The sequence below is a fragment of the Vespa velutina genome, chromosome 2 (genome assembly GCF_912470025.1).
Source record: "Vespa velutina chromosome 2, iVesVel2.1, whole genome shotgun sequence".
Taxonomy (NCBI): domain Eukaryota; kingdom Metazoa; phylum Arthropoda; class Insecta; order Hymenoptera; family Vespidae; genus Vespa; species Vespa velutina.
The window spans coordinates 10,761,118-10,905,296 of record NC_062189.1 but is presented as its reverse complement, the minus strand read 5'-3'; the positions used below and the strand labels follow the sequence as shown (position 1 = coordinate 10,905,296).

The window sequence follows — 144,179 nt, the reverse complement described above, 5'->3', positions numbered from 1 at the left end:
ATTAGTAATACTCAAATATTTATTACTTACAGTTCAATATTTTTCCGAATTTGAAGTAATGAAACATTGCCGATTCCTATTTATGACACGAGAAAACATCATGACATTTAATTTCGAATTCAGAAGGAATTATATTTTGTTAAAAACGATAAGATTTGATTTATCTATAAACATTTGAGCTATTATTCTTTGAAACTCATTTTAGTTAATTCATTATGAAGAAACATCAGTCGGTTTTCATTCGTAAAAATCAAATTCTAATTGTTTTTCGTTTATCTTGTCTATCCTTCGTTAATAAATATCCAAAGAGTTTTTTAAAATTATGCATCGTTACTTTCACTTTGAACTTATCAGATTAAATCGTTCGAAGGTCCTTGACAATTTACGAAAAATATTCTATAAAAGAATTTTAATAAACCAAACGATTTTTTCATTTCAAGAAGAATTAAAATAGACCAAACGGCTTATTCGTTTGTTTTAGAAGAGCATTCAAAGTTTCGTAGTCGTCTTAGAAAAAACGATTATTATTTTATAGATAATCGATGATTTTTTAAGTGCTAGCTTATCGAAATCATTTAGAGTATCATGTCGCGTTTAAGAATCGATTTCGACCGATCTGAAAAACTTAGGGATTTTGTCAGAATATGAATTTTTTCCGAGCGAAAGATCCAAAAGTGGGCTTATGAAGAATCGTCAATAACTTTGTTCGTATTGGGACGAATCGAATGAAATTCGAACTGTAGGACGACGAAATGATAACGAGTACGATGCAAAAGGAATGGTCCAGCTATCTCATTTGGTTTCAGAGATAGAGATCGGTGCTATTTCGTCTGCGCAGATTCGTTCGAAATCGCGTACCACGTTTGCGCAGCATCCCTGCCCCTCTTCTTGAGTATTCTACGTAGTGGAACTTTCTACGGCATGAAAGAGAAAGAGAGAAAGGCAAAGAAAATGACTTTGCTTTTTTCATATTACTTAAACATATCGATACATTGAAGATGCACAACTTTTTACCTTTTCTTTTATTTTTGCCATTTTCTTCTGTTGTATTTAAATCTTCATATAAAATTAACGTCTACAATTTAACATAAATACAAACCGTGATTTGTGTTAAGAAGCATTAGACCGACGATTTCCTTCATTGAAAATTTCATTGACGAATTCTGATGATAAAACTAAACTTTCTTCAATAATTCTTTAGCTTTGAATGACATTTTTGATAAACCGTATATCATTTATGTCAAATTATACGATTATACAAACTAAATAGTAAATAAATACGTGTACATAAAATCTTTCTTAACGTTATTTCATTCGTATAAAAATAGAATTTTGTCTTAACATTAAATCTAACGTATTTTAATTAACATTGATTCTCTAATGTGGTATTATTCAACGAGACTCAAGAATAAATTTCTTGAATCTTTTAAATAATCTCTTATTAAATATTAATAATAGATAACGAGAGTTCATGCTTATCCTGTTGCAAATGGAACTAATGAAAAGATCGAAAGTTACATAGGATAAAAATGGTAGCTGGCTCTTCCTCTAGTGGAAAAATGAAGCGATCGTATGAAAGGACTGACCTTACGAAGCCAACATAGTCGGTCCCAAAGAAAGAGGGAAAATTCTGTCGACGAACGAGAAAAAGCAATGAAAAGAGAGAGAGAAAAAGATAGAAAGAGAAAGAGAGACAGAGGTGGGTTGCACTCGAAAGGAGGAGGAGGAGGAGGAGGAGGTAGAGCGGGATCTCACACACCCACCCCTTGGACAATAATTCCTGTCACCATAGCAACACCCTCGAGACGCTCCCGTATCAATTCACCGGCCCGTAGAACCACACGCAACACACACGTTGCTGTCTCTCTCTCTCTCTCTCTCTCTCTCTCTCTCTCTCTCTCTCTCTCTCTCTCTCTCTTTCTCTCTGTGTTGTTGGGTAACCTTTCTATCTATCGATCTTCGTCTCTCTTTCTCTTTCTTTGTCTTGTTCACATCATTCCCCTTTTCCTTCCTCATTCGCTTTCCTTCAATTCCACCACCACTACAGCCACCACCCGCTGGCACTTTCCCCTCCCGACGAAGCCCCCATTGCCAGTTCATCAGAAGTCCGTATCGATCCGTCAACGAGTTCGAGGTCCTACGTACTCCAGCGGGAATGCTACTGACGATGGAATTGGCTAGTGCCCTCTCTCTTTCTTTTTCTCTCTTCTTTTTTCTCTCTTTCTATCTTTCTCCTCTTACCTTGTTTCTTTCATTTTGTCTCTTTTCCATACTCCTCTGATCCTTCTGTTATCCTTCTTAGATTTGTGAAAGTCAAATTCATTATGGAAAAAAAAATCGACAATTTTTTTCTTTATTTTATTTTGTCTCCTTTTGATGTTTCTATGACCTTGAAAGTCACGTGTTTTATAGACACGTTACATACGTAGAACGTAGATCCTTTTCTTTGATCTTCTCATATCTACAAGTGGATGTCTATTCGACATTCAGGTATATGTCTTGTCTATTTCAAAAGATACATCGAGTTTGAGTCAATAAATGTTTATTGATCGTTCAAATAAGAATTTCGTTGAATATCACGAAATATTACTAAAGGATAGTCGATAATTAATTGGTAATTATGGATAATTAATGATTATAAATTTGAGACAATTATTACATATATAGAATATGTCGACTGTGTATAAAAAAGCAACCAAACCAGTTCAAACCGAATTTGAATTTTTTCTTTTAATTCACTTTTATGTTAACGTCACATTAGCTTTATACTTTCCACGTTTTTCATGATAAATCTATGAGCAAGATACTCCATTTTTTAGAAATTGATCATTTTTCTCAAAATGAAAGATCGTACGATCAATACATTGTAATCTACAATGATCTTTGATTAATCATTAATCCAATGAAATAAACAGAAGAAAATTAGTTTAAATTAACATAACTTGGAGAATGAAATCCATCACGTTCGTCAGCCGGTCGTCTGGTTGGTCGAATCGTTCGAAAAGCCATTGTTACGCTTCCGTGATTGGCACCCTAGTCTTTATCTTTCTCTCTCTTTCTTTTTCGGCATCTACGATACGTTCCTTGTTATATCGAAGAGAAAACCGAAGAGTAAGAGAAAAAAGAGAAATAGAAATAGAAAGAAAATATCCATTTCTACGTTTAAGAAAGTATTTTAATTTCTAGTTATCCTCAAATTCAATGATTCCTATTTCCCTTTTTCTTTTGTTATATCGTAATAAAAATGTTGGTTATATCGGTATCCTTGAAAACGCCACAATTGTTTCTTGCCATAATTGTTGTAATAAGTATGATTCGATCAGCATGATCGAAGAAAATGACGTGAATATAATTAAATCGACCTTTTTATGAAGGAATCGTAACAAAAAATTAATTTCTTTGTTCTTCATTTCTATATATTAATTTATTTAGTATTTCTTAAAGTATTTATTTTGAAATATATCTAAATCCGTTTGTGGTAGAAGAAAATATATGTTTTATGTAGAGCAAGGCTTAATGAAATGATGAGAGACGAGTGATGCCAGTGAACAAACAGTGTTCAGAACTAGTGAGTAATCAAAGCGAAAAGAGAAAGAGAAAAAAGAAAATGAGAGAGTACGCTCGATCCGAGGACCGGGACCGGAAGTGACCCATCACCACTCCACATTCTCGACTTCCGTTTTCGTCCATCTCTTTTCCGCTCTTCTATCTCTTTTCCTGCTTCTTCTTTTTCTTTCTCTTCTTTTCTCTTCTTTTTCTTTTTCTTTGACAAACTTCGCATGTTTCTTATCTGCATTCCCATTGATAACCGATTGGAACTATTAATCATAAAAAGTTTCCATGAAATTCGAAATCTTAAATCAATATTATTTCTTTTTTTCTCTTTTTCTCTTTTCTTTTTGTTATAAATATTATTTTATTTATTTTGGTATTAGATATATAGTAAATCATGTATCAATCTTATCTCTCTCTCTCCCTTTCTTTCTTTTATTTTTTAATTTTTTTTATTATACAATATTAATATTTTGTAAATATAAGTAGTTACGAGAATTATATAAAAATTTTCGTTAATTATCATTTTTTTATTATTTTGTGGTTCTACGTCGAGTTTGATTTGACATCATATTTCGTTAGTATCACATTTTCGCGAGTTCTATGTTGAGTTGTTTACTCGAATCGTTAATACTAAATACAAATATATCAAAATATATTTATAAATATGTTGTTGTTAGATAGGAAAGATTACCGAAATTATAATCAAAATTGGGCCATTTTTGTTTTTCTTAATTATAAGTATTTTAAGCAATATAGTCGGTCTTATTGATAAAGAACTGTTAATAACGTTAATGTGTTTTAGTAGATTTTGTTATAAAATTCCCTGTTTATTTACGTTTTTATTGTCTTGTTGTAATTATTGTTATTTATAGATTGTTTTTTTAGATCCAACTTAGGAAACTGAAAGTCCAAAAAGTCCTGTTTGTCTATTTGGATTATTTACATAATCTATAATTTTACATTTTATACGTAGTATAAGTAATATATTTAAAAATATAATATTATCTTATGAAAGTACATCGAATGTAAGGTATGTTACAAAAACTTTTCAGTTCCATTAAATACTTAATAAAGATATGGGTGAAATATAGAAAAAATGGACTGATATAGATAATCTTCCCTTATTAGTTAAAATATTGAAATAACGGCTACCTACTCAATACTGACTGAATATGACTAATTTAGCGAAGATCGGCTGGAACGAAACAGCGAGAAAAACTCAGATCGCAAATGATTAATTATAAGAATCAAATTTGGTAAAATAAAATTGATTTCTTTTTTATGAATAATATTATGAATAATATTATTATTATTACTATGATTATTAATATATTTTTATCAAATCAAACGATCTATCTCTCGATCTTCGCGATAAATTGCTCTTTTCCTTATTTCGTACGATCGTCAATGTCTCAATGTTTTTTCTACGATGTATATCGGATCGAGACGGGGACAATAAAGGTGTCGATTCTAATTCGTTATCAGCTCGCGTTTGGCAAACGTATTAACTCCAAGAATACCAGAACTTTCTCCGTTCTCTTTCTTAGGCTAGACTAAGGCACTGATACTGTTCACCATAAAACAGTATGTCGATTCATCCTAAAGAGAGAAAAAAAGAAAAAGAGAAGAAAACAAATTCTCTCATTGGAATAACATCGTCTTGAAAACGAATTTTTTATTATCGATTTAATTTATCTACTTACCAATTTAATCTCACTCGAATTATTAGATTTTTATCAACGATTCTATGATACGAATTTCAAAATGACAACGCTTGTAAGTCGAACTGAAACAATATTAACGAAAAGGTTAAAGAGAACCAAGTCAATGTATTGTCCTCGGTTAAACAGAAAACAGACAAAATTAGAAAAAATTGAAAAGCAGAAACGGGTAACCTTTTTCAATTTCACGAGAATCCAAGCAAAACGAAACATTATTAGACTGATTGGAACGACTGTTTTTTGTATATATTATATATTAAAGAGAAACGAAATCATTCCAGCGATAAATAATACAGGAATATCGTAAAATTTTCTTTATAAAAAATTCATCATGTAAAATATGAGTATGAACAACGAGTATGTATATATATACTTAGGTATATATGTATCGGCGTACCATATTACGTGAAAATATGATTCTCTTAATGAACGAGAATATCGATCCATTGGAAAACGTTTCCTGATATCGTATAGGTATGTATATCTACATATATATGCGTATACATATATATATACTTACCTATACGTATAGAGTCTATGGAAAAGTAAAAGGGTCAAATTTCATGAATTTGTATCAACTACTTTTTCGATAACTAAACGTTAACTTTGACACTCGTTTGACGTGTTCTCTGTCTATTAATCACGAATGCAATTAACACCGTATTCACTTCGAGCATCTGTAATGGCCAATTGATCGTCACATACAAGATACTACTCGATATTTTATTATCGATTTATTTAAAAAAAGTATGTCGATGTAATTACTTTCGACATGTAGATATGAGAACCCTTGAAATGCTGACTCTGACATATTACAGTCATATTTGATAGAGGTATTATACTCAATCTACTATTATTTTCGTTAACATTTTGATCTTATCTTATTTTTGATCTTAATTAAGTATATCGTGATCGGAAGGAAATGATATGAATAAAAGTCGAATTTCATCGCGATATCGATCATGATCTCTCGACGATGCTTCCCGTGAAGATGGCGTTCAGACTTTGACGAGGGAAGGGAAATCATCGTGTCCGATCCCGTAGGCAAAATTCTTAAACGACGAGAAAGAAGGAGAGAGGATGGGAGTGGAGAAAGAGAGACGATGAGACGCAAGAAAGAAAAAGAAGTGAGGGCAAAAATCGCTTAGGGAAAGAGCCAACACATGAGCAGGTGTATCTGCTAGTAAACGATCGATACTCCGCCACCGATTATAGAGGAGCGGCCGACACTGAATTCTGCATGAACTTTTTGTCCCGCTCTCCTTCGCCCGGCCGATCGGATTTTCTATTTCTGCGTGTTCGCCTTTCAAAACACACTCGGCTTCGCTGTCGACGAGCTTCGACGAACTCGCATTTCTATCGCGTGGTAGTGTTTGTACTCGTATTTGTATTCGCTCGTGCCCCTTGTGTTATCCATAATGTCGATTCCTGGTTAACCATCTTTACGGAATTTCTGTTTACTTTTCATCCTTTTTCTAATTTTACTAGGATATTTAGGTAATATCTGTTATTAGGATAATGATATTATATCTAGGATAATGAGATCTAGTGTAGTAACTTTTTCTAAAATTACCTTATTATTGAACTTTCAATATTTATTCATAAAACTTTATATATGTAGGTACAATTATAATATTGGGGATTAATTTTTTTTATTTTTTCTTTTTATTATCTTTTTATTATCTTTTTGTTTTACTCTGTTCATAATTTGAAAATATCCATCTAGTAACTTTCTTCTTGGTAAAGTGTTACAACGGCGTCCATTTTTAATCGCCACGTCGCGTGCGACATGCACTCGGTGAGATCCATTTCCCCTAAATGCTTATTATGTCCGCTAATATTGCGAAAATCATTATACTGAATACTCACGTAATCTCTCAAGGCCGATTCTCACATTATCTCAGATCACGCTTCGCGGTCATACGCAGGTCAAGCTCCGATCAATTTTCTTCTAAAAAACAAACCTTACTTTATCTCTTTACTTATGGTTTTCTGATCGCTATCTTTCTCTATTAAGAAACCGAAGTCCGCATATATTTTATTAAGATCTAATAAAACCCAATTTAAATATCGTTAATTCAATTTTCTGTCTATTTTTGATCGAAATTACTTTATTTCAGACTATTTCAAAATATCAGAAAAGAAAAGAAAGAATCGTCCATTAATTTCTAATGCAACAAGAACGTGAATTTTTATATCACCATAGGTATTCTATTTCTTTTCTATTTTAGTTTAAATTTGTAAAAATGGAATTCCTATAAAATAGATGAACGACTTAATAAAAAGAACCTTCTAAAAATTTAAAGATCGTAATCTAATGGCTACAAAATAAATGATTTTGTCATAGTTCAAACATTAAGTTTTGGCGGGAAAATCGTAAAAATATTGTTTTTGAACGATGATGATCATTGTCGACTCGGCGACGGTCGTCTCGATAGATAGTCGATGGACTTTGGCGAGCAAACACTTTCGAAAGCTAGCTGCGATTGGTGACGTAATCGGATAGTGTCGTGAATATTCATGAGCATGACAGCGCACATGCGCGTTGTTTCGTTTCGTTTCGTTTCGTTTTGCTTTGCTTTGCTTTTGCTTTGCTTTTGCCTTGCCCTGCCTCGTTTTGCGCGGTGGGCCTTTGCGCGGATATTAGCATAACTCGTCCGCGTTTTGCCCATTAGCCATTAGCCCGAGACTAAGTAGCCGAGCATTACCGCGCATTTAGCCGCGAATATTGCACGCTAATTCGATTAATTTCCCTTCCTCTCTGTGTTACGATCGAGTGATCCAGTAAAAAAGGCAGAGAGAAGAGAGAGACAGAGAGAGAGGCAGAAAGAAGAGAGAGAAAGAAAGAGAGAGAAAGAGAGAGAGAGAGAGAGAGAGAGAGAGAAAGAAAGAGAGAGAGAGGGAGAAATATGTTTATCACAACTGGGTCAGTACAGTGTGAGTCTAAAACTGTAGACATATGAACAAGATAGAATGATTAAATCCAATGAATGAAATATAGGATAATAACTTTAATAGCTCTTGTCACTTCAATCATCAGTAATGCTACCAACCATTTTTCTTCTTTTCGATGTTTGTATTTATGAATATGTTATGAATAGGTTAGTTATTATCACAGCATCTTTAAATTCAGAAAGTTTTTTTAAAATTAGCTAATAAATATGCTATAATATTTTTCGATTAATAAAGACCAACCCCTTTTATATTATTATAAGGCGTATTAATAAGAGAAATAGAATGATAATATTTAATGAATGAAATATAAGAGAGAGGGAGAGAGAGAAAGAGAGAGAGAGAGAGCGAGAGAGAGAGAAAGAGAGAGAAAGGGAGAGAAAGAGAGAAACAGAGAGAAAGAAAGAAAAGAAAATTACAATTTAATTAATCGCTATCATTCAAACCAACTATAATGCTGCCAACCGCATTTTTTTTTTGGAGTTGTGTTTATAGTATTTATAAATAGTAGCTATCTTATAAAAATAATGTAGCGTCTTTTCTTAGCACTTTCTAATTTATAACATATCTTTGGAATTGAATATGTTGTAGTATTTTTGAAGTGATAACGAATGAAATATTAAAGCATATTACAGTTTTATAATATTAACCTGTATTATTTCATACTCGTAATGGTGCCGACCATATTTTATTTTATTTTCAGTATTTCTGTTTACGCAACATACATATATAAAAATATGTTTACTAATAAGAAATGATGTAACGTCTTTCCTTGGCACGATCAAATTGACAACATTTTCTTACAGTTGGTGTGTAAATATACCTACTATAATATTTTAAAAATGATAAGTATTATATCTTTACATTATAATTATTTTTCTTACTTCTTGGCTAACTCTGATTCGATTTTTTCTGCCTTTGATATCTCATGTATAGCTACTTATATCTACGTAAGCTGTATATTTTCGAAGTAATTTTTCAATGAAACTATTTCCTACTGATTTGTTTTATTAACTAACTGAGATGTTACGTCAGAGGAGATTGAAGAACTCTAAGAATAAATATTGTTGTTATGCCAGCGATGATCTCACAATGCAAAAAATTAATATTATTTTATCTTTTACGTCTTAGATCATTTCTTCTTTCTTTAAATTTACGAACTTAATATTTTCTTGGTAATTCAGTTATTATTATACGTAGTTACAACGAACATAATAGTTAACAATAGAACTATAGAGATATGTATAAGTTGAGATATAATTTTTACGAAACCATTAAAAATAATTAATTTGATATTTGCTTGAAAAAGATTATATTATGTCCAACTTAAGACAACTAATAGATAATAAGCAAAGCAAATTTGTAATAACATATTTTCTAGAAAATAAGAGTATAATAGAGTACCTATTATAAAAGTTAATTTATATTAGTATGATTTAGATGGATAATAATATATTGTATTTGAGGTAGATAATAAAATAATATAATAATTTTAATATTTACAGTTTACATTTTATAACTGATTAGTAAATCTACTGTTCAAAGATAATAATATAATAAAAACTAGATCGATAACAAAACTATTTTTTACTATTATATTACATCATTTTCTTTATTATTATGTCATTATGGTGTTAAAAGATTTCGAAAGATTGCGAATCGAGATCTTTAAAGATCTACTATAGTGACAATAAAGGAAAAAAAATAAATAACTCGAAGTCACATATGGAAGAAGTTTATAATTTACATCGTTCGTTGAATTGACACACGCACGTGTAAAGTGACCTTTCTCTTCCTCTCTCTTCTCTTCCTTTCTCTCTTTATCTCTTTCTCTTATGGAATTCTGAGAGAAATACGGGGAGAACACGAGTGTATCGTAATGCCGTGTTACGATTCAACAGGTGACAGCTCATCAAATAGAATTTCATCTCTCTCACTCGCTTTCTATGTCTATCCGTCTATCTGTTTATTTCTCCCTTTCCTCTCTCTTTCTCTCTTCCTCTCTTGATAAGAAGACGACATTTCTATTACACGCATTTGAAAAGATAAAAAAAGAAGAATCGTCTCATGTATAGAAAAGATAGTAAAGATAATAATCGTTTGATTTTATTCACCAGTATAGTTGATCACGTGACTCTAAACTCAAAAGGATTAGGACGTGAATGATGACAATTTGACGTAGGTCAAATACATTTATTAAGGTCAATCCGGGTCCCTTTTGTACTTCTTCCATTTTGACCTGTTGAAAAATATCACCGGAATTTTTCCAGGTAGCATACTGAAATATTTCAAAAGAAAGTCTGTGTCCTTCTTGATTATACTCATCTTAAATTTTGAACAGTTCTTCAAGGATGTTTAAGGATACCTAAAAGAAGATATACTTATATATAAATTCTTTTTTTTTTAAATCACAATTATTAAGATAATTAAGTTTGATACTAATAATTATTAAGATAATATAAGTACTTATCTTTATTTTTGACGAAGGAAGCAAATACAATCGAAGATTCAGGAAAGGAAAGGAAAGAAAAGGTATTCAAAGGATGTTGGAAGTTAGTATCAATCGTTTATCTTTGTATATCTGAACACGACTTCTGATAAATCCCAACGTGCTTGATCTCTTAAAGCAGTGGGATTAGTGACGGTATTGGTAATCGCTGCGGTGGCAGTTGATCGACCGGAGTAAGAGAGAAAGAGAGAGAGAGAGAATGGGTAAGAGGGAGATAGCACTGAACGAGAGAGAGAGAGAGAGAGAGAGAGAGAGAGAGAGAGAGGGCCTGCAGTTATGGGAGTCGCTATAGAGTGGAGTAAGCATTGTAAATCAATACCCTGACGGCTGCCGGCACTTCGAAGCTCGCCTCGTGTTTCAACATACCGATATCCCTGGAACGTAGCGTCCATCGCTGCTGGATGCCGAAATATAATGCTGTGGTCTGTACCTGCTGCAAGTGATGTTAGTAAGATATTGAGGAGGGGAGTAGAGGGGAGGGACCGTTTTCTGATACCAGAATCCTACATATCGTTCGTGTACATCCGTATTCTTTCCAACCCAGTTATTGGCCAACTATTGTTCCGATAAAATAAAAAAACTATTTGACCGTTTCCTAAAATCAAATTAATGTGCGAATGACGATTTGACATGATGTATATAAAAAATTTCAAGAAAAAAATCATTGTCAACCTAATTGTATCAAAGATATTTTACAAATGCAAAATAAATTTTTTTGCAAAAAAGAAAGGGAACTTTTCGAATAGTTTTGCTAGATCTTCCGCGTAGGCGATGAACAGGTGCGGCTATAGTTGAATAAAAAACACCTTTGCGATAGGCTCTCGTCAGGTGAAAAAGAGAAGGGAAGAGCGTACACGCGTTGGCCAAAGCAAGACGAAATTTAAAGGACTTAATCACCGTTTTTTTCTCTTTCGGAACCATGCATGCAGATCTAGCTTGGTAGTAATAGAATGACTGAGAGAGAGAGGAATAGAGTGAGAGAGGAATAGAGTGAGAGAGAGAGAGAGAGAGAGAGAGAAAGAGAGAGAGAAAGAAAGAGTAAGAACAGGTGGAGCTGTTTAGAGAAAGACCGTTTCATCTTGGCTTGCCTCCGTTTCTTGTTTATCTCACTCGCTCTTCTTCCTTGTACGTCACTACTCCCTCTCTCTCTGTCTATCTGCCTGTCTCTGTTTCTGACTCTTTTTTCTTTTTCACTCACCCACCGCTCTTCTACAGGCGATTATTCTTCTCTCTTTCTTTCCTTTTTCGTTCTCAAGAATCGTACGTACATATATACCTACATAGACAGCAAGTCTAAGAGGCTGGCAACGTTGCTGCGTGAGCGGGCTAAGTGTAAGAACCATCTGGTCCTGCAGATCTTCGCGGCAGCTGCGATAATCCTGTCGACGTTTTTCTTCTCTCTCTCTCTCTCTCTCTCTCTCTCTCTCTCTTCCCCGTTTTTCATTTTCATTTCTTTTTGCTTTTTTTTTTTTTGAAAATAACGAGGATTCCAGTATGGGGATCCGGAGAATAAGAACGCTCAATAGATTCGTCAAGAGTTTGTGTTCAATGAGCAAAGAGTGAGTTAGATAGATCAGATAAATTATTATTGTGATGATTATTATTATTACAATATGCTTATGTTATTTAGGACAATTAATTGTTGAGTTTGATTTGACTTCGTAAAATATTACAAAAGCTTCATAGTTTTAATGTTTAGAAACATTGAGCGTAGATGTCTAATCTCTTTTCTATCTGCGTTAATTACGTAAAAATACGAGTAGAGAAGGTTGTGACCACTTTGATGGCATCTTTCGGTTGTCTTCAAAGAAAACTCCGAGCACGGAGTAGGATCGGAAGAGCATTTAGTCGAGTAACTTGACTAGTTTTTGTTTAGATACCATTAGAAAGAGAGAGAGAGAGAGAGAGAGAGAGAGAGAGAGAGAGAGGGAGAGAGAGACTTGCAACTCGGAGAAATTTAACGTGCTTCACGAAAGTGTTCTAATCGATGTTAACTTTTCCTTTTCCTTTGAAGCAATAGGAATTTTTAAGGATTTTCAATAATCCTTAAATATTACTATGCTAAATATATAACTAGTGTTATATTTAGCATAGTAATATCTAATCCGTGGAAACAAGTGACTTATCTGTCCTTTATTACCTGAATTACATTCGCCATATTTTTTAAGTTCTTTTACTCACGAGCATTAAAACAAATGTTCTCTTTCTTGTACTGCCGTCTTCTTTTTCCTTTCTTTCTTTTCTATTTTTCTCCTTTCTTACTTGTTATTCCATTCATAGATGCACACTTGTTTACTGATAAAAGTTACGAAACAAAAAGTCGTTTGAGAATTGCTGTATATTTCTTATTTCTTATTTCTTTAATTGAAAAAGTATGCACCGATAACAATTAATATTGAGTCGAAGAAAGAGAATAAATCTTTGTGATAAAAGTTAAGAAATCTACTTTGCTTAAATTTTAATAAAAATAATAAAAATAACGGTATGCAAACGGCTGTAATTGTCATGAGCATCTAGTAAGATGTTGCATAATGATTTAGATTTGATGACCGTTTGCTGATACCTGTGTAACATAAATTCGACTAATCGAATACAAAACTCACCCAGTATTTCAGACCATGTTCTCATGATTTTTTGTATTAACTCCGTTTTATTGATAAAAGAATAATTTCCTAATTAACCTCCAACGTAATATTCAATTCAATTAATATATCTTAATTAATTCAATTATCTTAATTAATTAAAAATATTTTGGGTCATTATTTTGTTAAAGTAACCATTCTATTTTTAATTAAATTTTCTCGTTAGCAAATGGTAACTATAATTTCGTAATATATTGTGATACATAAAGTTTCTTTTATTTATATTAATGAAGTAGAACCGTTACGCGATAAATAATCTTATATCATCAAATTACCACTACCAGATTGTATTGTCGATTCCAAATACTTGACATTAAATCGCTATACTTATTGTCATCATTTTACAGAATTTTTAACAACTCAATAACAATTTAATTGACGTGCTCCTTACTGTATTTCAATTGGACTTTTCAATTCTTTTTAGAAACAAATGGTTTTTTATATGCTTTTAAGCGGAAAAAAGATTATTTTCATTTAAACGGCAACTAACTGTCTTGCTATTAATATTTTCAATTGATTATTAATTTTCGAAGCAGTGCAAAATGGATTTCATTTAAAGATCTAATCTTGTTCGAATTCTTGCAATTCGACGATATAACTTTTGACTAGTTTTTTGCGATTTGTCAGTTTATGATGGCGTTTTAACATACTATATTCTTAATATCGTTTTATAATCTTCGTGATAACAACGATTTGCACTCATCACTTCCATAATCTCAGCTTTTCTCTGGTCTTTTTTAAACATTTTAACTATACTTCGTTCTTCAGTTTCAGTTAAATATTCCCTTCTTGTCCCATATATAATGCAGCTTATAATATAAACCACATTCGATGATGTCAGAGAGGAAACTTTCTCCAATCATGTTTGTTTACATTGCATCCTTTACTTACCGAGAAGCCTCCATGTTTTTTAACTTTTGTTATATAGCTTTTGTCTTCTTTCATCAACTTAATATTATTACACAAGTATATTCAAAGAAAAAATTATTGTATGTTGATGTATGAAATGTTATCTCTTTACGCTAATTTTAATTCCAACTTATCTACCTCAGAAAATAAACGATTAGTAATTACCAAACGCTTATTTTATTTACATACATAAACACTTCGAAGAATGAGGAAAAGTCGAAAGAATAAGGTCAACGGGTGAATCAGCTTGTTTTTCTATCGTTTCAATGTGTATCGTTTGGACAAAACACTTGATACTTTATGATTCAAAAGAAATGTTTAATCTTCTATAAGTACATTCTAAACAATTAAATCAATAAAATTATATAGTTGATATAATAAACCGTCTTTTTCTCTAAATGATAATAACAACACATGGAGAAAGTGTTTTAATTTTTTTAATTATATATTTTTGATTATACGAAATCTAGGCAAATTTAAAAATGAGTATCTATTTTATTTTTCTTTTTCTCTTCCTCTCTTTTTATTTTTTCCTCGTTGTAATTTCATAAGGACATTAATCGCCGTTGTCGCGTTTCGCCATTGAAATATAGTAGGTAAGTGGCTTAACAAGGACACAGATGCAAGCGTGTCGGTTGTTCCGATGGTCGAGCGCAAGATCGCAGAGTGTGCATATCGAGGGATATCTCGATGCATTCCGCTCGTACGTCACGTTTCCTGACAACAACGACCACGATGTTGTTTTGAATGATATTCTATCTATCTCTATTCATTGGTGAAATGAAATATTCTAATGATTCGATCCTTTATATTAAAATGTTCGTCTATTAACGATTTGATACTGTAGTGAAATAGAAATTTTAGATGTATCGATGTATTTTACTTGTATGTTACGTTTCCTGTTGACAATATGAAGAACGTTGTTTTGAAAAATATTCTATTTTTATCTTTCTCATTCATTAGCGAAATAAAATATTCTAATGATTTGAAATTTGATTTGTTTTATCATAATTTTTGTCTATCAACCGATTCGATATTGTATTGAAATAGAAATTTTAGATAGGTATTTCAATGTATTCTGTTCGTTTGTTATATTTCCTAACGACAGCGATGATGATGTTTTTCTAAGCTATATATATTCTATTTCTTTTTCATTAATTCATTAGCCAAATAAAATATTCTAATGATTTAAAATTCGATTTTTTTCATCATAATTTTCGTCGATCAATGATTCAGTATTGTATTGAAATAAAAATCTAAAATATCAATTTTTATATTGATAAGAATAGATAATTATTAAATGATAAGAAGACACTAATTTAGAATTTGTTATAAGTTGTCAAGTTATAAATAAAAAGATCCGAAAAAAAGAGAACGATATTTTGGATTTGAATAAAAATCAAGAACTAAAAAAAGGATTCATTACCGAATTATAAAAAAAAGATTTGAAAGAGTGAAATAACGATATATTCAAATCGAATGAAAATCCAAGATACAAAATAAAGTTTAATTATAGATTACCAAGATAAAAATAAATAGAATAAAGAAAAAAGAGGAAGAACGAAAGATATTTTTGATTCGAGTGAAAATCAAGAATTATTATATACAAATTAATTATAACTGAAGCTATTATTCATTAAAGATTTGGAAGTGACAAAGAGAAAGAGATAGAGAGAGATAAAAGGGATTATATTTTCGATTCCACTAAAGATCTAGACTGAAAACTGTTTTTAACCCGACAATTCCTATTAAAGAGCTACTTACTCTCTTTGAGTATCTATTTAGTTGAGTTTAAGAAAACAGGAAATAAGCTAGACAGGACTGAACTTTTAATATTTATAATTCTCTTTAAACGATCTTTCTGTCTCTCTTTTTCTCTCTCTTTCTCTCTTTCTCTCTCTCTCTCTCTCTTTCTCTTTTTTTTTTTTTAAATTAAACTGGGATCATAGAAAAGATATGGATATCCTCAATTCATATTGAAAGAAAAGTAAGTATAATAAAAATTGACAGTAGTTAATTAATGCCTTAACAAGATAATCTAACTTCAAAAATCTTAACTTAAAATTCAACGATCTTTTAAAAGACCGATAAAATGTAGAGAATATAAATTGGAAAGAGAAAAGAAAATGAAGCCAAAAATAAAGAATAAGAAGAAGAATGGAGAAGAAGAATGGAGAAGTCGGTAAGCAGGTACGCATAAGCAAAAATGCTTACTTACATTTAACAAAGTTCCTTCCTAAATGCAAGAAGGTTTGCTTTCTTCCAACACGGAAAGGTTGTTAAATTCTCAGATGTGCAACATTGGCCGCTTGCAGGAAAATGAAAGAAAAAAAGAGTGAAAGAGAGAGAAAAAGAGAGAGAGAAAGATTAAGAAACGAAGGTTGGAGGAGGACAAAAGAGAGACAGAGATAGCTGCGCAACGCGAACTTTACTTCTTGGACCTTGTTGTCTTTGTCTTTTGTCTCGTTATTCCGGTCAGGGACCATCTCCTGGAGTGGCGGCTCTTTGTCGAACAATAAGTCCAAGATCGCTACTGCCAATACTACTCTTCTCGTTTTTCTTTGAAGAAGAAATATACTGAAACTATTTGTTTTTTTTTTTTATTTTATCTATTGATTTAACTCGTTCAGGTAAATTTAGGTGTCCGATCAATCAATTGATAAGTATTGATAGTAATAATTAATCCAAGCTTATTATTGAATTAACTCAGAAATACATATAAACATATACATACATATATATATATATATATATATATATATATATATATATATATATATATATATATATATACAAAAATTCATCGGCCATTCGATATAATCCAGGACAGATTTGACGACAAATCGTTGGCTCGATGCTCTTGGGAATGAAGAACGCTGTAAGAAAGTCTAGCACGCTTTAATTACCATTCAAGCCGGAGGGAGGGTTGCCTCATGAAAGTATAATTTTCTGTCTGTCTCTCTCTCTTTTCCTCTCTCTTTCTTTCTCTCTCTCTCTCTCTCTCTCTCTCTCTTTCTCTCTCTCTCTCTCTCTACCTCTACCTCTTTTATTCCCTTCACCTCGCGAGCTTCAGAGACTCGCATGATCGAAGGGACAAGCACGTTCGAGAAAAGACTTAACTTCTTACCGTTACGATATTTAAACGAATTTTCTTTTAACTTTTCACTATTTTATGAAAAATCGTGTGTGTGGTCAGATATTACTAGAACATAGTATGTGTAAGTACACTAACTCAGCACGCGGCAGTGATATAGAGGTGGAAAAGATAGAGTGGAAGGGATGAGGAGTCGAGTAGTTACGGGTTTGGTGAAGGAGAAGGGTGAAAAGGGGTAGGAGGAGTAGAAGGAGGGAGGGAGATATCGTCGTGCTCGAACGCTTGGAATGCGCCAACTCTCCGACATCTCTCCGGACATATGTCCTTCGTGTCTAACCGTGCACATTGCTGCACGTTGCTCTCACTCCCTCTATTTTTCTCTTTCTCTTCCTTTCTCTCTTTCTCTCTTTCTCTCTTTCTTTCTCTCTTTCTCTCTCTCTCTCTCTCTCTCTCTCTCTCTCTCTCTTTCTCTCTCTCTTTCTCTCTCTCTTTCTCTCTCTCTTTCTGATGCGCGCGTTGCTGCCACGAAGCGTTCGCCGAACGAACCGTTCGAATTTACGAACGTTGCAAGCGCGCTCGCGCGCACGCATGCCCGCTGATAAATTGTGGCTCGTCTTTCCATCGTCTACCAGCATTTATGAACGCTTAATCAGGATATCAGATTCTCTGGTAAATCGAATCAAGTCCGTAGGATTGGTTTTTGCTAAAACTGATGGTATTAGCTTGTTTTTGTTCTTTTTTATTTTTTTTATTCATTGGTACAGTTTTAGAATCGTCGATTTTTATATTGTATATTAGATTTTATCTAATGCTGAGATTTTCAACTTTATTTGGTAATTAGCAGACTGCAAGGTTACTTATTTGTGTATGTAATATATCAATTTGTATATGTATCTAAATAGATACATGTATATACATACATATATATACATACATAATGTACATACATATATATATATATATATATTTGTATGTATTTTATATAGTCACGGATCGAATTTGGCGGTAGGCCAAAGAGAACTCAAGAGCTTGGATTTTTCTCCCTCTTGTTTCAGCCATCTTGCTATCTCGCTGTTGTTCATTGTCTATTCTTTGGTAAAACGTCGATATTTCGAGAACACAGGATAACTGGTCATGTTCGAGAAGTGAACCACGTAAAGGAGAATCGTTAATAATGAATATAAAAAACATATATACATATACATATACGATATATGGGTAAATAAATGTACAGATATCTAAGTGGATACATATATATCTATATTAGTGATATATAGTATATGTACCTAATGTAAGTATGTATCTAAATGTATTTATATGTAAATATGTATTAGTGAAATATCTAATAACCAACAAAAATCAATTAGTGAAATAGTAATTCGAAAAGATCGATTGAGATCTATTATTTCGTTGAGAATGGGATCAAGAAGGATGAAGAAAATCCGTGTCGTGTGAGAGGTTCGGTTATGTCGCGTGTAAGGGACGCAAGAGCTTTTTCCACGAAGGCTTTTTGATTATTCTCACTCATGGGACAATGAACAGTCGTCGGAGATGATAATAATTGTCCATCGAGCGATGGCCGTAAGCGATCGTTCCTAGTTTCTAGATACAGAGCCCACCTTATAGATGTATGCATGGCAACACGATTTCGCTCTCGTTCCTAATTGCCTCCTAAGAAGAAGCAATTACACTCTTGGACATGCTCGTAAAAATAATGATATACATGCTATTAAAGAAAATATAAAAAAAATGAAGGAAACAATAAACAAATGAATTTGTATTCTCGCAGTTCTCTTCCGTTAAAATAATTAACTAGACTAGTTTTTGTTGTATAATTACATCATATAGAATATTCATTTAGAATTATCAGTGTTTAATAATTATAATAATTAGATACGTTTTCACAGTTCTAGTTCATTAATTTCTACCCTAATTTTTTATTGTGGCTAGAAAAAAATTATATAATATGAAAGTTATATTATTATTTATATTTATTAGTATACTACACTAAGAGAGTATAATTTATATGCATATAAAAAACATGAAAAACTTTGAATATGAAATAACAGTTAATTTTGTTTTAAATTACACTAAAATGAAATAGAACCTAAAAAATAGAGATAGGTATATAAACGTCTGGCTTCAAACGCTTTTAGTTGCATGGCATATGATTGTTATATGATAGAGTTAGATTATATATTTTTTTCAAAACATATTTGACTATAAACTTTCTCTTCGTTTTATAAACTTATTAACATTACTGATGTCCAATAATCATAATAAATAGTTGCGTTCTCATACTATTTTATTATTAAAATAATTAGCTACTATAAAATAGAATTCAATCGAACATTTTCTTTCAAATTTGTATAATACTATTTTTTTGATTTCTCTTCTTTGAGATATATAATCTCATTTAATATATATCATTAGCCACTTTTAGTTCTCATAAAATGTATCGCTAAATATACATCTATTTAAATATTATATAACAAACGTTGTAAATAAAGTAATTATTATAAAAAAAGACATAATGAAGAATATTCGTCATGTGGAATAAAGTTTTCAAAAGAGGATTGTTTAATACGAGCACTTTTTATCGGTCATTCACTGTTGCCATTGTGTGTAAATATCGCGAGCGTAATGCTTTCACCCCCTTCCTTTCTCTCTACCCTACCTTCCTTTCCTTCCTTCTTCTTCTTTCAAAGACGTCGCTAACTTGTAACGCGTATGTAATCCACGTAATGTCAGTCCGTAGCGTGTTAATAAATCTTGGAAGGAAGGAAGGAGCAAAAGAAAGAGAGAGAAGAAGAGTAAAGAGAATAGTAAGAAGAGACCAGTAGAGAATAAGAGAGAGAGAGAGAGAGAGAGAGAGAGAGAGAGAGAGAGAGAAAGAGAGATGAAGAGATGTTGTTCGACGCAACACATGCCACCACACACGAAGGGCGCAAAGAGGCGGCATCGTTTGCATTCACTCGATCGGTTCATTAACGTCCAACGTAATTTCAAGTAAGCATGGAACTTTGACAACGTAATCTTGCCGAGAGAGAGAAGAGAATCTCTTTTTTGTTCTTTTTATTCTTCTTTTTTTTCTTTCTCTTCTTCGATAAGATCGTTCCATCTCGGAAAATTTTGTTGTTGAATAAATGTAAGGATATACGAGAATAATCTTGTTTTGTTTTCGTTTTCCTAATATTTTCGAAATTTAATAATGATATATTTAGTATCGTATAAAATTATTATTTAGTAAGTTTTTGAATAAAAAGAATTTGTTTCTCCTAATATTTCTTGAATTTAAAAATGATACGTAATATTGTTAAAATATATCTAGTAAGTTCTTAAAGTAATTTCAAGTGAGACAGCCTTGCAAGTGGTCTTATATATTGTAGATATGATCCGATTTTTAGCTATTTTTAGTGGTAGAACTAACAGTTATAAAGTCTATTGAGAAATTAAATAAATTATTTGTAATAGGGTAATTTCGGAAGTGCAGGGCCACTTTTTTTTAAAGCTTTATTACATTGTCAATTTAATCGATATCTAAAGAAAAAAATATATCTGTAGTGATAGATGTATGACAAATTATGATATAAATAATTTGTAATTTTCATGATAAAAATAAGATTTAGATTTTTGTGAAAATAAAAAATAAATTATTTCCCATGCAAAAGGACATTTAATCCATACTGTCCGGGTGAGAAGAATAATAATTCAGGACGTCATGGCCCGAGTAATGAAAAAGGTTTTGAACATAACAGGAAGAAAAATTACTTCTTCTGCTTACAGAAAATTTCTTTGTTAAGATCACATAAATCTAAAAATGTTAAATATCCTTCGTGAAACCATTTATCACATCTGACAGCTGTGCATAGAATTCAGTCATCTTGTTTTAATGTACACCTGTACTACTACCTAATTCATTCAGTATTATCTTTTTCCTCAAAACTTTCTTTAGATTCTTGGACTTTAAAATTTTAACAATTTTCATCCATAAATAAATCTTCGTTTAATTCAGGTAAACGTCTAAAGAGACGTTTACCTGAATTTTTGGGTTTGCTAAATCTTTAGCACATTTTGTTACTTTTATCACTTGAAACGCCTTCTACGTTTTCTAATTCGTTGAATTACATCTGACGATTGGATTAATTTTATTTTGCATTGTCTTCTTATTAATAGCTTGAACAATCAGATGAGTCGGATTCTGTTTCTTCATTTTTCTTTGTATCTTCTTCAGTTATATAAAGTACACGTGGATCTGGTTGTTGTTCATCATTTAAGAAAACGCATAATTGATCTTCGTTATTATGCGCAAATGATTAAAACAAAGAATAAATATCTACTATTTCCGTAAGCAGCCAGGTTTATGTTGTAAAAACATAACAACGTAAAATTTCACAATGGGTCAACCATGCCCGAAAAAATCGTGCTATTTATTCTGAATGTCAAGGAATGATGACTCGTTTTTCAATAATGTTACAACAACATTTCATCGCACGGTTATAAACTTAACTATTTAAATATTATATTAATGAACTATATTTAGAAAAAGTTATTATTTTTTTGGTAAATTGTTAGTAAATTATGATTTAAAAAATAAGCAGAAAATTTTTAAAATATTTTATTTCTATATTACAAATAATTTACCTAATTTTTTAATTGAAAATAAACAAAGAATATTGTTTAATAGTTTTGTTAGTATTGTAATTATCAGTTCTACCACTAAAAATATTGGAAAATCGGACCATATCTACAAAATGAGACCGAGTACTTTCATCCGCAACGTCAGCTCAACCGAGATTACCCTATAGAAATTAAATACTCTACAGAATTTTCTGCTTGTTTTTTAAATCATAGTTAATTAACAATTTATTAAAAATAATGATATTCTCTTCGAAAATTTTTCAAATATTGTAACTTAAGAAATTTTGAAGGAAGTTCTGCGGAAAAATTATGCTAAAAATGTATCGGGTGTGGATAACATCGAGCTAACATAGTATAGTTGTATATCGAAACAAGCCGACTGAATTTGATGTATGATATGTAATAAGTGATTTCACGAAAACTAAATTTTTGTGATCTTTCAGGAGACGTTTTGTATCAGCACAATATAAATAATATTTCTTTCTGTTATGTCTAAAACTTTTTTTTATCTAGGTCATGATCCACGGACAGTCTGGATAAAATTGCCATGTGCATAGGAAACAATTTCTTTTTTTTTACTAAAATTTTTAATAAAACTAAAATTTCTTTTTAGTTTTATCTTGATATTATAATTTCTCGTATTTCCATTCTTGTAAATACATTTTTAAATATATGAATATATTTTGTAACATGCATTAAATTTACAATGTATTGAAGTTTTAAAAAAAAGTGGACCATGACTCCTCGATTTACCTTGTATGAAAATAAACCAGATTTAATAATGATATGTAATATTGTAAAGGATTATTATCTGATAAGTTTTTGTATATGAAAATTACAGATAATATTATAAGGCAATTATTTTGAGTAAAAAGTTAAAGCTAATACAAATTTATTGGTAATCATTATTTATTAGCTTTGTATAAAATTTGAATATTTTATTCTACAATTTAACTCTACAATTTAAGTTCAGTTCATTTGTGAATTATGTATAGTAATTTGTTGCTAATATTTATAAGATATTTGAAATAAGATATTGAAATGAATAACGTATTTGATAATTGCTTACAATCAAATATTAACTTAATGACAACAAGTACTTCAATAGTTAATCATTAATCCATCTAGTAATTAAAATCTTAAATTAATTGTACCATGTGATTAATATTGGCGTAATTACAAATTTAATCGTTAATTTATCGATCGATTAATTAATTAAATATTTAAATTAACCCAAATTCAATCTGATCGGACTATTGCAGTTCATAACAGTGCTCATTTTGATAATATTTAAACACTTAACAATTGATATGATCTATAAAATAAATACATTATTAGATCACACGAGAATTAAAACAAAATTTTTATTTATGAAAAAACGAAAAAAGCAAAAGAATGGTCGTTTGAGTTACATGGTTTACACGACTAATATCGTTACTTATTTATGACAAAAAGGAAGAAAACAAGAGTGAAGAAAGAGAGAGAAAGAGGAGGATTCCCCCAGTCTTAAAAGAGGGAATACATTATCTTTTGGCGAAATGCCAAGAAAATCGGTCCACGGTTAGCACACTCGTACTATGGCTATGTAACAATGCGACTATGCTAGCAATATCACCAGGATGAAACACGAGTCCTTTCCCTACTCACTACCACTATCAACACTTTTTACCTTCTACCTATGGATTTGCCCTAGTTTCACAATGACGATTTAGAAAATGACGATTTAGAAAAGTGAGATCTTTCACTGGATTCGATGAACCATCTTCTTTTTTTCTCTTATCTTACTACAATCTGTTCATGTAGCAGTTTTTTTTTCACGTTCAACAGATTCGTAAAAGTTCGATAATGTTAAATTAAGAGACTTAGAATGATAAATGGAATTAGTTTTCTGAAAGTGAACTTCGTTATTATTTCTACATTGCAGATAATATATACATGCATACATATTATATATATATATATATATATATATATATATATATATATATATAGACACACATACGTACACAATAAAACATACAGGTATCTATATGATAACTCTTTGGAGTATTCATGTTAGTGATACTATCGGTATGCATTAGATAACTTTTTTTAAGCGTATCAATAATCGTTCGATAACACGTCAATGTAGATATATAGTATATCTTTGTATAAGCGTCTGCTGTACGTAGAACTCTTTTTGTATCTAACTATTCGATTATCACATTCTTGACAAATATGCCGAAGTTGATTCTTTTTAAATCTCATAATCTATACCTGTATTTATTATTGTTTTAATTTGTTAATATGTTTGTATTTGTGTGCGCGTATGCACATATAGAGCTAATAGCTATTAATTGTGACCTGGACAGATCTTCGTTTCTTAGATAAATGATTAATTTTTAAATGAATTTCATATCTGACCTTGAAGATCTTTTTCTTTTATCTTTCTTATTTTCTCTCCGTAAATCATCTTCTTCTAAAGTTTTATTTCATTTTAGCTATTGTTACTTTTTTGTTAGAAAATACTTTTTGAAATTTCTAAGCTTACTATAGTTCATTTAAAACTAATCAACAAGAGAGAGTGTTGATGGAAACATTCAAACGTCTTATCGTACGATTCGATCAAATAAACGAGGTAAGGAAAGATCGATAGTTGGTCAGCTAATCAATTTTTTCCCCTCACATATAGCGTTTCAAGGCTATTTCTACAATACTCTAGAATACTAACAGTCGTCTCTCGTACGAAATGGTTTCCAATCTCTTCCCTACGATTGATATAGTCGAGTTGGTCAGGTCCACACGTATCATTCGGCGCATTTGAGCGTTTCGAATGGAAGGGCCACCCCTCATCCTCCAATCAGCGATGCGTATGAGGCCACCACGGCAGGAGGCTTTAGCATACCACTTACTTCTTCTGTTTCTCTGATCCTTTGCCGAAACATCTATTGTCCTTAATGATACTTGCCTTCTCTTCCTTCTACTTCGTCCTTTCATCTACAACATTTTTCTTTCATATTTTCTTTCTCTTTCTTTTCATCTAAATTTTTCCTTCATATATGAAATTATAAATATCGTTAAGTAACATTTCTTATTTTTTTATTTTTTTTGTGACCCTTTTGTTAACAATCAACTTTGTATAGATAAATATACTTTCTCTAACAAGATTTACACAAGATTTATACAATTGATAAGAAACAATTATGTAGTAAGAATGTTTTTTTCTTCTATTCCATTTGCAACGGTTGGTCGATTCATCGGCTTACGTTGCATGAATGTTTTGTTAGATAAACCCCATGAAGGTGGTTATATCCACCAGCATTTTCTCTTCTGCTTTATACCATTGGGTTTTAGATGGGTTTTATGGTTGTGAAAGTCTAACGAAGAAGGAGATGATGGAAGAGAAAAATAGGGAGAAAAAGAAAGAAAGGAAGGAGAAAGAACAACTGTATCTATCTATTTACTGTCATTGCTTCAATAGCAACTAATATTCTATAGCGACTAATATATATATACATATATATTAGTCGCTATAAAAAAAATATTATATATTATATATATATATATATATATATATATATATATATATATTATATATATAATATTTTACTATATATTATTATTTTTTGTATTTATATACAAAATATATATTATTAGATATATATATTATAAAATATATAATATATATATATATATAAAATATATATATTAGATATATTCATATATAAAATATATATTATATATTAGTATTTTATTTTTTAATATATGGTACATCTACTTATAGATATAAGTATCATTTATTCTTTATCTCATTTAAGAAAAAAAAGAAATACATCGTTAAAGAAATATAGGTGTGTTTGAAGAAAAAAGTTGTAGCAGACTGTTAAATAAGCACAATTCGTCTATATCGAAACTTTAAAGTAAAATCTGTGATACTTTATATTTTATTCATTTAAATAGATTGACAAGTAGTCATATAACACGAAAATGCCGTATCTTCTCTTTACGTGTTCTTTATTCGTGTTTTCTCAGTCTCTCTCTTTCTCTCTCTCTCTTTTTCTCTCTCTTTCTCTTCCTCTCTCTCTCTCTCTTTCCCTTCGCCTCCTTCTCTCTCTCTCTCTTTCCCTTCCACTCTCTCTCTCTCTCTCTCTCTCTCTCTCTCTCTCTCTCTCTCTCTCTCTAAAAACGAAGGAAATTTTGATGTCGACCATCTTTACGCTCCATTGATTATGATAATCGCTCTTGCATGTAGGCGCTCGTTAGCAGCTTGTTAACTTCATTCAGAGTCTAGGGACATTTAATTACCGCCATTCGCAACCGTCAGAAACGAGAAATGAAGATACGAATTAATGATGAGAATAGTGTTCCTTAGATTGATCTTTTAAATTAATTTATATATATATATATATATATATATATATTAATATATACATATATAGACATACATACATACATACATATATATATATATATATATATATATATATATATATATATAGGTAGTGTAAAATATTAAAAATATTAAAATTTAAAATAAAAAAAGTTTTTTTACAGATAATTTTTTAAATCAATTTTTCAATTTATTTACTATTGAGTTCTAAAAATGAATGTTGTAAAGTAAAAATTGTTTATTTTTTTTATAATTTCTATTTTTTCTTATCAAAGTTAAAGAATATCCAAAGTATCTATCATAGTACAAAATTTCGAACGGAAAATATTATTTTTCTTTGGAAAGAGAATTCTCGAATACTAAAAGGCCAACTTCTAATCTAAATGATGTAATGCTATTCCGTTGTAAATAGATCAATTTTTTAATTTCTTTCCTGTTAATCTCTCTAATATAGATGATGAAATGTAAAAATTTTTATCTCTCTCCTCGTAATTTATATTCTTTTTATCGAAGTTAAAGAATTCTTAGAATGTCTCTTACAATGTAAACTTTTAAAAGAAAAGCATGATATCTACCCTGAGAATATTCTCAAAGACTAAGGATTCAACCACGAATCGGCGATTTAATGAAGATCCGTGGGAAGAGAGAATAGAGTCCGGTAGCGCCATTTGCTATTTGCCCTTTTGATGTTATAGCAGCAAAAGCGGTCTGATTGAGATTTCCACGAGGTGGTCCTCCGTAATAAATCGTATTGTCAGCAGTTCCCTTGGACAGCCACCTGCCAATCGATATCTCAAGAGTCGGCCCAAGGTGAATCGTATGCAAATTCAACGGGATCGAAAAGAAGGGACTCTAGTTTTTCCCTATCTTCTTTTACTTTTTATTTTCCCTCTTTTTCCTTTCTCTCTCTCTCTCTCTCTCTCTCTCTTTCTCTTTCTCTCCTCTCTCTTTCTTTTTGTCTATTTGTCTGTTGCTTATTTCTTTTTTTCTATTCGATTCTCTCTTTCCTAAAACGGTTTGAACTAGAGCTTGTCGATTTCAACAAATCAATTTATAACTTTTGAATGAAATGGAAATTTAAAATTTTTCAAAAAAAAAGTTACTTCAATATTAATGAATAATATCGAGTCAAACAACTCATTAAATCGATCGAGCTAATCACCGTACTTTTTTATATTTTCTTGTCTTTCTGTCCGATTTTCTATCTACTTCCTTTTCTTACAATTTTTTCAATTTCTTCTATTGATTTTGAACCAATATGAATTTCTAACTTTTCAATGAGATAAAAATTTAGGACTTTTCAAAAATAACATCAATTCTATTATCATGGATGAGATAACGAGTCGAACAAAATCATTGATTTAAACAAGCTAATCGTCATACTTTTCTTAAAATATTCTCCTATTACAAAAAAAAGACAATAAAAAGAAAAAAGAAATAAAAAAGAGAGGAGGTCCGAGTTCAGGCGTTAACTGTATAATTCGAGAGGCGAATGAGATGATTCATTTGGCGAAGAGAAGAGTGCTCTTCTCGATGTATAAAGGCGACAGCGAAAAAGAATGGTAAGGGAGAGAAAGAGAAACCCTGTGTGTACGTAGGTAAGTCTATATACAAGTAAATCTACATACAAGTGTGTGAGCGTGTGCGCGTTTGTGTGTGTGTATACCTACTATTTCTCTCTCTTTTTCTCTCATAGTGGCAGCCGGTTCGGCAAGTTTTTGACCGTCTGCCGTTAACTGCCTGGCCCTTGGTGTCCCACCTTCTTTGCAGGTACCGCTCCACGGTACCATCCCACACGTCCTCGTCCCACTCTTCGAGATACTGCTCCTGCTGGATCCTGTCCACAAACTCACGCCACCATCGCGCCTCCTGTACTTTTGTCGTTCGCATTTTTTTGCATGTTGGCATGCCACTGAAAATATGCAACAGTTAAGATTTGAAAAAAAATTTATACAAGAAAAAAAGTATTAATACATTACAATAAGAAATTACCTATATCTATACGTTATGAAAATAGCAGCAGACTGCTCCTGAAACGTGCTTTCGATGATATTCTATGCTTCATAAATTTCGTTCATTATTTTATCAGACTTTTAGCAATATAGTGGATGAGGAATTGTTTTAGTGTCTCAAAAATAGAATTATAAAAAAAGAGACTGGCTACAATAAAGAATGACCTGTATCTACATGTATGTTTGAAAATAATTGTAAATTGATATAAAATTTGTCTTGGATGATATTTTATTTCTTTTAATTTTGTTCATTATTTTATCAGGGTTTTAGAAATATAAAAGGAATGTAAAAAATCATAACAATGTCTAGGACCTGATTGAAATAAAAATTTGCCTTCTGTTTCTATTATTAAATAGACTACACATTGACATGCTGGTGAATATATTTAACAAGTAAGCTATAGACTTTGAGATTAATAAATGTATATCATAAAAAATTGAATATGTAAAATAAGCATTAATTGTACAAGAATCTTTGCAAGTAATAATAGTTAGTGTTTGAAACGTGTCTTGGATATGATACTTCATGCTTCTTAAATGTCGTTCATTTATCCGAAAGCGCAATGTCATTTCTAACTTTTAGAAATGTTGCCAATAAGAAATTTTTTCGGTTTATTCTCTATTTCTGATTTTGTAATTTATTAAATAGACCGCACATTGACATTTTGGTGAAGACATTCAAAGAAACAAGATAAGAGTTCTGTGATTAATAAATATGTATCGCAAAGTAAAACGCGTATAATAAAAACTTATCTGTATTTATATATTTAAAAATAATAGTTAGTTGATTTTAAATATGACGATGATGTCATGCAATGTCATATCTTAAACAATATTTATGCTTTAATTTTGTTCATTTATCCAATATCATTTATTTTCCTATTTTTAGGAATCCTGTTATTGAGTTGCTCCATTATATAAAACACACAACCGAAATCAAAATTTGTCTTCCATTTGTGGCATTTTAACATATTTAACAATCTTATTTCTTTTGAGGTAGATTACTTTTTAGCTGATGAAGTAGTTAACATATTATATATAAACTTATTAGTGTTGATGAAGGTATTTAATATGTTATACCTTCATCATTCGACTATGAGACTAATAAATATGTATATCATAAAAAAACAAAGTAGATACAATAACAAATTACTTATACCTATACATTCGATACAATTGCAGATTGACCCAAATTCTTTACATTTAATTCATTTATCAAAACATCAGTTCTTCAAAAATATTGCAAATGAAATATTATTATAGTGTTCGAAACGTAAGTAAAGTTAAAATCTGTTCTTCTTTATCAAAGAAGAATTTATCAAAGACAATATTTATGTCAATATTTATCAAAGACAAAATATTTACGATATTATTGTACCTTTTGTATTTTTTTAGAATATTATGAAAACTCTTAAGAATTCAAATTCATGCAAAAAATATGAAAAACAAGCTATACAAAATACATTGATGTAATTAAACGAATAGAAAACTTCAAAATAAATGTAATTTCATATATAAATACTAATGAAACATTTAACAGGCGAATGGAAGACTCTGATCTATATATATCGCGAAAAGCAGAACAGGTAGATACAATAGGAAATCCACATACAAATTTTAATACAAAAATAGTATAAATATAAATAATATAAAATTAATTTTAAATTTCTTCTTTACCAACGAAATCTCTTTTTTTCCAACTAAAAAAGAAAAATGCATCCGTAAATGGTGTTCTATAGTACTCGAGGACGAGAGCTCGTTGGAAATCGGTCGAACGTGTCGGAAATAGAGTCGGGTGCGTGACGGGCGACGAACTTGATCAGGAAGGATCGAGAAGAAGACAGTCGAAGGAGGTAAACTATCGAGGAGGTAAATCGAACCGAAGGAAACGGAGAAGTAGAAGGAAGGAGGTAAAGAATGAAGGAAACAAGCAATGTGAATTGTTGAGTTTGAAGTCGAACTAAAGTAATCGTTCGACTTGGTTATAAAGCCAATAAATTATATAAGCATATTAATAGTGATAAAAATATTAATATTAATATTAATATTAATATTAATAGAGTAGCAAGTTGCAGTAATAGTAGTAAGTGTTGGAGAGATAGATTCTTTGTATTGATAAAAGAAGAAGAAAAAGAAGGACATAAGGAAGTAGTAAAATAAGACGAAAAATAAGAAGAGGATGAGGATGAGTTGACCCTGCGGGCCAATATCGGCGAACGTCAGGAGGCCGAGTAACTTTTTTTCCTACCGAACGCAGACAAATCGATATCTACTCGCGCGCAGCGCCGGTTCTCTACGTTCTTCTACAACATAGTGGAATCGTTCGTTGAGCGCATACGAGCATAGGGGTCATTACCACTCCATCGGTGTTGTCTCTATCTCAACATTGACGGAGATACTTCTAATTTAATCAAATTAACAGTTTTCTTTCTTTTTCTATATTTTCTCTTGATTAATATCTTTTTCTTTTTAATTTGTCGAAAGAATCAAAGCAAATTCCTTTTTTTGATTCGCAAATTGATTAAATTATATATTAACTGTTATTTATAAATGTAGTTATTGAAATTTGATATTCAATTTTAAATGAGAACGACGAATTGTCATTTTACAGATTCTTTTTTCTATAACATTTATATTATATTTTTTTTAAATATCTCTGTGAGTTGTCCGAATGATTCGAAAGATATCGATAAATAAATAGGAAATTAAAGTAATCCTAAAATGTATCTAATTATTCGCCTACATTGTAAACGTCTATATCGCAAATACTAGTTAAATTCTCGACTTAAACTATTCGAAAGAAAACTAAGTTATAGGTTAGAACATGAAGCGGAAAGTTTCAAAGTTTCGAAAGAAAAAAGATAGGGAATACATTTTTATGATCTTATTCGTATCATTACGACTAGAGAGATAAAAAACGTACTTTTAGTTATCACGTTTTCGATGTTCAATACTATACGCGTTTATGTTTCGTGGTTGTAAAGCATTAGAAGTTGTACGTAGGAAGTGTTATAAAGCTATGATACGTGAGAAAAAGAGAGAGAAAGATATATATGTGTGCGTATATATATATATAGAAAGAGAGAGAGAGAGAGAGAGAATGAGAGATAGAAAGAGAGAGAGAGAGAAAGAGAAAGAGACAGAGAAGGGGAGATACAATGCAAACTTCCTGCAACTTCTGAAACCTTGCTATAACTTAGTTCCTCTCCTCGTTTCTTCCATGCAGAACCGAGAGAACGTGATTCGACTTTTCTAACATGTGGCAGCACCGATTTAACCGCCCAAAGAGACTTCCTATTTTTTTTGTAGTCATTTTCTATTTTTTTCTTTCTCTCTCTATCTCTTTCTCATTTTATTATTATATATATATATTCTTATAATAATTCATATTATACATATATATATATATATATATATATATATATATATATACATTATATGTGGATATATATATATTATTAGACAAAATTTATATCTTATATATTATACTGTATACTTTCCTATAACGGTATACTATATTATAATAATATGCTATATAGCATATAAGGAAAAAAGAAAGAGATACTTTAGTATTTATGTGATATTATATAGGTACTTATACACATGCACATATATATTTATATATATATATAAAATATATGTAATATTAAATATATAAAAAGTATGTATATATATATATATCACAAATTTTATGGCTTTGGAAGAGAATCGTTAGCTAACATTTGCTTTTTCTTTTTTCACTACCCTTCTATTTATCTTTTTTTTCTCTTTTGTATTTTCTCTACGATTTAAGAAAAGCTTCATGATCTCCCGATACCATGGACAAGTGAACGCAAACGTGCAAGATGGCATGCTTAACTGCTGCCACGCAGACGCCATCGATGCTCTGTGTCGATACGGAAACAGGAACGCATGTTTTTGATGCGTTCAATATCATTCATGCTGGCTGGTTCCTCGACAAAGAGAAAGAGGTGACTGTATTCGATGCAAATTCTCTGCGTTATGTTATTGAAAAAAAGACAGAGACAGAGACAGAGAGAGAGAGAGAGAGAGAGAGAGAGAGAGAGAGAGAGAGAAAGAGAGAGATGAATCTAGCGGTACCAGTGATAGAACCTTCTCGACGTTTGCTTTGTTAATGGTGTGTCATCAATGTCGATGATGATTCTATCGAGTCTACGAATAATCTAATTTATTTGAGAGTAAGAATGGATAAAACAATAATTTTCTAATAATGATTGTTAATTAATAAAAATTAATGAAGACTCGAATATAATTCCTATGTTAAAATATTCATACTTTGAAATTAATCAACGATCCAAACATTCCAATTTCAATCTCTTTTCTTCTATTTTTCATCGAAGCTAAAAAGAGAGGTCGAACTAACTACGAAATAGCCGAAAATGGCGGCCATGTTCACCGAATTCTAGAAAGTACCGACACGACACTCTTCTGATTGGTCATTGCTCCCCTTCGGTTGAATTGTCGAAATGTTTTCTTCTTCGTTGAAGCGCCGCCATCCTGTAGCGAGCTTGCAAAGCTTTCCGTTGTTTAGCAGAACGAGTATGGCGGTGGTACTACAAACAAAATCATCAAGTTGTGTGCCACCACTTCGGTACTATGACCATAGTCATCCTTGTGTTCTCGCTCATTCACTCTCTCTTCCTCTCTCTGTTTCTTTTTCTCAACGATTTTCCTATCCTCGTCAAGAGTTGATAATCTCATTTTCGAGAATGCGATTTTATCGGCAGCGTGGAAAGTTCCCATATTTTCGGAAGATCTTGTAAACGGTGACGAGGGCACTGCTTGTTTGAGATCCTTCTTAAAAATTTGAATCTTCTTGATATTGTAAGATAAACAAAAAATCTGTAATCGATATGTCTTCAACAAAATTGCTTATAAGATTGTTTATATTTGCATGGAAAGAAAGCATAATATTTGAACCCATTCAAAGATTTTGATTTTTCGATTTTTTTGTTTTGTTTTCTAATCATTTCATCATGTTTACTATGAATTAGTTTAGAAACACGTTGAAAAAATAAGCTTGATAAATCGATAAATATGTACATATATTGTCCAACTAGCTAGCTAAGCTAGTTGTTCTTTTTTAAACTCTTTCAAAACTACGTCAAGGCAAAGACGAAATCGATAACTAGTTATTATTGATGAATTATTAAGTTAACTTATAGAGAAAATGCACTATATCTTTCTGACAAACTCGAGCGAGTACGAGTTACAACAACGAACGAGAGTAAAACGAGGAAGGAAAAGTAAAATATTCAAGCGATATGATAAAACATAATATCCTGGCTACGATAATCGGAATTACATTAGTTCGAGGTCTCATTATCAAATATAAATTAGCAATAATTTGTAAATTCATGGTATATCCTGAGTCTCACACGTTGCATTACGAACTGAAATGATATTCCATTCAAAAGATTTCCCTCTCTTTTCCTTTCATTCTTTCTCTTTTTTTTTTTATTTGAGCGAGTTCGACATCTGAAAGTTTGTCAAAATAATCTGTTGACCTCAACATTTAGGAAGAATGACGAAAACATAGAGGTTGCTTTTTAAAGGAGAAGAAGAAAAGATTCTTGACATTTACTCGAGAAAATACATGTGCTTTTCTCTCTAATCGATTTCTCCCTCTCAACTCCTCGCCTACATCCTTCCAACTTCTCCACTGACTCTCGGTTGTCTTGTTCCATGACGTAACGAGGAGCAAGCCAATCGATCGTCCGACGACATTCTATCGAGGGAACTCTAAAAGGTGCTTGCTAATTGATAAGACATACTTTAGATCGTTCGATCTTCATCTTGGTTAGATCTTCCAATGTGAAAAGTTGAATGATCGATCAATATCAAATAAAAATGTATATATCTGATCTAATTGAAATGTTGTAAAGATTGTGAAAATGTTCAAGGTTAAGTCGAAGATGTTCCTGAACCTACATCAACAAAGATGATATCGCCATAAGGCGATAAAAGTAAAGAGCGCGTGCCTCGTTCCTGGTGACATATGCGCGCACGCGTCTCTCCTCTCTCTCTCTCTCTCTCTCTCTTTCTCTCCTTCTCTCTCTTTTTCTCTCTTCGTGACGCGTTTGGCCTCGTATGACGTAATCCAGAGGTGTAAGCGCAACGAAAAGACTAGTACGCCGTCGAGGATAGCGCGAACGTGGATGATTACTACGGGATGTCCTAGTTTCAGATTTCCAAGTGATTCTCCTTCTTTGCATCTAGTTGCTTCGGATTATCTTTAGAAACTCCGTGAACGTTTATCGATCTACTTTTGTCTGTTAAAAGCTTCAAACAATCGTTAGAATCCTTCTGTTAAGTGACATCGTGATCGTCTCGTGATTGTCACGTGACGTGATAAAAGTGACGGAAAAAAAGGCGTTCAAAGTTCGCCTTTGATCCGCTTGTGATTGATGAATATATAACAGTTTTGATCTCTTCGGTAATGATCTTACAACTATGTATGGATGATTGTATGCAGTTTGCTGATGAAATTAATATTGAACAAGGATAACGACGTAGGTTCAACGCAAAAACCGATTTATTAGTAGACTTTGACCGTTTTAAAGTCTCTCTTCTCATTCTCACTCGTAAGGAGAACCGTTGCTTTCAAGTATCTACGAGAATTTGAGGTAAGAATTTTTCTTTTATTATAAAAAGAAACTGATTATTTTATTTTCATAAGCGAGAGTATATCAGGGTCGAGATTGTTGAAAGGGCGGATCTAGAGGGAGTTGAAGTAGCCTTCAATATAATTTCTTATTAAAATCTATATCAATCGATCGATAAGATCAATCGATTCGATAAGATCTAGGATCGAATACTATGTCCATTGTTTGTAAGAATGATTAAATCAACTTCTTTTATGGACATTTAAAAGGGATGTTATTCTTGAAAAATTATTAATCTTCCATAATGTAATTTTGAAGTTGCATACTCATATTTACTAAATCTTAATTTCTTTTCGTCACTAATGTATCACAGTTTGTTTATATAATGAGTTATAATGTTTACTAAGATAGGTTACATTTAGTATTATATAAGTATATTATCTATACTATAATATATATCTATAATTTCATTATACTATACTACATATATATATTAATATATAATAATTATAATATAATATATTATAAAATATGTGTAAATAGGATAATTATTTATGAGGTATATGTTATATTATAAGTTTTACAATGTATAATGTTTTTGTTAAAAAGAAAATTGCATAAATTAATGAATACAATTTATAAAAATAACTAAGTAGTACGATCTCTTATTTCATTTTTTATTCTTAAAATTTGGAATATCTAGAAGATTTGAACTTAGACTCACTCAAATTGAATATGATTTTTAATTGGATATTTTAATTACTCAACTAATTTATCATTAATGCCTAGGTTATGACCGGTGAAGGCTCAGTGGACGACAATGTCTTTGACATGGAAGTAAATGGATCTTCGAGAAGACTCACTCCTGTCGTCACAGAGCAACGTTCGGCTACAACTCCTTCCCCTACCGGTTATCGTGACTACAAACCACCAGCCGAGGTCTTGAGTAACAGCTATGGCACGACGTTTCACGCGAGTGGTGACTTCGATAGAGCGAGAGCCAACTTCAAGCGGGACCAAGAGAAGGAGGAAGATTTTGCGCACAAGGTCGGTGTTTGCATGTATGTACTTACATACTACATGAATTAATTTTTTAAATACTTGTTTTCATTATTTTATTTTTTGTTATTAATATTTCTACGATCGATCATCCATTTATTTTTCAAAGTGAATTAATCAATGACGTCGAATTGATTCGTTGATATTCGCTATATGAATTTTATTTCACAGAGGTTAAGTATACAGAAATCCTTACGTTTGAAAGATTCTAAAAATAACAATTTATTAATATATGAAAGAATCAGAAACTTAGTTTATACTTGTTAAGCATTTAGCAGGTTAATCAACAGTGGATAATTAAAAATAAGTGGATAAGTGGTTGGTAATCATTGTTCGATCGAGTAAGAAGATGAATAGCGATGTTTATTCTAGTTATGTTGACATGCTGCTAAACGTCCGACCGCTCCCGATCTATGTATTTACTTCCCACTCTCTCGACTTTATTCTTTACCTTTGCTTAAAATATCGATAGTACTAATCAAACTAAAGGAAGTTAGATAAATTATCATTTTTGTTTTTTTTTTTTTTTTTTTTTTTTTTGTTGAAAAAATAATTCGCTTTATTGAAACTTAATACTCGACCGATAAGATAGATAGCTTCGTCGATAATGCAGGAGACTTTAATTTTGAATCGGAAAATATGTAATCCATGAGGTACGACGATTATTACCATCTGCTTGTCTTAAAATGATGATCGATTATTATTTAATAATAAAATTTATTTATACATATATATGTATTAAAGCGTTTGTTATTTGACGATTAGAAAAGGTTGTTAACTCGAAATGATCGTTCGAACTAGTCAAAAGTTATCGCAATGGACGTAGATATCTTTCATACGGCAGAACGTACACATATACTCACATATAAATACTCTCGAAAGTAGTCCTCGCTTTCACCAACGATATATAAAGCTGGTACTACGAGCAAAGGCGCCGTATTCGGTTGGCTATATATAACGCGAACCAAGTAGAAAACACGTTTGCCCATTAATAGTAATTACTTAGCCTTCTTAATTGACGGGGAAAACGTTCAGCGTAATTTACGTCCATTTCCGTACGTGTACTAAGGAACGCAAACTTTTTCCCTGATGGTATAGATCTTTGGATTGAAAATTTAATAAATAAATCGAATAATCGTTAAGAAAATTATTTTTATTTCAATTTTTATTAATATTTTAATTTTATAAACATGTTAATCGCTATTATGTTTTATAAAAAAAAAATAATTTGTATAACATTGTCATATCTTTTGTAACTTTTTTGTAAAAAATAAAAAGAAAGAAAAATTCTAATGCTATAGTTTTTTTAAATACATTTTAATACACCTTCTTTACTAATCTTTTTGGTAACCCATGTTTATTATATTTTTGAATGGATTTTACATAAGTTTGAAATTTGATGATTCCTTATGGCAATTAGTGTGTTCACCATCTATAACTTTCTACAACCCTTGATTGTATATAAAAAAAATTACGTAATACAAAATTTATAACAAAATTTATATTAATATAATCATACTATAGTGAGAATATAACTTATAAATAGAAAATATTAACTTGGGATATAAGCTAATTGTGATGAAGAAACAAGATAAGATTAAAAAAATATTAGTATATATAAATATGTGATTTCAAAGTTGCATGACGTTATAAAGGGTTAAGAAAATTCGCGTTTATTACTAGAATCTCTTTCCGACACCATGACATAAGTAATGAAGTTCGAGAGTGGCGTATATCGAGAGCGAGAGTGAGAGTGAAAAGACAAAAGGAGGGCAGTGAACTATGTTTCTCCGCCTCTAAACTAACATCAACTTATTTGTATGATGTTTGGTTACAATCACCTTAGAGAATAACAAAATTTTTTTCGAAAAGATTTTTCACGAATCAATATTGATGCACATCAGGCTAATTTTTGATCAAAGATAAGTGCAATAACTGGTATCGCTTTGAAATAGATTTGGCAACATGACCGAGCTTAAAAAGAAAGAGAAAAAAAAATCTTGGTTCTATTACCGATTTTATCAATTTCGATAAGGAGCGTTCATGCGTGAAAACCAATACAGCATGAAGCCAAAAAAGAACTCGAACGAGAGCTGGTAGGTACGATCGAAATTTTCGAGCTTGCATTTTGTTGTATCTGAACAAAATTCAATTTTTATATTATCATGTTAAATAAGAACATTCAGATGTTTCCTATTAAATTGTCCAGACGCTGTAATTATTATATAATAATTAATCTCTATCAATATCTGATCATTTTCTCTTGTCTTTGTTGCTTCAAATATTTTAAAATTACATTTAAATATATATATATATATATATATATATATATTTAATATGTATATACGTATACATATTTTTTATTATATCATCGTTTCTAAAAGATTTTATTTTTATATCATATTGAATTAAATGTTCAGATATTCTTTTCAAAATCGTTGACACTCTATATGATGAAATAATTCGATTTTGTCAATGTTGCTTTATTTTCCTTTGTCTTTACAACTTCCAATATTATATAATTACGTTTGAATATATATCTATATATGTATAAAAAAATATACAGGGTATAACAGAATTGCGTGATAAGACTTCAGGAATGCATTCCTCATATGTAAACAAGAAAATGAAGGATTTCTGGTTCCATATTAATAGAACCTATTTTTCTTTCTTATATATGAAAAATTCATTTTTGAAGCTTTGTCAAAAAGTTATGTTACACTCTGTGTATGTATATGTTTATGTGTGTGTGTTATGCATACATATAGGTATATATATAGGTATATATATGTACATATAGGTATATATATATGTATCTATATGTAAATTTTTTATCATATCGACATTTTTAAAAAGGTCAAATTTTTATATTATTATAAAACGTTTAGTTGTTCCCTTCAAAATTCTTTACATTCTTTATAATATAATAAATAAATTACTTCCTATACTAATATTCCATCATTTTCTTTTATCACTTGTGTTTGAATATGTATAAAATAAAATATCTGCTTTTTGTATCAAATAATTAATTATATTAGGTATAATTATTTTTCAATTATTTGATAAATTTTAATTATTATACTGATTATTTATTGTATTTTTAATTCGTTACAGACAATTCTTCTTGGTGACAGCGGAGTAGGTAAAACATCATTACTAGTTCAGTTTGACACTGGAAATTTTCAACCAGGAAACTTCGCAGCTACCGTTGGTATTGGCTTCACGGTATGTAACGTAGAGTTTAACTGGACACACTTGAGTATCGTGTAGTTTGTTTACTGCGAGCAAAATCTTCTTAAGATCGCTTTCTCATCTAAATGCACTGTACGTACATATATTTATATAAATATGTAACAAATCTTCGATGAGGATCGTTCGATCGATGTTTAGTATTACGAGCCATACAATGAGTTGATATAATGACACCATGCATATCTCTATACAAAATATGAAGATTTAAATAAAACTTTTCTAAATTCTAGTTTGTCACATTTTTACAAGATATTTTAGAAATATCTTGTCTGTTTTGAATTCGCAAAAATTATTATTTCAACTGGAAATTATTATTGTGTGTGTGTGTGTGTGGATTGATTTATAAATAAAATATTTATTATTATAAAATTGCAATTATTTACGAATTAAGGTAATATTTCCAATTGCTTTCTACAATATTTGAAGATTTTTTTAAGAATATTAAAGAAAAAGACATATATTCATATACACACACACTATTGCTCAGATCTATGGATATACGAATTTTTAATATCCAAGTGATGTATCTAGATATTTGTTTAATTCTCGTTCAACGAATGTTGAAGCATTTTGACACGACTGCTGCATTGACCGCTTCACTATAATAGATACATATATTGCTTTAATATAAATAATGACACATTGAGTTAGTCTTAGCAAGGATTGAGCACGCTATGAAAGGTTCTCTACGACAGTATAAATCGTAATGATTAAGAAATGGATTAAAATGACCCGGCATATCCAAGTATCTGGCTACTTGATAATACCCGATGCTTGATTTAAATTCGGATATTCAAATTTTTTTATGATTTGCAAACTAGTATCTATAAGGACGGGTATTGATAAAATTGGTGTCGGTATCGATGACGAATCGATGATACTCATATTATACATACAATATTATGATCAGGATGCACACGAGATTGGCAGAAAGACATTATTAAGAGGAACATCGATATGTCGGCGTGATATTGGCGGACCCCTTGATAAATACATTGATATCGGTGCGCAGAAAAGGTGCGCACTCGTTTTCTACTTCATTTATTAAAAGAATAGGTTCTTATTCTTTCATTCTTCTGTGTAATGGATTTGATATTGGTAGTTTATTGTGTAGAATCTCAGTATAGCAATTATTGGATAAAATGTTAATCAATTTCAAGTATGTTTACGTATTGATATTATTTGTATTAGTAGAAAACAGAGTATGTTTGTGGGACAAAACAAGTGAGAAATTCAAAAAACGAAAGATGAAAAATAAACTTTGATTCGAAGTCTACTCTTTTCGGACAATTTCTCACAACTGGGCAGTAAGTCCAATTCAGACAGCGATCTTATCGGTATATATATAGTAATTCTGCTGATATTGTTACAGTATCGTCGCCGATACCGGTACGTATACGCCCACCCTAAGGGCCAAGGGTACATGTATATGGGTGATGCAAAAGACAAATGATCACTATTGAAACAGAGATCTGCATATGGTTATTTATATGTGCCTTGTATGGGAGTGATAAAAAAGACAAAATCATAATAAATATGTTTATCATTTTTTGTTTCTCACACTTTTTTATTTAGTCGATAAATAATTCCCAAATCACATAATCACATTTGCCAAAACAATTAACTATACAAAATAAAAAGTAGAGAAAATTTATAAAATTATATATATTGTACATTATTCAACGGCTATAAAAATTTTTGTCATTTAGTAATGTCAAGCTTAATTATTAAGGAAATTTATTTTAAATATAAAATATGAAGCATCAATCAAGTGCTTTGGCAATAAAATTAAAAAAAATTTCTAAAAGTGGAGTTAATCGCTTTGGCCTGTGAATGTTAGAGATTAAGCATATTTTTAATGACTCATTAATACATCTGGGAAATTAAATGATATTCCTTGACAGATCTATTAGCATCATCTTTCCGTCATCAATATTTATAAAACCTATTAAAATGAATTTATCGTAGTTCTTAACGAAATTGCTCATTTATGGCCAATAATCCTGGATTTTTTCTAATATGTTATGATATATAATACGTAATATCTAATACGTAATGATATATTGTCATTAAACATTTGGTCACCAAGAGTCTCCTAGGTTACTGTTACCAATCCGTTACAGGGACGCGTTAAATGAAGACTTACATGAGTCCATTACATGAATTTATATATGTGCTCGTTATATGAGTCCATTACATTAGCCTGTTACATGAACTCTTACATAGGTTCGTTTCAAAAATCCGTTACATTAGCCCGTTACAAAAGTTTGTTACATGAGCCCATACATGAGTCCATTATATAACCCTGTAGATGAGCTTATTACATGAGCCCGTACATGAGTTTCTACATTAGTCCGTTACACAAGTTCATATATGAGCCCATATATTAATCCATTACATAAGATCGTACATGAATCCGCTAAATGTGCACGTACATGAGCCTGTATATACTCAATACTTAAATTTAAATCCAAGTATCTGAATACTCAGATTCAGATTTCTACTCGAATTTCGAATCATTCGAATAATCTGATATTCGGACAATAAGAGGTTTAACACACATAGACATACATATATGCATATCTTTCTTTTCAATATTCTAGATACTTATATCTTCTATGTTGAGTGTGTATATTGTATATATATATATATATATATATATATATATATATATATATATATATATACTTCTATATTGGGTGTGTATATATATATACACGGGGTGAAGTAAAAATCTCCATACGAACAAAAATCCATGTTTTTTTATTGTTTGCATTCTGGAATGATGAAAATCTACATTATATGTCAAATAATAAAATGCAAGTTTTAGAGAAAATCATGTTATAATGCGGGATCTGGACTAATAGGATTTCTTCATTGATGGAAACCTGAATGTGCATATGTATTTGTTTTCAGATCTTCATATAAATCCTAAATGATTTCCTTGCATTCTAGTAGCATGACGGGACACCACCTCACTAGTATGTAAGTGCGTCAATGGCTGGACCAGGAGCTCTATTCATGAAATAGTTACGTATACGTAAATGGTAGATAGCAAATAATAGTAACGGAAAATTTCCAGAACGAATGTCTTTGTGAGTCACAAATGCGTGCATGCTATTCTGTATACAATGCAAGGAATAGTTTATATTATAAGTGATGACAGTTGAAAAAAGTAGTAAACAGCAAAAATAAACGTAGAAAAATATACAATTTTTTCAAAAATTAGAAGATTTTATAATAAACGAATCGATTATTTTTTTATTTTCAATATTTATATATTTGTATATATATTTTTCTAACAATATACATTAATTAAAAAACAAAACCTTTCCGATCTTTTTCGCGTCATTTACTGTATTTAAAATTTCAGTTATTTCATTCGACATATGGAATTTTTTAAGGTAAATAAAAATAATAACTTTGGTTTTAGTAATTTAAGATGCTTATTTATATATTCTATTAACATAAAAAATTTAATAAAAGTTAATAAAAAAGTTAAAAATTAAATTTAAGAAGTGATTAATATAAAATTGTAATTAAATATAATACAATATCTTTTCAAACAATATATGTCATATAATATTTATGTATTTATTTATTTAGCTTTCTTTTTTTAATCGATATTTTTAGAAGCTATATATATATTCCAATATATTATTTTGTCAAATGTAAATCAGTGCAACTGAAAGTGTATATGTTACCGATTACAAATATTACACATTTATGTTCAATAATACCATCTCAGAAACATATGCGCATTTTCACTATTTGAATCATATGCATACGTAACATTACGAACAAGTTATGAAATAGAGCTCCAACAAGTTTTCTGGCCATTGGATCGGTCAACATGGCTACTAGAGTGGCTATCAAGGTTATTAGATTTTATGCCTATGAATTTTTATCTGTGAAAGCAACTGAGAGCTATGGAGTATCAAAAGAATATTACTCCTAAATATCGATCACATAAAGAAAAGAATCAAAGAAGTTCACAACTAAATACTAGGACATGTACTGTCCACATGTTCTCCGTGATTGGTTGTTCCGCGTTTGCTATAACTTGCAGGAAGAATATATCGAACGTATATTGTAACGTATTTGTAACTGAAACTTGTGCTACCGTTTGTATGGAAACATTTGTCTTACCCTGCACTTGTGTAGCTATATCACTTTGCTCTTTCATTCGACCGGTAAATTATGGAATAAGAGAATAGAAAAAACAATAAATCACTCGATCCATCATTTGCAATCGAGTATGTTTGAGTATAACGAAGTGATTTCATTTCTCTTCTTCCTTTCTTTTTCTTCTCTTATCCACAAAATTCTTGATAAGATAATTGGAAGCGTCGTTAAATCGCGCGTGAAACCTTCTCTTATTTGTATTCGAGACTCATAATACATAGATATATACCAAATAAATACTTAGATACATTGTCAAAAATCAGATCATAATATTGTATATATTATATATGTATATAGTCAATTTTATCTTGAAAATGTAAGGATTTTGATGTATTGAAATGAATCTAGTATTTTCGGATGCAAGAAAGCGATTTAGATAGATCTCGAATTCGGGAAAGTTCATATAGGGGGTTAAATAATCAAATAAAATATAAATGATTTTGTCATTATACAGTGTAATTATCATGGGCAACAATAGTGTACGCGTAAATAGCAATGGCGTTACGATATTCGCTGAATTTCATTGTCTCAGCGATAGACAACCAAATTCACTGAACTTCCTATGGCTGTATCAGCGATAGACATTATTTTTATTAAAATTTATTTAACTTTAAAAGACGTCTGTTGGATGCTCTACAAAACATTGAAATTTCAACTTTAATAAAAAGAACACAATACAAAGAAGAGCAAACATGGAATGCTGTACGTTGCCTTTTCTCTAAGTCGAAAGATTAATCAATTTGAAAATTTTGTTATCATCAAAGAATCCACGTCACTCTCATAATGTTGTATGAAAAGAAATGTTGAACACTATAAAAGTTAATCGGAATATAATATTCATAGAACTCGATTATGAAGAAAGCTGTGGCAGTTATTCTGACAATATAGAGAACTTCAACACCACAGCCGAAAAGATACAGATAAAATTTGTTATGTCATCAGAATTTCCGATGACGGAATTTTTAAGAATTCAGGTTTCAAAAACAAATTAAACGAACATTATCATTAATGGCATTGCCACATCGATAGAAAAAGTGCCATATATTTTTATTGCCGATGATTTCTTCCCTTTAAAATCTTGTTTAATGAAACCATATAGCGACAATCAAATGAAGGGCTAGAACAAGCATTTAACTATCGATTTTCTAGAGTATGTTGGGTCGTAGAAAATGCATGTGGTATAATGTCTTGATATACTGTCTTCAACAGTTAGAGTCTTAAGAAAGTTTATTTTGAAGTATCAATATGGCATCCTATATATAGATAGTATATGCATATTATATAATATATATAATATACATATAATAATATAATATGTAATATATAATAATTGGAGTATATTATATATTAATATATAATAATATATAATATATAATATATAATAGAAAGATAGAAAGAGAGAGAGAGAGAGAGAGAGAGAGAGAGAGAAAGAAAGAGCGTATTATAATAATAATACTATATATAGATAAATGTATAATCTTAGAGTTAGCCATATGTAATAGAATTGGTGTTTAGAAGAAGAGCATATATTACGTTTTATAAAATTTACTGAAAAATGTAAGAATAATTCATTGCTTACTGTAACAATTAAAAAAACAGCTAATGTAACATAACCCATTATTCCACTTTGAAAAATATATAATAATCCAATAATGAGAAAGTAGTTTGATAATCGCAAATACAAAATTGTGTATAAAAATCGTTATTTTCGATACTGGTATGTATCAATTTTTCAGAAAGAATACAAATAATTTTTTTTAAAATGAATGCATTAAGAATATGAACCATATTATCTTAATAATATTAATAATATTAATAATATTAAGATAACATGGTATAAAATTTTATAACGTATAAATATAAAATATAAAGTATAAACCTATAAAAATAAATATAAAATATAAACCTATAAATATAAAGTATAATGTACAAAATCTTCTTTCAAAAAATTTGTGAGAAATGCTCTTTTTCTAAACACTTATTCAATTATCGTTTAATTAATTAGAAGAACATTTCGAATGAACAATTCTTCACAGAAAAGGAATACTAAATGTCGATGGAAAAAGTCATTAAAAAAAAATAAACGTTGCAAACGTATATAAAATTTTAATGATGAAAACAAACGGGATGATCGGTAGGAAATCTATTCGAAAAAGAAGATCGAGTCTCAATGAGAAGATCTTTAAAAGCAGGAGGTATCGCGTTTTGAACTTTTTGCTCGTACCTACGTGTGCCAGCGGATTCACGAACTCGTATTTCTCTCTCTCTCTCTCTCTCTCTCTCTCTCTCTTCTTTCCTCTGACTCATTTCTTTTTACATTCTCCTCTCCGTTCTGCTTATTCGATCTTCGACGTTCCTTATACACAACTAATATTTATACTCACGTGTATCATCCAATAAGCATAATGCATTGCACATAAGTTCTTCTTTATTCATATATGTATGTATTCTCAATGAGCGGATCTTTTCTTTTCGAATTCGTCAGTTTTCCACGGAATTCCTATGGGACAGAGGTATCTTCTCCTGTTTTTAGTTTTCATAAATACAAAATCTTTTACGTATCTGTATGCAACTGAAGTATTCGGCTACTTTTATACAAATCGCGTATAAGATCTACAAGGTCCGATGACAAGTGTTCTTTCCTCTTTTTTCTTGAAAAAGAAGATCGATCGACGCATGATTGTAACGAGAGGACAACGAGATTAAACCGATACTCCTTGAGAAACAAACTCCTCTTGATAATTCCTCTCGATAACTTATATAAGTACGTACATACGTATATACATTATAGGAGGAGAAAACTGATAGAATGGATTTTTAGAATGATATATGTCTTTGAAATTGATCATAGATATAATATACACGTACTAAGATGTTTACATCACAGAAATTTTATTTATGTATATGCTTTAGTAGAAATAACTTTACTAACAATTATTTATATATTATAGGCATGTATATACTGAGAGAACTATGCCCTTGAATGAATTTTTTAGATGGTATATGTCTCTGAAACGAATCAAAGATACAATATATGCTTATATTGGAATATTTAGATAGTAGTTCTATTTCAACAAAAAAGTATATTATATATAACGATTTTTATTAAAAGTTATTTAAATATTCTGTAAAAGCTGATCCAATAAACTTTTCTTATAGCTTCTATCCTTGAAATGAATCGAATATACAATATATATCCATTAAGATATTTAGAAAGTTTTATCTAAACATATCTATGTTTTAATATAAATTTTCTATCTATTATGATTTTTTCTTTAAAAATTGAGCGGATTTTTCGAATGTCTATTTTTAAAACATATCAGAGATATAATACAGATTATACAATTTCTATCTAAATGTATACCTTATTAAACTTATCTTATCAACAATAATTTGTCCTAGAAACGATCGTTTCCCGGGCAGTTTTTTTAAGGTTCCTTTTAAGAACTGGCGGGAGTTTCGAACGAGATCGATATCGATTCGCACGTATGGTTTCTCTTTTGTTCTAGGCTGCTTTTTAGTGCTTTTCCTACGGGTGATTTTACTCTTCCGGGCCAGTCCAAAACCTGTTGCCATGAGAAGATGAAAGCACGTCAAATGTATATATTTATGTAAGAGAGAGAGAGAAAGAGAGAAAGAGAGAAAGAGAGAGAGAGAGAGAGAAAGGGATAGAGAGAGAGAGAGAGAGAGAGAGAGAGAGAGAATAACGCGCCGGCGCAAACGAGGAACAGGCGCACACTCAGCATGTCACCATAGAAACGCTGAAGGCTCCTGGTAGCCACGAATACAACGTTGGTGCGAGCACAGACTCTTTCTCTCTTCCTCTTTTTTTCTCTCTCTCTCTCTCTCTCTCTCTCTCTCTCTCTCTCTCTATAGCTCTCTCTCAATATTCCTCTACAATTTCTACAAGTGTGGTCGTGAATGTTGGCGATGTGCTTGTGTGCAACAGCTTCCCTCCTCTTCATTCGCCTCTTCACGGCCTTCAGGTGGTACTCCACTAGGGGGTAGAAAATCCCTCGAATCGCTTGACAGTGCCAAAGCTTTCATCGTAGTTACTAGAAGAGACATCGCGAGAGTAAGATAGTGTGAACATTGTATGTTGAAGAGATCAAAGAACTGTTTTTTCTTTTTCTTCTTCTTATTTAAATTAACTTTTATTAAGATTTTCAAAACATACGAAGATCACGCTGGAAAAACTAGGCAAGATTTTATCGACTTTATTGAAAATCGAGTTCTCTTAATCAGTCGATGTAATATTAATCTTTGTCGTTTTTTGTCTTTGGAGTAGGTGAGTTTCTTCAAAGTTTTTATGATATTTTAAGAATTTCTAATTAATTTTCATTTGCTTCTCTTTTTTCCTTTTCTTCCGTTCGTTTATATTTCAAATCCTATACGTTCGAGGAATGATAATTTTTTTTGTAATGAATTGAATGATAATTAATTTGTAAGTATATCAAATATCAAGGACAAAAACGTAAGGAATTAAAATGAAATTGTTTTAAAAGAAAAATGAAAGACTTTGACAATAATAGAATTCGCAAAACTTTTCAAACAAATTTATGATGGAAATTATAATAGAATTTATCCAGCATATAATAAAGAAATATCATTTCGTTTCGCTCTTTGATAAACTGTGAAGATAATACATGCGCGTTAAAGTGTCATCGTGAGAAACGCGACAGAAACGAACGAAAGAGAAAGAACATACGTATCAAAGCTAGAGTAATGATACTCCAACTGTAGATGTTATTAATCTTGTGAAATATGTATCTACTACTAGACACGTTTATAAATGTGTACATGCATATATATATGTATCATTTGTATATGTGTATATGCATATATGTATATATATGTATCGTGTGATCATTTTTGCCATTGTGAGATGATGTTATTTTTATCGAGTTCATTTGTCATGCAATTACATCCGTATATATACACATCCACACACATATAGATATATATAGATATATATACTGCAAACGTCATATCCAACACACTTCATAATTTATGTCGATTTTATCTTTCGATACATAGCGTCTGTATCCGTAATAACCTATTAAGAGTGGATATATTACCTCATTAAACATTCAATATGGCTCTTGTAAAAAGTCTAAAAGAAAAAAAATGCATTACTTTCCCATTCGTTGAAGTAAAGAACGATGTTTCGTTAAAATTGTTGGGCCGAAAAGATGGCGTCTTGTCTGCGTATATCGGGTATTTCAGTTTTCTTTGATCTTCGCGCATCTTACCGAAGAAGAAACAAGCAACGAATATTTATTGAATATACAATTTCATCGGTCTTTTGCTAATTTTTCTTTGCAAATCTCCCGCTGTGAAGATGGACGCTGAGGGCAAACGATCGACGTAAAGGCGACGTTCAAAAAAGACGATATAGATGCGCGCGCATCGTCAATTCGATTGGTTCTTTTTCTTGCTCTGTGTTGATCACGTGATCTCTCTTCTTTCTCCCTTTTTCTTTCTTTTTCTCTCTTGTATTTATTAAAAGAAAAAAAGGTTTTTTCTTAAAATGAACAAATAATATAGGTGAAACTAATTAATAAAAATGTTATTCAAATAGCGTATCACCTATATAATGAAGTGATATCGAACTTGGCAATTACAACGTAATGATATCGAAAAAGAAGGGAATTTTTTTGCGATGTCCATGGTAAAGAGAATTGATCTTTGAAGGAACTATAATAGCGATAAGAGTTAATTTCATTGGTGAAGAAGTTCGATATAAGCTTCGTAAAAATCTAAGAAATAAGAAGAGGAGCATCTAAAAAAGACGAGAGAAAAGAGAAAAGCCAGAAAGATATGATAGTGGAAAGAGAGAAAGAGAGAGAGAGAGAGAGAGAAAGAGAGAGAAAGAGAGAGAGGAATTCCTGCTTTTTCGATAAGTTTTTTCACTCTAGATATCATTTCTCTGCGTCGTTGTAAAGAAAATCCTTCAATTTCATTTATGCTTCGTGATTTTCTTTCGATTTATAATTCTGTTTCTCGTTTGTTTTGATTCAAAAAAAAAATAGAGAGTATCTTCTTTTACCATTCTTTCTTGTATTTTTAATTCCGCAAAAAACCGATAAAAAGACTATTAACTTATTAATTGTATCAAGTTAAAAATTGCAGAAAAATTTTAGTTATAAGTAATTGAGATGGATTACAAAGCAATCTACGAGAAAGAAGAGATTCGAGGGACAAGTTATGGAAAGTAGTCTGAACGGAGTCGATCTATTTAAAGTAACTCGCGCGAGCACACCGAAGATACGTAACACTTGTTCAAACGCATCTCGAAATTCTCAGCGCGATAAATAAACGCGATAGTTGTTCTATTTGATAAAATTGTTCTATGAAAAGACCAGTTACGTACGATATCGTATAAATATATGTTTTCGTGTCCATGAACATACATATATATTTTTAACAAATATTAAATATCTTCATAAATGGTATAAATTTACTGTTTTAAATATGTTCTGTGAAAATGCGTTTAGTGAAGTGTCTAGCGTGCCAGTCTACGGATCCTTCGCTCTACGTCGCGTCACCGCTCCGGCGCAGGTTCGAATCCCGTTCGCGCGTGTGTTTATATATGTCTCTCCTCTCTCTCCCCCCTTCTTCTCACAAGGCACGGTTTTTTCTTTCTTTCTTCTTCTGCTTGTATACGGATAACTCTATGTTTATTATTTGTAAACAGAACGGAAATTTGTATATATCCATTTGTGTAGAGTTTTTAGGGGGAGGTGTGTTGTGTTGTGTTATACTATATATAATTATATTATATTTATTTATTAGTAGCAGAGGTAATAAAACTTCATTCTTAGGTAAGTTTTATAATTCCTTCCCCTCTCTTTATTTCGGAACTCCCCCTATTCCCTCCTTCCTCCCTCCTGTGTTTGGTGGGTCCCCTTTCTCTACATCTCTAAAAAGAGGTTTTCTCCCCTCCTTATTAAATATGATATAACATTTAGTAGTTAGCTTTAGCAGCCGTGTGTCTGTATCTGACGTTATTTAAGCAATAACCCCGTGCGCGCGCGCGTTCTTCTTCCCCGTTCATAGTTTCACACAATGATGATACTCTACAAGTTTGCCGAGATTCTGACGATCGAACTTCCTTCAATGGGAGATCTCGTTGAATCGATGAAACCTTCGCAACTGCAGTCATAGTTACTCTGAGTGTGAAAAATGTTGAAACCTTACAAGAGAGGAGAGAGAGAGAGAGAGGGAGAGAGCGGGATGAGAATATTTTATATTTTTCTATTTTTTATAAAAGCATACAACTTGGTAAACTAATAACGAATAGAGAATTTTATTACAATTTGTGTATTTATGTGTGTGATGCCTTTAAAGAAACCGAGAATAAAAGAATATTAATGTATTATTTGTATCATGTTCATATAATTAAATGTGGTAAACTTCGTTGATGGATACAAAATTAGTACGATAGAAAAATAATGCTATCACTTTGTTATACACTTTTTATTATGAAATTAAAGTGCTCTAATAATTTTTCTTTTTTATATCGTATTTAATAGAAATATTTTTTCTTATTTTAACGCGTGAGAAAAGTTTAATTATTATAAATCTTTTTTGTTATTAAATTATAATGAAAGATTTCATCTCATAATAACTTTTTTCGATGAAAATATAAGTTCGTAATTCATGCTTAAAAATCACTTAGTCTATTTTATTTCATTTCATTTAATTTTATTCATACGTCATACAGATATATTCTGTTTGAGGTAATATTATGAATGGCGCCACCAATCGGATCATACCCGTTTACCATCCCTTAAGAAGCTTAATTTACGCTAAGCACTAAAGGGTCTCTTACAAACGACAGGTGTAATATAAGTCGATTCAAAGTAGTAGGTTGAATTGATTCAGCTTTATATCAATGCTGTTTCGAGTCGATCCAACTTTGTGATGGAAATTTGAAATATTTTTCGCACAAGCCTCTCATTATTCATCTCATTATCAAGAAAGAGACATAACAAAAAAATATTCAATATTTATCACAACACTTTACCAAGGTTTTATATTATATGATTGAAAAAGTTACACAACAGTTTGGGAAAGGTATTTGATATTAAAATGAAAAACTATTAACACGTGATCTTAGATGGAAAGAAACAGAAAAAAGAAAAGAAAAGAAAAAATAGATATTCAACAATAGTAAACCGAAAGATCGTTATCTTACTATAAGCACCCAAAAATCTCATGATTTCGGTAATATCTTTGAAGGAACTTTCACTCGGTCGGCCTTTGTCTGTTAGGGAGTCGCAGTTTGTAGCAAGAGAAAGAAGAAAAGGAGAAAAAGGAAAAGGAGAAGAAGTACGAGGAGAGAAATACGAAGAAGCTCGTTCTCGGTAGAACGGGTCCCGATTACGTCTGGAGTTGAATGACCCTTAGGTTGTGTGGCAGGAGGTATAAAGAGAGTGAACGAGAGAGAGAGAGAGAGAGAGAGAGAGAGAGAGAGAGAGAGAGAGAGAGAAAGAGAGAGAGAGAGAGAGAGAGAGAGAGAGAGCAAGAGAAGGAGAGAAGAAAGTCGAAGAAAAGCAAGAGTAAAGCAAGGGCACGAGACAACGACGAAGATCAAGACGATCAAGAGGAGTAAGAGGAGAACAAGGAAGACGACGAGGACGACGACGGTAAGGAGTGGCTGAGAAGAAGAAGAGCAAATTGGTGCTTCCGGTAACAGGGGTCCATGAGTACCGTGGAGGAAAGCGTGCGTAACGTGACAAAACGTAACAAGCTTAGTTCACGTTGTGGCACGAGCGAGCCGACCGATTGGAGCAGCTCGACTACTCCCACCAGTGATACATGGGACCCAGTCCAGGTGGTCCCCACCGCCGACACATCGAGATTCTCGTCCGCCTCTCTCAGGACCCAGGATCCGTTGGGCCCTCCGAGCCGTCGCTTCGACAACCTCGACTCGACCGCTCAGCAAGCCACACCCGATCAAGTTGACTTCTTCTTCAAGGTCCTCCTTTCTTATTCTTTCTTTCTATTTTTTCATGTTATACTTAAATATCTATATGCCATTGAGAAACCGGCAATTACCGTAAAATGAAAAAATACTGCAGAAGGATATCATTTGGTAACGATAATGATTCTGGAAATAAAATTTGGAAAAGAAACTTTCTTTTTATACTGATTCAACTGTAACGATATGTTATAGGGATGATTATATATATGTACAATATATATTTTTTTTTCTTTACCAATCCTAAAATCGACTCTTTCCCTTTTCGTTATCTTTTCATCGAGATAATTCTTCCTTATTTCTTATTTTATCCTATCACTTTCATATACTTCAGGTTATGCTATTGGGCGACAGTGGAGTCGGAAAGACCTGCCTACTTACTCGTTTTCGCGATGGTCGTTTCTTATCTGGAAACTACATAACTACCGTCGGCATTGATTTCAGGGTGAGAAGTAGATTCCATCCTGTGTATCCTATGACGATCTTCAATATTTTCCATTTTTAAACAAAATTCAAATCGATGGGAAAGCGATCCTCATCGCGTTGCTCGTACATTAGACAAATTTAATGAAAAAACAATTAGATAAAACAATGAATTTTAATAATCAACGATTTCATTTTCTATTTTAGAACAAGATCGTTACTGTCGATGAAACAAGAGTGAAATTGCAGATTTGGGATACCGCCGGACAGGAAAGATTTCGTAGCGTGACTCACGCGTACTACAGAGACGCTCATGGTACTATTGCAATTATTATTATTGTCCTTGTTATTTCGTAGAAAAATCGTCCTTTTACGGTGAGGTTAAAGCACAAAAAAAGATCTCTCCTAGCTGTTTATCGCCTTTGTTGATAAACGTAGCACGTTTGTGACTGCTTTCAGCTCTTCTATTGCTGTACGACGTAACGAACAAGACGAGCTTTGATAATATCAGGGCCTGGCTCAGCGAGATCCGGGAACATGCCAATGAGGACGTTGTTATCATGTTGCTCGGTAATTCTTTATGATTATTATTTTTATTATTATCATCATCACAATCATTATTATTATTATAGATGGAGTAGAGAATTATTATTCGTTAACTCTCTGTAATATAATTTTTTTTCTATCTACAAGAAAATTATGTAATATGAAATAATGTAAATTATAGTTTTATTTGTTATTAATATAATTATACTATACTAATTACAACTTATATTTTAAAAGCATTTTAAAATATATTTGGATATGAAGTAGCAACTAATTTGTGACGATAAAATAAAATAAAATAAAAAAATAGATACGTAAGTGTTTAGCTTCAAAGTTATATGACGTTATAGAGGGTTAAGATCGTAAGCTAACAAATGTATTTCAGTTATAATGATTAATCAGAGTTTACCATCATTCCACCGATCTAAATATTCTGCTCCGCACTGTTGACTGGATCGAATTACAGGCAACAAATCGGATTGTGGACAGGAACGAATGGTCAAGACAGAAGACGGCGAACGATTGGCGCAAGAGTACAAAGTTCCTTTCATGGAAACCTCCGCCAAGACCGGACTCAACGTCGAATTGGCATTTCTCGCGGTAGCTAGGTATGTACCTACTCTGTTTTTATATAAGGAAGAGATAAATAATTAGATAAAAATAGATAAATTTTTTTTTTCTTTTTTTTTAATTCTTCAATTAACGACTCTTTTTAATTTTTAAATTCATCGATTAGAATCTGTTAATCCAAATAAAAATGTAAAAATGTATTGGTCTAGATAAAAATGTGTTTCTATCGATTTTGTAGAGAATTGAAAGCTAGAAAGAGCAGTGACCCAGACGATACGAAATTCAATGTACAGGATTATGTGCGTCAACAATCAAAACGAAGTTCTTGCTTCAACTCTAATTGTTTGACAACCTAAACTTGATCGCGGCATAATTATAGACCCTCGCTCGTAAATCTTTTTAATCGTTTGGATTGGCGGAACGATGGAATGGAAACCGGAACTGGTTGGCTGTTGAATTGTGATATGGTATTTTCATTAATTCGAACACAACGGACTATGAGCACATAAAAAAATAATGAAATTTATTTTGATTTCCATTTCGTTTATAAATTAAAAAAAGCAACAACAACAAAAAATAGAAATCAAAAAGAAAGAAAAAAAAATAGAAATGATGATAGATCTCGTCAAGATGCGTAATTTGGAATTTATATATAGATTAAAGATAAGATAATCAAGCAAAATCACTACAAGCTAAAATCTAGTTTCTTCAAAAAAAAAAAAAAAAAAAAAAAAAAAGAAAAAAAAATTACGAGGGATGACCCGACTTGACACATTTCGTTGCAAAATTTTGATATAATAGAAAATTTTGTCGTTAATCGCACAAAATGATTAGAAACAAAAAAAGAAGTGAATCAGTTGTATTCGCTGTATTAGTTATTGTTTTTTCGATCGACGATCGTTGATTTGAACATAATTTATTATTTATAAAGAAGTTATGCTGAGATGAAAATTTGTAAAAATTATCTACAATTTTGAGACATCGTACGTTGACCATACGAATTACTAGAAACACATAGAATGTAGTATACTTTTCGAAAAATTTCGATGCATTTATGGTCCAAATAGTTAACAGAACGATTAACGAGCTTATAATATCATTTTTCAATAAGAAATTTTTGATACCACCTTGAATACTATTTTTTCAAATCTTTGTGATTTTTAAACACGGACATTTGCTCAAATGAATAGTATAGATGATGATTAAGATTTTTTAAATATTTTTTTAACAAGTCAAATATACGAATAATTTTATTGATCTCGTTTTTATTAATTTTATGATAAATCCATCGTTGAATACGAGCATGTTGTATCTGGACAAAAGAAATGTGCATCATATAAATTATAAGGTATACATATAAATTGTAAATATACAAAGTGTATGTTAAACGTGTACAAAAGATAACAATGTATGATAATGTAAGGTCGAAGAATAAAGAATGATCAAAAAATTACAAATATTGGTTTCATTTTGCTTTTTATATAACAAATACATTTTCTCTTTTCAAAATGATCGTCGTATGCTATTTTTTTCTTACTATGGATACGTCAAAAATAGTTCGACGTGTATTAAGTTTTAATCTATTAATTTATATTCTTACTTCAGATGGCAGCACTGCCATATCATACTCGTATTGCACATCATCACGATGGTATTGAAAGCGTTCTGACTGGTTCTTACTAGTAAATGGAAGGAACGCTTTGAAAGGGACCGCTCGATTCCATATTCAAATGTCGACTTACAAACAAAACTCTGCGTCCCTAACCTGGCCCTAAGGAGGAGACGGATTCGTGGCGGTTCGAGTGGTGCTTCAAAAAGCACCAAGAAATTTTGCCGTCCACGATGGACGACATAGTTGAACTATCGAACGTTGAAAACGTGTGCAGATTGTGTCTATCTGTTGAAGAACCAAAATCGTCGATCTTCGGGGCACAAGATTCCTCTGCTGGTGTGCCACTCGTTACTAAAATACAGGCATGCCTATCACTTCAGGTTCGTTTTACTTTTTATCGCGCGTTCAAATATGGATGAGATCGATTTTATGTTGGCGAATTATAATGTGCGATGTCGTATGTCGAACGAATTTGGTTTTTCTCATTTGGAGGTTATGTTCACGGCGGGCGATGTAAGAACCACTTAATAATGCTTTTTATCTTGTGAATCGTGATTAAATATTTATGATAATACAATAGTTTCTTAAGAACTGGGTAGCGCTTTTTTATAGGATTATTAGTGAAATGAAAAACACATTGATGCCCCATGGTTCTTCTTTGGTATAGTGCATTCATATGTTGCTTTTTTCTTTTTGTTCAAAGTTTACAAATGAGTGATACATTTTTTCTGTATCTGATACTGTTGGATAATAGGATTTTGTAAGAGAACATGTCAAGATAATTTATATAAAGATTACTTAATCGAAATAAAATATATTCCTAACTTATATATTTGTATTTTGTTTCAGATTTTGTCTACCGACAAAGTATCTACATTGATATGTTCATCATGTGTAAACAATGTAAATCAGTGGTACAGCTACAAGGAAACTTGTTTTCGTTCTCAGGACAAATTACAGAAATGGCTGGAAACTCATCCACAGGCAAACCCAGTGGTATAATTATAGTTATTCTTTGATTTGATGATATTGGAGGAAAATATTTTTAATGCGAGATTATTTTTTTATTAAACAGGTTGTAAATATAAAAGAGGAACCTATGGACATAGATTACTGCGAAGATAACGCTAAAATATCTGAATCCAACAATGAATCAAGCTCTGTAAGTTCAAATACAAAAAAATTCTGTCATGTAAAATATTCCTCTCAATTTCTTTTTAATGTTCATTTCAGTGTGTCATTAATCATGTAAAGTCTGGGAGTAAACTTTATTCTAAAGATGAAGCTCGGACAGGAGTACAAATTGACAAGACACGTAAAGATAAGGAATCTAAAGCTTTTCAGCCAATTGCATCGAAGAATGCAGACAGGGAGGAGCATAAACTGGATAAACATTTTTATGGTGTATCGATAAAAACTGAACCAGAAGATGATTATGATACTGATTGTACAATAGAAATAGAATCAGTTACTGATAATGAATTACTATTGAATCCAATGGCGATTGCTAGTAAAGAAGACAGAATTATGGAAGCTGATTCGACTCAAAAATCAAATGCAGCTACTCCAAGCAGTAGGAAGAAGATGAAACGTGGTCCTCATACGCATTTTCGAGGTACTCGTGTTTATAAACAAAAGTGTACTCATTGTCAGATAAATCTACATTCTAAGTACACATATATAAGACACATGCAAAGATTTCATAGTGACGAATGCGAAAATAAAGAGTTATCTAAGTCGATGTCTGTTGATGAAGAAGAATCGATTGAAGATGTGGAAGACGAATTAACGAGTATGGAGAACGATGCACCATTGACGGAGGTACAACAAAATATAATCAGCCAACTGAAGACATTCTCGTGTTACTCGTGTCAGCAAACTTTTATCGATAGAAGAAATACGCTTTCTCATATTCGTCAACATATGCCAGACTTAAGACCATACACTTGTATCGCATGTTTAACGGAATTTTCTGATCGTTCTATGTACAAATTACATTGCAGTGCATCCTTCGAGTGTGCTATGAAAATCGCGTTAGTTATACCTAAGGAAGGAGACGAAAAGTATTTCACTTGTAACATGTGTTTACGACCGATGCCAAACAGAAAAGAATTATTAAGTCATTTGTCAAAACATTCGGATAAACAATACGAAGAAATGATGTCACCAATGAGATCTCCACCCAAGTTACAACCTATGGCACCTTTACCATGTCCGAAGAAAGAAATGTTGCCGAAAACATCTCAGATGAATAGGGTTATTTTTGGACCGTACAAGAATGGCGATCCAGCGCATAATCACGCCTGTGATTTATGCGGCATGATTTACAGATACAAACCTAATCTGTTGAAGCATCGTGTAATCTGTATCAGGTTATCACCGGAAGTAAGAACTTGTTACAGATGTATTCATTGTGGTATGACTTATCTTGTCTTTAAAAAATTTCATAATCATATCACTATCGATCATAAGAAGAAAGAATTCGTTTGTTTCGAATGTAACGCCAAGTTCAGATCACCGAGTGATTATCTGACGCATCACGAGAAGCATCGGCTGATGAACGTGGATCAACATCATCGGCCGGTTGCTAGTAATCAAATTATGTCGCCTCATCGTGGACAAAGTCCTTTAAAATCGTGGAGTGACAACGAGGAAGCTACGGTATCGAGACGAAGCGTCGATGGTCAACGATACGTTTGTAATCTTTGTGATCAGGATTTTACTACGAGAGCCAAATTGGCTGAACATAAAAACCTTCATCTAAAAGTAAAGATATATTCGTGCGTTATTTGCCGTAGTATGTTTAGCAGCGCTGGTGCTTTAGAAATTCATATGAAAGATCATGGTATCGAAGATCCACAAGAAAGAAATGCTAATAGTTCTTGCGTTGAATATGAACGACTCGACGATAATTCACAAGGAATGAATTCTATTAACGCAAGTGCGATCTCGGATTCTGGCGAACGAAGAAACGAATGTAACATATGCGGAAAGGTATTCTCCAATTATCCGAATCTGAGAAGACACTTTAGGAATATTCACAAGGACAGCAAAGCACGTTTTACTTGTATACGTTGCTCATTATCCTTCAAAACTAAAGAGCTTTACGAACGTCATGCGAGACTTGATCACAAAACGAAAGTCATGCTGATGTGTCGTCAGTGTCCTAAAACATTTACTTTCAAAGCTAATTTGGATCTCCATTGTAGGAGTGCTCACGGAGATAAATCTGGTAATCAAGAGTGTGATATTTGTGGTAAAGTCTTTTTAGAGGAAGCCTCGTTAAAGATCCATCGAGGCTGGCACAACCGAGCAAATTCGCGTTTGTACACTCGATCCTTCTTGAACAATGAGATTAAAACTGCAACTTCGCTCTCTCCTACTGAAGGCAGCGTCCGTAGTTTAGTTGTTACATCGCCCGAACGTCCAGCTAGAGCAAGAAAATCTTTTCCTAATCCACCACCTACGAAGCCACAGAACAATTACCAGTGTCAAGTATGCGATGGCAAATTCGAAGATGTAGTTGAATTAAGGAAACATCTGTGGGATGTCCATTGTGCTCGTAACAAACCAGAGAAAAGTTTTTCAGGTGATGAACTTCAATGTCAGTTATGTACCAATATTTTTCCTGATCAGAAGAGTTTAAAAACACATATGGATTGGCATAAAGCGAATCCGATATTGAGCGATTTACAAAAGCAAACTTTCCCTTGTGATATATGCGGTAAACATTACAGTTCTAAGAAAGTCTTGACAAAACACAAAAAGCTTCATAAAGCAAACACGGTAGCTTCGATGAAGTTCCAATCGCTCGGTAGAAAGAACGCTCAATTCTTCTGCAACATTTGTCGAAAAATCTTCAGTAGCAATCAATCATTGCAACGACATAGAATGTCTTTCCACAGTGACTTACAGGCTTCATTACGGTCTAATCAAGCACAGAATAGTAGTACTCGACGAATTTCCAGCGAGGAATACAAATCAAAGAAAACAGTTTTTGAATTAGAAGAAGATGCTGCGAAGGAATTTACTTTAAATTTAACCAATGTCGGTAAGAAACCGGTTACTTGTCATTTGTGTAAGAAGATATTTCCGAACATGAGTGTTTTATATAAACACAAACAACTGATCCACAAACCAAGAGTAATAAAAGTGATCGGTAAAATATCAACAAATGAGTGCGTTCCCATACCAAGCGCTGATGGTCGAGTTTCGTGCAATTTGTGCGGTAAACAGTTCTCGGCATTGTCAAATTTGAGACAACACTTCTCCGTAAAGCATAGAAACAATCCAAAAAGTCGTTGCACCACAGGCAGCTGTAACCCTACGTATTCGGCTCAATCGCAGTCTCTGAAGACTGAAAGTTTGCCGCACAAAGCAATGATTCTCTGCTGCAAACTCTGCAATCGTCACGTTTGGAGCAGAGAAGAGATAGCTAATCATATGCTGTCTGTACATGGAACAGCTTATGAACCTGATAACAACAGTAATTTTCATAGGGAAACTGATCTTACCACTTATGTTGTCGAAGGTGCCGTTAATGCGACCTGTCCTCGTTGCAATATCAAGTATCCTAACAATAGAGCTATGAAGATTCATTATTTTAAATTTCACGAAGCTACGGACTAATCCTCTTTTCCAATCAACTCGTGAATGCAGATAGCATTGATTTTTTTTACTACGAGCCTTCCTTTCTTCTTCAATGTTGTCTCTGATTAATGAAACACGTTTGAACATATATAATGTTCATTCGAGAACGTTAACTGGCGACTCTTCCTTCTCTTGGATATCATTATTAATATTGTAATAGCAACTACACAATCCTTTTTATCGAGAAAACTTATTGTTTTGTTCGCTCGCTCTTTCGATCGATCGTTCGCTCATATATGTATGTGTATATGTACTTTCACAAACTATCCTTCCGGCTATCAACTTTGGTCAATAATCATCATCGTCGGATTCTACTCATTCAATTAACTTACGACACGATGATCGTGTAAATAGCCATTTTTCTCTTAAAAAGAAACAAAGTCATTGTACACTTATATTTACACGTTTATTGTTTATTATATATATTATAAACATATATATATATATATATATATATATATATATATATATATATGTTTATTCAAAAGTAATGTCACACTCATATTCCTTTTTTTTTTTCTTTAAATAAGCTTCGCATATTCATTGAGTATCCCCTTTGATGAAGATGATGCAAGATATCGTCAGATATACGATTATATATGAGTGAGAGGTAGAGGAAACAAAAATGAGAGAGAGACTTTGGGGATTTCAATTGTTTTTTAGAAATAAATGATAAAGAAAAAAATAAATAATAAAAGTAAAAATGAATAAAAGGAGTTTTTGATTACTCCCAAGAGATGATTCGTTCGATTTACTCGGTGTATCGTTCTGGGACAAAAGAAAACTAGGAAAGTGTTATAGGTTTTATCGTAAAAGGCATATTTATATATGCAACGTATAAGTTGTAGCATTTTGCATGTAGCAGTAAATAAAGGTTATTGATATAAATTTGTTCTTCGCATTTTCTTTTTATATAAACGAACCTTCTTGAACCTTATGATCTTCATCGATGAATTCCAAGAACAAATTCTATATTGAAACATTATGCTGAAAAATAAATAACTATCATGGAAAAAGGGAATGAGTATTAGAATATTTTCAAGCCTAAAGTATTATAAACCACGTAATCTAAGAAGATGGAATACGGAGGTAAGGCATGAAGACTCATTACGAGACGAGTATTGGTATTTTTTTTTTATGAATGCACAAAATATTTTAATATAAACTTAAAAATTCGTACAACAACATGAAAAATTATAGGCTATTGTACACATGTATACAGACATACGTCATACCTTTTATTTCTCATTTTTTTCAAAGTTTTATCAATATATATATATATATATGTATATATATATGTACGTGTATATACGTATATATATACCTTTATTATTTTATTTTCATTTATTTATTCATCCGGAATGGAAAATTTCCGTTTCTCACTAAAGTTATTATGTGTATTTTAAATATTATTAATGTAGAAATATAAAGTGAATTATCGTATGGCCGCGCGCTACTTCTTACATTCAAGATATTTGAATTTTTTTTTTTTTTCTTTTTTTTCCTGTTTTTCTTATTTTTCTTTTTCTTTAGCGTATATATATATATATATATATATATATATATATATATATATATATAATCTCGTTTGAAATCTTACTAATTCAGAGATATTTTGTAATAATTATACTTGTAATACAAACAGTGATGATATAATAATAATATTAATTATATATAATAATTAATAATAATAATAATAATAATTATAATTATAACAATAACAATTGATGTAGTACGTTCTTCTTCGCTTCTCGAGTTCCTTGTCCCTTTTGTGTATGTCTCTTATGATATCTCTCTTTTTCTTTTTTTATTATTATATTTTATTATTATTTAACTTCAAGTGTAGCATCGAAGCAATATACTTTTGCTAATGTATTCGTGGTACTACGGACAAAGAATTGTCGGGAAAAATTTCGCTGGGAAAGAAAATGTCGCGCATTCTTGGACACTACGGAAACGTTAACGCGGAGTTTCTTTCGTTCGCGAGATTTTCCTATTCAGAAAAATAATAAGAATTAAAAAAGAAAAGAAGAAGAGAATTTTCGTTTTGTGAAAATATTTCTCTTTTTTTTTTTTTTTTTTTTTGCTTGTTAATATGTTAATCAGTATAAAGTTTTGCGCGATCGATAAAAATCTTGCACCGACGGCGCTTGCGATATTGTTCTTTTTTATATTAATCGTTAAATTAATCTTATTAAGAACTTATTTTTGTTCTTTCTTTTCTTTTTCTATCTCGATCGAATAGTAAACTACGAAAAAAAGTGAAGAGAACGCGTATATGTTCGAAAAAAGTTTCGTTAAAAAAATTCACGATAGATAGCAAACAACTTGAACGATCTTTGTTTTTTTAGTTTCTTTTGTAAACGCCGTTCATTGTTCAGATTAAATCGAAAAAATTAATTGATTAATTATAAAAAACCGAATAATTAATAAATAATGTTAACTCCCACAGAAAAAATCGAATTAATCGCGCTCACCAAAGAAATTCCATGGATTTCCGTTTCGTGCAACTCTCTTATAGTAACGCATAATGCAAATATTTTTGTTTTGGCAACATTTCCCCGTCTAGTTCATGCATGAATACCGTTTAAATTTGCCGCGTAACCTCAAATCGATCGTTTACTTCGTTCTTTTTTGTATTTTTAATTTTTTTTCCATTTTTTTTTTTGTTATACTTTTTATAAACACCTTAATTTTGCTTGTCTAATTGGTACTTATGCGAAGGATTATTTAATCTTTAAGATTTATATACGAGATGTAGCTGCGTTCTTCGAGACTGCTCGATTAGTTGCACCCACGAATAACGCGTCATCATATTTGCCCCACTCTCTCACATTTCCTTGCACACTCTTCCTCTTTCTCCCTCCCACTCTCTCTCTCTCTCTCTCTCTCTCTCTCTCTCTCTCTCTCTCTCTCTCACTTTTTCTTCTGTTTTTTATTCCTTTCACATGTCTTATTTAATCATTTTGATTATGCGATGGCATAATTTTTTTTCCGTTAACGTTATGGAAAGATTTTGAAAAAAAGAATATAACGTAATGTCAGAATTGCGTTAGGCTGTCGAAAAAGATATATATATATATATATATATATATGTCTCGGTATTTCACAAATCAATTAAAAAGAAAAGAATCATAATAACAGAGATTAACGAAAATTCTTATTCTTTCATCCTCAAAAAGTCTTCGTTCAAATTTAGAATAATATTACGTCATAAAATCCGTTAATTGGAAACTATGCATTTTTCTTTTTCCATTACGGATCGGACATGATCGGATCGGATCGGATATATTCAAAGGTGTTCCAGTAATGGTTGCGCTTTATATACGGAGGGGCTTTACTTTTCTATCGCATATTTTCTCTCTCTCTCTCGCTCTCTCTCTCTCTCTCTCTCTCTCTCTCTTTCTCTCTCTCTCTTTCTCTCTTGTCTGCTTGCTCGATCCGCCATCGACCCGACGCGCATTCGTGGATGCGCGAGAGACCATACATTATTTTTTTTTTTAATCCAAGTACTATTTATAATAAATACTAATAACACTTGTCTAACAAATGTTGTTACGTATTCACATTCATTAAACGTAAAGAGAGATCGTATTTTAGGGTTTGTAGAAATAGATATGACACATCGACATTGAATCAGCAGCGGCTTATTTTTTTTTTTGTTCTTTTTTTTTTATCTTCACTTAATTAGCTGTATGTTGTACGTACATACGTATACTAGCTGATGAAAGGTGGTAAGAAAAAAAGAAGTTTTCTCAAAGTTTATAATCTGTTTACACATATGATAGGTCGCGAAACAAACAAATTATCTCCCCTTGTCTCTCTCTCTCTCTCTCTCTCTCTCTCTCTCTGTCTCTCTTTCCATCTCATCTTTTTTCTATCACTTTTTTCAACAATTTCAATTGAACCTTACTGATCTTTTCCTCTATTTCATAGTAGGTTAGATACATTTATATGAAATAAATACTGAATCATTGGATATCCTTGTATCTTCGTTAATCTGCAAACTTCGTTTTTCCTTCCTTAATCTCACTAATCACTTTTTTCTTCCAAATGAATTAAGAATGAATTTTATACGAGCTCTCGATTCGAGAGATTCGATTTAAAATTACGACCCTGTTACATATTCTCATTTCTTTTCTTCTCTTTCTTTTACATCTTCGTCAATAATAACTCTTTGTAATTTGATCTTAATAATGATCGTGAGATTATGAAGTTATTTTTTCCTTGTCGTTTAGTTTCTTTCGTCTAATCTCGATACTCTTTACGTTATATATTCTCTTATCTTTGATTTTGGATTTTTATATTGTGCGTACAACGATGTTTAGTAATAATGATGACAATGATGGATAATGATGGTGATGATGATGACAATGATGATAATTAGACCTTTAAATAAATAGAACCTTCTCCCTTTTTAATTTTCATGTGTGCACTTTAGGTTTGATTTGCGTTACAGTTATGAGGATATCTTTCGTGTCCACTTGTTGCATATCTTCGTATCGTATCACTGTTGCGTATCATCATTGCGTATCATCATTGCGCATTATCAGTGCGTCTCTATATAAAAACGGAACATACGACCTTTGCCTGTCCACATTAATACGCAACGTTGATACGATACGAGTATACATAACAAATGGATATGTATCTTAAGAGATACTATAACAGATTTATAAGAAAACAAGCGGAAAAGGCAAGTCCAGTGGTCATATAATTGTTCATTTATTTCATCCTATTGGATTAGCCATTCGTGGACTTCCCTTAATCCTAGTTCGAACGCTCGATCGTGATTTCTTTCTAAAGATATGAAAAAATAAATAAAATTCTGATAACAGATATATTCTCGATACATTAGCATCGCTCGAAGGAGCGGAATTCTACGAATGTTCGATGAAAGGGAAAAATCTAATCGATTATTGAATGATCGAGCGAATACACGCTGACAACAATTTCATTTTGTGAATTCGTGGAACGATCAATTGAATATTTTTATGAAAAACAAGGAAAGTGTCAATAAATACAACATTATTGCAAAAATAATGATTATTTAAACTTTTCATTAGATATTTATGCATACAAGATGATTGGAATGAAATGTTGAAAGCTGTTTTCTATTGAAATCATTAGAGACAATGATTTGAATCTTTTAGAACGAAGTGGAAATGAGATCTGGAATAGTTCTAGTGTAAACAACTCGTAACATTTTATTTGTTTCCCTTCGTAAAAAAGAAAATAATAATCTAACGAATAGAGAAAAAGTAATTTAATTTTCGTGACCTTTAATCAAAATACTTAATCGTCCACGTCATAAACCAATGTTCGTCACTATCCAATTTTCAAGATTACTAACTCAATAATAGTTACATAAATCGTTGTACACATGTACTCTCTTGTCTCATTTAATTTCGTAAACTAATGAATGATTCTAATATTCAATCCGTAAATAATGAATTAAAAATACGAATGATCTCGATGACATTAATTTTGCAAAAGAAAATCGTATCGTTGTTTCTTTGTTCAAATAAAAATGTTTAATATATTTTTATCATTTTTATTGTTTTAATTATAAAGAAGTAACAAAGAATAGTAATTTCGTGTTTATCATCGGATCATTTGTTTCTCTTTTTCTCTCATTCATATTTTCTTTCTCTCTCCTTCTGTATCATTTGTACACAACATAACACACACACGCACAACAAATGAACTTATCCTTTATATTTTTTATTTATCTCTGTTCTTCCCTTTCGTTTACTTCCGCCCGCTCATTTATTATTTTCCTCTAGATGCGCGTATTTCTTGAGATTATTACATATATGCATGACGTATGTATATATTTATCTATCTGTCTATTCATCTATTTATTAATTACAATTAATACTCATGTTCGCATATTAAATATCGCGGGAAGTGCATATGCGAATGACATTTCGGACCGATCGGACTTGCCATCGATGACGTGTGGAGAGCATGATACGAGCTTGACTTTGTCGTAGGACGAAGTGTCACAACTCGATTCGAGCGTAGTTAAATAATCGAAGGAGTCCGAGTTTGATTGAAGGATCTCTTGCTTTTGGTGGAAATTTTCAAACTAGATTTAAATGATAGGTGAACAAATTAGGAGAGATTTCGATCCTTTGATGACTCGTGATCTCTATCTCTCAAATGAACTCTATCTCTCTTTTTCTTTATCTCTCTTTTCTAATTTAAAACAAGAAAAAAAGAAGAAGCTATCTAACTCTTATCGATCGTTATCGGACTTTATCTAGTTTTCGTCAATACCATCTTTCAAATATATGTTAAACACAATCTCATATAACATGACATAAAAATTGTGATTTGTGTTTGTATAACACAGTAAAAAAAGATGTCTTATCAAACTTGAGCACTTTGAATATTTCATTTATTTTTGATAATAGATAGGAATACGTTTAAGACAAAGATGCATTGTTTCAATAACAAATACAATGTTATTAAAATTATGCTATCTATGTGACTTGCGTATAATACGAATACATTGTCGTGTTATATGAGTTGTGTAATCTTTTGTTTTTCCTTTCTTCTTTTCCTTTTAAAACGGACTATCATACACACACAAACTAATAGAAATAATCATTAACTAATTGCACACCCATCGTATGAGACAAGTTGTTCACGAGCATGGTTGGAAGCGAGGCAAGCTGAGATTCACTCGAGAAGAAATAATTCCTCCTCCTATATGATTTAACTTCTATGTTTTTCTTTTTTCTCTCTTTATATTATGATTATTATCGTTATTATTATCGAATACAAAAATCCCTTTAACTGAGCTACCGAATTCACTTCTTCGATTTCCTTTTTTTCTCTTCCTTTTTTATTTTTTCTTTCATATCGGAAAAATCATAATATATATATATATATATATTATATATATATGGTATATATAATATATATATACGGTGTGCAAAACAGAGCAAAAGAAAACAAATGAAGTAAACATTTTCAAAGTTCGAAATGCAGAGAAAGCATGGAAGTAATCGCATAACGCGAAATCTTTTTTATCATTTTTTACTTTCTTTCATGGCATTTCTTATTTTCGTTTATCTTCTATCCCTTCCCACATCTCTTCCCTCCCAGAAAATTTATCGGACTCATAATGCAAGAACTCGAGAGAACGATTTAACTATAATAATAATAATATATGTATGTATATATATATATATATGTATATAAATATTATGTTTATATATGTATACGTATATACATATACAAATAACGTATCGTGAATCGTATTTCTTAGTAAACTACAAAAATTCCAACAATTAATAGGACGCCCTCCAATTGAAGATCACTACTAACGTGTCCTAGCCAATCACAAGCGACCGGCCTTTGCCATCGATTTCCATCCATCCATCCATCCATTCCCCTCCCATTTACTTCACCATTGCTAATGACGTCCTCAGATATATCTTGTCTTTCATTCATTTCTTTTTTTTCGTTTGGCATATTAACATTCTACCATTTATCGAACGTTCTCTTTCGATACAAATTTTTTCAAAACAGATCAGCGGCCTCTTGCTTGCTAATTTAAAAGCGTCTTATGTTTCCGTTCAAGCTGGCCTAATTCATTTTCAACAAAGTACGCACATTTAATTCTTCTTTCTCTTTCTAATTTTTGTTTTGTTTACAGTACGAATTTAATTGCAAAATAACCATAGCGATCGCGTCACGTTCTAGTATCAACTTAGCTTTTTTCATCGAGTGTCTTTTACGAGAAAAAGAGAAAAAAAAAGAAGACGAAAAGGAATGAGACAGTCAGGATGATTTAAAGTAGAAATGAACAGGGAAAAGTAAGGATGAGCAACCCCATTGATGAATTATATGTTTTTAACGCGTTGCTGCCAAAGCCAATTTCTTTTTTTTCTTTTTTTTTTTTTCAATCGATATGTCCATCTAATGTTTCTTTTTTTGTTCAGTATAAAGATACAGATGAATTTACTATGATATTATTTATATTAGTCTCATATATTTTTTAAACATTTTGAACGCAGAATTCCCTCATTCCAAAATCTCATCCCCGTGGCACTCAATATGTTAAAAATTTATAGGATGGCATCCAGAGAAAATTTCCTTTCGTCGAATCGTTTATATCGTATACGTGGCATGGATTATATTTAATTGCTATTTTTGATCCATAACTACATCTTCCCCCTTTTTTATTATACCAAAATCGTGTTTTACTATGCGAAGAACGTGTCGATCCAATCATGTTTTATTGTTTTTATCTTTGAAAAAAATAAAAAATTTCTATTGAAAAAAGTATATAAACGAAATTTAATTTGGTATCTAAACTCTACTTCATTCTCTGTTCTCTCTCATCTTTCTTTTTTTACTATATCAAAATTGTGCTGATTCCCAATCCTTCTTTTTACATTTTAATCTGTCAAACAAATATATATTGAAAAATGTATGTAAAGGAACATGCATGCTAAATTAATCTTCAGATATAAAATTGTAAGGTTCACCGTAAGTAAAGTTGTTTTGCGTAGTTTTCTCTTCTCTTTCTTCTCTTCTTTACATGTTCTTTCGTCCTTTTACTCTATTCTTTCTTTCTCTCCTCTTTCACTCTTCGTTATTCACTTGTCCTTTATGCGTGTAACAACAATGGTAGAAATGTATGATGTGTATCGCGTCAACTGAATGATCAATAACAAAACAACATCGATAGATATTTAAAATATATAATAATATTATTATGATAATATTAATATTAATAATAATAATAATAATAATAATATTAATAATAATAATAATAATAATAATAATAATAATAATAATAATAATAATAATAATAATAATAATAATAACAATAATAATAATAATCATCATCATTATAGTAATAAACAAAGCATTGACAAGTTTAAAGATTACAAATTACAAAGGTACAAATAATAGGGAACGAACTGATATATCATATATCACTGAAAGAGGGGGCAATCGCGTGTGGAATTAAAATTACTGTGTGTGAATGTACGTGTATGAGTGTATATTTACGCATATCTTTAAAAAAAGAAATGACAAAGATAGAAACGGTGATATATATATATATATACATATATATATATATATGTATCGATTACATACATACATATTATATACACTGCGATTCGTTTTCGAAGCTACTAATTATGCGTAGCGCTGCTCTCGATCAACGAAAGGGCTATTAATTAGCAATCAACTAATTCGAAAATATCGTTGGTGTGATCGATGCATTCACGAGAATGCAACGCGTCGTATTTTACTTTCTCAAATTTTCTTTCTTTCTCTTTGTTGAATAAAACGACGCTCCATGACATGAACACACACCGTTTCTTCTCTGTATATATACCTCTGCGCGTGCATGTGTGTGTATGTGTGCTTATATTGTTATGTGTACGTCTATGTATACTTGTTTGCAATCTATATGCGCGGGTATTTGCTTCTTCTACATATGTATATATATACGCATACGTTATATATAATATATTATATGTATATGTATGTATATATAAAAATACAAAAAATAATTTACAAACTGATAAGTATATCACACGCGAGTTATTCCATTTTTTTCTTTCTTTTTCTTTTCCTTTTTTTTTTTTTGTTAAATATTTGGGATCGCAGCCTGTGTGTATACATGTGTATGTATATATGTGTGTTTTTTTGTCGTGACACTCGAGAAAATTTTTTCTGTCATTGTCGAATCCCTGTGCTCATTTTCGTCATCTACCGTTTCGTCGTTTCTTTTAAAAGCGACGAACGAACGTTTCTTGCGTGCTAAATAAAAAGCATATTTACGTACATTAAAAAATATAGCTGATATATCTATTCTCAAAAAGATTTTTTTTATACAGGCCGTATAAGAAATTGAAATAAATTCAGATGATTAACCAACAATGGTATTAACAAAGGAACATGTATGTATGTGTTGCATGTTTGTATGTGTATATATAATATGTATATATATATATATATATATATATATATAACTTTTATAATATTTAATAGTAATATATTATTATTCTGATGCGCCATTAGAGCACCGATTATATCAAACATCATACAAAAAAAACAACGTTAACAAACTATCAAAAAAGAAGATGAAATAGGAATCCTTAAGTTTAACTTTTTTGTCTCGTAAACTCGCGAGAAAATAATAACGGCTTTTTACACGATATATATATATATAATTACACTATTCGCTAACGTAATATGTCTAAATATGTATATGTATATATGTATATTTGCGCGTTAACGCGTAACGATAGTGTATACTCTGTATATGTGTTTTTACGTGGTTGTGTGAGTGTATATTTGTATGTGTATACAAATTCGTGTGTGCAACAAATAATAATACATAGTACATGAATAAACAGAATCAGCGACGATATAAATTCATGTCGATTTCTTATAAAAAAATAAAGGAACAAAAAAAAAACTAAAGTCAACGAAAAGTAAAATCTTCATCATATAAAAAAAAAGAAAAAAAAAATTAAAGAGAAAATGATTAATAATAATAATCATAATAATAATAAAAATATAACGGTAATAATTATAATTGAGATGACAAGAGATACCTTATATATATACATATTTATATGTATATATACATAGGTTCTTCTTTTACTCACAATCTTACATACTCTCTCTCTCTCTTTTTTTCACTCTCGTCTCGTTCATTCATTAAAAACTAATAAAAATGATACATGTGTACTGTTTTGATCCTTAACGAGGTCCACGCAACTCTTCGTCTCCTTTGAACCTTCTTTTTTATTTTCTTTTTTCTTTCTTCTCAAGTGATATTCGTTATTATTTATCTTTGTTGATGTTTATCTTGATTCTTGGCTTTTATGTGTGTTTCTCTCTTTTTCTCTATTATTTTTGTTAATAAAAAGGGGCAATTATTAAGGGATATTATCGTTATGTCGCGCTTATACGATTAATGAAGTTTATTTCTTTTTTTTTTCGACACCGAGAGCGTGTATGTGATTTTGAATAGAGTACAAAAATTGTTTCTTCCCTCTTTTTTTTTTCTTTTCTCATTCATATTAAAAGCGTCGAAGAGAATCGGCACTGATCTTCAACCGACTAGAACACGTTTATTTATTCTTTCTATCAACAAACGACGGATGGTGATCATTTGTTTTATTTCAATTTTTGCTTTCTAACGCTTGCTTTTGTTAGTGAAAAGAAGTGACTAGGGATCCCCCCCCTCTCTCTCTCTCTCTCTCCACTTTCTGTGTCTTCAAAAAGCCAATATTTTCGGCTCTACTCAGCTTATTATTATTAATTTTCTTTTTCAAATGTGTTTTGTGTAATATATGTATATGTATAATAATATGTATATAGTTTACATTCAGCAAGTAATTAAAGTATTGAAAAATATATATATATATATGTATATGTATGTATATATATAATCAATTACAAATCTAATTATCATCCTCTCTCTCTCTCTCTCTCTTTCTCTCTCTCTCTCTCTCTCTCTCTCTCTCTCTCTCTCTCTCTCTCTCTCTCTCTCTCTCTCTCTCTCTCTCTCTCTCTCTCGTTAATTCCTTATTTGATAGAATAATCTATATAGTTTACTTTTTTCTTTTTATTTTTTTGCTTTTTGCTTCTCGTGACTTGAAAGTGTGCTTTAGAATATAATACGTATATGTTTAAGGTAAAAACGTTTGGAACTGATTTTTAGCCGGGAAAGTTTAATTTATCATTCTTGAAATTAGAACAATGTCTTTCGGATCAAATTTGTATGATTGATGTTTAAGAAGAAATACGATAAGTATAAAAAATTATTATAACGTCTCTCATTTTACGAGATATTATAAACTAAATATTATTTATTGTTGACTTTTGAAAAATGTGTCTGTCTTATTTGATTGAAAAATTAGTATCTATTTTTAGCGTTCAGTAATCGAATTAAATTCACATCGGCATGTCCCAAAATTTATTATATATGTACAGATATATATAAAAGAAAAACTTTATTATTATTATATCCTTTGAAAAAATATACTTTTCTTTGACATCTAGTAAGAAAAGAAAACACGTTTCATAAGAAATCTATTGCAATTCTTATTTCCTCCTAATTTTTATAAATAAAAGAATTATATAATTCCCAATAATGAATACCTCGCATTGCATATACGTATATTTTCTTGCGCACGTGCGCGTGTGTGGAGACGTCTACGGCCATTTTCTCTCTTTTTATTCATTCTCTTCTATTCATAAGTAATATTCTCATGATGTAAGTTAGGTTTAGAAAAATGCAAATCGCTGTTTGTCAGAAAAATATAACAAAAAAAAAAGTTAAAAGGAAGAGTGATTTTCGCCAAATAGGCGAGATTTAAATCCTTTTTAAAAACGCAAGAGAGTTTTTAATCGACCTTCTCTTTTTTAAATTTTTCTTTACTGGCACGAAGCCAACGTAATGAAAGGCCGATAATCCAGTAAAAGACGATTTCAGATGTTGTCCTTCGTAAATCAAGACTTTCCTCTGCCTCCGCCCTTTTTTTTCTATATTTCGACTTCACATACTCTCGTCACTTTTCTCAGTTATTTTTTCTTCATATACAACAGTAGGTTGTTAGGTTAAATAGGTAGGTAGGTAGGTAAATAGGTAGGTATATATGTGTTATGTATGTTAGTATGCTTTCAGTGTGTTCCAATTTTTGTTACGTTAGCAATATGCGTTTCATTTCTCTCCTTCTTTTCCTTTCATTCTAATTGTAAGAATATATATATATATATATGTATGTATATGTGTATGTATATGTGTATATATATATCATATATGGTGTATTGCAGTGTCCGATTATCACTATATGACATTATACGACATTACCACGGTTATTTGTTTACCATTTATGTAAGAGACAATACCGATGGCTATTAGTTATAGACACATGACATTTTAATACAGATTATTTTGTTGATCTCTCTTTCTCTCTTTCTTTCTTACATAACTCTCTCTCTCTCTCTCTCTCTCTCTCTTTCTCTCTCTCTCTCTCTCTCTCTCTCTTTCTCTCTCTCTTCCTTCTCTCTCTATTTTACTCTCGCATTATGCGTATTTCGGTTTAGCATCTTTATATTGTTTCCTTATTATTTCAGTTGAAATGTACTTTATGTAATTTATGTGGCCATGTTGTATGTATATCATAAATTCTCTCTTTCTTTCCATTATTCTTTTTTTTTCTTTTTCTAAACAAGTACATCGATTACAGAGTATTGAAAACTATGCGTACTTTTTTTCTTGCTTACAGAGTTAACTTTAATTGTATTTTAAACGTATAATACTATATGCTTCCTCTTTCATGTACTCTTTTCCGTGTATGCATTCTATATATCGTTTAATAGTTTTAAGTAAAATCCATAGCGACCAAAGCCCTTCTTGACCTGTTTTTTTACTTGATACATTCTTTGTTTATTTTTTCTATATTTTTCTCTTTTTTTCTGCTTCGTCGTTTCGTCTTTCTCTCCTTTCCCTTTTTCTCTCTTTTTTTTTATTTTAAAGAGTATACATCATGTTTGATTCTTCGCTGAGCTGAGCCTCTCGTTTCGAGTAGAGATCTATTTGATTCGCATACTTATTGCAACGTTTTGCTTCACACTTTGCCCTCATTCTCGCATCTTCCATTCTTTTTACAATTTTACGACAGAAACATCCGATCTTTCTCTCTCTCTCTCTCTCTCTCTCTCTCTCTCTCTCTCTCTCTCTCTCTCTCTCTCTTTCTCTCCTTTACGTACACACAACACAATATACAGTCTCTCTCTCTCTCTCTCTCTCTCACTCATACTCTCACTCTCACTTTCACTCTCTCCTTCTCACTTTCTCATCATTCAATACGAAACGCGGAGGCCATGTGAAAGAAATGATAGACAAAATGATCACGAACGATTCTCCATCTATTTCTCTTTCTCTCCTCGTTATCGTTCTCATTTTATCTAGTTTCTCTCTCTTTCATATCATAAGTACAATACATCGTAGAAAAAAATCTGAAAGCCTCGTGCAAATTTCGTATTGCAGACTGGGAAGGTTCGAATTACTCTTTACTATTCGCAAATCCCATTTTTTCTCTTTATTTTTCTTTTTCTCTTTCGTTTCTATTCCCTGACGTATAAAAAGCGCAAGCACTAGACTGCCCGAGCGTTTTCTCGTTGCCGCAAGATGGTTTTTTTGCCACGGTTAGAGAGAATATGGCAACTCAGTTTGCAGCATCTCACCTTTTTTCTTTTTTTCTTCTCTTCTATCTTGATGCTTCTAAGGCCTTCTTAGTACTTTTCTTTTTCTTTCATTCTTTCTGTGTCTCTCTGTTTGTCTCTTTCTCTCTCTCTCTCTCTCTCTCTCTCTCTCGCTCACTTTCCCAATCAATCCATCTTACACCACTACATCATCTTTTCTCTTGTTAATAATAGCAGGTACTAGCATAGCTACCACAGTCGTACGTATCGTTAATAGTTATAATTAAGTTTAGATATTACTACAGGGTACTGTCGTGCTTCTCTTTCTCTCCTTCTTCTCCCTCTTTTTCTCTCTTCATTTATTTTCGTATTTATTTATTTCTTTCCTTGTCTTCGTATCATCCTCATACGTTTCTTTTTCTTTTTATTTAACACTTCTACCCTTTTTATTAATTTTACTAGTATAGGTTTCCGTAGTTAAAAAATCATATATTATAAACCCCCATTTCAACACGCCCCGTGCATCCGGAGAGGACGGCTGCCGAGTGGCCCGTGCATATACACATTTTATAGGGACTATTTTATACTAATCGCGGAGGATATATCATTATAGGATCCTCGTTCGTTTCAAAGTCAATCTAAATACGATTATCTTTTCCCGTGACTCAACGACAACACAACAACGACGACGACGATGACCCACGACGATGTCCCTTCGCGTACATTTGAAATCGTCGAGATAAGCTGAGATTCTCAAGTAAAATTTATTCGCTCGCAGAGGAAGTATGCAAAGGAACGACGCCGAGCTATCGCCTTTTTTTTTCTTTTTTTGTTTTCTTCTATTTTTTTTTCGTTGGCAAACAATTTTAGAAATAGAAGAAAATCAACGAAGAAAAGGCGAGAGAGCTGTCGAGCATTTGAGTTATAAACGTTGACATGTTCTGTAAATGATATACATTTATACACACATTTTTTCGTACTTATTTTTGTATCCTCTTGTTTTTTCTTCTCTTCTCCTCCTTTCTTCTTTGCATAATACGTATGTAAGTACGAGTGTTACTGGAGAGAGATACAAACGCATACAAACGAGAAATTTCAAATTTTCTCTTTCGTTGCACTTTTCCCTCGATTCTAAAAATCTCTCTTTCTCTCTCCATCTATTTTTTTTTTTTCATTTTTCTATTATCCAATTGTTGCCGGGCCTGTCGACGGTCTCCGGATGCGCGCATCCTTACAATTTTGTCATATTTACGATAAGTTAAATACTTTGTTTGCTTGTTTTTAATACTTTTAGCACCTAATATACCCCAGCCCGCGGCTCATAGCACTTCCTCCTTTTCTTTCGTCTATCAAACTTTTTCTCATTGTCGCCGCCGCTGCCGTCGTTACTGTCGAGTCATATTTTTTCTGTTTTTTCCCTCCCCTTTTGCTTTGTATTTCTTTCGATTATTTCTCCCCATTTTTCTTTTTTTTTTTTTTACGAGAGCTCGCGAGAGAGGTTCGATCGAAGAAGATAAAGAAAGATCCCCCGAAAAAATCTCATTTGTTCTAAATCGAAAAAAGTTTGTTCTATTTTTGTTTTTCTTCTTCCTTCTGATTTTTCTTTCTTTAATTTCAGATTTATCACAAAAATTCGAATAGACACGTGCCTTTTCCCCAAAATTGAAAACAGATGAATCTCTCTCTTTCATTTAAACGTCTATCGGACAAAATCGCGAGCTCGCATGGAACATTGTAAGACAATGATCGCGGCCTTTTAACCTAATTTTCTAATATTCAGGATGGTACAGAGACGACGTGTCACATATCAAATCTTCCTTTCGATTCTATATAGTGTATAGGATCGATAAATTTGAAGATCGACAAGTATGACTTCATCGTTTGTATGCTAATCCTTACGAGTACAACGCCAATCATTTTCGTCCAATTCTTCTTCTTTTACTTTTTCACTCTTTCTCACATCATCTTTTCTACGTTCTACTGCATTTATTATAAAAATAAAATGTAAAATCGTACCGAAGACGAATTTTCCGAACGGTATGAAACTGCATGCGCTCTCTTTCTTTTTTTCTTTTTTTATCCGTGTTACCCACGAGAAAGAGAGAAATTCACTTTCTCCCTTTTTTGGATTTCGCTCGGCGATCTTCAGATTTTTTCTTCTCTCTTTGCTCCTCTCTCTCTTTCTCTCTCTCCCCCCTCTCTCTACACCACTCGTTTTTAATCACTTCTTGTATCTATTTCCCCGTTAATAATATCCGTCGTCGAGCTCGACAGAAATTGACAGATACTTCCTACCGTTTCGCGAGAACCCGTAAAGTGAGTGCATCTTGAATATAATACATAGGCTCTACAGTTATATTCATTATCAATTCTTCGACTATACCAGTGAAAAAATAAATTATTACGTCTTGGTAATATGTATGTGTGTGTACGTGTAATACGTGCCGTAAGTAAGTATGCATGTATGTATTTTTACGTATATGTGTGTTCACCATCGGACCATCATCCTCGAACGTTCGTTTAGCTGTCGACCGTCAGTTATCGCTGTTTTCTTCTTTTTCTTCTTCTTCTTCTTCTAAAACGTATCCAAAGAATAGCATCTCGTCGCTCCATCTTCCGTGTACATCGCGTGCGACGTTGGAACATTTTTGTACACACGCATACGTAATCATGGGATTTATGGATCATGATGCTCAGCTCTCGGTAAGCTTCGTTTTCGAGGTAGTTGTGTGTCCTTGTGTGTAGCTTTATGCGTGTATCATCTCTTTGCTTCGTGACATGTGTGTATATCTGTCCCTTTAATAATAATAATAATAATAATAATAATAATAATAATAATAATAATAATAATAATAATATATATATATGTATATTATGTGTATGTATGAATAGATACATAATATATATATATATATATATATATATATATATATATATATATATATATATATATATGATACGTTTCCATGTCGGTAACGTCGTGGATGCGTTATGTTCGCTCGTAGAATACCGGATTCGCGTAATCGATTCGGTTTTATCGAACAAACTGCTGCGCTGTCTTCGTCTTCGTCGTCCTAGTCCCTGTCGTCGTAATTGTCGGGTCTCTATTTTGGGTATGCGTTGCTGTTGTTACTTTTGCTTTTACTTTTGTGTCGTTAACGGCAACGCTCCCACGATTATTTTAATGCCTACCCTCTCCTCTCTTTTTCGCATCATATATATCTCTCTCTCTTTCTTTTTTTTGTCTATCAACTATCAAAATACAGGAAACGTGTAAGAAACGCGTCCTCTTCTTCAGATTCGTTTTCTATTCTTTACGGAGACCTCCTATGAGGGAGACGATAAACCGATGGACAGACCTTGTTGAAAGTCGTCCTGGCGATGGGGAAGTTGAGGAGGAGCGTCGCGTTGCGGAGCGTATTGTTAGGCGCGTGGCAACTTGCCGAGCAGTATGTAAACGCGCAGGATATTAATTGGCTACGAGGAGATGCTGATATTGGCTGGCAGGATAGGGTGCCACCGAGCCGAGTCCAAAATTATTCAAGCCCTCGACGAGAGCATTTTTGTCGGGCTGTTGTTGGGCCGTTGCTGCATTTACGCTGGCAGCACTGGGTGTTGTTGCTGAGCCAACAGGTCCAAGATTCGTGGCGTTTTGTGCATTTCCACCGTTGCCAGCTGCAACGATGCCGTTGCTGCTTGTGCCGTTGCTACCGCCAGTACCGTTCACGCTACCACCGTAAAACTGATGCCCGGCGATCGTACCGGGGTCTAGGTAAGACGACGGGAACTTAGCAGCACCGGCGTAAAGGTCGTTTGGAAGGTAACCGCCATGGCTCGATGAATCGAAGATGTTGCGATGAGAAAATTGAGGATGATATGCGGCAGCAGCAGCCGCCGTTGGACCGTGCTGAAAGAAATATGCACTCGGATCCGTGTGCTGTTGAGTCGCAGTTCCACCAGTGCCGACTATGCTACCCGGCGATAGACTGCGATTGCTCGGTGAATTCTGTGACACCGGTAGCCCGGTGCTACCTTGCTGTTGACCCTGCTGTTGCTGTGCCTGTTGCGCCTGTTGCTGTTGCTGTTGTTGTTGTTGCTGCTGTTGTTGCTGCTGTTGGTGCTGCTGATGATGATGATGATGATGATGAATTTGTTGTTGCATCGCACGCTGCTTTATATAATTCGAAAACTCGGTAGGCGACATCCTGAAACCGGTCAGACATAATACTGCTGAACGAGTCTGTTTTTTTTCAAGAACTAGCGGCTACGTTAAGGTGCGTTCTTTTTATCGTTTAATCATGAACGACACGCAGGTGATAAAGGAAGACAATAGGACGTACCTGTTTGCTCGTTTGCTGCTTGTCTTCAGTTTGGTGCTGCCGAATTTGGTTTGAGCAAAGGTGGCGGTTGTGAAGGTGAGCGGTGCTGTGGTACGCGGTATGAAGTTTGGTACGGGACTGGGCGAACCCTTGAATGAGTTACCGATCGGCGTAGGTGAGGGTGCCGAGGAAGAACCGGAACCGTGATTGTTCTGCTGATTGTTGGAGGAACCATTGCTGCTGCTGCTGCTACTGGCTAAAGAATTCGGAAAGGGCGAAGTGGATTTGGGGCTTAAACTGAGACCACCCAAGGACGTACCGACGGCTTCGATCGGTCTGAAGCATTGAGCCTCTGGATTGAATGTCTTGGTAACTTCTCGATCGGCCGAACTCTCATCGTGGGGATCTCCGGTTTCAGAGTAGAGGATCTTTACGGCATTCATTTCGCCTATCCGATAGCTGACCTCACCAGGGTCCACCCAAACGGCTAACTCGGCCGGTAAATTCTCCAGGATATCTTGAATCGGTACACCGCTTTCTTTCGCGGCCCGTTCTAGGACAGGATCCACGGGATCGCCGGTTTTCAGGCATCTAAAGGCAGAACCCTTGAATGGCTTCTCCGGATACCAGTGACCTTTGAACTTATCCTTCAAAGCCTTTTCGAGCTCCTCGCCAAAGATATTGACCCGCCTACGTGGTAACTTATTATAGAGATACGATATCACGAAATTGAGCGCCACCTGCACCTCGATGTGCATTTTGGACCTCGGTGGAAAAATCTTCGGGCTGTTCTCGCTCGTAGCGACCACGGGATAGTCGAGAGTGGTACTACCGCACGATCGGCCGTCTTGCCAACAGTGCGAAAATATTATATTCGTTAAGTCTCCTGCTGACTTTGATGCGGTATTGATGACAACGTTGTTCTTCGTGACGTCGTCGTGGCTGATGTTGGCTGATCACGAATCTTTAACAGAAAATAAAAGTAACGACGTCAGTCGAATGTAACGTTAATAGCAAATTGATTTGGAAATAAAAACGTTTCATGACATTGGACGAAAGCTTACTTTAACCTTTATTAGGTAATTCTTTTATTTACATGAGAAATATATCGCTCAATAAAAAGCTCCCATAAGACCTTACGTCATTAATTTCTCAAGGTACAATACCTAACTATAGTTTAAATTGGCACTATTTCGTATAACTCGCTTCTCTTCTTCATACTTTACTCTATCCACGTTTTTCATTTTAACCGAGTATGTCTATGTAATGTAGTCTAGCCAATACGAATTGACACATATTATGGAACCAGTATTTCCTAGCTCGACGAAAGGGAAGGCAATAAACGAGATTATTGCTTGGAGACCTTCGAGAATAACTTTCCCATTGCGAATGTCGTTCCCTGGCTGTAATACAAAACGACTATATAATAGTCTAACAGGATATAGGCTGGCACGGAATGGTCTAACTTTGTATTTTTCGAAAGAAGAAAGCCATTTTTATGCGATTACTTGATCGATAAGAAAATAGCACCAGTACCATTGTTAACAGAAATTCTTCTACTTCGGTAAATATTCAACGTAACGTAAAGTTTTACCTCACAATTTCATAGGAACCTACGTTTTAACCACTCAAGCCACTAAAATCCGTAGGAAATTTTAACGGGTGAAGTCGAGGTAGAAAGCTCGATATGTAGGTTAAAGCGAACTCGTGTATCCTTCTTGCTTTCAGTAATACGTAGTACATGGCACAGGGGGTGGTAGATATTGATCCCGGCAGAGTCGCCCGAAGGTTCTCTCTTGAAGTTAAAAATATACTTGCGGCCTTGCAAGTAGACCTGTCTCTAGTAGGGTGGTTTAACACGATCCAAATATTATAAATTCGAAGTAATAATTCAGCCAAATTTTTTCATCCCATTCATTCGAATAAATTCAATCGATTTGCTTATGAAAGCAAAGAAGGATAAAAGATAAATTTTAATTCAATTCTAATTGAATTCTGCAATTCGAGTTTGATCATCGAAATAAAAGCATAAGAAAGGAAAATAAAAGAGGAAAAGACAAAAATGGATGTAGTCGTAGACTGCCTTCGTGTAGAGAAACACATGAAAAGGCAACGCATACACCCTTTACGTTTGCATTGAGTCTGAATGGAGGTCACCATGGTAAAAGAGGGTAGCGAATATGGGCCAGAGAAATGTCCTTCAACGAACGAAGTCAATGGAGTACGGTTCGCGTATCGTACTTGTACTCGGCGTGTACGAGGTACTTGACTATACGCATTGACGTGTCCTTCAAAGTCTTTTAACCTCTTTTGATTAATATTTTTCTTTGTTTATTTTGTCGAATAAGAATCGATGAGAAGAAAATTACAATTATCGTATAGGTTGCTTTTCTGTCGGAAAGATTTTACTCATTTTGTTGACTCGAATTTTCTTATTTGGTTGAATCGACAGAGAAAATTATGATTATTGTTTAGATTATTTATATATTAAACAAATTTTATTTGTTTTATTGATTTTAATAGAAATCGATGAAAAGATTACGATTATTGATTAATTTGGTTCTCCAACAAAAAGATTTGAGTTGTCATTTATTTTTTTCTCTTTATGAAAAAGATTATGGTAAGTTAATCATAGAAATCATGTGATGAAAAAAAAAAAATATTTTTGATCCAAAGAAATTATTCGAATTATTTCTGAACTTCCGATATGTAATATTACACGATAGATGCATAAAAGAGAATATCCGTTAAATCGATAGAAACCTTTTGACATATTTTAATCTAACGTGTCGGTGATACGAACTGTAAGATTTTGCTGAGGAAAGTAGGTGGACTACGGATGTATGGGATCTTAGACGTCGACTTATGATAATTTTCCTTTCCTTTAGGAATTTCATCATCTTTTATGCATTATTGATACGATTAAGAAAGGAATGAAAATAACTGGAAGGCTTAAATATATACGATCGAAAAAAAGAAATTTTTTTCTTTGATGATGTTTTTCTTTGAAGAATATTCTAATTCAAAATTTTTCTTTTATTAACAAGTAATTTACGAGAAATACGGCGGATTTCCAAGAAAGCTCTAAAATGAATATTCCTATAGTTTGTATCGACCTAATTCACATTTCTGAGTTTAATTTAAAAGTCTGTTGGCTTACTCAGGAAAAGAAAAAGAATTTGTTTTAACAGTTTCTTTCTCTTCTTGATTTCTTTTTTCTCGATGAGAGTGCAGAGAGTAAGAGAGAGAGAGAGAGAGAGAGAGAGAGAGAGAGAGAGAGAGAGAGAGGGGGGAGAGGGAGAGAGAGAGGAGAGAGAGAGAGAGAGGAGAGAGAGAGTATGAGGCCAGCAGACCTACAGATCAATACACCACAACCCTCTCCGCAGACACAGGCATTGCTGCTCCAAATAACAAGGTGAGGATCTATCCTATAAGCCTTCATTTAAATACTGCTGAAAACGCAGTTTCCTTTTCTTTTGACCTAAAATTTCTTGACAATAAGATACTTTCAAGTATTTCCAAAGTGTACTTTTTAAGAACTAAGATAATTTCATTTAAAAGTCAATTATCAAACAAACTAAACACAGATCAACTAATTATAAATTAAATCATTTTCTGGCATCTTCCAATTTTCTAATCCTTATTCATTTTACTCGATTGATAATACAAGCTAGAATTTTCTTGGTACCAGCTCAACCAAGATACTTTTGTGATAATTCAAAAGTTTAGAAAAATATGTAAGTAATATAAACGAATATTGTTCTTGGTAGGATAAATCAAAGGATTCACGAAACGATGGATTATTTCATCTTGCGAAGGCGTTATTTCGATAAGATTTTCCTTGAGAAATACTCTCGCCAATTGCTCTAGGAAAATGAGTTTATCAACTACAGTTAGAGAAAGAATTAGAGAGAGAGAGAGAGAGAGAGAGAGAGAGAGAGAGAGAGAAAGAGAGAGAGAGCCATCGACATGATAGAGGTAGCCACGACACTTGGGAAATCCCAGCTAGGATTATTGCAAGTTATCGCCGTTCACTCGGCCATATCGAATATCCCGAGAGACACAAAGGTAATCCACGGGTTATGCTGGTATAACCCAACAACACTGAAAGTGTATTTACTCGACACGCTGTAGATTGATATATTTGCGAAACTGATTTCGTGTTTACGTTACATCTCCTTTTTTCTTTTTTAAATTTTTCATATATCTATTCAATAAAATTTAATGAAATTCGTACGACGTAATCATTTTGTTCGATCAAGAATAATTCAATGAAATGACTCGTGTTATATAAGTCCCCTAAGAAAATACTAAGGAAGCAATTACTATGCTGTGTTGAACAGAGTATAACACATGAAGAACACGTGTCATCTGTTATCAATACCTGCGAAACAATCAGAAAAATTACTTTTAACGTTAGCCCTAGCTACTTAATTCGAAACTGTCTTTGAAAAGATATCAACTATTAACGTGATGTAATTAGACTGCCTTTCGTAGCTTCTTTGGAGATCTGGCAGACACCTGTCGTTCGAAGTTCTAACCGCAGTGACAAGTTCATCGTGTAAAAACCTTTAAGGCTTTTTTTTCAAGTAAGAAGACAATTAAAAAGAGAAAGAGAAAGAGAAAGAGAAAAAGAAAGAGAAAGAGAAAAAGAAAAAGAAAGAGAAAGAGAAAAAGAAAAGAGAAAGATAAATATAAATAGATAGATACATAGATAGATAGGTAGATGAGAAGATAGATAGATAGACAGATAGATAGATAGATAGATAGATAGATAGATAGATAGATAGATAGATAGATAAGATAGATAGAGAGAGAGAGAGAGAGAAAGAGAGAGAGAGAGAGAGAGAGAAAGAGAGAGAGAGAGAGAGAGAGGGAGGAGATTTTTGTCGTAGAGTCTCGATAATTTTTACAATAAAAATATGAGGAAGAAAGAAGAGATACATGCGTGGGTCGATCGATCCAAGGCAAGATACCTCGAGTGGTGAAGAGGGCTGGACGAGAGACGACCTAGAGAGTTATGGAATTAATCTTACGAGCTGGAGAGATAGCTTAGGAAGGAACGTATGTACTTGCCGATATCCTTGAAACACCGAACGAATTTCTCGAAGAATCTGGACATTCTCTTTATATTGTAAAGTACAATTCCTTACGATTAAAACCTTCGTTTACATAACTCGACTGTCTTCACCAGACTTTGTGCAGTTAAAAAATTTTCTTTTATATTAAAAAAATAAATATCAAAGAAATGAACTAGGAAATAAAAATCAATGAAACCAATTGTCTAAAATAAATCCTTTATGTCTGCTTTTTAACTTTATATAATTGAACGTTTTTTTCTAAATAAAAAAATTATATCATTTGAAACTTATACTAGAACGATTATATATAATATATTAACAATTAATGTAATTTATAATTAGGAAACATTAACTTTTTTTCTTTAAAATAAATCTCCATAAAAAGCGATAAGCATATTGAAGATGCGTAAATACTTAATGTGTGTGTGTGTGTGTGTGTGTATATATATATATATATATATATATATATATCACAGGATATAAGATAAGAAACGATGTAAGACGATGGAAGAAGTAGAGGAGGAGGAAAAAGAAAAAGAAGAAGACGATGGATAAAGTGGAAAGGTAGAAAATAAGAAGCGTGGAAGTAGGATCGATACTTCTCGTACAATGGCCGTGTTCTTCCTACGTCTCGAAGGGCGTAGCACTGCCACTAGCCTGCTATCGTAGGAAAGCGTGTCATGTGATCCAAGTAAAGATATTTCAGACGAAGTTTCTTTCGACCCTTTTCTTTATTCATATTTATTATATTCGAAATTTTCTGTATAATCACTATTGAAGGTGAAAGGAGCAAAAAAAAGAAACGAAGTGAAAAATGTACCAAACTAAAATAAGCAAAGTGTTATTTGATCATCTTTCTACTTCTTATAAAACTCCTTATTTTTATTCCAATTAAATGATTTCAACGAAGATTGAGTACGTATGAATACCACGTTGTTTTATTATTTATCTACATATGTTAGTATTGGCTTGATCAATAAATAATATTGAAATTTTTATATTTTATATTTAATTATAAGTAAAAAATGAAATTTTGATAATATATACATATTTTTCATGATGAAATATTGATTTTATTATTGTTCATTTTTAATAATTTGATGTTTGTATTGAATTAATCAATAAGTAATATCGAAATCTATAGTTATATCTAACTATAAGAAAATTAGTACTTTTTAAATTATAACTACTCATTTAGAATAATTCGACATGTTAATAGATAATATCAGAATTTTCAATATTTTATGTCTAAGTAAATAATACTAATACTGTTTAATGAAAATTTCAACATAATTTATGTATATTTGTCATAACGAAATATTGATTTCGTTATTGTTTATTTTCAATAATTCGATGTTTGTATTGGATTGACTAATCAGTTATGTCGACACTTTATATTTGAATAATCAATATAATATAAAATATCATTTATACATAACAATATTACATTGATTAATAAATAATGTATTGATATTTTCCATACAAAATACTACTATGTAAAATATTAAAAATTCCATTACTACTTATTTTTCAATCTAATATATATATATATATATATATATATATATATATATATAATCAAGATGAATACTGATAAAATCAATATTTTATGATAAGAAATGTAAACATATATACTATTTTAAGTCTAGCTTTCTTTGAACTTCTTTTTTCATAATTAATAAGAGACGTAAGTATCTAGAAAAGAAAATCGATTGATCTACTTTCGTTCAACCAAGAAAAAAGTTAACGATGATAGGGAAATTTGCTATAAACGGCATGTTATTAATTAAAATCTTAAAAGGAAAATAAGGTAAATACTAAATAAAGGAAAAAATAAAACAGACTAATAATTATATTTCTAATATTGTATAGCTAAATGATTATTTTTCGTTCGTCAAAGAATAAGTAAAGAAACGCAGGCGGCTTCTGATCGAGTCGAGTGGCTCGTAATGACCTCGCATTACGTGATACGTCCCCGAAGCGAGACGCGTTTACGTAAGTGTGAATAAGACAAGCCGCATTCTAAAGTTGATCTATTTACGTCGACACACTGTGCTCTTCGCCGAAAAAGCTCGGCTCACAACCGTGCTTTCTAGCTCACGCGTCTCTTCTTCCTACATAGAACAGTGGTGTTCAAATTATCAGAAATGTTTTCATCGATTTTACATATAATAATAATGATAATGATGATAATGATGATGATGATGATGATGATGATGATGATGATGATGATGATGATGATGATATTTCTAAAGCACAATTCTAAAAAGTTTTCTTTTTGAATAAAATATTATTACTATACTTATATTTAATAAAATAATGGAAAAAATGACATAGTTTTTATCGAATTTTTATTTAAAGAAAAAGTTCGCGTCTAAATAATTTGCACACCACTGCTACAGACGACGAACAGGCGCACGCGCTCGTCTGGCCCGCGAACGGACCTAATTTTATATTCGGAACAAAAACTTCGCTTGGCACTGCCAAGTGGAGCTGCTTACACACCGACACGATATCGACCTTTCGACGGCCTTCGTTCTTCTTTTCTATATCGACGTATATGCGTACAATTTTATATAAGATAATGAACAATATAATGAAGCTTCATACAGAACAAAAAAAAATATTATCGTGAACCAATCGAGATATCTTTACACTTTACTGATTGTTATAAATAAATGAGATATATTATCGATATGACTATAATTTACGTAATTAATATTATTTCTATTTAAATCCAATTTAAATGTTATGAATGTCAGCGAGAGCGACTTTTAAAAAACAGATGAAGCATATTTCAATAAATGAGAATGACACAATCCTGTTTAATTTGTAAATGTAACATGAAATATCTAGTAAATAAGTAGTGTATTTATAAAATAAATAAAATTATACCATTGCTTTATTATCATATAGATATCTGTATATCTAATCAAATTGCTTATTTAATTTGCAAGAAACGAATAAAAGAAATTTCATGAGCAATAACGACGAACTTGAGACGGTGTGGAACAAAATTTCAATTTATCGATTAATGAAATCTGTGATTGAATTTCTTAATCTGTTTTTATTCAAACAATCGATGTTCGATTTAATGTTCTTTTTAGTTCTATCCGATTTGTTTAAAATTAAAGATATAATATTTATTATGCGAATAATACCTATTACGATAATCATATAAATATTAATTTATATTTGAACTATCAGAGTTCGATAAATTGATCCTGTTTATCAAGAATCTGGATTAGTTAACCTTTTATTTCTTTATAATTCTAATAAGTTTTCAATACGTTTGAATAAACGTTACGCTTGAAAATATTCCATGATTTTTAAGTTATTTCTAGTGCTTATATACTTTTTTTTTTAATGGAATTGTGTAAACGATATCAAATGACGTTTCGTCAGATAGAAAACGTTGTTGCCGTGATCGTCATCGTTGTTGTTTTTAACGATGGAATTATTCTCGGCAACGAGTCCTGTTCTATTCGAGTTCTCTATTATTGAACGCGCTTCGTGGAAAGTAGTCTTTTCTATAAATGGTAAGAGAACGTAAGTACTTCCAAAGCTAAGCTCTCGAATTACAAAGAGAAATATTGGCTCATCCACTAAGATCTCTATCTCTTTCTATCTTTATCTTTTTCTCTCTTTCCCTCTCTGTCAACCGATTAAAAGCAATTTCGAGTTCGAAACGTTTGCCAAAATACATACTTTTCTTATGATTCAGACTTTTGCATGTTTCTTCTAAACAGTTGGATCATGTATAACGAGATAGAAACAGAGAGAAAATTACATTTAGGCGGGCTAACGAAAATACGACGATAATAAATCCATACACGTGGGCAGACTGTGAGAGAGAGAGAGAGAGAGAGAGAGAGAGAGAGAGAGAGAGAGAGAGAGAGAGGGGATGATGAGTAGTAAAAAGTAGCGGGGGAGAGAGCTCAAACATTGAACGATCTTTCGCTACTACGTAGAAAATAGAACCTTACTCTTTCTTTTACTTATCGCCATACACTCTCTCTTTCTTTCTTTTTCCTTCTATTTCTTTCTTTCTCTTTCCTTCTCTTCCTTCTTGCTGTTCTCGTATATAATATTACGTCGTTTTGTCTTGTCGTGTTAAAAAAATCGTATGACCTTGTATTATCGTATTCTCGTTCTAAGTTCATAAATCGTTCATCGGGGAAAAAGTAAAAAGTAAAAATAGACATAGGAAAGTTACTCGACATTTGATTTTTGTTTTTGGATAATTGTTCTTTTTGTTTTTATCCTACCAATCCATTCATTTTTAAAAATTAAAAAGCATTCTCCGATATCGATAAATAATTTGAAATATTTCCAAACTAATCTTTATCATTAGTTGTTTACGTTCTTACGATATTATTATTTTTTGAGGAAAAAGGAAGAAGGAAAATGAAAGAGAATACAAAAGTAAAGTTTACTTAAAAAATTGCACGATTGGACAAATTACGAGGGCATATGACGATGTGCGCACGTGCGCTAAGTATTGCGTCGTCTTGCGTCGTACTCAACACACACATGTACCATATGCGACTCGCAAGACCTCACGCATGTACACACACACAAATATTCTGGCATACACGCGCGTGACGCATCACGCGCCAGCCTCGAGCCGCCGAACCGTATGCCCCTCTCTCTCTTTCCCTCTCTCTCTCTCGCTGTCTCTTTCTCTCTCGCTCTCTCTGTCTCTCTCTCTCTCTCTCATTCTTTATCGTGGAAACGTCTAGAGTCGCAAAAGAGTGAGTGAGTGAGCGAGATCTCGTACTCACATGCTTCTTTCCTTTACGTAGCAGTATATTCCGAAACTTATGTTTCCCTCTCTCTTCCGTAATAATCCACACACGTACACACCTTTCTTGTAGTAATCTTTTCAAAAGAAATACGGTTTCTCTTCGTCTACTAAGATGCACACTTGGAAGATAATAATCTTTGATAATTATATCCACAGAAAGAGAAAAAACTGAATTAGGACGTAATTGCACACGTAGTAAAAAAGAAAAAGAGAAAAATTTCACATTCCTATCACACTCGCGCACTCCGATCGATTATCCACTTCTTTCTTCCGTCTCTCTCTCTCTCTCTCTCTCCTCCCTCTCTCGCTCTTTTTTTTTTTTGATTGATCGTCACGTTACTTCTTACGTAAAAAATAAAAAAAGATAGAAAATTAAGCGTGAAAGATAAAGATAAAATGAAGTGGAAGATATCACGATTTTATGATTCTTACTTTTTTCGTTATTATATCCGTGAGAAACACCAAGAGAAATTGATATATATTATATATACGTGTATATATGTTCTTTTTCACAATTCTACTTCCTACACTTATTTCATTGGTACCCGCGACATACAACATCCACGACTACAGCTGCGAGACTGGAACGCGGGGTAACATCTGCGGACTCTTACATAGAACGGTGAACGGGACAGCGGCGCCTTGTATGCTCGGAGTGGAAGTAGAGATTCGGCTCAGTAGTGGGGGTTGAGCGCTCGGCAATAGGTTACCCCTCTCGCGACACAGTATCGTCGCGGTGCTCACCATGGGCAGAATAGTGGGGAGAGCTATCTGGCAAGGACGCGTCGCTTCAGCCGACCGACCGACATATACTATTATACTACTCGTCGCATCGACTTTCCACAAGGTGCAGTTACAAGGAAAAAGAGAAAGAGAGAAAGAGAATGTCAAGGGTTGTCGTTCGAAATTTTCTTTTTATTTTTAATAAAATTTTTTTACAAATACTTTTCGAAAAAATAAAAAAAAAAATTACGTTGCTTTTTTCTTTCTCTCTCTCTCTCTCTCTCTCTCTCTCTCTCTCTCTCTCTCTCTCTCTTTCATTCTGTGTTGAAATAAATGAAGAATACAAAGAGACAAACAACGAACGATCTTTTTAATCTTCGTAAAAAGAAAAAAGAAAAAAATATCATGGAATATTCGAGAAGACAAAAAGTATTTTCGCTTTGTGGTAAATCCTCGTGTGTAATAATCGAACGAATCGTCGTCTGTCGTACGTCATGTTCGTTATCGAATACGTAGTTATATAGGTAGGTACATATCTATATAAACGTATATACATATACCCACTCGAAAAAAGTTCAGCAAGTACACGAGGAGACTTATCGAGTTGCGATTAAACTGGCGCTGTGAAAAGGCCATCAGTGATATATAAAAGAGGATGTGTTTTTAGCTTATTCGTTTGATAACGCGCCACACGTACTTTTCTTTCAAACGACATATCCTTTTCCTTAGCAAAATTCTCTTTAGCTTCAAACAATCGAACGAAAGTTCGATATCAAGCGAATTCCATCGACGTTACATTGACCAGCTGATAAACGTTCGCTTCGCCATTGATATCGAATCGTCCGTAAGGAACGTGTATGGTCGTAGAAATCTCAAGAATTTTCCATTGTCGTTGATCGTTCATCGAAAATACATGAAATTCTCTTTCTCTCTCTCTTTCTCCCTCTTTCTTTCCTATTTTTCTGCTTGTAAATTAACATAACGTTTAGAATTAATTTTCCAAGAAATTTCCACTGGCTTATCAGGAAGAAGTAAGGAAATTCATTTTTTTTTTATTATATCATAGAAATTACTTGAAATTTCAAAATAAAAAAGAAAAGAAAAATTCAATCAAAGAAATCAATGAGATATAACATTGATCTCAAAGATCTGGCCAGTACTTTGAAGCGATAATGTTAGGGATTTCAGAAGCACCGAGTAATTACCAAGTTGGCTGTTTTTGAGAAGTCTACGTGAATTCTACGGAAATAATTTTGTGAACGAGAGAAGATATCCGTTGGTAAAGTAATGCTCAACTAGTAAGAAAATCTCTTTCGAAATTGGAAATGGAAGATCCATAGGTCTTTTGAAAGCTTCGAGAGTATATTGATATCGACGAAACTTGAAACGAAATAAGACGACATAAATCAGAAAAGAGATAGATAGATAAATAGATAGATAGATATATAGATAGATAGATAGATAGATAGATAGATAGATAGATAGATAGATAGATATATAGATAGATAGATAGATATATAGATAGATAAATAGATAGATAGATAGATAGATAGATAGATAGATAGATAGATAGATAAATAGATAAATAGATATAGATAGAGAAAGAGAGGGAGAGAGAAACAAAGAGAGGAGGGAGAGAAGAACCGACAAGAGGAAATTGCAATATAAAATAGGAAATTGCTTGTCCACGAAACGTTTCTGATATCCTTACTATTTCTTTTTTGTTCTTTCGAAAATATAACTCATAATTCATATAACAGAGCTATTTCTAATCACCAATACACACATATGTTACGACAAAAAAACATTCTTAATGAATTTCAAAAGAAAATTTGAGGTATGCGAGATCGTAATCTTAATTGGAGCACCAATGAGATAACTGAAAATGTATGAAAGAATAAAATTATCTTTCAATCTGTCGCTCTCGTAAAACAGATATATTCACACATACGTAACATAGATATGACGCGATGTGTTACTGCGTAATGTAGTTTTCTTGATAGAAATACTCGCGTTACGTTTCCTCGATGTTTTTGCTTATTTCGCATGTAACATGCGTGTGTACGCGTGTACTCTGATGTATAAGATTTCCATTCGCAAAAGAAATGACTCTCCCTTTCTATATTTCTATTTGTCATTTTTTTTCTCTCTTTCTCTTTCTTTCTCGTTCTTTCTTACTTATCCGCTATTACGTAAGGAGCAATATAAGACTAATTGTAAAATCAAATCTACATCGCCAGGAGATGCTGCCACTGTTGTATTCGCTTTGACAACTTGCAGAAACCGAAGAAATATCGATAAATGCTATGTTCAAAAGTAAAAAGTGTATGTGTAGGTATGCGTGTGTCCGTGTAAGTGAACATACGTGCGAAACTTCATGCGTCATTTTATGCTATTGTAATTTCAAAGAAATGACAATGCATGTATGCATACGATGCAATTATTATACAAAACGAATGGTATTAAACGTAATCGATTGGAATTTGTTTCTTTCTTGAAAATTTCCATCGTCGATCAATTTCGATGTCACAACGATGATATCGTTGTCTATTTTATAACACTCTTTATAAAGAACTTAATAGTAAATTATTAATTGTTAAAAGAGTAAAAAAGAAAAGAAAACGATGATCATGATAAATGAATTGCATTCTATGCAATGTAGATACACATTATGTATGTATCTATATATGTATGTGCGTGTCTGTGTGCGCTCGCGTGGTATATGTATATATATATATATATAAATGTATGTATGTATTTCATTAACTAAATCTTTCTATCGTGTTCTCATTTGTATATTTTCATCGACTTTTGCTTTTGTATATGTGAACATAAATTACATGTGTGTATAGATAATACACGTTGACGATATGAATTTAAATAAACGTAAAACGATAAATAGAAAGACAAACAATGTTGTATTTAAGATATTTATCAATTCAGTTAATAAATTCTATCTCGTGTTCGAAACCAAATTGCTTTGTATCATTCGTTTCGACTCGACTTTGAATAACTTCGAATTATTTCTAAGGTAACTTTACATGTAACGCAATACAACGAAGCCCGGACGAGCATTGCCGTTCATGGTGGTGGCTAGTAGTAGCCAGTTCACTCGATTTCATTCATTTGCCGGATAATCGTCGTGTTCCTGTTTGCTGCCGGCCAACAAGACTGACACGTGCATGCGTGTGCACTATGCATATATCATCGTTACTCCTAGTAACGTCTGGTTTATATTATATATACATATATACATATTATACATATATGTATAATATGGATATATGTACACGGACATACACATATTTATACGTAACTTCTAACATTGTGTCGTACTCAAGGTCTAAAGTTCCGGGTATGATACTTTATTGTTTTTTTCTATAAGTCAAGTTCTCTCTCTCTTTCCTCTCTTTATTAACTCCTCTCTTTCTTTTAAACTCATGTTATTCAAGACCATCGAACTCTTCCTTCCACTTACTCGCAGATAAATAATACGAGTTTGCGAGCGAGCATTCGTTCCATTATTAACTTCCGTTTTCTAACGCGTGATTTTCCTATTTTTTTTCTTTTCTTTCTTTTTTTATTTTTTCACGGTCTATTAATATCTTTTTTCCTAACTTTTTTTCTTTTCTCTGATAATGAAAGGGTCGAGTGATAAGAATACAATCCGTATAGAAGAAAGAGATAAGATGTCACGTTATCATTTAAGTAATTCGCTCAAACGTGATAACTGAATTTTCGTTGATGTTCCATTTACGAAATTTTTCTTACACATACCTATGAGATTTTTCTTCGAATTTTGAAATACTGCTGTTGACTACGATTAGAGTTTTAAAATATTAGATAAATTTTTTTTCTAATCTTCGATATATTTATCTATATAAGTAATAGATTTATATAGTAATATAAATGTATTATCTTTATGATATTTATATATATTTTATATTTTTATGTAAAATTTATTACTTTTATTGCATATAAACTTTATTCCGGTTTTAATGTCTTTTTTAGTAAACGCGAAAGAATCGTCTTATTTGTAATTCAATTTATTAAAAATATTTCGTAAATCATTTTTTTATCTTTTAATAAATTTAACTCTTGTATTTAAATGTTTGTATTATGTGCAATTATCGAAGATCAAAAAAGAAGATTTACATAACGCAGAACAGAACAATAATAATAATAATGATAAGAAAATTGTCTTTTATTTAATGTGATAATTAATAACTTATAATTTTGTTTGACGAAGTGTTTCAAATAAATTCTTAACGATCAAACGTTTGAAAAGCCTGCGAAAAGTTTAATAAAATCTGGCGGGAAATTCAAAAGTGTGTTCGACTCGAACACGAAGCATGAGTTTCGATCAGCTCTCATAAAATTGGCCACGGTCATTGCGAGACCTTCCTTCGTGCATGTAACAGAGACAGAGAGATAGAGAGAGAAAGAGGTGAGTGGGAGGGGAAAGGGAGAAATGAGAACTTTCAACTACCGAACGAGTTCGAGCGTAAACACGTCTACGTCTGCTGAATCCAATTACGCAATGTTGCAATTGCAGGCGCAGGCGCCATGAAATAAGTAGAAATATATCTATATACAGAGTATACCGTTAACAAAGTATCCAGCTTTTTGAATTGTCAGAAATTTTTCAAATGAAGTTATAAGGTTCCGAAAAAAGAAACATTTTCTCAGACGATTTATATTTTTTAATTCTTCTTATAAGTAATAAAATATGTTTCATTTCTTTACTGAAAAAGATGAATTATGTATTTAATTAATAACAAATATTAATTAATTATTTGTTTCTTATTTCCACTATATTATATTTTCTGATTAATTAATTTATTTTAAAACTACTTTATCCGTATTCATTTTTTTTTTTTAATTAGATAAATAATGTAAATTTTATATATTTACGAGCAAAAATCTTTCTAGTTAACAATTTAAAGTTAGATACAGTATAAAAAGAATATCATGTAGGCATAGTAGACTTGTAAGATTAGTTAGTACATAAATTTGTAGGATTAATTCAATCAAATTTCACATTAACATACACTTGTTTTTCTTCTTCTCGTTATTCGTTGGTATAATCAAATATTCGTTCATAATAATCAAAGAGGAATTCTCGACTTTTCCTTATGTCTCTTTTGATTGTGTCTTCATTAGTATCTTTTGTCCTTCAGCTCTTTCGATAAGTTTTTACGTAACAATTGTGATTTTCTCAACGTGACGATGCAATCGTTCCGTTTAGAAACGATAATGTTATTACCACGCGATAAAGTCAAAGATTTATCAAGATTTTTCTAATACGTAAGTTCTTCATTTTCTTTGAAAAAAAGAAGAAAAGAAAAGAAAGAAAGAAAGATTGAGAAACTTAACTCGAAATGGAAATAGGATCTTCGACCGGCATTTATTGATCGTTGATGAATGGATTCGCGGTACGATAGAATAATTAAATGTTTATTTGGCTTTTATCGCCATGAATTCACGAACGATTTTACAATACAAATAAAAGATCATCTTACGAATTGCAAATTTTTATATTTAATCTTTAATCTTCTTTTGTTTATTTGCCATTGAAATATTCCTAAACGATTTAATATTTCTTTTTCTTTTCTTTTCTCCTGTTTTTTTTTTCCCTATATATCGCTAATAAATAATAAAATATAATATAACGTAAACATGTTCACACGTAGAATACGTGATATTTTATTCTAATCGATCAGTGCGATACTATTGAAAATTTTTAACGATAATGATAACAAAATTCGTTGGATTCAAGATATTCGAAACGATTTGAGACGTAAAATGATTAGAAGGAATGCCTAAACAAAACTTTTTACAAATTATACCGACGATTTGATTTAGATGAATTATACGCTATTATTACTAATTTTTAATATTTCTGTAATTTCTTGTTTGAATGACGTTTTATAGTACTATAGACGTTCCAATGAAATAAAAAAAGAAAATAAAAGGAAGAAAAAGAAATATTCTTGTTAATATGAGAATGAGCATGTCGAATGAGTTCGCACAAAATTTTTCTCCCGGCAATAATCGATATGTTGTCGATTGACCTTCGAACAATGAAATATTGCGCACATACTCGTGCCAGTTCAATGCGTCCAAGGTCTAACGAATAGTAGGCCGCAACGCGTGATACCGTTTTAATAGTAGTTGGCTACGCTCGCCCATACCTTTTTTCTTACATCTATCTATCTATCTATTTATCTATCTATCTATCTGTCTATCTATCTATCTATCTATCTATTTATCTATTTATCTATCTATCTATTTATCTCTCTCTCTCTCTTTTTATTTTTTTTTCAATTTACTACTTTTTTACATTATGAAAACGTAGTAATTCTTTTGTTGAACAAAAAAGTGCAAAAAGAAATATTTTCATTCATCTTTTAGATTTTTTATTTGTATGATTTTTTGTTGTTTCCTTGGTTTCCAATACGAAAATTACGTTATTGGATAGTTCGGGATATCGATTTGGGGCTAGATTCTTGAAGAATAATGAAGCAATATATGAGTCTGCGTAATAAATATGCAGTTCAAACAGAAGCGATTTCTTATTAAATGATGAAATTGTACTTCTCCCTCTCTCTCTCTCTCTCTCTCTCTCTCTCTCTCTCTCTCTCTCTCTCTCTCTCTCTCTCTCTCTCTCTCTCTCTTTTTTAATTCTGCTTGTTATCGATAAAGCAACTCAATAAGATTAAATTTTCCTCTTTCTTACTTAACTGATGTAGTATATATGTCTTATTTACACCTCTGTATAATCGCTATAATAAATGTATTAGGAAAGATAAGTTCGCATGCAGTTATAGTATTGACTGGACTTTATACAAGAAATTTTGTAGATAAATAAAATGAAACAGATATTCGGGATAAATATATGAATATTTCTCTAACTTCTGATCTTTTCTTAAATAGATATAGTAGAATAAGAATATCAAAATTATATACATATATTAGTTATTATTATTAAAAACTACTAATGTGGATCTTTAATATTAGTTGTATATCTGCATGTTTTTAATTTTGTAAGTTTAAAGGCTTAAGTCATAAAAAATCTTTTATCTCTTCATCACAAAATTAATTGTTAGTTTATATCTGAAGATTAATGGTTACTAAGTTAAGTTATACTATACTCTAATATAATATGTATGTGTGTGTGTATGTGTATGTGTGTGGGATGGAAGGTTCTAAAGAGTTAGTCATGTGTGTGCATGTGTAAGATGCCGATCGATGTTTAAATGAAGGGATGGAAGGATCCAAACCTAATTAGTCGTATATGTGCGAGAGAAGCAGTCGAAGAGAGCCTGATTTGCCGTTTGCGAAGAGTGTTTGTTTATAGAAAGAAAAGAAGAGATTTAGTTTGAAAGAGAGACGAGTGAGTGAACAGTTTTAAAAGTATTATGTACGGTCCTGAGTGGACCAACAAGAGCAACGAAAAGAATAATATAGATTAAAGAGTAATAAGTAACGCCTTGAGTAGGCCAGAGATAGAAAAGAGGTGTAGTATCCTAGTTATAGTATCCTACTTGTAACATCCTAGTTATAGTATTTTTGTTAATAAAGTATGTATTAATCAAGAATGAATGATCCGAGTTAGTCAGTCCGTATCTTCCAGGTAGGGTTTCAAAAAATATCATACATACATATGTATATATATATATATATATATATATATATATATATATACATACACACATAGTATAGTTTTATATAGTATAGTATAATTAAATATACTATAATATTGTTATATCATATATTATACTATAACAGTCATACTATAATTTTTATATAATATAATTTTTGATTAAGACTCAAAAAAAGAGAAATTGTGTCATAAAGAGTAAACTTAATGGGAAAAGAAATAAATTCACATGAATTAAAACACGTTCACTTTTTAACATATTCACGAAAAATCGTATTCTAACCTTGGACTAGAACTCTCGTTTGCAGCGACCCAGCATTCATTAAATGCAACGACATAATCGCTCTATCGTGTAACGTCAGCCCATTTTACACTATTACGTTACGAGAAATGTATGTATATGTATCTCTATGTGTGTACCCCTCTTTTAGTATAACATCGTATCCGTGCCAACAAGCCGAAGTGCATCGCGCCACTCTCCATTAAATTTTTCTATTCAAACGAGACGCGCGACCACATCGACCAATTAATGATACACATCTCAAACTAATCTTGTTTTCTTTTTTAGTGCTATCGTTTGATTAGAATAATTCGTTCGAATTAAAATAGACAATTTTTTTTGAATTTTTTATACTTGTTGAAAAAGACGATGAAGAATGATCTTTTAACATTAGATTTACGGGATCTATTAATTTGACGGACTTCAGGTTGCATACTTAGTTATTATATTATTATTTTTAAGCATACCATTTATATCGATTTTAATTGATATAATGATATGAATTAAAAACGAAAAAAACTGTTTTTTTTTTTTTTTTAATGTATGTCAAATTGACGGATTTCAAATTTTATACTTAACTTATAGAAATTATAAATATTATTTTTTAGCAATTTATATTGGCCTTGATTCAATGGTAGGAAATAAAAAAACTAGATTATAATGCATTCGTCAGTTTGACTTTTCTTATATTTCATACTTAAAATTTTAGAAACTATAAATGTTATTTATTTTTTTGCAATTTATGTTGAATTTAATTAATATAATGATATGAATTAATAATGAAAAAAAAAAAACTACATTTTAATATACCCGTCAACCTGATGGATTTTAATAAAAATTTATAATTAATATTTGTATATCTAGTGTTATAAAAGATCATTGAAAGAAGAACAAGGATGAAAGGCAATAGAAGACTGCCAAAACACGAGATGTGCCAATCGATGCATTCCTTCGTGTACTGCAGCTCACCTTCTGTGCTACCGTTTTAAATTAAGATACGTCTTCAAATGTCATGAGTACGCATTCCGTTTCGTGATGCTTCTTGCCACGAGATTCTAAAACGTAGACACTCTCATCTCTGTTTTGTTATTAAAGCTAAGTCTTAATCGTAAGAAAGCAAGTCATTAATCATATTTTTATCGTTTCCTTTTTATCTTTCATCAAAGATTTTCGATATTTTTACTTTTTCAATTACCTTGTTGTCGTTTTCAGCCAATAGCGTTCTTCCTTTTGTCGATTCCGTACTCTTCGATCGATCTGTAAAAAAAATTATAAATACTACTAATTTATAATTACTATAAATATAAATATACAGTAAATTATATGTATATAATATATGCATATATATATATATATTTATATCTAAATAAACAAAAATGTATTTAGTATTTTTTATAGATATTTATTACTAATAAATATCTATAAAAATTTTGTCCCGTAAAATGTCTAACATTAAAGGATTAAACTATAAGTCCCGATGATCAATGAAATGAATTAAAGATGATAATTAGTTAAGTAAATATAGGTTTTCGATAAATACGATCACATATTATCATCATAAAAAAAGAGAGGACGAAAGGAGAGAGAGGATAAAATTCGATTGGCCACATACGATCCATGAGATTATATGATTAGATCAGGACGATCTATAATTTCCCGAATAGAAGTTCTATTGCATTTAATTTCTTCTTCAAAGAGATAAGAGAAATTTGAAAAATTTGTCGAGCATTTGCTTGTTACTTCGAGCGATATGAAAACAAACAATAATGGTTGTGTCTGATTTATTTTGAAAAAATGTTTCAATCTGATAAAACTCGATGATATGTTCCTTTTTTAATATTTTTATATTTTTTATTTTCTCTTTCATTTAACAAGATTAAGAAAGAGAAAATAATTGTCTGATCTCGTCTTTTTATCTTATTAATGGAAAAAAACGGATACGAAGATCATAATGAAGAAAGCCTATCAAACATTCTACCACTTTTTAACGATACTAACAACACAAATCGCTTTCACCACTGAACGAGCAAGATCGTGTGATCCTTTATCTTAATCTAGATTAAAACTTAATCTAAACCTATACCCGTTCCAGATATAACTGCCAAGGTTTGCGTATGCTCTTCTAACGAGATCTTATAGCTTGTTAATGAAAGTGATCGAGAAATATATGTAACGAAACTTCTCTCTCTCTCTCTTTTTCTCTTGTCTCGTTAGTACTAAGATGGAACAAGACAAAACGAGATGGAAAATTGGATCAAATGCAACGGTGATCTTGATTGGAATTTTTTAATCATACAAGTTAACTTCCTGTATATGAATTATAAAAGAAATTAATAAAGATGTAATTCGTATAAATAATTTATGATCCAGTGAAAAACAATATCTTTTTAATAAAACCGCTTATTGATACATGAATCGTCATTTTTTTTTATCGAGATATATTCGATTTATATGGGAGTACATAGTACTGACTACTAATATACATGAATATTCTTTCGAGTAACATGAATGTATTCTGTAAAACACGGTATACCTCTGATAAGGGAAATCCTTTAAACCTCGCATGTCAATACGCTACGATTATCCGAATGTTATCACTCGTTCTTGCGATAATAAGTTACACATTTGAGTGGCTGGTTGGTGCATTTTTTTCTCTTTTTATCTTCTTTTATTTATTTATTTATTATCTTGAAGTTAACGAGGAATGACGTAACTAAAAAATGACGAAGTTGAAATTTAGACATAAATATATATATTATATGTATATATGTATATTAGAAAGTAACAAACTCTAAAAGTAATAAATAAGATCAATTTGACACATGCGTTGTAATATTAAAGAACTATATTCTCATTATTTTCAATAACAAATTGAAACGCGAATATGATCGTTCGATTCGATTTAGTCTTTCGAATGAAATTGACCGTTCGTTTAATAACAGCAGTTTGCTTTCTTGTCATCTGACCGAATAACGACACATATCGATGTTGAACATTGAATCGATTGGAAATAGGAGGTACGTTGACGTTCTATCATCGATCAGAAGGTCAGCTTACTCAGTGGCTAACCTTCGTTGTCCCGATCAAACGAATTCCGAAGATTACTTTCGATTCTAAGATTTCTTTTTTCTAGAACTCTTCTTGTCCTAATGACATTTCTGAAAATTTTTTAATCAACTCGTACTATTCTCTAGGAAAATAAAAAGTTGCCCATTTTAATGCAATATTATAAATAAAAAAAGAAGAAAAAAAAAGAAAAGATTATGAAACGTAGCAAATCGGCTCGTAATCGGAGCACATTTTCAAGATTCGCGAAAGGAAGAAACTAGAAGAAAGAAGTTTTTGATAAGAAAAATGTTTAAACGGAACGAAGGTAATTTTGAGAGTCATTAGTGGGAGATTGGAGTAAAGGATGATAAAAAGATAGAAGGTAGACGTATTTATCAAAAATGTTTTCCTTTTTTATCTCTCTCTCCCTCCCTCTCTCTCTCTCTCTCTCTCTCTCTCTCTCTCTGACTTATTCATATTTATCCTTGTATCCACTAAGTATTTATCTTTCTTATACAGTGTTGTAATCAGCATTAGTAATTCATCCTTTGTGATATAAAAAATTATACTAACAGTCAACTAATTAGCATTTAAAAATGAAGATTTATTAAAGATTTCTTAATTTTTCTAACATTATTAATTCTGCAAATAAAAACGTAAATATCTATTAGTATTTTGATGAAAATATCTACAGTAATCGTATATACAAGATTTTTAAAATGGCAATAATATCTAAGGATTGAAATTTGCGATATTGTCGATAATACGATGGAAACAACGTTCAGAATAGGACGATACATATTAGAAATAGGTTCTTTATATCGAGCTGTGCCAGAAAACTAGGTCATATTCTTACACCTGGGGCATTTATAAGGTGATTGGAAAAACTCAGATCAATATCAAGCACGAATTGGCAGGATTCGTTGCAAAGATCGACTCATGACCCGCCCGCATATTAATACGTACATATATATATGTATTTACTAATACCACGAATTTCCAATCACTTCATAAGTTTCTACATGTTTGGCCATTGTATCAAAAACCAAAAAGAATTCTTTATCGTTTCGTGAAAAATCAAACGAAAAATTGTTCAGAATTTGAGTGATTTTATTCTGTATTTCTCGCGTGAAGAGGAATCAAATTTCGGTATGAAATTCAAAATGAAGTTTTTTCTTAAAATCTCATTTTCAATTTAGAGAAGTTGATTTTTTCGGGAAATTTTTTATCGAATGTTGAGAATAGGATAAAAATAGTATCGACTTTGTTTCGTCATGTTCCGAATTTTAACTTTCTCGAGATGCGTTGTTGTTACTGAAAACGAAGAAGATGAAAAACAGGACGAAAGAGAAAAAGAAAAAGAAGGAAAAGAAAAAGAAGAAGAAGAAAAAGATGATGAAGATGAGAAGACAGCATGCATGAGAGACAAGACGTTTATTTATTTACGCGGCCACGCGAGCTCGCTACGTCATAGTTGCCATGTAGGAGAGAAGCCACGCCGAGAGTTAAACTATTGAAAGAGCTAAAATTAATTCTGCGCCTGGTAGATTAGGAAGGCACTCGCTAGGTTTCTCCTCGACCACTATTCACATTATCCTCCGTTGTTCAAAGTAATACGGTTATAAAAAAGAACTACGCGTCCCTTGTTTTACGTACCATCCAAAAGAGTTCTCTTTTATTTATCTATTTTTATTTCTTTTTTTGTTCAATTTTTTTTTCACAATAAATCTTTTATATATTTTCGATTATCAATCAATTTCATCAATTTATTTTATGATAAATTGTCTTCAGAATTTTTTTAAAGATTTCGACGTTTATTTATTTTTTCCTTTTTCAATATTTTTCAGAACAGACCTTTCATATATTTTCGATTTTCAATTAATTCTATGAATGATATATACATTATATCCAGAATTTGCTGATAATGAAAAATCGATTTTCATCTCAACTTATTAGTTACAAGCTACTTTCTTTTTTTTTTTTAATTGACGAACCAACTTAAAAATAAGGACAATCGAGTCCGATTCTGATTATATTCGGTGAACTCTAAAGTAACGAGTGAAAGCTAGCTGGGCGTTGAAAAAAAAGTTAATATAGTTACAAAGCCGGAAAACTTTCCTCGAACGGTCGCCACTTTTTATGCTGCTTCCTTTCTCTCGTTAGATAGATCTCGATCGTTAATGATCATAGTAGCTCGATAAATCCAGATCCAGAATATCTTTCTTTCTTACTTCTTTCAAATTTGTGTCTTGAGAAGAATCTTCTACACGGACTTGATGTATTAAGTGAAAATTAAGATATCGTGAAAGAGAGAGAGAGAGAGAGAGGGAGAGAGAGAGAGAGAGAGAGAGAAAACCAACCAATCACAACGTCTTGTATAACTCGTACGGGCACTGATTGGAACGGGCGTGGGAGTATCGAATCGATTAGACCGCCGATCGATTCAGTGCAAAGTGTTCTCTCTCGTTTTCTCTCTTCGACTATTCCGTCTCTTTTGCTCGCGTTCAAGAAAACATTCGATTATTGCTCTATTTTCAATGATTTTCGTGCTTTCTTCTAATGTTTTCAATAATTCTTCAAATGTTTTGTTCTTTCTTTTCGTTTTTTTTTTTTTCGAAAAAAAGACGAAAACAATACATCATTTTAATATTAATTATTTCACGAAAATATAAATACGAATATAAACGTACTAGTATAATACACGCATAAATATATGTATTTATAAAATAACACGCGAGAAGACGTATTACGTGGTCGAACGTAATTGTCATAATCGTCATTGTCATACATATTCTCTATTCATATTCTCTGAGTAACATATAACGAATACGCAAGGTCTCGGTATCTTTTTTGAATACGCTCGTATTTATTAGTTACGTTAAAATACACCTTGAGCACGACTTTCCGCCTTAACAAAAGCAAAATATTATCTCTTTTCTCTTCCTGTTTCTTTTCATACCAATAAGATAAGATTCCTCGTGATATTCTTTCCTCTTTCTTTTACAGGTTATTTATATGATTTCACATAACAATTGAAATACGAAAACATCAAATACACGTGTATAAATCATATAAACGACGAGAATATAAAAATTTAGTCGCAAAAAAAAATAAAAAAAAATAAAAAGAATAAAAAAAAAAAAAAAATAAATGCTCACTGTTATTGTTAAGAAAAAAGAACGACAACAATACATCTTTTCTTGTTTTAACGAACAAAAGTCAATTTAAAATCCGATTGGTATATATGTATACATATATTAATTCGCAATGTTTCGTGGTTTAAACGTTACGAAATGTGTGCGCGCAGCTGTCCTACGATACATTTTAGCGTACCGCCGCCAGTAACGACGGCGACAGCCTATTGGTGAATTAACCGGAATCTGGGTCAGTTACGACACCTGTCGGACGGATACAAGAGAGAAAAAGAGAGAGACAGACAGAGAGACAGAGAGAGACAGAGAGAGAGAGAGAGAGAGAGAGAGAACTCGAAAGAGCCTTCGAAGTGTTGTAAATCATGTGACGTGCCGATGCCAAATATAAATCTTTAATGGCTCATTTTATGTGTACTCACGAAATATTATCACTGTCTTTCCCAAAATTTTCTTTCATGCCATAATTCGTATGATTCACAACAGTTTTTATCGACTTTGTGAACGTTCATTTGGTCAACAAATAGATTAGCTTTATAAATCTTGAGAAAGAAAGAGGGAGATAAAGATAGAGATAGAGATAGAGATAGAGATAGAGATAGAGATAGAGATAGAGATAGATAGAGAGAGAGGGGGGAGGCGGGGGGAGAGAGGGGGAGGAGAGAGAGACAGAAAGAGAGAGAGAGGTTTTTTTCTTCTTTTTCATAATAATGTATCTAAAAATTACGAGATATACCATAATAATAAATACATCTTGAACGTTCAAATACTATAATATTCTAATTTAACATCCTCGTTTCTAAATCTATGTTTAGATTTTTAAAAAAACGAAGAGAAAAGTAATGATATATATGTATATGCACACAAGATGGAAATAGTTGTGTGTATGCAAGTATAAGAACTATTCACTGGCCTTGGGAAATAGAGATAGAGAGACTATATAACTGTCAACGACATTTATCCTTTCGTAATTTCTAACGATTTCTTTTCTATAAATTAAAATTAATTCGTAATAATTAAATTCCTAAAAACCTAAATCCTTTCTTATGTAAATCGAGAAAGTTCTTTTGAGATTACTCTTATGGGTTTAGTCACGTTTTTTTTTTTTTTTTTTTTTTTTTTTTTTAAAAAAAGGAGGAACAACTACATTAGAATATAAATGTGTAACATATTTCTAACGTCTAATCATAAGATTCAAATAAATCGAAGATGAGAACGAGAGAGTAATCGTATGCATTGTTACAAAATGATTGCAAAATACTAAATGTATACTCTAATTACTATACGTTTAATATAAAGCCAATTGTATATAAAAGAAATCAAAATCTAAACAAGACAAAGTAAGAATCTCTTATTTATTAATCATCATTTTTTTCTTTTTTTTTTTTCATAAGACGAAAGAAACAAAAATGTGAACGAAAAAGGAAGAGAGACAGAGAGAGAGAGAGAGAGGGCGAAAAAAAATCATCATGCTTATGACACGCACACCTTTTTTTTCGTCTAATCATTCTCCGTGTTCTACTACTTTTAATTCTTTCTCTCTCTTTCTTGTGCTTAAACTTGCTATATAGGGAACACGCACTCACACATACACACATGAAATGTACCTGTATGCACTCAAATATCATGTAACGTACACATACCTCTGTACTCGGTACGTTCACATTAACAAACACATACACACACACACACACACACACACACACACTTCGTGGGCACGTTACGTAGCCCTAAAAGGACAGTGCTTTACTTGGAAACTCGAGCACGCACGTACGTACACACAAACACATGCTCGCTCTTTTACAGGCTTACGTACGTGTATCTTATACGTTCTCGATATGCAAATGTGAGACGCAGTAGAAATGTAGAAGAACAGGATGCACAGTAAAATATATATATATATATATATATATATGTCTGTATGCTATATATATTTATATATACATATATATATGTATGCGTGTATATATATTTTCTTGATGGAACAGTTATATGACTAGAGAATTTACGAACGTATCGACGAATGAAGGAACGATTATCATGAAACTATTATACGATCGCCTCTTTCCAGAGAACTCGCTCGGGAAACGCGTTATGAGAGAGGTCGGAAAACGAGAAAAGCGAGAGAACGCGCAACTCCGATGTACCAGTAGAGACTGGCGACTTCCCCTCGGACTCACCGAGTGGTAGCCGGTATAGTGGAAAAGAGACGTATATACATACAGCCACGATGCTAACCGTATATCGTTGAGTGTACTACATAACTACTCCACCACCACCACTGCCACTACATCACACACTACTATCCCAGGAGTAAGCAGCAGCGAAGCAGGTCTACTATCTTCGTTACTAACACTTACAAACAACGTCGTGTCGTCCCTGCGCTGTGTGTATTTCTCCCAAGAGAACGGTAGAGGGGAGTACCAAAAGGAACCTGGTGGAGGTAGGTTGGTTAGTACAGTGGGGGAAGAGAACTTGGAGGAGAAACTATCAGGTCGCACGCTCTCGACGTTCTGTGTGACGTAAGTCGAGTCATCCTGGATGTGTCGTGCGCCAGCGCAAGAGTAAAAGAGAGAGAGGGAAAGAGAGAGAGAGAGAGAGAGAGAAAGAGAAAGAGAGAGAAAGAGAAAGAGAGCTGAGTGAGAAAAGAGTGGGGGTACGCGGGCAAGGCCGAGCTAGTGGGGAGAACGCTAGAGTCAACGGAAGGAGGGGAGGATGGCGGTCATTAGTGCTACTGGGACACGGAAGCGAATCCTTGCCTTGTCGCACCTTCTCGCTCTTCCTCTCTCCTTCTCTTTCCTTCTCTCTCTCTCTCTCTCTCTCTCTCTCTTTCTCTCTCTCTCTCTCTCTCTCTTTCTCTCTCTCTCTCTCTCTCGTTGGCTCGCGACCCGGTACCTGCTCGCCACCCCCACCTTCCATCGTGCATCCACCATCGCTCTGCTGCCCGGGGATGCGCTTGCACTCTGCAGCCGTATATATCCCTTTTGCTGCACCCTCTCTTTCTCTCTCCTTTTCTATCCTTCTGTACAACACCTATAAGAACCGGGGTCGATTAGGCAGTGCTCGCGACCTCGTCCTTGTCAGTCCACTTCAAGACCGCCAATACTTTTCCTTATTTTTTACCTCTTTTCTTTCCCCTTGCAGCATTTAGCTTCTTTCATGCATAATTCTTCTGTGCATGTGCGTATATTATTATTTCTATTTCTTTCTTATTATTTATATTTTACAATAAATATCATTTTCAAAAAAATATGAAGGAAAATGTGAGATTATAATCACCTATCTATTTTGCATATCTATCAAATTCTGAGAGCCTTGATACGCACTGGGCCAATCGTTATTAAAGATTAAGGAAAATAATGAAATATTTGTCCAAGTTACGTGGCCGCATTGAAAGAGATATCGAGTGAATGCGAACTTTATCATTCGATATCGAGGTATGATGAACTTTGACATTCCGTGATTTAGCATTTGTTCGAAAGAAACAATAAATGTGAGAATCGTTTTTAGATAAAAATCTCATAAATAATAAGCTATTATTTTTCGTTTATATAAGTTTCTTTATGTAATATAAGTTTCATCTGTGTTTGTCTTTAATTTATGAGATTTTTGGGGGAATTATATGATTTCGATTAATTTGTCAGATCGTATCAAGATCTACGACTAATTCGAATCGATACGATGATCAAAGTTTTACGTATTTCATTCGGATAAATATAATAAAGATGCCATTGAATCATGGTTATCATTGGATTGCTAGTGATAATCGATGATGCGAGTGTATCATTCAAGCTTTAACTTATATGATTTTATATAGTTTACAAAATGAAGGAGCCAAAATTGGCTTCTGGTGTTCTATATCAATTTATATTGAACTACATCATTTCTTCTTATTAAATTTTTTCTGTAATATTCTTCTCTCTCTCTGTCTCTCTCTCTCTCTCTCTCTCTCTTTCTCTCTTTATATATATATATATATATATATATATATATATATATATATATATATATTAGAGATAACATTATTTTGATTTGGATTACGAAATGTTATCTTAGTGATATACGCATAGTCGACGAGTAAACACCTTGGCTTGTCATCAATCACAGTCGATTTTCGTTTCATCAAATAACAGGACAATGGTCGCTACTGCGTTGGGTTCAGATATGTAGAAATGTTTGAATATATCGTATGCAGCTGTGACATATTCAAAGCTCTCACGATACGTTTATAATAGTATTGCATTTCTAACGGAGTGCTTTACTTAAGACATTACAGGCTCGGAGATGCTGCTGATGCATTTCGTTCGATTCACCTTCGAGTTTTCTATGGTTTCCTATGATCATAGACATCGACAAATGCGTATATTCTAAAACTTTCAAATGTGATTATTTTAATTGAAATCTGTCGGTCTATAAATCCTTATCACTTTTTATTTCTTTCACAATGATCTATGATTCTTAAATATAGAAAATTAATAAATCATTTTTCATCGACAAAACAAAAATATAATTTAGAAAGTAAAATAAATCAAATAAAATTTAGGAAAATCTTTCTATGATTTCCTACGGTCATATACGTCAACGAATGTGAACAATGTAGCTTTCAAATGAAATAATTTTAATTAAAATCTCTGGATTTATAGAAATCTTTACCTTTTACAAAGGCCAATAATTCTTGAACATAAAAAATTAATAAGAATTGTTTCTTGTATTTTTTTGTTCAACGATAAAGATCCTTGTATAGAGAAATAAAAATGTGAAAAAAAATCTAGCTAAAAAAGAATGGGATTCTCTGAATCTACGTCTATGTCTGACGAATTTGAAAACTGATTTATCCAGAAATAAAGAAAGATGTATATATTTACTTACTTACGTGTAGGTACATATAGATATATTTAAAAGTATCATACGTACAATCACCTCTGAGTATTTCGAGCGATTTCGAAATAGGAGTGCGAATTATGTCTCGATTTCCTTTCTCAACCTCGGATTCGTTACTTGTAGTAACTCGTTGCAATCCATGAGAGCTCTAGAATTTATTCTAGATGACTTTTTTTATGAGTATCGATAAATAGCTCTCCTCTTTTGTCGATTTTTCGAACTAAATCTTGCCTGATTATGATTTCTTATGATTATCCTCTAACATTCTTGTTTGTTTTATACAATTTTATCTGTAGAAATAATAAACGAAAAATTTCCATCTAATAAATATTAAATATAAATTAAAATATTTTCTATGAATCGTTTTAAATGTTGGAAGGAATAATGATACAAAACAACGATTGTTTGACTTAATTATTAATTATTATTAATAAGAGCAAATTATAAACGAAAAAATAAATGACTAGTTAAAGAATGTCTTGATAAAGAAACGATTAATTAATTTAGGATTAATAATAATCATTTTTTTTCAATAGCAGTTAATTTTTTCTTTTGTTTATAATTTCTCTATTCTTCTTAAACTAATAATGTATAGATAATATAAACAAAATTCTATCTTTAACTTCAAAACTATCGATCTCTTCTTATAAAATCCTGCAAATTTTACAAATACTTACAAGATAAAAGAAAAAAATAATTTGTTTCCTATCATTCTTAATTTATTAAACATTACGATAATAAACAAATACAAACATTTTTTTAATAATTTTTTTGTTAATCCTCTATAATGCCATGTAATTTTGAAGTCATGTATTCATATATTTGTATTTGTTACGATTTATTTCATTTTGTCCTCATAAAATCGTGTTAGTTCATATCCGAAGATTAATATTTGATAAATATAAGTTATACTATATATAAGTATTATTATAAATATAAGTTATACTAAGTATAACTTATACTAGTATACTTAATATAGTAATATGAGTATATTATGTTACTATATATATTTATACTATGTATATACGATATAATTATATCAGAGAATACTAGTATATAAGTTATACTATTGTATAACGTATATATATATAGTTGATATATACTATAGTATAAATCTATATATTATAGTATAAGTTATATTTCGTATAATTTCTAATATAAATTTTACATTATACAATGTTTTCTTTAAACACAAGAAATTTGGTTATTAGACAGTTAATAATTACAAAGTTTTGTTTATCATCAAACAGAGAAACTAAAATTTGTCATTTTGGTTGCTGCTGTAATTCTAACGTTAAAGAAATGTTAAAAAAGAAGATAAGAAAAAATTTTTTGGTCTTATTCTACGATTTTAATTCACGAATGGTTAAGTCCATTTCCTCAAACCACATCAAAGCCTTCGGATTTATAGCTGTACGACCGCAGACGTTTAATTAATGAATTAATTAAACCGGAATGGCCGAGGGCAATCGTCGTTTACTTCGCGTTTATCTTTCTCGCACTACTATTTCTCTCTCTCTTTCTCTCTCCCTATTTCTCTCCCTCTTTCTCTTTTTCTCTCTAGTTCTTATATTTTTTTATAATCTTGACTGTACTTTTTATTTATACATTTTCCATCACAATAAATCAATATAAAAAATGTTTATATTTATGAATAGAAAGAAAGAGATATTATCGAGAATTGGAATATTATCGAAAATTCGATAATATTTAAAAAATGCTTGCAAATTTTTTTTCCTTTTCTTTTTTTTTATTACTTGATTTTATTCCTGAATTGTTCAATCCAAGTTCTCTTTGACAAGAGTCTGTCCGAAATTAATTTTTGTAACATTGCGATGGACTTGCGATAAAAGAGAGAGAGAGAGAGAGAGAGAGAGAGAGAGAGAGAAGAGGGGAGAGAAAAATGAAAAAACTGACTTCGATAACAAAAGCATAATCTCCCTTTTGAAAAGCATGCGCTTATATGCGTCCCTGGATAATAATTCGTGGAGAGTCGGTTCCGTTTCTGTCCTTTATGAAAAGGATTATCTATAATACGACCTCTCTTTTTTTCACTGCTATGATACAGAAAAGCTCTTCTTGATGTAACAAAAATTTTTTCGTTTGTTCATTCTTTTCTGTCCTTTAGAAATACAAAAGAAAAAAGAAACAGAATTACAAAAAATTGTTGCTGATCTATATTTCTTTTTTTATTTCATTAAAATATACAACTTTTCAAGCTAATATCTCAGAAACTATCCGAGATATTCAAATGTAAAAATGATAAAAACAATTTTTATATCGTTCAGAATTTAGTTTTATTTAAGAAATATTTATCCTTATCATATGATCTTATAATTAGCAGTTTTAAAGAATAATGCGACTCGATCAAGTAGGATCGGATCAAGATGAAACTAACGATCGACTCGATCAAGAGAATCGGATGTTCCTGTGAAATACGAAAATGGCTATGAGAATAATGACGAAGGGAGAATGAGGAAGAAGGATGAAGCAGAAAAAGTATCCGATTGATCGTAGTTATCTGGAAGAAGATAGGAAGAAACCTTCGATGTCGATGAAAGACTATCTTCGTCTTTTTATGAGTGTTCAGAGAACTAAGTACCGATTAAAAGATCCTAGGCTTTGATTAACTGTCGCTGGCAGCAATATTACGATCGCAAGGAAAAGAATCTATGATTTGATTAAATTTTGTAAGGTATCTATGACACTTTGAAATTTTAACATTTACACGTCATAATTTTTTGACACAATTTTCAAAATATTTTCTTGATAAGTGAGTTTGTTCACAATAATATAGTATTCATTTCTATCCAAGATTTATTATAATTTTAAAACTGGATATTCTTATTATAAAATATCATATTTATTGGGTTGCTAAATGGAAAAAATTAGGAATTTTTATTATAAAATATCGTATTCATTAAATTCATTAATGTGAATAAATAAAATAAACAAGTAAAACGAATTATTATAATAAATTTTTTTGATAAATAAATACAAAATATATTGTTATAAAACCACATCATATATTTATGAATTGACTTATTATACGTGATTTTTTATGTGAATTTCTCAAATATTTCATATAAAATTTTTCGGTTTGACTTAGTTTCTAAACTGGTTTGATACATTTCTTCATGCCATCCTACCGAGAGCTAATCTTTTAATCTCTACATAACTATATTTACCCTAATTTATTTATTATATTTATGCCTTTCTATTTAATAGAAATTTAATATTCGAAGTAATATTTGAGATCGCAGCTTGATATTTAAGACGCTTATAATATAGTATCTCTATCTTTTTCCAAGAATTAGATAATTAAATTTTTTTATAGTCATATAAGCGTTGTAATTTGAAGTAAATTTTTCATTTACAAGCATAAGTTGCATTATTCATTCACAAGCTTGATGTATTTCTTTAAATTAAACCATCATATTAGAATAAAGTACAGAAAGCTTTTTGGTCAAGGATAAAGTAATTAGTTCGTGGCAACGAATAACAGAAATAGAGAGAGAGAGAGAGAGAGAGAGAGAGAGAGAGAGAGCGAGAGAGAGAGAGAGCGAGAGGGAGAGTGGTTATGCGGATATATTAGATTTCGGGAAGTTAAACGGTTTAATTAGCTAACTAGCGGGAGCTTTAGAGGCAGTTCCTCTGCCATCGTCAGGTGCGACTACGCAATTAGTTATACGTATAGTTTCTATGTGCAAATAAGGTGCTGATAATCGTGTATTAGTTAGATTGAACGAAGTATTATTACATTGTTCAAAATAGAGCCTGATTCAAATTGAAAAGTTTCTTTTTTTCAATATTCATTGTAATTCAAATTGTCCAGATCGTCGTATTAAAGATTGTCATCTGCATGGAATCGTCTCGATTTTTGTTTGATTTTTCAAATTAAATCGTTTTCTCGAAAGTCGTTTTTAAAATTTCAATATTATCTAAAAAATCAAAAACTTGAAGATGCAAAATTAATAAATAAATAAAAATAATCATAAAATAAATAGATTCTTTTAATTCTTTAATATATGATATTTAATTTTTTATACATTTTAAATAAGATAATATTATATTGTCTGTTAATTCAATATTAAAACGAATATAATACCGTAATTATTATTCATTTTTAAACAAAATTACATGAAATTATTGCAATATTTAATGCAATAATTAAATTAAATTACATTAATATGTTTTGTAATTTTGCAAGCATTAAGTTACGAAGTAATGGACACACACATGTGCACGCATACTCACGCACGCATGCACATACACACACACACACACACACACACACACACACACACACACACAAAGAGAAGCCAATGTACGACTAAGCGTTTGCAAAATGGAAAAGAGGAAAGATAAGCAGAATATAGCAAGCTAAGCTAGAATTGAAAAAACAAAAGAACATCCTTTTTCTGAGCATGTTCATATTTTCTTTTTAACATTCGGTTTGTTGAAAAACGTAAAAAGATAGATGAATGAAATTCATTATTTATTCTGCCTTTATCTTTTTCTTTCTTGTTCATATCTCATGATCGATAATGAAATGTTTCTCTACGTTCTATTCAAGTTCTCGAAGCTGCCACTGCCGTTACTTCGGTCCTTCTTTAAACGCGAAATCGTAGGACGATGGTTAAAGGTCAAGGTCGAGCTATTTCTCGTACGAGGGAGTGCACCCCAAGTTTCTCTCTATTTCTCTCCCTCTTTCTCTCATACTCTTTTTTTTTCTCTTTTGGATTATGTCGAAGGATATGAGCTGCTCTCGAGAGGGTGAATGAATAAGTGAAAGAGAGAGAGAGAGAGAGAGAGAGAGAGAGAGAGAGAGAAAGAGAAAGAAAGAGAGAGTGAAAAAATAAGAAGAAGGGCAAGGAAGTGCGGTGTAGAGATAGCAGAGTAGCCGGAGGGTTATTACTTGGCACGATTCTTGACGGTGCTGTTATGGCACTCGCAACGTTCGCTTCAATCTTTCCTTTTCCGAAACAATGGAAAGGAGAGGAGAGAGAGAGAGAGAGAGAGAGAGAGAGAGAGAAAGAAAGAGAGTTTTGAAGTATTTTTATGTTAATTGAAAAGTAACAAACAATCAGTAAACAATCAGTAAAATTTTAAAATGAATTTAGAAAATCCATGCACTTAAAAGATATCAGATTTATTGCTTAAAATTAGAGAAATCCTAAATATAAATTATAATCAGCTATTAGGTTAACTATGATTAATATAGTGATATGAATTATTATTATAAAGAAAAAAAACGAATTTTTAATTTCAATAAAAATAGGTATGTAATCAATGTTCGTAAATAGAATGTTGAACATTTCCTCTTTAAACGTATTAAGAAAGTAGAGAGAGTGAGAAAGAGCGCACGAGAGAGAGAAAGAGAGAGAGAGAGAGTGAGAGAGAGAGAGAGAGAGAAAGGGAGGATAAGGGTTAATAGGAGGGTAAAATTCGTTTGAAGGGAAATACGAAAACGGAGGAGAATCGTCAGATACAAACGCGCAGTCACCCCATACGGGTCACAGCGCCTCGTCAATAACTGAACGCAAGAAGGGTGAACCGGCTAGATTCTCTCCCTCTATCTCTTTTTCTTTATGAGATGAGATAGAAAAAGAGAGCATGATAATCGAGATTACCTTAGGAATCTTGTCTATCGAAAACGATTTTAAAATCGGCTTATGCCGATAAAACTGATGATGATACTCTAAGTACTATATCTCCTTCGATTTTTAAACATACGCGTTTTATGATAACGATACTGCCATTGAAACTAGTTTAGACGCTTATGACGATGAACTTTTTCGCTGATGATATCGAGAAAATAATCAGAGCCATGATCGAAGATACTAGATTATTTTAATCGAAAGAGATTTATTTTTTTTAACATTTTTAATATTCATGTAATATTGAAATGTTTTATTAGTTCGAAGAAACCTTGTTTTTTTTTTCCATTTATATAGCTTTGAGAAAATAATCAAAATAATAATTAAAAAGATACTAGATCATTTTCTTCGAGAGAGATTTTTTTTATTTAATATTTTTAATATTCATGCAATTTTAGCATATTTTACTTAGGTTTTGAAAAAATTATCATAGAGAAAATCGAAAATATTAGAGGATACAAAATCTTCAAGGAGAGTGATTTCTTCTAAATATCTTTAATATTCATGTAATATTTTAATAATATTTACTGTTTTATAACATTTTATTCGTTCGCTTTTCTATTAATGGCATCGAGAAAATGATGACAAAGAAAATTGAAGATGCTGAAAGATAAAATATCGCCTTTAATGAAAATAATTTCTTTTTAACATTTTTAATATCCATATAATTTTTGAACGTATTATTAGTTCAAAGAAATATTAGCTTTTCCATTTATGGCATCGGAAGATCGATCACAGTGAAAATAGAAAATGCTGAAGAGCGAAAAATCTTCATCAAAGCTAGAATGATTTTTTTTTTAACGTTTTCAATATACATACGATATCTTGATTATATTATAATTTTATAACATTTCATTCGTTAACTTTTCCACATATTATGGCATCGACAAATCGATCGTGGTGAAAATAGAGAATACAAAAGAATAGAATTGATTTTTTAACGTTTTCGATATACATACAATATTGTAATTATGTTTAGAACATTGTAAGACCTTTTATTAATTGAAAGAAAAATGTTTACTTTAAAAGTAGCTTTTTTGGTCATCATATTTAAATAAAACGTTGTCAGTTTCGATTAAAACGTTTCAAAGTTCCTTTAATTTTCCCTCCCTCCCTCTTTCTTTCTCCCTTTCTCCCTCTCCTTTATTTTTTAATAAACACATACACGTTATTTTGTTCGTACCAGCAGAGAAACGTCGAATGTAGATCGCGTATGCGGAAATTGCACGCCTATTACTTTCGAGCGACGAAAGTCGACAGGAAAAATGAACTTTGTTGGAAGCGGAGGTTTTGTCATATCGATTGTCGCGCGAGATGTTGACGACAAAACGATTCCCAAAGCTATCTTCCTCCGTCCCTCCCAATCTCTCTCCTCACCTTTCTAGAATTTCACGTTTTCTGTTTTTCACGTTCCTCTCACTCTCTCTTTTTTATTTTGTTCTCTCGTTTCACGGTACAATTTTTATATTCAATTTACGTGCCGAGCCGCAGCGGATCCGTACGTATTTTTCATGCGTTTGAATTTTACGGCGAATATCTAACCTGGCCAACATGAAAATATAATAGGAAAGAATGAAACAAAAAAAAAAGAAAATTCAGAAGAAAAAAACAAAGAGAGACAGCAGAAAAAAGGAAATACAAGAAAAATAAAGAAAAGAAAAGAGAAGTACAAGGAAGAAGAAAAAAGAAAGCTTGCTTTCCACACGAGAACAACGTGAGGGATGAGAACCAGAAAAGGATCGCAAGGGAAAAGTGTTCCTCCCCTCCCCCCACCGTTCTTTTCGTATCAAAGAGCGTGGAAAAATATTGTTGGGCGAGAACAATAACGGCCTTCCTCCTTGAATTCTTTTCCTCTTATAAGAGATGCTACGTTTCGCTTTCGATTTGCTGAATCGTTTTCTCTTTTTTCTTTCTACTTTTCTTTTTTCTAAGATTTTTACAATATTCCTGACATCTTTTGCTCGATAAATAAAATACTAATAAAATAAAAAAGTATAAATATTAAACAAAATTGTTAGCTATTATATAATTAATATATAGTTATATAATTCGTAAACATGGAAAAAATTATATAAAAAAATGTCGTGATACATAGAAGACTGGATTTTTTACATTTCGACGATTAGATGTGAAAAATAAATTCAGCATAGACAGCTTTATGTTAATAATCTTTTTATATTCAATATAGAACTACCAGGATTAACAATCTTCGTCAGAAAATTTTTAAGTCTCGTTAATGGGAGAGAAAGAAATAGAGAGAGAGAGAGAGAGAGAGAGAGAGAGAGAGAGAAAGAGAGCGAGAGAGATATGAATACTTGATGGATGGATTAGAATTGAAAGACAGATGGGTCAACGTTGAAAAATTTGTTCTCTAGACTACCGAGAGATTGAGAGAGATGCCGAAACTCTCAAAAAAAAAAAAGTGGAACGAAAAGGAAAACGAAGAGGAAAACGAAAAACAAAAAAGAGGTGAACAAAGGAAAATAAAAATGCAAGCATCCTAGAATACAGGAAAACTGATTTCATTTTCTTCACCGTAAGAGAGGTCATTAATTAAATAGCATGTAATTAAACGTATGTTAACAAGATACGAAGCGTATTGTCTAGGAAATTTGATTGATGTACGATGCTTGATTGATTTACATCTAGTGTAAAATATTAGGTGCGTATGAAATGTCGGATTTTCTTTAAATGTGAACGTTTGTCTCCCTGTTTTTGTTATGCTTCTGTTTTTGACATAACCTGGTTTATAGTCGTACTATCCATTGCCAGAGTCACATTTTAGCAAAGAAGATTTTCTCAAAAGTGTTCCCTTTTGTTATTTGCTTTGAATTTTGCACCGATATGAATTCAACCGATATTCGTGTAATTTTCGTATATGAGTATAAACTTGGTAATAATGCTGCAAAAGTTCCACGCAATATAAACCAGGTATTTGGGGAGAATACTGTGAACGATCGAAAAGTGCAGCGTTGGTTTGAAAAATTTCGGTCTGGTGATTTTTCCCTGCAAAATGAACCGCGTAGAAGACCCGAAACGTCTGTGAAAAATGATGCTCTGAAAGCATTGGTGGAAACGAATCCAACTGTTTCTTCAAGGGAACTTGCTGCCAGAATGGAAGTTGACCATGCAACAATATTGCGACATCTTTTTGAAATTGGCAAGGTGAAAAAAATGGATAAGTGGATACCGCACGAACTAACCGAGCGAAATAAGTTGGATCGCTTGAACGTATGCTCATCATTGCTAACCCGATTTAATCCATTATTCGATTAGATCCATTTTTCGATCGGATCATTACTTGTGATGAAAAATGGGTTCTTTACGATAATAGGAAAAGGTGTGCTCGGTGGCTTGATAGGGATGAGGCTTGTGCTCATACTCCACGGCCATCACTTCATCCACGGAAAATTTTAATCACAGTTTGGTAGAATGTGACTGGAGTAATAGACTATTCATTCCTTCGAACTGGAATGACAATTACAGCCGAAAAATATTGCCAGTACATTGAAGAAATGCATGAAAAATTGAAAATTATACGCCCATCACTTGTTAATCGGCGTGGCCCAATACTTTTCCACGACAACGCTCGGCCGCATATATCGTACAAAACAATTGCGAAATTAAATTATGAAATTAAAATATGAAATTTTGCAGCACCCACTCTATTCACCGGATCTTTCGCCAATTGACTTTCATTTACTTTAACATTTAGAACTGTTTTTACGGGCTAAACAGTACGAAAATGAAGACAGTCTGAAAAATGCCATATCAGAGTTGAATGATGTGAAGGCTCTTTATAAGAAAATGGTTTTTTCTTATAATTTTATTAAAAATTTCTGCAAAAAACTATAAAAACTAAATGTATGTAGTAGTATTATATTGCTAATAGTAGAGAAGGGTCACCATTGAAATGAGAAAAATTTACTTTGTTACTATTGTGCGCAAGATATCATGCAGAGGCTATTAAATACGAAATTGAATTGAACTGTTGTAGACATGCATAAGAGTAGGACAGAACTTATAAATAAAATTATAAGTTGCAGTCATTTATAAATGATCAACAAATATATTAAATAACTAAACAGTTAATCTTGGAAATAATTTGATAGTAAATAGTAAATATACTAGTAAAATAATTTAATAAAATAGGTAAATAATATTCAAAAAATATAAAATTAAAAATAAAAATTGAACTCTGTAAAATTATATTTCTCTCCATAAAAAGGAATAATAATAAAAATAAAAATAAAAATAAAAATAAAAATAATAAAATTATAAAATATTGATTTTATTAATGAAGTGCATACAAAATGGAATATAAAAATGACAATAAATTCTATAACAACAGTTATTAATAATTACTGATAGTATATAATAATAATTGATTATTAATTATGTAGTACATCTTTGTTTAAGCTTAATTCACAAACATTTAACCATTTTTGACGTATAGTCAATCCTTCGGAAAACTGAAATTGATTATACATTTATTTATTATAAGTCATACTATTATTTATTAAAAGAAATGTATTAAATAATATAAATATTTCCTATACATTTATCTATGTAATGAAATATTCTGCTTTTGATGCTTTCCGATCATACAGACAGCATAATTTATCTATCTTCATAAAAAAGACATTAATATATTTTAATAATAGAATAGAAAAATTGCCTTAAATTTTTAAGACTATATTAAATTAATAAATTTCTGACGATGCGCGTAATGAACAAATGATATTGTCAGTACTATTATATTTTCGGCATTTTCGAATCCAATTGGATAGCTAAGATATAGAAAGCTATAACAACTATAATCCGAGAATTCGCGATGTAAACAGTTTAATACTTGTTACTCAACTGATTGGTTCATTGTTTCGTTATCGTTACGACGATACTTAAGCAAAAACACGTGATTGCCCTTTTTAGTTGCCGAGTGACAAAGCAACACAAAATTATCACCCAAGTGTGTAATCTAAAAAAAAGAATCCTCTCTTTCTCTCTCTTTTCCGGGAAAAAAGCTACATCTTGGTTGCCACATAATATATAATGATATAAAATGATATGCCTATAATATATAAAATAATATATATATATATATATATATATATATATATATATATATATATATATGCAGAAATAAAATGAACACGTACAGACATAAAATAAACACGGATCTAATTTTTACAACATTCATTTAAAAAATTAATAAAAAAATAATACTAAAGAGAAAGAAAGAGATTATAATAAATATACTATATCTAATTTGTACGTTATCTAATCTAAAAATTTAATAAAACAATGATACAAGAGAGACATATCTTCGATACCATCAGCGTATTTTCGATGAAATTTTTTTTCACATTTTCCCGTATTTCAGCGAAACGAACGATAAAAAAATGGATCTTCATCGAAGGATCAAGCGGAGATAAAAAATCGGGGGCGTTTTTAATGGTGAAACGCCCACACATGCTTGCTACATATATTCTCTTCTCTCTTTCTCTTTCTATTTCTTGCTTTCTTTACGGTTTCACATTGATTATAAGCGACTCGAAGCCACGAAAACATTCGATCGTTCATTTTATACCATATAAATAATATGTATATGTGTGTACACACATAGATATATATGTACGTATATGTACGAAATACGAAAGGTAGGTAAATGTCTACACAATGGCAAGTTTTTGGTGAAGTGAGTAAGTAGGTCAACAGATAACATTATCCGAACGAGTACCTGTACTTTTCTTTTTCGCACACCTATTTACGTAGATATATGTAGCTATATATATGTAATATATATAGCTACATATATATATATATATATGTATATATATATATATATATATATATATATATATATATATTATATATATATATATCTCTCTTATTTATATTTTTTTTCTCTTATTTCTCTTATTTATATATTTTAAATTATATTATATATATATTCCTATATATATATATATATATAGGAAGGTATTTAAGAGAGACGAATCAAATATAATAATGACGAAAAATTTTTAAGAACTTTATAACTATATAATAACATATATCTTTTCTCATACATTGACTTCTATCCTACCATTTTTCATGGACCAAAATTTCTTGGTTATTTTATCTTTTGATTTTTTATCAGGTTTTTTTTTCAAGATAAAAAGCTGTTTTTTAACAAAAAGAAAAAGTAATCGGAAATAATTATCGAATTAAACGACATAATTACGTCATTTTGTAATAACGCGCGAATATCCAATATCTCGGCACTCTCAATTTCCTCGACCTTATCCCACGAGGGATTATCTGTGCGAATAATAAATTAAATCTCGGCCTCGTTTCTAAAGAAGGGGAGAGAAACAGGGAGAGGGAGAGAGATGGAGAGAGATAAAGGAAAGCAGTTCGAATGAATTTCTAACGACGACTCGCTTGAGCTTCTGTGAGAGCTACGAAACCGATTTGAAAGGGTTGAAGAGAAAAAACAGGAAATATGAAAGAGAAAAAGCAAGGTGTATATATATATATATATATATATATATATATATATATAGAGAGAGAGAGAGAGAGAGAGAAGGAAAATCATTGAAATAGATAATTCTTGAATTGAATCAAAAGAGAACATTTCTTTCCAATGTAAAAGAAAAGCGATGCCATTTGCTAAATATCGATCGAAAATAAATTTGAAAATGATAAAACGGTCGAAGTAAAAAGACCGATATTAAGGAAAATATTTAAAGGATCTATTAACTACTTTTAATTCTAATTATTGTATATATATGTGAGGAAGTTATGTAAGTATTATAAAATATCATAATATATAAGTATAACTAGAGGTAAGTATAATACAGTATACTTAGTATATGTAGATACTTTCTTATCTAATTAGTATACTAAGAAAATGATGATTTTTCAACAGCATAAATGTTATAAAAATCGATACGAATTGTCGCTTTTCTATTTTATATTCTCAAAATGTGAACGAAAATTTTTCTAATCTGCAAAGATCGTTGCTTTGATTTTTGTATAAATCTGATTCAAAATAAAGATTTATGTTTTTTCTCTATAAACACTATTACCTTTCGTAAAACGAAAAGACAGAGAGATAATCGGACGAGGAAAACTGAGATAATGAATAAATTTGCCTGAAAAAATAGTGAGTTTCATAGATTATAAAGGAGAGGTGTAATTCATAGGACGATGATGGGGCTACTCGTTTCCTCATCCAAGCGTCCGTGTCGTTTCCCTTGTTCATTCTACTGAACGAGAAATTACTTGCAATTGGATGAATAAAAAAACAAGCAAGTTGGAAAAAAAAGCGAAATAATCGAAGGATTTTCTAGAAAATATAAAAGGGATTACTTTAAATAATTTTTTCTTTTCTTCGAAATAGTTAAACCAAAACAATATTTATATATAATGACTCTGATTGATTTTTATATTAGTTACTTTCCAAAATTAAGAATACGATTTCCAAAACTTATTTAATATGATACAATTGTTAGCACTCAAATTGTAGACTTTTAATTGACATTTAACAATTCTGCAGACTTTATTTAATGTTTCTAAAATTTTTTATGACATTTAAAAATTAAATGTTACATCATATTAAGAGTAGTGTTTAAATGTTTCTGTATCTTTTATCTATTTAGCATTTAAAAATATTCCAGATAAGAGTAAAATTTAATTAAAAAGTGTGACAAAAAGAATTTCTTTATATCTTTTATTTACTATTTTTTATTGTATTATCGATAAAATAAGAATAAAGTTTAATATAAAATATATTTATTGTATAATAGCATCCATTGTATTAATAACATTGTATAATAGCATTTAAACATATATTATACTTTCTAGTAAGAGTAAAGTATAATATAAAAATTATGACAATAAATTCCTCTACATGTTATCTGGTATCTATTTAATATCTCAGCATAATATACAAATATTGATTTATATATAAAAGTTAATATATAATAAAATTTTATTAATATATAAAATGTATATTTAAATATAGTATCTTCTTTATAAGAGCTAAATCTAATATAAAAAGTATATGAAATAATAGATTTCCTTATATTTTATATCTACAAGAAGTTATGATAACAAAATCGAGAATTAATTATTAAAGAGAAGAAAATTTGTAAGATTCTTTTAAGTCATATGAAGAAAAAGAAGAAGAAAAAAAAGAAAAAGAAAAAGAAAAAGAAAAAGGAGGAGAAGGAGGAGGAAAAGGAAGCGGAGAAGAAGAAGAAGAAGAAGAAGAAGAAGAAGAAGAAGAAGAAGAAGAAGAAGAAGAAGAAGGAGGAGGAGGAATAGGAGGAGGAGGAGGAGAAGAAGAAGAAGAAGAAGAAGAAGAAGAAGAAGAAGAAGAAGAAGAAAAGAAAATAAAATGAGGGTGAGTTTGGAAAAACAAAGTGCCAATAGACGGCGCTTCTGTTAGGCAGGGTCGAGCACCGCAATGCAGCTTTTGACTTTCTCTCTTTCTCTCTTTTTCTACATTTCAACCCTGACACATGAAAGTCTTGTTCCCGCTTCTCTCTTTCCAGCTTTTGTTCTTTCCGTTCTTGGCCCTCCACACACTACCATTTTACATACGGATTTTCTCTCTCTCTCTTTCTCTCTCTCTCTCTTGCTTTCACTTACTCTCTATTTCCCTCCAATTGCATTCCGTTTTCCTCTTCAAATGTCGCCTCGTGAACAATTAACTCTCTGCTCGACTCGCCCCCTTTATTTCATTGCTTTTCACGGTCGTATGATTGGAGAGTGTTCTTGCCTATTGTGGACTATTAACCACTCACTTCTTTGCCTTTTCCAAATTCCTCTTTCCTTCCTTTTTCTCTATTTCTGTCCCAATTCTTTCTATCTTTCTATAATCATCATTCAAATACAATATCGATGACGATCCTACAAGAAAAATTATCTTTCACGAATCAACCGTTTACAGTTTTAATATAATTTATCGATTAATAATTATTATCAATTGCTAAAAATCATAATTAAAAACAATAATTCTCGATTGTTAGCTTTCAATTGAAATTTAATTTTATTTCTATTCGATGTATGCTTCTAGTAAATTACATACGTTCTCACTTATCTTTCTCAATTAATTTTTAAATTCTTCAATAAATTAAATCGATAGATGTATATGAGTCTGTAAAAGTTTCTTTATCTATTTTAATTTATAATATCACAAAGGAAAATCTAATTCTTAAAAAGATACAAACGCTCATTTTGAACTTCAATCGTTACTGAGTATTCTAGATAATTTGATTTTTAAAATAACAGACAGTATTTAAAATAGTAATCATAATTAATAATTAAATATTGCTCGTGGTTTTAAGTATTACTATATTTATATTACCAGCAAAAATTAGAAATATTTATAAATTTTGTCGTCCGAATTATTGTAATAATGGCGCATTATCGTTTTCTCTCTCTCTCTCTCTCTCTCCTTTGCTCACCAATAAAATATAATACACATACATACACGCGCGCACACACGCACATACATAACACTTTTATCCATTTATAAGAAGCAACGAAAAGCTATTTCGAGATGCTGCACGTTCGTGAGCTAACGTACCGGATCAAGGCAGAGCCAATGAATGACCAGTGACAAATGGCCTCGTAAAGAAGATGGATTGCAAGTGCCAAGAATAGACAGATCGCCGATTATCCATTGACCGTAGTACGTTTCAAAAACAATGAATCATTTAAAATAGTTGTACAATGTTCATTTCGTTTAACATTTTATTCAAAAGTTCTGATACAGTATCAGAAAAACATTGGACCATTATTTCTTGTTTTCAATGAATTTTTCTAATCCGATAAGATCAAACAGATTTAAATATATTAAGCAATACATTTCCTGAGAAGTGAATGACAACGAATAGGTATCAGATGAATATAAGAAAAAAAATATGTTTCTGGTAAATTACACACTTAAGAATTATGTTTATCTTATTTGTTGTAATTAATGTTTAAATTGTTTTATAAATTAAATGTATAAAAGTATATTTATTTTGATAATAGTTTCAACAGGTGCATAAAAGAATAAATAAATAAATAAATAAATAAATAAATAAATAAGTAAAAATAAAATAAAATCAAACTATTTATTCACAGCTTTGTTTATGAAGAATATTTTTAATAAATTAACTACTTGATTATTCTAATCTTATTTTTTCTTCATTAATTTTAAAATTATTTAATACATTTAATTATAATATAAGATAATAAATAAAAACATATTTGGGGGCATTTGAATAATATGCATGAGATATATCGAGCATTTTTGAATAACTTCAATGCTTTAGGAATATTGGATAACGATAAGACTTTGGAAATTAGGTAGGGGGAGATATTTGACGACAAATGAGAGGGAGAAAATGATCTCACAGTTGATTTACTCGAATATATTACAAATATGTGTGTGTGTGTGTGTGCACGCGGGCGTGTGTTGTGTGTCTATGGGATAGAAGGTTCCAGAGCTAGTTAGTCATGTGTGCGTATCGTGTGTGAGATATGCCAATCGACAGTTGAACGAAGGGACGGAAGGTTTTAGAATTAATTAGTCGTGTGTGTGTGCATGTGTGAGTTAAATCAATCGGTATTCAGGGAGAACGTGATTTGTCTTTTGCGAGGAATGTTTGTTTATGGAAAGAAAAGAAGAAGTTGGTTTTAGAGAGAAAGCGAATGAGTGAACATCCTTAAGAGTACCGCAGTTAGTCTATCCTTGCGAGTGATAAATGTTAAATTTGTATTATTTTCTGTATTATTTACAATAAACTCTATTTTCAATTATATTTCATTTACTCTATTCCATATCATACATATACACACATACACACACACACACATACACACACATATATATATATATATTTGTGACGATCGAAAACGCATGAAATGAGGCAAACGTGCGAGACAAAGTAAGACATAGATATCAGAAAAGATGTGCTATATTACAAAAATAATAAATAAAAATAGAATTAAAAAAAATGAAAATACATAGAGAAGAAACTATAGGGTGGAACGACGAAAATAGGTCAACGTTGAACATGAACCGAAATTGTTAAGAAGACTACGTAGTATATGTTAAAGTACAAGAGTACATGTATGCGCTTTATGTACTCATGTAAAAGATAAAGAAACGAAAGCAGGTTGAAGAGACGACGAGAAGAGGGCGCATAACCTCGGAATTGATTTTATAGAGATGAATAAACGAGGCTAGGCTACGCGAGCTCTGATCGAAGGAAGACCCTGAAAACAAGTCAGAGCTTCTGTCGATCGTAAAATCTATCCTTTTCTTCCTACCTACATAACATACTCTCCATCACCATCAGCATCAACCAATATCACTCTGACCTATTTTCCAGAATAGATATCTTTTTCCTCCTTGAATGCGGCATAATCCTCGATTGACTTGGAAGATGATTCCGAAGATGTGCTTCTCTTACAAACTTTTGTACTCATCTTCCCACTTTTCTTCCAACTTCAGAAAGATTCTTAGTGATGAACTTTATAGTATCTTCATGAAAATCGATCAGAGATTTATATTATATATTCTTAATACGTAATTGAAAATCGAGTTATGTTAACTCTTTAAATATAATATCATGTAATTTTGAAGTTATATACTTATGTATATGTCTTATTTCACTTTTTTTTTTTTTAAATAAAATTCATTGTTAGTTTCTATGCGAAGGTTTGGTAATTATAAGTTATACTTAAAGTATAATTTTAATCTAATACAAAAATTATTATTATGACTTAGGTATAATAGTTAATTTCAATATAATGTAATAATTAAGGTATATTTGTAAATATAAAGTAGTATTATATACATAGTGTTATATAAGTAGTTTATAATACAAGGTATATAATATATGGTATATAATATGTTTGTAAATTAACTTAAATATTTCACAAAGAATATGTTTTTGGAAAGGAAGTTTAAAACAGAAGTTGTTTGGTTCTAGGGGGCAAACATAAGAGTACTCTTTCTGTTTGATTCGGTGAATGTTTTCAAATTCAAACTGTGCATCTATTCAAACTATTTTCGAAATTATTACCTACAAATAAATATATTTCTGTCAGCTTACTCTAATGATGCATAATTGAAAAATTAATGAAGAAAAAAAAGAGATAAAGCTAATTCTTAAGTGTGTAATTTACTAGAAGCATTTTTGTAAATATAGTTGCATAAACACTTATATTTTCTTTTTATTTATTTTTTTGTTTTGCAACCATTTAAACTATTGCCGAAATTATTACAAACAAATATATTTATCAATTTAATATATTAAACAATTTTAAAATCAATTAAGACAAAGTGAGATTAAAATAATTAAATATTTAATTTATTAAAAGTATTCTCAAACAAAGTTGTGCGTTAACACTTTGATTTTAGTTTATTTTTATTTATTTATTTATTTATTCTTTTATGCACCTGTTGGAACTATTTGTCACAGTAAATATAGTTTTATAAATTTAATTTAAGAAACAATTTAAATACCAATCACAACAAATGAGATAAACAATTGTAATATCAATATATAACTGTCTTATATATTATGTTAATATTTAAATATAAGTTGTTATATTATATTATGTATATATATATATATATATATATATATATATATACACATGATTAAAAACAATAAATCATTGAATTGACGAAGGAAATACAAAAGTAAATAAAATATTTTATCAGTGTTTTCCTACTTAATTTCGGTTGCAAGAGCGTTTTTCAAGATCAGTGACTTGACGACAAATAGAAGAAAATACGTCGCTCAAGAATGAGAAAGAAAGAAAAGGTCAGAGAATGCATCGGGAAAGAAAGGAATTTTCTCATTTTCACCGTATGTCGTCGACCATCAAAGTCCGATATACTAAGCTCCGCTAGTGTATGGTGTATCTGTCGAGAATACCTATGTGACTACATCGCCAAGAGCTTTCTAGAGCTTTCGAGCTTACGGGAGAAAAGCACGCGCGATTCGTATATATTCCAGTTTAACTGCTGGTCATGTCTGAACCGATTTTATGTACACATGAAGACGGACAGAACGTTATAGATATCTACGAAAAAAGCTTTTTGGAGCTTTTGTTCTGAAAATATTATGATTGTTTGTATAAATACTTTAGATGTTTTGTTTTCTAATTTCGCTAATAAAACTTTAAATAACGTACAATGATTATTTATAAAATAATCCATTAGAATAGGAAGTAAAATTCCATTAGATCAGATCATATAAAGATCTAAAATATAAAAATTACCTAAAGATAATTATTATAAAGATAATTACCTACATTTTTGTTTTTATTTTCTTAGTTAATGAAACTTTAAATAAACGTATAAACAAAATTTATTAACAAAAGTCAATTAAACAAAACTAAATTAGAAGAACTTGGATAATTACTTAGCTTTTTGTCTTTATCTTTTTAATAAAACTTTAAATAAAAGCATAACGATTATTTATAAAATTTGATAAAATCATCCAAGAACCAAAATAACAATGTGAATTTTTTCTTTATTTTTCTCTTCTTCTTCTTTTTCTTCTTAAAAAGGGGAAAGTTTCTCTAAAAATGACCACTGACATCGTGCTTCTAAAGAACTCTAAAAGTTTGGAGTAATCACGTTCATGCACGCTGCGAGCCGTAGATAAAAATAAGTCCGATAGAAAGAGTAGTAGTCCCTTTTAACCACTCCCGAAATTCTTTTCTCCGCTTATATTGGTCAAGTTGTGGCAAACTGTGACGATGACGGTCGTTTGGAAGAAAAAGTCAAAAAAGAAAGGAAAGAGAAAAGAAGGAAACAGCTTAACAACGCCCTGTAATCGACCGACAACAACTCTTTTATATTTTCATTCGCCATTGTGACAATGAGGGAGAGAAAGAGAGAGAAAGAGAGAGAAAGAGAGAGAAAGAGAGAGAAAGAGAGAGAAAGAGAGAGAAAGAGAAAGAAAGAGAGAGAGAGAGAGAAAGAGAGAGAGAGAGAGAAAGAGATAGAGAGAGAGAGAGAGAGAGAGAGAGAAAACGATCATTGGAAGGGAAGAAAAAGGTTTGAAAAATGTCGAACGATTTCTTTCGATAACATCTTTTTTTTCGAAAAGATATTATCGATTACTTCTCTTTTTTGTTCAAGAAATGAGACAATAAAATCTCGTTTTTGAAGAGAACAAAATTTTTGGAGAGAGTGTTTAAGACTTTTGCATTTGACCTTTATTTTAGCCAAATGTTACACAACTTAAACTCTTTTCAACTATTTACATAAATGCTGTCTTCTTTAAGAACTTTCTTGTCAATTACAGAATAAAATATTTTAATTGTAAATTACAATATATATCGATTTTTTATTCTAATATATTAGTAATATTTCTGAAAGAACACGTTTCAAGTACAACGTTAAATATTGTCTGGGAGGAGTATTTCGAGTGCAAAGGACTAATCCGTCCAATCTAAACTAATTTTCTCTAGTCAGTAAAGAAAGGAAGGCACGATGAATTTTCCTTCGAAGTTTTCGATCCATGACGAAGTTTCCCTAAAATATAAATTTGTAAGGAATTGCTTTCACCGACATTTCTCTCTCTCTCTCTTTCTCCCTCTTTCTCTCTCTCTCTCCCTTTCTCCCTCTTTCTCTCTCTCTCTCTCTCCTCTTTTTCCCTCTTTCTCTCTCTCTCTCTCTCTCTCTCTTTCTCCCTCTTTCTCTCTCTCTCTCTTTCTCCCTCTCTCTCTTCCTTTCGCTCTTTCAGAATTTTTCCTTCTTTTTCTACGAATAACTTTGCTTTTCAATATCTTAAAATGTATCATGTAATGTCGGCATACATGTGAACTCAAATTCTAACCGCATGTGTATGAAATATGTAAAAGAAAGTGAAAAAAGGAAATATAAAAAAAGCATGAGGAGGAGGAGGAGGAGGAGGAGGAGGAAACGTCTACCGTCTTTCAAGCGTTCAATTTAAATATTCATGAAAGAGAGAAAGAAAGAAAGAGAAAGAGAAAATTTCAGTATGCAACCCCTTAGATTGTTTCATGGTCGGCCTCGTTAACTCCCTTCACAAATGGAGAGAAAAGAGTACTGAAAGGTAAGGGGTTAGCGGGTAAAGAGGCTTGGATGAAAGTAATGTTAGAGAAGAAAAGAGAGAGAGAGAGAGAGAGAGAGAGAGAGAGAATCTGTAGGATTACTGCTCACGGTAATTTTCCTGCGAGTGTCACGAAAGCACCCAGGCTATTCTGGTGAATAGTAGAAGATAGAAAATTAGTAAAACCTGAAGATAGAAATTGAAGGAACATCGTGACGAAGTGACTGTTATTAACAAACGAATAATAATCCATATTAAATCATCTAGAATCGTTCGAACGATCAAATGAAATGTTTAAGTTTATCTCAGCTAATCTCTCTCTTTTTCTTTGCAATTTGTTCCTCGTTGAATAAATGGAAAAAAATTGAGAAATATTACGAAAAGCGCAAAGTTCGTTCTTACGATGCACAGATATATCCACGTTTTTATGCGAGAGAGAAAGAGAGAGAAAGTGAAAGAGGAAGAAGAAAAAGAGCAGAGTTATTTTCGTAATGTTTACTCCACGAAATTCTCGTGACAATGCTTTCGAGAGAGGCGTCCATTGGCCGTTGAGAAGAAAACAAATGCGAGTTGTCGAGTGCGGTCAAAAATGACTGACAGAATGAGATATGACGCAAAAGAGTGAGGAGAGAGAGAGAAAGAGAGAGAGAGAGAGAGAGAGGAAATAGTCAAAAAAGAAAAAAAAGAAAAAATATCGATCGTTCGATCGCCGTCGTTTTTCTGTTGTAAATAATTGAAAGGATTCCTAATTCTTTTTGGCTCCTTCGTAGACGTATCTCTTTTCGTATTTGTTGATTGAAATTATTGTGTAAGATCAACGAATTCTTATCGATCGTTATGCGAGAAAACTGTGATATGCTTTGATTAATCCAACAACTCCGAGCCAAAGAATAATCTATGGCGACGCCGAGAAACAGATGGCGATGCGTCTTTTCTTCCCCCCACCATCATCACACACAACCTTCACTACACTGTTACTACCACCGCAAACTTCTCCTAGGTCCGAACAAAACCTTTGAAATCTCTGTTACTTAAAGGAGAATAATTCTTTTCTAAAAGATCTCTTTGTTGATCTTTGCCATTTCGTCGATTGTTCGAACGCCATTATGAAGTAAAAGAAGAAGAATACAATGAACTAAAGGACAATCCTCTTTTCCTCCTTTTTATTAAAATTATTTTTTAACGGGAAAAAGAGGGAAAGATGAAACTAGATAAATTATATATCCAATTAAAATTATAATAAATATTAAATAACACGAGTCCATATTCCATTCTATCTTTTCTACACATTATTACAATTATTATCATTATATTAATATGATCATTATTATTATTATTACTACTATAATAATAATAATTATTATTATTATTAAATATTTAATAATAAATATTAATAATTATTATTATTATCTTCATCGTCTTTTTACTTCACGGGTATGTAACCATGTGACGGATCACGATTTAATCATATGTCATTTCTTTATTATTATAACACTTTTCTAATATATAACAGCTGTTTTAGTATTACTGATTTTTGAATATTTACACACACATATATATATATATATATATATGTGTGTAAATATTCAATATATATATATATGTAATTCGTTTCGAGATGTTCTATTAAACTTATTATTGTGATACCTATATTACTGTTCTTATTAGTGATATACTATCATTACTATTGTTATATTATTAAATGTTGCTATGTAACTTAATCTAGAAACCTATTCTCACTTTTCATACGGCCACGCCCTTTTCTTTTTCCAGATTTTTGTTCTACAAACATTTTCTAAAAACTCTCAGCAGATACATTTTAATTATTGATTTAATCACACAAAAAAGAATAAATTTAAAAAAAAATACGAGAAATACCAGGAGTTATATTTAATTATTTAACATTAAATCAAAGCCAAAATGATCGTTTTTATAAAAGTGTATACTTAAAATTACATCTTATGTTTTCTCAATGCATTATGACTTTTTCTATTATATACCTTACATATGATCAATTTTATAATTTTTTTTTCTCCGCTCCTTTTGTTTTTGTAAGATACAGAATATTTACGAAAGTGCGTATATATGAGCTATACCTTAATATACTAGAATAATATTTATAGTAAAATTTGTTACTTTCGGAAATCAATCTGCTCCCATTCGTTATAGTTTCACTCGTAAATCGAAATATATACATACTAATTGAAAAGAAATGATATATCTATATATTATATAATGAAAAAAGATATAAATTATATAAGATTAGAAATAATAATAATTACGATAACAAAAATATATATTAAATGAAAAGCAAAAATGTATTTGTATTTAACTATGGGCTTTATCAAAAGAATCACTTTTCACGTTTTTCGTATTGATATCTGGGAGAAGAAGAAAGAAAAAAATATTACAAACTCCCTCATAGTTCGATTCTGACTCACTTGCTTACTAAATTCTGGTGACAATTACTAAAATAAAATGATATGAAAGAAATTAATGTGATGTGCGACGGATCAGAATGATCTAGTTCAATAATAAAAACGAAATAAAAAATTTGAAAATCAAATTTAAGAGTTAAATTCGAGAATTAAATTCGAGAATCAAATTGGAGAATCAAATTAGAAAGATATCTTTCTCGATTCAATATAGCATTCTCCTTCTTACGTTTCTATTCGATAAATAGAGATATAAAAGGATAGAGAAACTCGTAGCTGACTGCAATTACAGTAAGAGAAGAGACAACTCCCAGAGGAATAGACTGAAATCAGCTCCCACTAGAGTAGAGTATTAGTACCTCGAGATTTCTCGTAGGCGGAAGCTCCTAAGCAAAGATCTTTGTAGTCGTCGTCGTTATCGTCGTCGTCGTCGTTGATCGTTTGGTCACGTGAAATCTCATCGCGTCCCACGGGATTCCGTTGACAACAAATTGAATGCACTTCTTGCTAGCGAAGAGAACGGCAATCATAACTTTCAATTATTCTTAAACTCCGCTACCGGCCCGACTCTCTTTCATCATCCTGATAACATCGTTTTCTACTTTAGGTAGCTCTCCTTCCATGTTCTCTTTGAATTTTTCTCCTTTTTCTTTTTCTTCTTTCACTTTACTCGGATGATCCAAGAAGAGCTTTGCTTTTCTCCGCGTCTTTTGACTTCTGCATATTTTGATGTTTGTTAGCTTGAACGAAGACGATAATAACAATCTTAAATTAAGAAAATAATGATAAATTTATATTTATATATTATATATGTTTTTAACGAAATTAAATAAGTACAGTAACAGATGTAAACGAAAGTTTATTAAGTCATAGAAATTTAACAGTAAATTTATCAAGCAATCAAAATGATTGGTTTCAATTTTTATAAAAATGTCTGTTTTTAATTTCATCACATGTTCTTTTAAAGCATCACAACTTTTTTATTATATACATACGATTAATTTAATAAATGTCTTTTTTCTCCTCTTCTATATATCTCTAAGTTTTCATTTAATATTTTGAAATAATTTAGAGTATTAATACGACGATCATTTCGACGAATTCTTTCGAATTTCATTTTGAACTATCTTGTATTTTTTCTTTCTTTTTCTTTTTTTTAGTTCACTCCTTCCTATTTTCACCTTTCTTCTCACATGATATATTCAAATGCTCGACAGGCATGAAACGACGATGACGTCGAACGAGTTTTGTAAAATATTCCACGAATTAACAAAACGAACGACGTACACGAAATGTGATTTACACAAAAATGGCTAACAAGAATCTTGCCATTTTTCTTTCATTCGTTTGTTCGTTCATAGGTGGAAATAAATCTTATTAGAATGTACCACTCTTCGTAGAAAAATCTTTTGTGCAATAGATATCTTTTATCAATATATATATTATCGTTCATCGTTGTCGATGACGAGTTTCCCGTAATACGGATAATTGGATCGTTTGGTTCATTAGAACTTCGATGCAACGAATAAATTATTACTTTAGTCAATTATTTTCTCTTTAAATCGATAGTTACATACACTTGCGTTGAGAGGTTAACTATATATGATTTACGACTAGTCTACGTTCCTGTTGAGAAATGACAAAGTGAGGAAGAGAGAGAGAGAGAGAGAGAGAGAGAGAGAGAGAGAGAGAGAGAGAGACAAGAACAATAGACGGACTTTTTTGTTCATTTTATTGATCATAATTCTTATTTGACAAAAATGAAGATCATGTATTACGTAGGTTCTTTACAGTTTTTTTAATATATAACGTGTAGGGTAATATTTTTAACAATTTTAATAATAATATATATTAATTGTAAAAGAATCGTATAGTTATATATTAACGATGTGTTATAAAAATGTTTTTTAGAAATTGTATAACTTTTTTTATAAATAGAGAAATTAATGTTCCATATATAAAAAATAAAAAAAAAAATAAATAAAAAGAATATGTCAAAAGAAAAAATGCATGCATTTTGTATCTTATGTGAAACATCTAAAACTTATTATTTAATTTATAAAATGTTATTTCGTTTAAAAAGTTTAAATATTTCTGTAATTCAATGTATTCATGCGTATAAACTTGAACGAGAATTAATAATAAAAACTCATAAGCACGATGAGTGTATACAAACTTCAACAAATATATATACAAGTACATACGTCACATGGTGTGAGTACACAATAAGTATAGCTGAATCGACGTTATAGTTATATTACACTAGTGGGTAATTAATTAGTTTAAATTTGAGGGAGACCTTTTTTTGATCGATGCATCAAATGAATTGCTAACTATAATTCGCAATAATTTGATGTAATCATCAGTATCGACCTACTCTATAATCGCATTCAATCTATCGAATCAAGTTTTTTACATTATAATACTACTGGTTCTTATTGAATCAACATTTTTTTTGTCATTTTTCTGTTTAGAAAATAATTGATTGAAAATGATAATTTTATAATTACAAACTGAAATGATAAAACAATGAATAAATTTTGTACAATTGTTTTAGACGGAAATTAGAATTAGCCTACTCTATGATCGCATTTTAATAGAATAGTTTCAATTTATCGAAGCAAGTCGTTAATGTTGTCATCGTACTTAAACGTTTTACTTTTGTCATTTAGTCTAAATTTTTTTACATCGATGTTTACATTTAAAAAATGAATGATTAAAAACGATGATTTCATAACTATAAATTATAAAAATAAGATAGTGAATAAATTCCGTGCGATTATTTTATGCAACGATTGAAATTAACCAAAATCGCATTTGAAAATTCCATTTATTCTCATTGAACCAGTTGTTTTTGCTAAATATTTATATATTAACGATGATCGATTCAGAAGAGTGATTTTGTAACTATAAATTCAAATGATGAAACATGATCAAATGGTGAATATAATATAATTTCATTGTTTTAAAGAAGTACGTATTGTACTTTCAAAACGTATTTTTCTTTGTTAGTTTTAAGAAAGCAAAAAAAAGAAAAAAGAAGGAATAAAAAATAACCAGTTGTGACAGCTATGACAAGTTTAAAATTTATAAAACACAATTGATGTACCAGAGTATATATATATATATATGTATGTATGCACTTATATGTGTTTATCCATAGCCGTTTCATATTTGCTCTTTTAAAACACGTCCATTTCCGTGTATTGATTACGTAATTTCGTTTCGTTTCGAAAAATCTGTTTGAAAAATTTTTTTCGTTAACTTTCGTTCATTGATTAAGTCAATGAAATTTCCAGAGTGAATTTGTTTCGGCTGATAAATAAATTTGGAAGATACTGATAGTCATAAAAGAATCGTAGTAACACGAGATGAGAGTATCGAGTGATTAATCCAACAATAATGGTTGATTGATTCATAGACGAAAGGTGTTTCTTTATTAATATTTGCATTTATTTAATAGGTAATACAAACGATATAATATTAAGATCTATGGTCTATAGATATATATCTAATTATGTCAATAGAAAGAATCATTTCTTGTAAAAAGTTTTTGAGTTAATTAATCTGTAAAAATTCCATTGAAAAGAAATTATTTTTATTGATCATAATAACATGACAAACAACAAAGTAATACTGATGTAAAAGTAAAAAAACTTCGTTAATTATATATAAAACGTATATTCGTTCGAACAAATAAACAAAAAGAACAAATTCGAATTTAACTCTGTGAGTTCCTTTTGATATCTATAAGTTAAGAGGTTCATGTTTAAGATGGAAAGAGAGGCAGAAAAAAAAATAATAAAAGGTAAAAAGGTAAAAAGATGATTGGAAGTTCGTCCTTGCTTCTGTCCTTGTCCGTTGTCATTGTATCGGATTTCTCTCTCTCTCTCTCTTTCTCTCTCTCTCTCTCTCTCTTCCTCCTTCTTCTCTCTTGAGATAAAATACGGCCGGAAGCATGAACGAATATCCATTCTCGTATCGATAGACGGATTCTATCTCGCGCTCACAAGCATTACCGAGAGAAGTTCCGCAGCGACTGCACAAAATAGGCTACGCTATAAAGAAAAAGAGAGAGAGGGAGGCAGAGGGATATATACATATATGTATGGAGATTTGGAGTAGGGGATCTCCGATAGAGCCAAACTCCGAGACACTCCGACGGGGATAACGCCAAGGCCGGAGATCGAAGTTGCAACACTAGGGAAATATTCTAAATGTTTTCGAAAAATAACTTGGAAAATCGATCGAAACTAATCCATTTGGGACTTGAAACGTTATACTACAATGGTAAATAATCTAAAATATTCTAAAAGAAAATAATGTTTGCTAATATTGTCTTTAATTTTTTAAATATGCTAATGAGTATTATATATATATATATATATATATATATATATATATATATATATATATATATATGTATACATGTATATATATTATTATTATTATTATTATTATTATTATTATTATTATTATTATTATTATTATTATTATTATTAATCATCATCAAATAATTCGAATTTTACTTTTGAACGTAAAAATAACGTGATAAGAGAACAATGTTTATACATCGATATTGTTTTAAATTATATAAATAAAAATTAGTCAATAAACATTATATATTATTATTATTCATTGTTATTAATTTGAGTTTTGCTTTTTATCAATAAATAAAATAAGGTAACAGAATAGTACGTTTAAAAAAATTCTTTTTAATTATATAAATATATTAAAATAAATATCATTACAATTATCAATCATTATTACTATTACGGGCTTTTAAAAAAAAAAAGAAATATGATATTCATAAATATTGTTTTAATTTTAATAAATATATTTTAATATTGGATTGGTCAACAAATAATCTCGGAATTTTCAATAAAAAATACTAATTACAGTGCTGTTTATTTAGATATAAAATATTGAAAATTTCATTACTTATTGATCAATCCGATAAATACAATTATTACTATTAATCATTATTAATAGTCTTAATTTTATAACGAATATAAAAGGAAATATAATACGAGTATAAACTTTGAAAATACAATACTTATTAAAGTGATGTATAAATATGTTAATAAATATCATTACTGCTATTAATCACAATATCCTTATTATTACTTCTATTGTCACGAGAAATAATCTCTTAAATATTAAAAAGTATTAGCACAAAGTTGATATATATACCCAATAGAAGGAATTAAGATCAAAGAAACTTTTCGTAATCTCCTTTTCTCTTCTCTGTAATTTCGCTCTTTTACGTTATTTGGAACGAAGTTTCACGTTCGAAACGAATTTTCTCGTAGCAGATGCAGAATGAAAATTTGAAGGCAGTTGTCGGTTGTCGATATAAATAACGGGATCACAAAGAAAAAGAGAGAGAAAGAGAGGGAGGGAAACGAAGGAGTGTATGCAATTCGTCATTCTGTCACGTACAGAATACACTTAATACTGTGTGAACATATATATATTTTCTTGTATTTGTATACATTGAGAAAAATTGCATATTTGACGCGAAAAGATTACCTACGACGCTTCGTTGGGTTATAATCATTATCAAGTTTGAAAACATATATATAATGAATTTCATTAAATAAAAAACATATATATATATAAATATTATTAATATAGAAATATACAGGGTGTCCATCTAGAGATGTCCGAGCAAATATCTCGCAACTGATTGAAGTTTTAGAAAGTTTGATAAAAGAAATTTTCGCGGCTCTGAGTCAGCTATAAAGAGTATATAAATATATGTTCTTAATTTTTTTTAATAATATTTACTTCTTGAATTGTGAAGATCAATATAGATTTCTTTTTTATAGATACCTATAATCTTTTCTGCATATTTATATAGCAATGCTCATAAGCAATAAAAATCATATATAATAAAAATTGTTAGAATGCATAAATAATTTACAAGATAATCGGAATTTAAAATATTAAAGTAGTTGGTATCATAATTTGAAAGATAATTGTCAGATTACATAATATTTTAAATTCGGTTATATTGAACAAAATCACTGACCATTAAAGTATACGACTAGTTAATTTCTAAATAATATATCATAGCGTGGATTATGAATTACAATTCAGTACAAATCTGTTAGTGAGTCGTTAAAATGTAGATTATCTCGTAAACAATGCATAGTAGTAATTTTTTACTATATATAATTTCGATTGACTACTATATAAATATGCAAAAAAATTATAGATATACATTTAAAAATACTAATATTGACCTTCGTAAATCAAAAAGATCATGAATAAGAAAAATATGTTTGCATGCATTTTACAGCTGACTTAGAATCGTGCAAATCTTTTTAAATAAATTTTCTTGTAATCAACTAGTCACAAAATATTTACTCGGACATCTATGGACATCTATAGTATACTTTTTTATGTATAGACATATATATGTAATATGCAAAAAAGATGGAGAGAGAGTTCGTATATAGTAATCAATAAATTGTGTATGTAATATACAAGAAAGATAGGAAGAGAGAGTTTGTACAGAGTGATCAAGAAAGTGTATATATAAATATATGTCCACATATCTACTTTTATATTTTCAAGAAGATACCAAAAAATTATAATAAATGTATCAAATATAATGAATCATCGTAATGAAATGATGTCTATGTATTAAATACGATATAAAAGCGTAATGAAGTTCATGTATAATGATAAAGAGAATATATATATATATATATATATATATATATATATATATATATATATACAGGGAGAAAAAGAGAGAGCCTTTTAGAAATAGAGTATTTTATATTCTAGATAGGATATTAAGAGACTATATTAAAAATATGATAATAAATATGAACTCTCACATGTAATGACTTTGCATCCCAATTAAATAATATTAATTATCGAGAGTATCTGGATTGTATTAATTAAATAAATTAATGGCTGCATATCGTCCTTCCCTCCTTGATACTTTAACGATTCTACGTTCTCACTTCTATTGACGTAACGAATAAATGACGAGCATTATAGAGTCTCATGTTTTTGTCAGAAAAGTTTTTATATCGAACAAACGATGATAATAGTGTTCGTATAGTATAATGCGATTGACGAATCGCAATTAGTTAACGACTCGTTAGTTCTCTCGTTATGCCGTTCTTTCTGACGCAAGCAGACTACGTGGCGCCGAAGAATCTTACGAAAAACTATTGAGAAAGGAAATGTCGAAGCGAGTAAATAATGAGTTCTTTTATATTAAATAAAGACGGATTTACGTAGGATCGTAAAAGGCAGAAAGAGATTTATAAATAATGCTGTATAACGAATGTCAAATGAAACGAATGAAAATGAAAGACATTCTGGATATCTTTATTGATATGGAATAGAAAGAATATCGTTGGATTTTCAATGAAATGACCAAGAGAAAAGGGTTCCGAGGAAATACGGAAATTATTGAGAGGAGAAAAAAATTGAGATAGAGAGAGAAAGGGAGAGAGAGAGAGAGAGAGAGAGAGAGAGAGAGAGAGAGAGAGAGAAACGACTTATCTTTGATTTTACCGTGACGTTTCTAAGAAGTTTATCGATGATGAACATGCGAAATATTTTTCGTCTCCTCGATTTAATGTGAAACGAAAAGATAAGATAAGTAATGCATAAAAATTAATTGATATTATTTCTCTATCTCTCTTTCTTTTTCCCGTTATAAAAATCGTCCCCCAAATTTATAACGATATCAAAAAACATCATTTAATATTATGAATAAAAATGAATTTATATTGATAAGATAAGTACAAAATATCATAAAAACTTCTCTCTTTTGGAAATTATTTTCTAAACCTTTCGTCTAATTGTATTTCTATGTAAAATTAAATAATTTTGCTTTGTTAGGAGGGTAAATTTAGTACATATATGAGCAATTTGTTATGAAAATAGTATAATTCTATTATTTGAAAAAAATTAGTTAAAAATTAATTTGTTTATAATTTAATGAGTATGTTTTTATTTATAAACAATTTACAAACTAGATTTTAAAATATAAATATGTTTTGGTCGATGTAGATTTCGTTGTTAAATGAAATTGCAAAATCATTTGTTATGGAAGTAGTGTAAATCTACTCTTCACAAAGTCTAATTAACGACCGGCTAAACTACATAGTAAAACTATGCTGTGTCAGAATATACCAGTTCTACTTTGCATTTAGGGATGGGACTATATTATAAATAGTTTAAAACTATTCCTACCTTATCTAAATTTAGGGTTAGATACAGCAATGTATCTAATATTTTGTATAATGGAGAAGAATGTGGAGTTTGAAACTATTGATTTATCACTATTCAGTTAAGAAAACATTGCACTAACACCTTTACATAAAAATATTAGACACATTACAAATATAAAGAATACAAAGACATGATGATTTTATTGCTCTATATACCTCTTGTACATCATAAATATTTTAACTCTTTCACATAACGATTCAAAATAAAGAATCAAATATAGTTGTAAAGTTAATATAATAAACATAATATAATCAAATAATAACTTAATAGATATTTAAATAAAATAATGATATTGTATTTTATTATAACTTTATCCTAAATAAAAAAGTAATCTTATTAAGTAGCCATTATTCCTTTGGCTTATAAGCCATTGTCATATATATCAAAAATCTGATTCGGAAAATAGTATGATTCAACTGAAAGCGAAATTTAAATGTTTTATAACTTATGATTTCCACAAGTCAATAATTATGAAAGTAGGAGGAAGTTTATTTATGGTTTATAAAAACATTTATTTTTTAAATAATTCTTATAAAAATCATTGCATAATGAATTTACATTGATTTACATTCTAAAGAACATAGAAAAAACTTATTAGCATTTATCAATATTTTTGAATCGATTGAAATGCAAAATTTTAAATATCTTGTTAAAAAGAAAAATGTACCTACGGCAATTTTATAATAAACGACTCGCATATAAAATAAAAATATAAAATGAAATGATTCTCATATCAGTTTTTATACAATTATTTTTTAAATATTTTGTCTAATCGCATTTCTATCTAAGTAATTATAGTTATTTTCTAAATATTTCGTCTAATCGAATTTCTATGTAAAAAATCAAATAATTTCAATATGTTAGGAGGATAAATATATATTGATTAAAAATATAAAATGAAATGATTTGCATTGATTTGATGAGATTTCTTTGCTTGAGATATTCAACAACGAGGAGATTCAAAGATTCGGAGGATTTGTCCAATGACAACACAAGCCAAGAGCGAGAGATTCGCGTCATTAGTAGTCACACCGTTGGAAGACCTATAATCAGTCTCACACCGAGTTAGTTTCTTGCTTATTTCGACGTACTCTGTAATCAATGCCATCCACCAATAACTAACATTAAACTCACCGACTTCTCAACACTTCCCTTCGAAAACTAATATCGAAGAAAGAGAGTTCCGTAGAATTTCTTTTCTTCTTCTTCTTTTTGCTACTTTCTCTCCTATTTTTAATTTTCCATTAAAAAAATATTTTCTATTAAATAAAAATATGTAATAATTAATATAATATCGAATACTTTAATTTGTTTATAAGATGTTTACTATTAATTTGTTATAAATCTTTTTATAATATAAGCCGTGTAAAAAGTACGAGTAAATTTATTAATCAAAAATATTAAAAAGATTATTACTGATAGGATTTATACATTCTATCATATATTTTAATTGTTAATGTAAAATATTCTATTACAAATCTATTTTTAGAAAAAATAATTAAATGTAGAATAAAATTAAATATTTGAATTATTATCGATTACATAAAATATAAATTATTAAAAAATATTTATATCATGCGAAAACTAAAATATATCGTGCATACACAGTTTAATGATAGAAGAATATATCTGTAAAACTAATAATAAACATTGATCGAAAGCTGTCTCCGTTTCTTTTCTTTGTTACTATAATGTTTCACTCCAAACTATTCCGACGTTCAAAGCCCTATCAAGGATTAATATAATATTATCAGAAGAATACAGCGACGACGCATGTAATTCCTAATAAAGATTAACATACGAAAAGGGGAGTCGGCTGCAGATAAGTAGATACATACATTAGAATGATAATTATTTAAGGAGGTGAAGAATCCGATGATAAAATTTAAATTAAAATCCGTCTCGTTGTAATTTGTGTTAAAAAAGATATGTTAACCGTGAAATCGATGTAACTCAAACCATTTACTTTAATATACTAAATAATATATTAAATAGATTTATATTAAAAAAAATATTTTAGATTCCTCAATTTTCATTATTTTATACTTAAATAAAGAAGATTTGTATTTTTTTTTTCAAATGTCGACATTATTTATTAATCAACTATTCCAATACTATAATATTATGTTAGACTATTATATATAAATAATATAATATAAAAATTATTATATAGTAATATATATATACTATTATATGTATATATATTATAATAAATATAATATAGTGTTTATATAATATAATGACAATACTACTTTAATTGACATTATTAATAATTATATATATAAATAATTATATTTTTAATATATATAATTATTATTACAGTACTATTATACAATTAGTATTATTTATTTAAATATAAAATATTAAAAATACCGAAAATATACTATTGATTTAATCGATAATATCGGATTATTCACTATAAATAAAAATATTATCTATTTAAATATGAAATATTCTGAAAATTCTGACATAATTATCCAAGTCAACGCAATTTAAATATCTTCTAAAGTATTACAAAAGAAATGTATCATTGATAAAACGATTTGTTTCGTCTGCTTGAAAATAAAAAGAAACTGTAATAATGTTTGTCTGGAGAAAATGAGAAAACATATATAAGAGAGAGAGAGAGAGAGAGATTGAATTCGACAAGCAGGTATTCGATAAAACACACAGACCGTATACGAGCCAACATATTACTTTTAATTAGCATTCGGTTTATTATCGTTCGCATCGATGCGTCGACCGTCACTATATCACTAGCGATAAAACGAACGTATATATATATATATATATATATATATATATATATATATATCTCCGTTTACTAATTACCAGTTAGTTAGTTAGTTTGTTTGTTAGTTATCTCTCTTACTTTTTCTTTTTTTCTCTTTCTCTCACTTTTTCTTTTCCTATTTTTTTCTTTCTTTTCTATCTGTTTTTCTATATCTCCATCTCTGTTTGTCTCTCTCTCTCTCTCTCTCTCTCTCTTTCTTGTTCTATTTTTTTCTCTTTCTCTCTTTCTACTAATCAAATAAGAATTATATTTGTGAAATGAGCTAGAATAATTTAACACGCTATTCTTATTCGTAAGAAAAAGAAAAGAAAAGAAATAGAAATAAAGGAAAGAGAAGAAAAAATTTAAGAATAGAGGGAAAGGATAATAATCTGAAAAAAAGATAAAGCGACCTTCTTTTGATATCGCTCTCATACTTTTCTTGATATCATGCGTATCACGTTGAACACTGTTTCGATGATGGCGTCGTTCGTCATATTATAACCAAAAACTTCTTTCACACTATGGCGTGAGTACTTTCTTTCACACCGAAATAGAAGTAGAGATTGAGATACATGTATATAGTATGTACTCTTATATATAGAAAGAGAAAAAAATGGATAATATCAGAATTATTCAATATTTTATATATAAATAATTATTGTGTGTACACGCGTATATTTTACCAAAAATTTCAATGTTACTTATTAGTCAATATTAATATATTTGTACAATTTAAAATAATATTTATAAATATTATTTTCTCATTAACTACAGAAAGCTACATGTTTAAATAATAATAACAATAAGTGCATAATATGTTTTTATAATGTTATAAAAAAATGAATGTTTATTCAACTTCATATAATATCATATAATATTAAAAATTAAAAAAAAAAATTGAAATTTTTAGTATTGTATTTTATATTTAGATAAATAACACCATATTTTCTATTTTTTATTAAATATTTCGATATTGACCAATTAAATATTAACACATATATAGAATTTAAAGCAATATTAGTGAACGTTGTTTTCTTATCAATTGTAAAAAAAATAACTATATATGTTATTTAAATAATAATAAAATTATAAATGCATTACGACGTTATAGAAAAAATGAATACATTTTTAATCTTCTATAATACCATATGACTATAAAATCATATGCTTATATATCTTATTTTATTTTTATACAAAATTAATTGTTTTTTAAATATAAGTTATACGATAAGTTTTACATCATATAATATTTTTTTAAACGTGAAAAAAATTAGGTTATAAATTGTTAAAGAATTAATCGAATTTGTCGAAGTAAAACAAATAGAGCAAAAGATTTAGTGAAGAGAGCTTTGACGTCTAAGGAGATTAATGAATCGTGAAAGAGTATTTTCCGCTTCGTGAATTCATTTAATATAAGAACTCATTTGTTTATACATATGTATATACTTGCATGTGCGTATGCACGTATGTATGCATGTACGCATGCATGTATATATG

General features: G+C 31.0%; 4 protein-coding genes across 21 annotated transcripts; 3 read left to right on the top strand and 1 right to left on the bottom strand.

Moving 5' to 3' along the window:
* The first annotated feature begins 34,529 nt into the window (after positions 1 to 34,529).
* On the top strand, positions 34,530 to 55,112 carry LOC124946483 (ras-related protein Rab-37-like). 4 transcript variants are annotated; one of them, XM_047487225.1, is made up of 8 exons: positions 34,530 to 35,051; positions 35,820 to 36,077; positions 39,204 to 39,314; positions 52,847 to 52,957; positions 53,143 to 53,251; positions 53,395 to 53,505; positions 53,948 to 54,089; positions 54,290 to 55,112. In XM_047487225.1, exons 2-8 carry the CDS (start codon positions 35,823 to 35,825, stop codon positions 54,405 to 54,407), a joined length of 957 nt encoding a protein of 318 aa, XP_047343181.1. In that variant the 5' UTR covers positions 34,530 to 35,051; positions 35,820 to 35,822; the 3' UTR covers positions 54,408 to 55,112. The 4 variants fall into 4 exon arrangements, with proteins under 4 accessions (XP_047343181.1, XP_047343185.1, XP_047343182.1 ...); XM_047487229.1 differs by lacking the exon at positions 52,847 to 52,957 and having other exon boundaries at positions 34,533 to 35,051; XM_047487226.1 differs by lacking the exons at positions 34,530 to 35,051; positions 35,820 to 36,077; positions 39,204 to 39,314 and adding exons at positions 47,361 to 47,814; positions 51,803 to 52,509.
* Positions 55,113 to 55,258: 146 nt separating this feature from the next.
* LOC124946481 (zinc finger protein 62-like) lies at positions 55,259 to 61,201 on the top strand. 2 transcript variants are annotated; one of them, XM_047487220.1, is made up of 4 exons: positions 55,259 to 56,043; positions 56,513 to 56,659; positions 56,739 to 56,825; positions 56,897 to 61,201. In XM_047487220.1, exons 1-4 carry the CDS (start codon positions 55,894 to 55,896, stop codon positions 60,290 to 60,292), a joined length of 3,780 nt encoding a protein of 1,259 aa, XP_047343176.1. In that variant the 5' UTR covers positions 55,259 to 55,893; the 3' UTR covers positions 60,293 to 61,201. The 2 variants fall into 2 exon arrangements, with proteins under 2 accessions (XP_047343176.1, XP_047343177.1); XM_047487221.1 differs by lacking the exon at positions 55,259 to 56,043 and adding an exon at positions 56,393 to 56,423.
* A 4,652-nt stretch (positions 61,202 to 65,853) lies between these two features.
* LOC124946482 (protein Tob1-like) lies at positions 65,854 to 106,076 on the bottom strand. Of its 14 annotated transcripts, XR_007100082.1 has the most exons (6): positions 105,399 to 105,745; positions 99,919 to 100,098; positions 98,581 to 98,642; positions 78,853 to 79,795; positions 77,872 to 78,717; positions 65,854 to 77,308 (listed from the first exon to the last, which is right to left on the bottom strand). XR_007100082.1 is itself a non-coding variant. In XM_047487223.1 (3 exons), exons 2-3 carry the CDS (start codon positions 79,587 to 79,589, stop codon positions 77,982 to 77,984), a joined length of 1,473 nt encoding a protein of 490 aa, XP_047343179.1. In that variant the 5' UTR covers positions 79,590 to 79,795; positions 88,697 to 89,327; the 3' UTR covers positions 77,468 to 77,981. The 14 variants fall into 14 exon arrangements, 1 of the variants encoding a protein (XP_047343179.1); XR_007100086.1 differs by lacking the exons at positions 99,919 to 100,098; positions 105,399 to 105,745 and adding an exon at positions 105,943 to 106,076; XR_007100083.1 differs by lacking the exons at positions 99,919 to 100,098; positions 105,399 to 105,745 and adding an exon at positions 105,821 to 105,970.
* Positions 106,077 to 116,967: 10,891 nt separating this feature from the next.
* On the top strand, positions 116,968 to 117,554 carry LOC124947151 (histone-lysine N-methyltransferase SETMAR-like). Its single transcript, XM_047488894.1, has 2 exons — positions 116,968 to 117,338; positions 117,458 to 117,554. The coding sequence occupies exons 1-2, from the start codon at positions 116,968 to 116,970 to the stop codon at positions 117,552 to 117,554; spliced, it is 468 nt and encodes a 155-aa protein (XP_047344850.1).
* Positions 117,555 to 144,179: the final 26,625 nt, after the last annotated feature.

Bases quoted from the DNA above. Each gene is read 5' to 3' on its own strand.
- LOC124946483 (XM_047487225.1), top strand. From the start codon at position 35,823: ATGACCGGTGAAGGCTCAGTGGACGACAATGTCTTTGACATGGAAGTA. The intron at 53,506-53,947 runs GTAATTCTTTAT...ATCGAATTACAG, and splicing joins CGTTGTTATCATGTTGCTCG to GCAACAAATCGGATTGTGGA. The intron at 54,090-54,289 runs GTATGTACCTAC...TCGATTTTGTAG, and splicing joins GCATTTCTCGCGGTAGCTAG to AGAATTGAAAGCTAGAAAGA.
- LOC124946481 (XM_047487220.1), top strand. From the start codon at position 55,894: ATGGACGACATAGTTGAACTATCGAACGTTGAAAACGTGTGCAGATTG. The intron at 56,660-56,738 runs GTATAATTATAG...TTTATTAAACAG, and splicing joins ATCCACAGGCAAACCCAGTG to GTTGTAAATATAAAAGAGGA. The intron at 56,826-56,896 runs GTAAGTTCAAAT...TGTTCATTTCAG, and splicing joins CCAACAATGAATCAAGCTCT to TGTGTCATTAATCATGTAAA.
- LOC124946482 (XM_047487223.1), bottom strand. From the start codon at position 79,589: ATGCACATCGAGGTGCAGGTGGCGCTCAATTTCGTGATATCGTATCTC. The intron at 78,718-78,852 runs GTACGTCCTATT...GACCGGTTTCAG, and splicing joins AGCAGCAAACGAGCAAACAG to GATGTCGCCTACCGAGTTTT.
- LOC124947151 (XM_047488894.1), top strand. From the start codon at position 116,968: ATGAATTCAACCGATATTCGTGTAATTTTCGTATATGAGTATAAACTT. The intron at 117,339-117,457 runs GTTGGATCGCTT...TTACGATAATAG, and splicing joins GAACTAACCGAGCGAAATAA to GAAAAGGTGTGCTCGGTGGC.